The sequence below is a fragment of the Xiphophorus maculatus genome, chromosome 23 (assembly GCF_002775205.1).
Source record: "Xiphophorus maculatus strain JP 163 A chromosome 23, X_maculatus-5.0-male, whole genome shotgun sequence".
Taxonomy (NCBI): Eukaryota; Metazoa; Chordata; class Actinopteri; order Cyprinodontiformes; family Poeciliidae; genus Xiphophorus; species Xiphophorus maculatus.
The window spans coordinates 22,414,279-22,536,174 of NC_036465.1; the positions used below are offsets into that span (position 1 = coordinate 22,414,279).

Sequence of the window (121,896 nt, forward strand, 5' to 3'; positions counted from 1 at the left end):
TTGCCTGCAGACCTCCTTTTCTGGCATCAGGATGATGTACTGTAAGTGGACCTGGCTCAAAATAAACCATGTTGTCCATGTTCATAAAAACAAAGGACAGAGTCTCCCTGTGCAAAGGGGTTTGCTTGTTTGTGTATATCTGATGGCAGACCGGGGTTATTACTGCAATTTATTGCTGGTTAAAATTAAAACACAGAACATTGTCAGACGTGTTGTACACTGCTTACTAATGCGATTATTATGATTCTGCACCAGAAACACAACCCTCTGAACCCCCCCCAACAACAGTAAGCATTCCTTTAACTTTAAAACCACAAGGAACGTCACATTCTATGTTTTAAATGCAGGACGTGAAGAATTTCTTCATTTTTCTTTTTTTACAGTATCTTTTGGCGTGGAAGCTGCACACTTGTCATACTAATCAAGCATGTGATGGGTGTTAGCAACCGTGGAATCAACAAGTAATCTACGTGTATTTTCTAGAAAACTTTTTGTCACTTCTGTCCGGTGCTATAGCCGTCTCTCCTCACCACAGCAGCTGCCTCTCTGATGGGTTATCTCTCATTCTCAAACAAACACACGCTCACACACGCACGCACACAACCCACGCCCCCCCCACACACACACATACACACACTCTCCCGAGCACATTTGCGCACCCAGCTCTGTGTCGCGCACTTCCCCATTTGCAGTTCACACACATGTTCCTTTAAAAAAAACACACACACACACAAAAAAACAACCCTTCTCTCTCTCTCTCTCTCTTTTTTTTTTTTTAAAAAAAATACAACTTCCACCTTAACTTCTTGCAGAAGTGCACCCCGCTCAGTCCTTTAGCACAAGTAGATTTACTTTGAGGTGCTCAGGAAAGCAGTCTAACTTTCTAGTGTGAGACTAGTCATTGAGTTTACCCTCCAGGGACCGCCGCTATATAACTTATACTCACTTTACAGGACTTCCATATCAGCGGAAGGCACCTCTCCGCGAAAATCACTGAAGTAGGAGTTGGGGTAAAGCTATTTGATGTTTTGTAGGGAACGCATCTGAGGTAATGGATACTGTGTGAAAGGGTTACAGCAGCATGAGCGAACTGACAAAGTTAGTTTGGGCCTTACAGATCTTTAAATCCCCACGGATCTCTCTCTCTCTCTCTCTCTTTCTCAAAAAATAAAAAAATGCCCCCTTCCTGCACTCGCCGCTCCGCCGGGTTGTGTGTGCGCTCTGCGCTCTCGCGCTTGTGATGATTGGTACCTGGGCTAACAGAGAGGAGTCCCTCAGGTCCTCCTGTGACGGTTCCCGGGTCTGGTCAGTTAACCTCCATCTCTCTCTTTGATCGCTAAAGCTCAGACGACCCTCGGGGAAAACGCGGCGCGCGCGCTCAAACCTTGGTCAGTTTTTTCTTTTCCTTTTTTTTTTTTTTTTTTTTTTTTTTTTTTATCCCAACACATTTTCCACACACACATCCAGTGCAGACAAGTGGATTGACACGGGAATAACTTGCGCTTATGCCAAAGTGTACACACGCCGCGCTCTCACCTAAACACGCGCACACTTTAGCACACTCACGTGAGGTAATGCTACACAGCCAGTGTCAGTGAGAACAGGGTACTTAAGGTGCTATTACACTCCCATTACCTCGACTCTCATGTGCAATCAGCGAGAGGTGATGGCCTGTATTCTGGCTACACACAGCCTGTTTTCCCTCCTGACAGCGCTGTGGACAGAAGCCCGAGGCGCCGAGCTCCGGGATCGTTAGGTAGCAAAAGGCGATAAGATTTAATCTGAAGGGCGTGTGTCACATCGGCGGAAGGCAGAGGAGAGAGAGACAGAGAGAGAGAAAGAGAGAGAGAGAGAGAAGGGGTGGTGGGGGAACGCGAGAGCATCGCAAACACGGATGAAGCTCATCCTCGTGTTTGCAGAGGATGATGATAGATACGCAGAGTTTCTTGTGTTTGGGAAGCTGTTGTAATGAAAGCCATGAAAAGAAAACATCACTACCAGCCCACCCTCCTCCCCACCCCACATCTGCTTTCTACCTGTTTTTGTACCCTCTCTCTCTCTCTCTTACACACACACACACACATGCTCACAGAAAAACCTTGGTTCTCTCTCAGCTGGCCCCAGATAGTTTTGCTCTTCCCCCAGCTCCTCTGGGACCCCTTCTCTGTGTCGTTAATCAGAGCTCCTCAGCTCAGCTTCTCTTTCTCTCCCCCTTTTTCTTTCTTTCTTTCTTTCTCTCTCTCTCTCTTTCCAACCAACTCACACACATGCACCCATACACACCCACAGGCAGCCGCGCAAGTCTCTCTCTCTCTCTCTCTCTCTCTCTCTCTCTCTCTCTCTCTCCTCCTCCTCCCCATGCATCCTCAGTCCCATCCATCATAAACCAGCAGTGTGAAGGTGGGGTTGTGTGTGTGAAAGTATGGCTCTGGTGTGTGTCTGCCCATACATGTGCGCTCTGTGGGCACACAACTCCGCGTCTCCCTCAGCAGAAATGAATTGAGACTTTGCAAGAAGAAAAGCAATTAGGCCGGGGCTCTGCCCTATCATTCACCGGCCAATGTATCAGAGGCAAAGTGAATATTATTAACGGACAGGGCGGGTGAGGCTCGGTGGGTTTTAACAGTCAGGAGGTAGGGGCGGGGGGAGAGAGAGAAGAAAAGACTAATGATTGTGATGAAGTAACCCCGAGTCGAAGGGTTTTAATCACTTGTAGGCTTTGTAGCTTCGCAGTTGACACGCTCTTTATGATAACCGCTCGCCTCACAGCTCCCAGGCTCCGCCGTCCAATGAACAACGGCGTGCGCAAGAATCAAACGAGACACTGTTGCACACGGACAAGGATGGCTGAGTACAATGCAACATGATTACTCATTCATCATCAGCATTGAGTGAGTGAGAGAGTGAGTGAGTGGAACACATGCAATCTGAGCAGTGCCGGTTTATTTTCCCAAATGCATGAATCCATGCCCGGGGCCTTGCAAAAGTATTAATACCCCTGGAACTCAGCGCCATATCTTGCCCACATGAATAGAAATAATTGAAACTGCTCCACCGTGGCTCTAAGTGTGTGTGTGTTTGGCGTGGTCGCCCTGCTATGAAGGCGAGACCCTCTCGCCCTGGTTCAAGCTGTTTGAAGACTATCACCCAACTTCCCACAAACTCTGACCCACTTTTCTGTGGCCGATAAAGCAAAGCACCACCACATTGATGCTGCCCACACCAAGTGAGAGGTACTCTAGGTTCAGGGTGGCACGTTTCTGTTTTGATGTCATCTAACCAAAGCCGATCTTCTGCACGTGGTTGGCTGCCTGTGTCCTCTGTACGGCTTGTGGCAAATGCTGCTTGTGGTGATTTTCTTCCATAAAAGCCAGATTTTGCGGTGTGGATGCGCAGCGGTTGCCCCGCTGACATTGATGGCCTCCTGGCTGCATCTCTGATTAAGATAATGCTTTATAGTCTAATCCTGCTGTGAACCACTCCACAGCTTTATATCTGACCTGTCTAGTGTCTCCTTTGGTCTTCACGATGCTGCTTGTTCTCTCACAAGCGTATGTGACCTTCACAGAAAAGCTATAAATATTCTGAGGATAATCTCCCACAGGTGGACTGTATTTACTACTTAGGTGACTTCTGTAAGCTATTGTTCCCGGTGGATTTCATCTAGAGATATCAGAGTATTCAATATGTTTTCCCCTCTGGCTGAAATAACTTAAGGAAGATACGTTTTCTGAGGTTCAGGTTTTTCTGGAACCTGACTAAATTATTTGTGAAAAACTCACGTTTGAGGAGTTTTTCCTCTTTTTTTTTTTTTTTTGCCGTACAGCATATCCAAAATATTCAAAAGAAAATGCACAAGACTGAATTGTCAAGACTACTTGACACGCTGTTGTCTGGTGTTTGCTTAGCAGCCAATTCAGCTGATTGGCTGTGTCCCCAACGAGAAATAGAAGACTGTAGACGTTAGCGTCTGAGGTTTAGTGCTAAGATGGTTACCACTGAGTGTATTAAAGCATATTGAGGCATATTCAGTGTCTGAACAATTAAAATAGGTCATTCTAAGCATTTATTTAGAGGATTCGTTGAGTTGCTTGTTGCGTCTCAAAGAGCTCACAGCAAGATCCGGAGCGTTTCATTTCTTTATTTAGAGTCAGTTTTGGGATGTTTTGGGTCATTGTCAGGTCGCAGAGTCCGGTCCTAATTCGATTTCATTTTTTAAATGGTGCCACATTTTCGTCATGCACTCTCTGATGCGCAGTGGATTCTGTGACGGCGAGATGGGGACGCAGCAAAACATTACTCCAGACGTCCTGCTCGTTGTTCTTTAAGGCAAACCTAGTTTTCATGTGTTCTGGAGAGAAAAGAACCACACACACACCTGCTAAAGTTGTGCAGTCTCTTTCCGATTGCTCAGCCATTCAGTTTAAAATAAACAGCAGTAAGAGTCTGCTATGATGACATTTTAGTTTTTAGTGGCTTCCTTTAGCAAGTTGCTGTCTGCTTTCTGTGTCAACCTCCTTCTACGGCCAAACCTGGACATGCAGTTAAATTTGAATGTCCTCCATTCATAAAGTATATTCCAAACAGTGAAATGACTGGTTTCAAATTCGTTTGCGGTCACTTGAAATCCCCTACCAGACTTTTTTTTTTTTACTTCCTGAAGGCCTCAGACAGCTCTTTGGATCTCACCATGACATTCACATCTCACTTCAACACTTACGATGTGATACATTTATTTGAGCTCTTTTGAGCAGGAAGAGAGGAGAGAGTCCCAATTTGTCCTTTCTCAGAAATTGCATTTTAATGCAATTTTATGGGACTCATATTAGTTTTTATATATCATGTGCGGCCGCATGAAAATAAGGAGGAAGTGAAGAGGCGCAAGTGGGAGCCAGAGGCTGAGACAGCACAGACAAAACAAATGGGAAGCTCAAATGTGCAGCACGCAGAGGACATGGAGACAAATTATGGGAAAAGCGCAGGGAGGAAGAGGGCACAGAGACAAAGTGCAAAAAGAGAGAAGGGCGCAAGAGGTGCAGCATTGATGGACAGAGTCAAACAGGGCTGGGTCGAGAAGAGAGGAGGTGAAGGAACAGCGTCGGGTCAGTGATGCATAGAGGCAAACCATTTGCACCTCAGCAGTAGCTGAGCAGAGTGCTCTTGACTTTGCGTGTTTGTGTGTAAGATACCGGCGTGTGTGCGTGTGTGCGTGTGTGTGTGTGTGCTCGCTTTACATAGTTTTTGCAGAAAACTAGGTTCAGGTCTGGGATGTTACATGCTGTAATGGTGCCTTTTTGTACAGCATTTTTGTTTCCCCTCTGTACACGGAGCTCTTAAATGTCATGCATTTTAAAACGTCTGGCTCCCCGTGGGCCACGTTGACATTGATGTGTGGACTCTTCCTCAAGCAGGAAGCCTTCGTCTTTGGGATTTCAGGCAGCGCAATTATTATTATTTTTTTTTTATGCTCTCTGGTTACATTTGTTAACATCCCTGTACTCTTCAACAGCAGATGTGATATAATAATTCAATCACTCAACACGCTAAATATTGAAATAAGCCCATTGTGACCCTGAGAAAAAAAAAAAAAAAAAAAAAAAATATATATATATATATATATATGAGGCCAAATGTTCCAGCCTGTTTCAATGTTGCACCCACTATTACTGGAGATTACAGCCAAATTACTTCCACATGCGCTCAATGAAAACTTTACAATCTCTCCCACAATACAAGATGAGGTGACTGTGTTTGGCCTGCAACCAACAGAGGAAAGACAAGGAAGGCTGGAGGAAGTAAGGGGAGAGGTAGAGCCCAAGAACAACGGGGGGAGAGTGGAAATATTTAAGAAGGTTTCGCTAAAGATCTTATTTTTCGAACAAACGTACAATCAACAATTTCTCTCCCTCAGAATCTCCACTCCGAAATCTGTCAAAATTGGAAGCAAATGTTGCGGGCGAGACCGCACTGGAATACAAAACATTCCAGTTGTTTCACAATCCACCACCAGAAACGAGCTGGCTTGGAGGGGGCGGGGAGGAGTTGAAGAATGAGTGAGGGAAGAGAAAAATCAAAATCAGCTTCGACATCAGCAGCAAGCCGAAGAATGCTTCAAGACGGGCCCTTGAAGATGCATTTGTATTTAGTAAGGGAGGAAGAGGACCAAAATGGGATAATGTTACCAAATTCCCCACGTGGGGGTCGGAAAACTGAAATATTATGTCTTATCTGTAAAGGACAAAGGCTATCAAATTTGCTTGTGAAAATAATAATAGGAGTATTTTTTTTTATTTATTATAATGTAAATAGTTTGCCTGACTTAAGATTTTTTACACCGTACCACCTTTTGATAGTTGTAGCAAACATACCTCTTGTAGCATTTGGGGACAGAAACCTACAGTCTGCACAGATTTTGGAAATTAAAACAAAGTTAATTACTTGATGGAGGAAAGTGTCCAGTATCACTGGGAAAGGATGCAACAATCTTGACTTGTACTTTTCTAAATTTTTTTTTTTTTTTTTTTTACTTTTTACCAAATAGCATTCAATTTTGAATTAATTCTGGTATCAAATTGAAGCGGCTATATTTACTTTGCATGATATTTCATGCAGCAATTTTTTTTCCTCAAACCAACTTTTCTCAGCTACGTAGAAGTGAGAAAAAAATTGGTTTGAAAAACACATAAAGTGGATTTGTTTTGTTTTTATTTTTTTCAGTGTGCACTGTCTTTTGTATCTTAGTGCTATTCTTCCTCCATGCATGCAGTCAGTTAGAGGCTTGGTACATCTTGTGCAGTTGACATACAAACTCCATTTACAGAGTCACTTGAGATTTGAACCAAAGAGGCTCTTGCTGTGAGGTGACAGTACATCGACAATGGCTTACCACTCATGTTGGTTCATGAAAGCAAAAATTGAGGAACTAAAAGTAGTTGTTGGAATTGTTCTCACTAAATCCTAATTATAAACCACATGACTCCTTGTAAGGAAACGGTTCACACCAACGCTCTGTCCCATTATTCACCTCAACTTCTATCTCAAAGAGTTTTTCATAATGCCAATGGAAAAAAAAAAGAATTACTTTGACATTTAAGCAAGTTCAAAGAAGACGAAAATTATTTTAAGCAAGTTCCATGAAGTTATCATCAGTAATAGGTCCCCCCTGCTGTAGACAGAAGTCACACTGAAGTGAATTTTTAGAAAAATTAAGAAGTCTACAGAGCAGCAACTTAAATTAAAAATAGAAATCTTGATGTGCGTGGCATGCAACGCTTTGTTTGTGGATACTCATTATTTACACTTTCACAAGAGCCAGTTATTGAGTTTGTTGATATTTTCTTAGCCAGAAGCATGCTTGCTACCACAGGATGTTACGCTGGATAAGACTGCAGAAAGTATCCGTCTGACTTACCACCCGATCAGCTGATTATGAGTCCAAGGCACAACAAAAATCTGGGGAATCACAACAATCGCCTGCGTGCAGATGTCCTCAGAACAAACTGACGAGATGCAGCAGATGAGGGAGATCGACTTCATTGTTTTGCTCACTTACCGGGCAAACTCCAATTAGCAGCACAAGCTGATAACTATGTGTGACTGATTTCATGAGAAACAGTGACATGTGCAAAGAGATGGATGGATCAAGCTACACTGAGGTCACTCATTAGCAACAATTCATCCTGGCACATTCCCCCACACCGACAGTGGCGAAAAAAACAAGAAAAAACAAGAAAAACATTTAAGTTGTTCAAGTATAGTGAATAAAGCTATAGCAGGTTCCCAACAGTCAGAACACACAGTTAAGTCTGTAATTATTTACACCTTTGTCAGATTTAGGTTTAAATTCGTCTCTAAGTTTTGTTTAGAATGGCCTAACTAAAATCCTGACTTGAACTTAATAGAGGACGCGTGGAGAAAGCTAACGATTAGGGTGATGGCAAGGAGGGCTTCCATCATATAAGACTTGAAGCTCATGTTCTGTGTTCTACATGATGATGAATGACAAATTTTAAATGATATATGTCAATATATACAAACTGCATAGTGGATGTGCAAAGTGCCTTAAAACCAAGATCTGTGCCTAAACAGAGTTTTATCTGCGTACCATTTGTAAGGACAACAAAAGGTTTTTCTTAGCTTTGGTTACCAGAAAGATATTGCTCTACTGCAGGGGTGTCAAACTCCAGTCCTGCAGGGCCGTTGTCCTGCAACCTTTAGATGTGCCTCTGCTGCACCACACCTGAATAGAATAATTAGGTCATTAAGGCTCTGGAGAACTGATCTACACAAGGAGGAGGTAATTAAGCCATTTCATTCCAGTGTTTTGAAGCTGTGGCACATCTAAAAACTGCAGGACAGCGGCCCTTGAGGACTGGAGTTTGACACCTGTGCTCTACTGTGTTTGTTACCCATGTAAAAAAAAAAAAAAAAAAACAGAAATCCCTCTCTAAGGCACAAGTTTCCACTTTGCTTGAGAGAAAGACATATGAGAAACCTTTGGCTTTTGCAATTCAGAATGTTGGAATTTGATTTCCAATTTCCGAATGTAAATTGTAGCGATATTAGTGGAAGTGCTCCTTAATTCAAGCTGTGCATATATATACAGTAAAAAATTCCCTTCTCACCCACCGCAGGTGGTTCTTATCCTCTGAGCTCGGGTCCTCTACCAGAGGCCTGGGAGCTTGAGGGTTCTGCGCAGTATCTTGGCTGTGCCAAGGACTGCACATTTCTGGACTGAGATGTCTGATGTTGTTCCTGGGATCTGTTGTAGCCATTGGTCCAGTTTGGGGGTGACTGCCCCGAGGGCCCCGATGACCACAGTCACCATTGTGGTCTTCACCTTCCAGGCCCTCTCCAGTTCCTCCCTGAGGCCCTGGTATTTCTCTAGTTTCTCGTGCTCCTTTTTCCTGATGTTGCAGTCGCTTGGTATTGCTACATCTATCACAACGGCTTTCCTCTGTTGTTTATCCACTATGACAATGTCTGGTTGGTTCGCCATTACCATTTTGTCTGTCTGGATCTGGAAGTCCCACAGGATCTTAGCTCTGGCGTTCTCCGTCACCTTTGGGGGTGTTTCCCACTTTGATCTCGGGGTTTCCAGTCCATATTCTGCACAGATGTTTCTGTACACTATGCCTGCAACTTGGTTATGTCGTTCCATGTACGCTTTCCCTGCCAGTATCTTGCACCCTGCTGTTATGTGCTGGACTGTCTCAGGGGCCTCCTTGCACAACCTACACCTTGGGTCTTGTCTGGTGTGGTAGATCTGGGCCTCTATTGCTCTGGTGTTTAGGGCCTGTTCCTGGGCGGCCAGGATGAGGGCCTCTGTGCTGTCCTTGAGTCCAGCTTTTTCCAGCCATTGGTAGGATACAGTATATATATATATATATATATATATATATATATATATATATATATATATATATATAATTCAATAATAATAATACAGGAAGTAATAAGGGTGGGCTTGTGTTTTCTATGAAATGTCACATAAAGATTACTCCCCCTCCCCACCCCACCCCCCACTCCAGGCTCCAGTCACTTTTAAATAGTCCTTAAATCACTGAACGGAAAGGGGTAATTGTTGAACAAATTTCTAATTTTTCCCCTTTTCCTCCATAAAGCCGTCTTGTTGAAATGTCCTCTTTGTTCCAATTCAGATTCTTGGTAAAACAATCTACACTAAAGTCAGGGCCTGCGGTCGTTAAGTCAGCCTGGCATGCCAGGCTTGCTTTTATAGGTGGCAAAAGCTACTAATCCTTCAGTCCAATATTTACTTAGTCCAAGTTATGCTTTCCTGGACTGTAGCTATGCATCTCCCCGGCTCGCCGCTTATATATTCCTGGCCCTTGATGTATTCCTGGCGCAGGAAACAACTTTTAGTGCCCCGCAAGGGCTGAGTGAGAATTGACAGTGTGTGCCAGAGTGAGAGCGGGAGGTAGGGGGCCTGTTTTAGTTCCACTGTGTTTGTAAGGTCACTCAGAGTACATCTGTATGGAGTGGGAACTCACTCGCTTCCACTGTCACAACCACTCACAAGAGCCATCTGTAATGCTGTTATGTGGAGCACTGTGTCCCTTTGTCCCTTACACGGACACGCACGCACACACGACCATGCAGAGTTACACACACACACACACACACACACACCCACACACACCCCCGCACGCGCACACACCGTCGATGCATAAACTTTCGCACAACAACAAGCGGACCAGCGCAAACACACATTAACATGACGCGCGCGGCTCTAATTGTGAGAGCATGTGTTTCTAATGAAAAAGTTGTTTTAAGGGTTTTTATTCCGCCGGGCTGTCAAACAATTCAGTCGTGTTTTGAAATATAATTGTGGGGACTGTAAGAGTTTTGAAACCAAACCAAAACATTGCAGCGATCCCCGGCTTTCTAATGTTTCTAATTTGTTGAAATATGCCGAGGCGAATGACAAAAGTGAGGGAGTCCCGGCCCGCCAAGAAAAACATATCAGAGGCAGGGCCCGCGTGGAAACACAGAGACCCTTTTTAGAAACATGATCAATGTAACCTTTGTTACAGGAAGGAGGAGAGGCGGGTGACGGAGGAAGGGCTTGAGAAGAGTGGGAGGCAAAGGAGACAACATACACAGACACTAGGTTCATGTTTGTGTACATGTTTATTTATCACCATATCCACAATGTGCAGCATGGAAATTCAAGTGGACTTTTTTTTTTGTTGTCTTTTTTTCTTTTCTCTCCCCACTGAAGCACAGTATAGACCACATACTGAATAACAAGCTTTGTTGTGGTGAAGAGATGATTTTCTCCGCAGAGCAAATATGTTCAGGGACCGTTTTCACAAACTGTCAAATGCCTCAAGGAAGAATAGAAGAATTTAATTGTTTACAGATGGAAACCATATCTCCTGCTTCTCTCTCAGGCTGGACTGAGGAGGATGTGTAACCCCCCCACGCCGCCCCTCTGCCCCCTTCAGCCCACCCTTATCCCACACTTCTAACGCAAAACTAACATACAGCCAGAAAGTGGGCTGAGAGGGGAGAAAAGGGGAGAGTGAAATTCATATGGCTGCCGAGGATTTCTTCTTCTCCTTTTTTTTTTCTTCATCCCCGCTGCTCCCCGCTTCCCTGTCTCTCCCCACATATCTGTTTCTCCGAAGAATAACATACAAACCCTCTGTGAAAGGATTCATGGTTTATTAAACCAGAGGTCCTTTTCCTGTTTCAACACTGAGAAGAAAAAATAAATACCGCAGTTTGTTTTTTCTCCCTCTGGCTTGGTCCTCTATTTATCTCTTTATCTATTTTCATAATTTCTCTTCTCCATTTCGTCTTCTTCCCCTGTCCGTCAACAGAGATGGCTTAAGTCTGCCACTTGGACTGGGGTCTCCCCTGTAGTTGCAAAGTTAAAAAAAAACAAAAGACAAACTCCAGAATTGATTTGAACTCGGATTTCAAAAACTTGAGACTTGACTTGGACTCGAGGTCTGGGACTCGAGTCTCATAAAAAAGTTTTTGTCATGTAAATCAGGGGGTAAAAGTGAGTCTGCAAGGAGAAGTCATCTGAATAAATGTCCTCTTCGAGCTGCCGTAGTGCGTGCAAAAGACTCTGTGTCGTGGTAACATTTTGCTCACAACATCTGCCCGCTTTTATTTGTTGCTTTGATTGTACGAACGTTTACAGAACAGCTCTGATACAGAGGCACATATTCTCCTCTTAAAGGGTATGCTTGGTTAAACAAACCATTCATCATTGGCTACAGATAGATTATGATAACCTTATTAATTTAGCCAGCGCATAATGACCAACATGGCTGCCTCGCAAACTACACTCTATAATAAATACATTTGGGTCAATTTAAGACTAAATTAATTCAACAATCTGTTATCAGCTAGCATCTTTAAAAAGACATAATACTATAAAATCAGATACATTTACAAGTTTAACATTATCAACTGTTAAACTATTTTGATTATTTCACAAGAACATGAATGAGTATTTAAAGTTTTAGTGGGGTAAATATTATCCTTTATGAACTTTCATCTTCTTAATTAGAACTTTAATGTTCCTCAAAACAAAATGTTAAATGCTCACGAGTCAAACTATGTGTTCTTTTGTGTAATAAATAGGGATTGAAAGGCATATGACATAGGTCTAAATATAAGAAAATTAAAGGAATTTTGTTAACATCGTCTTCTGTCACATCTTTGAAGAATACTTATTGCGTTCAAAAATTTGCAGCTTCTGATACATTCCTGGATTGAACAGAGTTGTTTTACTGCAATCATGAGTGTATAACGCACAGTGTTCTGCTGGTTCAAAATATATTTCATTAACTTTTAGTCAACTTATTCAGTTTTACTTTCTGTTTCAAGCCTGCAGCATGCTGAGGAGAGGAAATCATCATCAGTGCAGGAAGTCCACATAGTGTTGCGTGGTACTGTTTTGTCTTCAATGCTTTTTTGGAGTACGTTGTATAAATGATGTCACATTGGCCCACATATAGGCTAAACACAAAGAGTGGTGTTGGGATTCGGAAGCCATGAAATTTTCCACGTGCCAAAAATCTGTGGCAGTCCACCTTATCTGGAAATCTTACATATTTATACTATAGAGCCAAATGCATATTAGCATAGTTTTTAATTGTTATCTTCTTTTTAAGACAGTGTATCATCCTCCATCATAGCAATGCAAGACAGTTATGCAATACTGTGATTAGGGTATAAGGATGATGATCAGAACTCATAACCTACGGCAATTCTGTCTTGGCAGCCGTCTGATGTGAGAATGTTGATTCCCTTCATCAGCAACATGAGAGCTGATTTTTAACTTTGGAGAGCATAAGTAAACAACCTAATCTGCTAACCTTCAAACTCTAAACTTTCCTACATTTAACACCATGTCCTCTCTTTGTCAGGAGTTTTTTTTTTTCCTTAGTTTTCCATCTCCTGGACACCAATCAGGCCCACAGCCCATTAAAGCAGTGTGTGTGACTACTGAATGGGTCCCACTAGTTTACGCCCCGTGTCTGCTCAGTCAATGTGTGTGTTACAAAGAGGGCAGGCTAGGATAACTCAGGGTAATGTATTGTCCTGAGCGCCGCGCCCTGACAGCGGCCCCCCCTCTCCGTCGCCGGTGTCTGCTCATTCATTACTGCTAATTTGACATGTTTACGGACCCCCCTCCTAACATTACATACTTAAGGCAATTGACTGACCTTAAATGGAAACACCTACAGCCGCGCGGCATGTCAATACGGGATGAGGATGTTTGTGCGCGCGCGCGTGTGTGTGCGTGTACCTGTGAGGCGGTGCATCGATACTGAGTTAGTGGTTAATCTGGAGGAGCAGGTGAGTTATGTTTCCAGAGAGGGGTTCAAGCATTTTCTGTGTAAGTGTGTGTAATGTAGCCAAAAGGGCGAACAATTCAGGAAATAATGCAGGACATGTGTGTGTTTGCGTGTGCGTGTGTGAGATTAGTCCTTTAAGAGGTAATATCTGTTTTGATTTCGTCCAGTCTCTGTAATTTCCCCTCCGTCTGTTTGTGTTTTTCCCATATTCAGCACTTAAATACAGAGTTGTGTCATTAAATGGCCAATCTTGCGTTTGTCTCTCACTGATACACAACATTAATCACCAATTAGCTTGTCCTGTGACTGGCAACCTCTCTCATTAGAATATGATAGAATATAATGGTACTTAATGATGCTTGGGAAACATAATTAAATGACTGAGCTGTAGAACATGTGGAGGAACCGCGGCGCATCAATCAACAGCGACCCCGTCAATCCAGCACTTGTCAGGAGATCGGGTGGGGGTGGGCGTGCGTGCGTGCGTGCGTGCGTGCGTGCGTGTGTGTGTGTGTGTGTGTGTGTGTGTGTGTGTGTGTGTGTGAGCGCAGATGACAAACAGAGGTGTGTGCGCGCCTGCTGAAACCGCTGGCCTCTGTCGTGACCTCATTAGGGAGAAATGAAGGGTGGACGTGTCGCCATCACAAGATAGCGCCGGTGCTTCAAAGTGTGAATGACATTAATATGGCACTGTCTCTACTGCCGAGTTTAATGTCAGTTGTGACTGCGGATAAGTAGAAAAGGGGCCATTTCTCTGCGCTACCTGCTTCTTCCTCTAATTAATATTGGAATAAATGAAATAAATAATCTGCAGTGGCTATAAAGGTATCCGCACCCCTTTGAGCTTTTGACATTGTTGCGATTGTTTTTTTTTTTTATATAATCAGCAAATTGAGGCAGAATTATGGAGAAAAGAATAATTTCCTGTCATCGTAGTCTAGGTTTTCAATATTTTAACATGTAAAAAATTAGAAAAGTGTGTCGTGCATTTGTACTTAGCCTTGTTTAATTTGATACCTCCCATCTAATTAGTAAAAAGAGTCCTGCTTTGTGTTATTCAAAGTATAAGTCCAGCTGCTTTGTGTATGCTTGAGAAGTTTGTTACAGGATATTAGTGGACAAAGCAACAGCATGAAAACCAAGGAAAAACTTAACAAGACATAAAAAGGTGTTGCCTAAACTGACAGCATATCTAAGCATCGGTCCAGTCAAAGTTCAGACCTAAATTGAACACAGAACCTGTGGAAAGACTATCCAGTTGATATTCTTCTCCAAATCTGAGTTTTAGGTAAGACGAATTGGACAAGAACATCGATTTCTCTTAGTGCTAAACTCTTTGGTCATACTCCAAATGACTTGCTGCTGTAAGGTGGCAGAAGAACAAAAAAGAATAATCAAACTCTATATTCTTTTACTTCAAGTTTACAGTTCTACACTACTTTATGTTGATTTATAACATGAAAAGCAAGTGAAATACACTGAGGTTTGTGCTTTTTACAGGGGGAATGAATGTATTATGTAATACTGACATTTTTTAAGGACGTTATTTCCTCATCATAAACATACCTGGAGTGCTGCTTCGACTCTTTCATGCATGTTTGAGGAAATCTTAAGTCTCCCGTAGCAACCATTAGGGGGCGCTTGATCACTTGCTCTCACACAAACGCCGCCTGTTTTCACAAAGCTCCTCAGTGAAGCTGCAGTCTCCAGCCGAACCTCCGCCTCACAGAGCGCGCCTCCCCCCACGCAGCTCCTTCAAACTAGCGGCGGCAGCAATCAGCAAACACCTGGTGGAACCAGGTCCTCGGTCCAACGCTCCTAAGGAATCATCGCGATGACTTGCCGAAGGCGGAGCGTCGGGAAGAGTTGGGGCGTCTTAAAGACACACAGGCCAATGTCAAAGCATCAAATTGCAAAGTCAAATTTATTTTAAGTTATTTTTGATATATACAGGCATGTTCAAAACAACTGAAGGTAACTTGATGGCGCTATAAAATAGCACTATGTGGCTGGAAAACATACAACACCGGACCCTTTAACATAGCCAAATGTGGAAGGGTTTAAGTAGCACAAGGCGCCGTATGCCCTTTTTAAAATTGGTTTTTATCATAAATCTACAAAACAAAAAGCTGGACTAATGCGCTCGCCGCTGTCACCGTCGTATCATCAGCAGATGGAAGGACAGAAGTGGAGAGACAAGAAGGAAGAGGGGAGGGCAAACAGCTTATCTTTTTTCATTTCAGTAAAACAATAAAGATAAGTGTTCTACATGCTTGCTTAACACACACAGTTCGCCGGCCTCCTCCCCTCTTCCTTCTCTCTCTCTCTCTGCAGGCTGTGTTGAAATGCGTCGCGCTGTCTCTATCTCTCTAACATCCATTACATACCCCAGCCCCTCACCTCCCTTCTCATTAGGCCAACGCACGGTAAATTAGCAGCAGCAATTACAGGGAATATAAAGCACGGGCTCTGCCGGGGCTCCCTCTGACAGGTACCACACTGATCATAGACCGACACCCACAGTCGCCGGGGATAATTATTGTGGGAAACGACCGCGTGAGGGGAGGGGAGCGGTCCCAAATGTGAGTTCACGCTCATCCCCGGTGTGCCTGCACTCACACATCCTGCATCTTGCGGCGAGGGCTCTTCGAGGATACGCAGAAAGGAGTTGCACATGCTTGTCTAATGCGAACAGACGCGGTAAACTAGGGCCAGGAATGCAACCTGCTTCTCATTGCCAGCCTACATCTATCTATAATGTCCAATGTGACTATTTTCCAGCTCAGAGCACTATTAATATTCATTCCAGCAGCCCTTGTGTTTTGCTCACTGTCTAGGTCTACCTCTTTTCTGAACACCCACCACTCCCTCCACCACCCCCATACACCCACTCCTCTCTCCTTTCCATTTCTTTCCTTTCTTTTCTGTGTCTGGGATCCCCATGGGGACTCCTGTTTTTCTTTCAAATGCGCTTCTCCGCTCTTCCTCCCCTCATGTGTCCATGCGGAGAAGAGAATGAGAAGTAGAAAGGAGGCGGAGTAGGAGCGTGAGGAATATATGCATTAATATATTTCATTAGGATACTAGTAGCACTCTCCCGGCTCCTGAACAGCACCCCTCTTGATGTACCGGGGGGGGGGGCCCTCTGCAGGAATGGTGCCTTTTAATGCTAGGTCCCCGGAGTGCCGGGGTCTGCTGGCTCCGCTGCTGCCCTCGGCCTCCCACTCCCATTGTCCTCCTCCCACACTGACCAGTCTATCCGAGCCTGAAAACCAGCTGGAAATAAAGAGCAAGAAAAAAAACGACTTCACCTTTTGTCAGGGTGTATTTATGATTTATGAGCGGGAGTTTGAATGTGCGTGTGCTGCTCAGCATTTGGGGGGAGCCGGACGACGGGGAGGTGTCGGGGGGGGGGGGGGGGAGCTGAATCCCTGGAGCTGCAACTCCGCATCGATGCTTGGTTCGCTAATCAGAAACATTAGGCCCATAGAACTCATTTTCCTGAGGACTAAGTGTGTAAACTCCATAATTCAATAATCTTCCTCTTACTGCTAGAAAATCATGCACTCTACCTACCACTTTACAGTTTGTCAGCAAACTATTAACTCTGTTATTAGATGTAGTGGGAAGAGAGCCCTCTGCAGCTATAAACCTTTGGGCAATTAAGTAGGCGAACACAAACAATCCCTCCTTGTGTGTTTATGCGAATCTTTACTTCATCAGTACTTCCAGGTCCTCTCTCTCTCTCGCTCTCTCTCTCCCCTCCCCAACCCTCCTTCCCTTTTACTTTTAGCATTACGGAAATCTCCGGTTACCGCGAAGACCCTGGAATACTTTGAGGTCAGCAGAATCCCGGTCGCCGCAATTTTCACGACCTAATCCAATCGTGGCCTCCTAAATTAGATATGCAAAAAATAAAAAAGAAATTAATTTTCTGCTGATGACCGGGTATGCAAATGATGACTCAATTATGGTGGGCTGGTGCCTCTGCAATTAATAACCTTGGAATCATCATTAACTAATATGTTTAGGAGGAAACTTGTCAGGCTAACCATGTTCACCATGCCATCGGTAATGCATTAATGAATTAGATTCATTAGAGAGAGGAGGCTGGCGGAGGGGGCTGGGTGGGGCACGGCCCTGTTCCTGACCTGTGGAATTACCCCTTTCCCCAACTCTCATCCTCTTTGGCTGCCTGTCAGCTGTTTGTACAAGACAGTTTTATTTAAAACGAGAAGGATTCACCTTACAGCTTAAAAAACAAAAATCTACCACCAGGATCTTTCTATAAAATCCATTAAGCTGGCTTCGGATATAGTAAGTTGCCCATAAATGGTCAGTTTTCCCATTTATTTTGCTATTTTGTTGTAAATCCTTCACTGTCTGTCAAGTTGCTTATCCTCCACAGAGTTAGCTCTACGGAGTTAGCTGAGTCTTGTGTGATGTCATCAAGCTAAATACACACTAAGCAGAATCATCAGTTTATTCTTCAGTGCACCTTTTCAAAGCTTAGCCTTTCATAGATTCTTGCGGTGAAACTCCATACATCTTCACTCATCTGCGTTTTATTTTCAGAGTGCATTTTTCACTTTTGTGAACTTAAAGTTTCATGCATCTTTAAAGCAGACAGAGGGACATTTTCATCTCAACAACTGCAAAGTTACACTTAAAATCCCAACAGGATATATAAAAGGCGCAGCAACAACAAACTGTTACTTTCAAATCATAAGCATCTGGGTGATGTTTGATTTCACGCAGGGTTGGAATGACTGACAGTAGAGGTTGAGCATATGCAGCTGGGATTGGGAAAATGAAGCACATTTTAAAGCCATTTGTTGGGTTTAGCGAACGCTACGTTGACGGGGCCACCTTGAGCAAATTTAAACGTGGATTCTGAAGTATTTCATCTATAGACCGGACAGGCAGATCATATGGCCGATCATACAGCCAAACAATCTCAGAGCTATTATGGAAGCTTGTGTGGAGAAAGTGCAAAAACAGAACAGAGGCATTAACTCTGTGACTTTGCATAAATAAATCGAGTAGGCCTACTATGTTTTAGATTGTTGTTGTTTTTGTCCATTTACATGCTTGCATTCTTATTGCAACTAAAACTGTCACATTTGCTTCCAGTGTGGCTGTGAACCCACTAGACATTCATTTCTTCACTTTGAATCTTCTTCTTGTTATTATTTATGACTATTTATTTCATTAAACTGTTTTACTATCTCTCTGGTTCCACGCTGCTCTTTTTTTTTGTTTTTTGCTTTATTCCTCTCTGTTCTCCTGTTCTGTTGTCATTTTTGTGTTGCTGCGGCTCACCTAGTTGGTCGCCTAAATCAGATACAAAGTCTAAATCAATAAATACTAAATCAGTTCAACAAAGTCAAGCGGATTGTTGCATTTTCTGCTGCTTGTAAAGCAAACCTGCCACTGACACAGCACAGGAACCAGACCCGCATTTACCAAAGCAACCAAGACCAAACACATTACAAGTGAATTAACATACAACATAGAAACTGCTCTCATGTGCTGACTGGAAATATGGTGTGTAGCAGGCTGTGCTGCTGGTCTGACTGGTATGCTTAGAGATGTGCAGTATGTGCATTTGTGGTGAATGATGCAGCCGTTTTAAGTTACATAACCGGTAACTGAAAATCAAATCGGACCATTACTGTCCAGCCTGGTTCTCTTCAAAACCACTTCAGTGCATCTTCTTTTTGTTTCGGAGACATCTGAAGTCCCCTGAGCTCCTCTCACAAAGGGCTCCGAGATTTTGATACATGCAGGTAAATAATAAACAAGAGTTAAACTTTAAAGTTATCATTATTATTAAATGGCCATTTAGTACCCTGAAACCACTTTTTTTTTTTTTTTACCAACACAGTATTTTATGAGTTATGAAGAAATCGGTCTAGGTCTAGTGGAGTGATTTATGGGATTTTTAATACATACTTACAATGAGTTGGTTGATAACTGAAACTCTGACCAAACAAGCATTGAGCAAAAACGCCTCTCTTTTTTTTATTTTACAGGCATTTCATCAGCCACCTAACATTTCCGTGTGAAGGCCTGGCATAATTTCTATAACATTCTGACCCATTTCCTGAAATGTTTTGCAGGAACTTCTCACAAAGCACAAATACAAAGACTGCTTCAGAAAAAAAAAATTGATCTTGAATGGAACAAGGCTCCATTTGTTGCAATTTTCATTCCTAAAAGAAACATGATTTAGACCAAAGCTAATGGCAGCCGGCTGAAAACAGAATCACATCTCAATGCTCGTCATATAAAGTAAATAAAAAAAAAACAAAAAAACGAAGACACCTGACAAGAGTCACAGACAAGAGGTAACTTTAATTAACATCGTGAGAGTCCAAAAGTTATCTTACAGCTCAATTTTCATCAAAAACAATAACAATCTATACAGTAGATTTTTTTTATTCCCTTATATTATAGAGCTGTTCAGTGTATTTGCAGTCAAGGACAAACATAGGAAAAAAATAGACACCAGCTATTTGGTTTGCATCATTTTTTTGTTTTTTGTTCTTGTTTGTTACCTAAATACAAAACTTTGTCACCCACTACTGATATTCATGTCCAGGATGGAACTTTGCTTACAAAGATGCCATTGTATGACAACAGACCTCTGTAGATTATCTGAAACAGACCAGCCACCACCCCCACTTCCCTTCCTCGCCCCCCAAACCTCCCCTACGTGCCCCGGCCCGGGCGGGTGCAGGAGCATAAGTGCCTGAAAAACACTTGTCTGTCAGCAGGCGCCGCCGCTAAAACGATCCTCTCTAGTCACTTTAACAAAACCAGGCCCCTAGAAAAGAAAAGCGAAGAGAGAAAAGCCCCCATTCGCCCCCTACAGATCCCCCCCGCCCCCGTCCAGCAACAGCTTGAAGACACACGGCAGAGACAAAGAGGAAATGACGGAAATTGCTGACAGGGGCATGGGAGGGGGGCGGGGCTTCGTGTGGAGGGGGGCGGGGCTTCGTGTGCTGCCGTTCTTTTTGACTTAGCCATGAGGCCGGCGCAGGTCGGATATTAAAATTGTGCTGTGACAGTGCTCGTCTAAAAGTTCAAAAAGTACTACTTTGTGTTGTGAAAAAAATAAAAATAAAATAAAATCCCCGTCGTGCTGTCGAAATCGTTCCCCAATTGGAAAAAAAAAAAAGCTACACAATTGGGAAAAAAGAAAAAGAAAAAGAAAAGAACCAATTTCTTTCAACGCTAATGTGCAGCAAGCATGGAGGAGTCAGTCTGCTCCGACTGCCTTTCTCAAAGCATGCCATCGCCGTAGCATTATAGTACACCAGGGTGTGTGAGATTGTTGAGTTATGGCTCTTTGTATTCTAGTCTGGCTTCAGCACCGAACAGAGCGGGTTTGTGCTTTGTCCCCAAAGTTCTCGTGGATTCCTCTGTGGCAACACACAACTGTGGTGAAGGGTAGAAAACTGTACATGTGATTGAACGAAGAAAAAGGGCTTGCATTGTTAAGGCATCTAGACTGCTGGTAAGGATTACAGTGGCAGAAAAAAGAAAGAGTATATAGATAGTAGATGTAAGCAGGCATAAATAACATAAGAGAAGGAACAAAGGGAGGAAGAAAGAGAACACAACAAAAGAATAAACCAAACGTTTCCTTAAGTCTCTTGGTTTCCACACACACGCATACCAACTCACACACACTAGGCAGTCACTCAAGAGATGAGCCCATGCATATTATCAGATCAAGAACAGTATCCATCTAAAAGCCTCGAAGGTTCAAACAAAAAGATATAGATTTACAGTATATATTAATGTGTGTTTATATTCTTAAAAAAATCTACCTCAACCAAATACTCTGTAAAGATGCTACTTTTTTGCCGTACAATAAACATTTTATAAGGAAAAAAAAAAGAACAGATTTTTCTTTTATTAACTTACAAATAATACAAAAATAGTCAATGACATGTTTTGAATGAGAGAAAAAAAAAAGTTTATCAATGCAACAACCCCACACCCCCAAAACACAGTCAATAAATCAATTAAAACAGTCACATTTAAATAGTGGGAGACAACAGTAACAAAGCAAAAGACTGTGACATATGTTCAATTACTTTCATTAAACGTACACAACACAACTAAACGATGGTGAAAGTCAATGTACATACACAGGATAAATACATTATTTATAGGATATTTTACAGGACTCCCCCTTTTTTACCTTTTTGAATCCAAATTCGTGTTTTGCAGATGAGATATTGACAACACAGGGAAAAAAAAAAATCTATTGTCTGTACTGAGAAGCTGCCATGAGACGTTTTAATGCTCACATCCCAAACTATAGCTATCGCGAAAGGAAACGAGATGCCAGATTTTTTTTTTTTTTTTTAAAAAAGGAACAAAAGTCAACTTTTTATTTAATATATACAAAAATATATCACATATGTCACGCTTTTTTCTTTTTTGTTAAATTTGATAACTGCTAGGCTCCTTCAGTAACAGTGCTGGCTGGACGCGCACATCCTCCGGCTTTTCAAGTCTTTACCAACATCTCCAACCGAAAAGAAACAAAAAACAAACAAAAAAAAAAAAACAAAGACAAAATCTTTACCTTTTCCTTCACATGATAAAGCAGAGAAAAGCATATTGCAAACAGCTCAATCCTCACAGTTTTATCAAAAAATTCATACAAACAAACAAAACGTGGAAGGGGAACATAAAACACAAAAGGCAGGTGGGGTTTCTTTTAAAGGACAACTCTTTAGATTTGTGAGAGAACTAGCAGCAACTATTGAGGGTGGAATTGGTTCTCTTCTATGTTTTTCTATGCGTTTTGTGTTGCAGACCCGTGCGAGTCAAACAGAGAACTTCATAGACGGTACAGGCCGCAAAACGGCGAGAGGTGAGGGGTGGGGGGAGGGATGGGAGGTGTGGTTTCCATAATCAAACCCAAAGCTTCCAGCCATAAACATCAAGATAAATAAATGCTCTTTTCATGAGGTCAGTGGCACACTGTGGGCAAGCGATCAGTCTCTTTACACTCCATCCGACTTGGTGTCAGAGATGCTACACTAATTCGACCAAAAAAAGGGGAAAAACAAAACAAAACAAAAATAAAGAAACATCACAAAGGCTCAATATGTCCCCTTAATATTCTGCCATATCCCATTCCGATGAAATCCCATTGGAAAGGCCTGAGTTTTATAGTCCAGCGTCTTATCTTTGCTTCCTTCACTGAAGCTCTGGAGAGCAGCAGAGGCTTGCCAGGCTCCGCTACCGTGCCTTTTTCTCTCAACGCTCTCCCCAAAAATCTCCAGCTTCCCACATCCTCTACATGGGTGGAACAATCATCCCAGGGATTGCTGCTTGGCGAGAGAGAGAGAAGAAAAAAAAAAGTAGGAGAAAAGGGGAGGAAGAAAGGGAGAGAGGGGTCAGTCACATGATTGCTGGGTTTCATCTGTCATCAAAACAGTCACATAACAGAAAGTCACTCTGGCATCTGGCGAACAAAGACTTTTTTTTTTGCCTCATTATCTCTTCATTTCCAGGCCAAGGAATGAAAACATTTCTTTCTCCGCCGAGCCGCTAACTTGGCGTACGTCGACAACGCGGTCCGGGTATTCGTGGGCCCTTCGGAGCTGTTAGCAGCTAATTGTTAGCAGTTAAATCGTGTAAGACAAGTCTGTGTTTTGGAGAGCAACATAAACATGACTGTGACCACAGAGGTGATGAAATTAAGCTTCAAGGAAAAGTAATATTTGAGTTTATCAGTCTGATTCTGACACCTTCCTCTAAGTTCCCTTTCCCCCTTCCTCATTTTTTTCCCCCCACACAGAAGCCATCACAGGAAGGAATTTTTCATACAACATATTGGCTTCATATCGATTCCCCACTCTCTCCTCAATCCACTAATTCCCTGGTTCTTCCATAAGAGTCTCTGGCTTGTTGGGATTAACAGAACGGTGTGTGTGTGTGTGTGTGTGTGTGCGTGTGTGTGATCAGCGCGCGGTGGCCATTGGGTCTCGGGTCACTGTGGTCAGCGCTCATCAACGCCGCCAGAGGAAGCGAGGAAGTGCTTAGCTTGGGGCTCTGATAAAGATTCCCATCCATCATCTCTACCTCTCTCTCTCTTTCAGGATCTCAACGCTGTACAACATCCTGCCTAGACGAATAGACAGTGTGCTGCATTCAGTGGAAATGGGAGAACAGAATGACCTGCGGTGGCATTACAACCTCACCACTCTGCCCTGCCCCTCCCTTGAGAGACACCCACTGGGGGCACAGGCAGGAAGCAGGAAGCGAAAACAGGAAATACAACACATATGGTGTGGCACAGTCACACTGACAAATCAAGACTGGCCAAAAAACAGGAGAAAAAAATAAAGAAATAAAGGCCGTGTGACATGTTGCAAATGACCAGTTGAAACGGTTCCGGTCAGAAATTTACACACACTCATCATCTGCATAGATGTCATATGTCATCATTAAAAGCCCCAAGTTCAAGAAATGAGAAAATGTACGCTTCTGACCAGAAATGCAAGAATGTGGAATAAAAAAAAATATGGAGAGGAAGAAATGAAATAGAAGAATAACATACTTCAGGAGAAGGCCAGGCCCTGCAGAGAGCTGGCTGATGAGTACTTGCTAGAATCCACAAAAGACTGATCTAAAGAGGGGCAGAATAGTAGGAGGTTGCAAGAAAGGCAAAGAAAGGGACAACAAAGGGTAAAGAAGAGAAAGAAAGGGAGGATAAGATAAAGAAGTGTAAGTAAAAGGGAGAAACTGTCATTAGAGTTGCACAGTCAAAGTAAAAAGGCAGTTCCTCTCTTGCTAATGGCTTTGTTTATCAGCTTACCTTGCAGGCTGTTAGCGTTAGCGCTGGTGCAGGTAGGAGGAGGCGAGTTCTGGGGCCGAACGACGGGGGCGAAGGCGCTCTTCTGCTTGACGGCGGCGGAGACCATGTTGGCCGGAGAGAAAGAGAAAATGCCGGAGGAGCTGCTGCAGTTGGACGCCAGGCTGGTTGACGACGCCATGGTCGGGCTGGATGGGACGACTGAGAGAGGAGAAACGGGCAGGAAGGCGTGTTTATGTGGGACCGTAGAGGGGGAAGGGCAGGGAAGAGCAGACAGGATGGAGAGTTGAAGACAGAAATGGGGTTTAGAGAGAAGGCCGAGGGCAGAGGACAGGCAAACGGGATGAACAGAAAGGGACTGGTCAATGGATGATGGCAGGAGGGATAACGTTTTGAACTCAGATCAACTGACTCAGATTGTTTTTACCAGCCTTTTATTTAATTGTGCAGTTACTTGGGTGATGGGATGTTTGTGTTAAACGGGAAAGAAAACAACCTGGAGCTCCTTTCCTTCTCTTCTAATCAGTCTGTTTTGATGACTCATCCGGAGCTCAAAGGTTGGCATCACCTTAACTTCTTCGTAATGTTTTTGGAGCTATTCACCTTAATATCATATTTTATCCAGAAAATCTGTGAGATTTCCACCCAAATCCAAGAGTCAGTTTGGTTTCAGCAATTACAAAATACAATAGCATCAGCTCACTGGAAAAATTGATCTATTGAGACTTTTGGTATCTTTACCGCAGTTGAAGCAGAGTTATACATGCTTTGATTGGGTTAAGTTCTGCTCCGGTGGCCCTGGCAGCATTTCTGGTTGAAAAGTCCAAAGTTTTAATTAAATGTTGGGATTTGCATAAGGAGAACCCATCTAAACCCATATGTTTTCTTTTGTTTTTTCCCCCAACATCCACATTTGTTGAATGTCTTAGAATTTGTGCCAACATTAACTTTAATAAGGCACTGGTTGGTTTTGCTAATGTAACCACATTTTAAAACCAATGTTTTAATCTGCTTGCTAGCTATTTTTATTATCTATTATAAACCATCTTGCTATCTCTTAAGAAAAGTAAACGGCGATCCTAAAAACACAGGTTGACATCATCACTTGCAGTATTACATAATTGTAGTGAAAACAATAGGAGAGTGGAATAACATTGAGGTGTGGCCAAAAAATGCATAAACCATCCTAAGTATATTTAGACACATATTTAAGCCTTCATCTATGTACTTGACTTCATTTTTAATTTCACAATTCAAACTTCGCTCCTTTAATGGGGACTTGTAAAGACGACCAAAACGATTTGCTTAGTTTTTGTTTTTAGAAAAAAAGAATTTCTGACTGATCAATCAGTAGAGGCGTCATGTATGAGTGATTAATTTCAAGCTTGATTGTGGAGGTGTAAGCTGACTGCAGCTAGGAGGGACTGCTGTGTGAAGACTGGACTGCCTGTGAGTGCTTCGGCATCTGCTGTTCAATGAGCAGAGAAAGAAAAATGACAGGCGGTTTTATGTCAGAAAAGATTACTGGGTTTGCCACTCGTTGTTCTTTTGAAAATGTGTCGCTTGAAGGGTTTTAATAATCACATCAGAGTGCCTAAGATAGCAATGCTGCTACAAAGTCCTTAAATAATTAAGAATAGCAAACACTTCATTTAGCAAGAAATTTATTAACGTCTAAAAAAAATATGAAAATCACTTTAGAGATCATATAGTTTATTATACAAATTAATGAGCTGTCATTCATACAAAGTGTCCAAGGTTTCTGAATATAGCTCATCAATGGAAATAATCTGCTTTGTTATTGAGCAGAGTGCATCTTATTTGCTGCAAGTTAGCCAAAATTAGCAGTGATACCTTCACTGCAGCTGGTTTATACCAATTATTCAGACCTCTTTAGACTTAAACACCGACTTAAAAAAAACGTCACCCATGTAAGGTTTAAATATAAACTTTTTATTAGTAGAACAGGAGCCATTAGGAACTCAGATATCTCAGGGCTTCATGTAGTCATGTAGGCTTAATGGTAAGAAGATATTTAAAAAAGATATTGAACAGCAGAGCTGTTTTGAACAAAGCTTCAAAAACCTTTGTGAAACTGGAATTAAACCGAAGCCTTTGGTTGTATTTACAAGAATACCCAAACATTAGCAACAGATAAAAATACCGCCTCTACCTGCCCCATCAATTCATTTCTGCCAGGTTTGTCTTTTGCCTGCTTATACACTAAGAGCATTTTCCCCCTCAGTGATTTTACAATCAACTGAGTCGTATTTCACCTGCCCTCTGATACCTGCGTCTGCTTTTATTGTTGTTATTATCCAACACTTAGTTTTTATGGCTCATCCTGACAAATCCTTTGCAATAAAGTCATAATCCATTTATGAAGGGGCCTAACTAATCAATTAATGAAAATTGGACCTACAAAGGCAGGCCGAGGGGCCATTGATTGAAAGAGTCTGTGTGGGGCCGATGAGCCTGTTAAAATACTTGTTAACACTCAGGAATCAAAGAGCTGAAATGGAATTGCTTCTCTAGCAATTAGTTTATTGATTTAATCAAGGGTCTTTAATGTAGGGGGTGAACGTGTGTGCACAGAAGTGGGCCGGATATGTGTGTCTGTATTTTGAAGGGGGGGTGCTAGGTGATATGCTCTCCTAGCCAATAAAGCAGGGATTTGTGTTTGACTCTGCTCTTAAAGAAACAGATGACCCAGCTGAACTGTAATACTTCAGAGTCAACACTTGAGCTCACTTTTGTTTCTCAGTCTGTCTCAAAAACGTATTCATAATGACCCTATCAGTCATTATGTTGGAAATGACTGATAGGGTAGAAACCACAATAAGAATAATAATAATAAAACCCATCTTGATTCTTAGTTTTTAATAATAAGTGGAAATGATTGAGAATTAAAAGGGGGCAGAAGGTCATGCTGGACATGGAAATGATTTTTTTCTCTTCACTGCTTTGCTTAGTAAATACTTAAAATCAGGCAAGTTTGTATTTCTGTTGCATTAGTGAAGCTTCTTGCACAACAAATTTGGGAGTCCAGAGGCCTATAACTAGCTGTACAAACATGATCAATCTTAATTTTTCTTATGTTTCTCTTCTGTTTATGTCATACTAAAATACAAGAATTGTTTTCCCATCTCAATACTAATCTTTCTGCCACAACAATTTTGGGATTCGGGTTTGGATTTGAACCAGACAACCATTTTGGATTCTTGATTCTTTCCTTTTCTTTTCTTATCTTTATATATTGAATATTAAAACTCAACCCAGTTTCTTATGTTGCAGCTTTTTTGTTGCAACAGATTTGGGGGCTTATCCGGGATTTTTAAATATGACAGTTTTACCTAGACTTAACTAGTCAGCAGTCGAATCATGACCAGGATGGTTTATTTTTCTTTTTTAAAATAATTACTGAAGTTTATGCCTCAACAATCTTTTGAGGGGGCAGTGAGGCAGGAGGATGGGGGGAGGTCAGTCTTTTCCCACCTCTCTAGATTGAAAGATGTGATGTATTTACTCACTAGCATAGGGCGAGTTGCCTGCTGATCCATTGAGGAAGTTGGGTGAAGTGCCCAGGGTTGCCATGCCAGAATTAGCGTAGCCATTCATGCTAGTGGAGACAGAGCTGTAGCTGCCCTGCTGAGGAGTGGAGCTGGGAACATAACCATGAGGGGACACACTGCTTGTACTTCTACTGAAACCTATGGACACGGAGAAAAAAAAAGGAAAGACAGAAAGATTTGTGTTAGATGGTAAAGCAGATGGAGGGAAAATAGAGAAAGATTTCATGCAAGCCTGCCAAGTATTCAACTCCGTACAAGTCTGATGGATGCATCAATATGAGCCAACAAGATTTCTTAAAAAAAAAAACTCTTACACATATGGCAAAGCACGAAAGCAATGAACAGAGTGGAAGAAGAATGATATTAGAGATCCGACAACTGAAACAAGAGGCCTTTAACCCCGCTGGCTCCCCTCCAGTTTTAGATGCATTGACAAGGCAATTAACACTAAAGTGCTTCTACAGCCTTGCTGTAATTTATAAAGAATGAAGCCTGTATTTCTGATAGGCTGGAGAGCTCCTTCACTTGAAGGAGTGAGTACAAGGTGGACAGTATTGTAAGGAAGACGATAAATAGACTCCTCAGGTTCAACATGCTGACGCCGGAGGAAAAACAGCTGGAAGTGAAAGTATTTTTTTCTCTTTTTTTATTACCGTCGTCTTTTTTTGTTTCTTTTCTCCAGCGCACTACTCTCCCATAATTAGCATCCATTCTCCCCATTCTCACCTCACATGATACAAGCTACGGTCTGTGAGATAAGCAGCTGACCTCTCTTGTTTGCCTCATACCTGCAGATGTTTCCAGATGAAGACGAAAGGCAGAAGAAGCTCTTTGGAATTATTGAGACACATTCCAGAGGCAGGTCCATCCGCTCTCCTCTCGCTCCCCTGATACATGTGATGAATCACCACTGACTGCACCCACATCCCTCTCTGTCAGACAAGGACCGACCCCAGTCTGATATACACACCCTAAGGGCCCACTCATTTTTCTCTATCGTACTCCATCCATGACTCTCTTTTTCTCCATTCCTCACTCTTTCCCAGCCATTCTTTGCTCCTTTCGAGTTTTCCCCCTCGTTCCCACTGCCACCCGCCATCCCCGCTCTCCTTCCCCTGTCCCGCATTTTAAAGGGTTTCTTCGATGCTCCACGCTCTTAAATCAAGCCCCGCTATATTTCCCACATGAAAAATAAAATTTCCATTGCACTACTCATTTTTACTATCCGCCTCAGAAAGAGGAAAATAAATTAAGACACCTGTCATTTTTCCCTCCGTGTTGGACTTTAACCATTTCTCGCTGCGCTCTGCTCACCCTGATTGGCCGTTTGTGCCACCTCCGACCCGGTGAAGGAGTTTACAGCCATCATGCCGGCGTGGACGGAGCTGCTGCCCAGACTGGCGAGCTGGTTGTGGCCCCGCGGCACTGTCGTGTAGAGGGCCTCTGCGATGTCCGCCGCTCGTTTTAGAATCATCTCCTAACCAGCAGGAAGGAAACAAGCCAGCTCTGGTTAATAATAGAAAAGGAATTAGACAATTATTACAGTGGTAATTAGAAAGTGCAGCCTCTTTTAATTATAGAATCTTAAATCTCAGCGTGTAATAGAAATGAATCAGTTTTTGCCATTATATGAAATGTTTTTAATCTAACCTCAAATGTAAAAAAAAAAATAATAATAATAATAAAATCACAAGTTTGAATACTTTGGAATATAGCAAAATAAACCCAAATCATCACACATTCATCACCGTGATATTTGTGCTGATATGTTGAGTTTCTATTTCTATAATCACAGTCATACATCAACATTTGTTTTATTTTACCAATGGACATTCTTCCAGAAATCTTTTGTTCATTAATATTCAATCTTATCTGTTTAGGCTCGGCTTAACTTTGACAAGTGAGACATTTAGAGTTTGAGATGAAGCTCTGGAGTTTTTAGCAATTTCTCTGAGCGTTCTGAGTTTAGGATGAATTTTCTGGAAAACTTGGCAACCGTTTTAAATGTTTTCCCACAAATCCAATAATCCACAAATCCACTGAAGCTGCAGCCTCATATCTAGTTTTTGCCACATGCTTTTATATTTTAGCTTGATTCTTGTTCATATTTAACGGTTCTTTATGACAGCACGGAATCTGCTGTGTGTTTCTGTACATGCATGTTTAAATAAAGCAAAAAAATTAGAGCCTCGCAATGATCAGATCATTTTTATGGAGCCCTCATACGGCATGGAATTTTCAAAGTATCAAAACAAACAAAAAAAGACGACTTTTTCACAATTTCATTATATTAGCACAATAATTTGTCTTTCTTGAAAGCAACAGAAAATGACTTTTCCTCCCTGTTTTGTAAAGTTCATATTTTACTACTCCTGTTTATCTGCTCTTTCATTACTCTGTCTACCATCTAAAGTTAGTTTTCACTTTACTTCTTCAGCTTTTCTCCTAATCTGTGATAAAAGAGATGAAATATTCCCACTTGCACCATATGTAGCGTGAGACACCAGGCTTGTTATAACAGTACGATAACCTCACTATATCACAGTATTAACGCAAAATCTTTTAAATAGTCTAACATGTTATAATGACTTCCATTGAAAACGCAAAGCAACAACAACTTCTATTTCTGGTAGAGTGTAACATACGGATTATTATACTTCTAATGCCAATACCAATAATATTTGTTCACTGTTACGTTGTTTTCTATGCACTGACTTAAGCAAAAATAAATCAGTGCATATTTTCCACTTCAGTGGGAAAATCCACTGAAGTGCTTGCTGTGGAGAACAATCTGCCTTCTAGCTGTATAGCAAAAGGTAGTTGGTAGTTTAGTCAAGATATGTGTGTAGGCAACTACAGCCTGCAGTTGTCTGTTTTACAGCACTGGAGTAGCAAGTCATCCACGCTTAGTCCAGGCCGTGACTCTCCATCAGACAGGGCAAAGATACAGGTGGGGGAGGAGAGGGTTAGCATTTCTCTCTGCTAACCCTAAATCTCTTCAAAACTTTCTTTGGCATCCGATTCACAAGAAATTAAACAAGAGAAACTGTGTGAAAATCAACATTCCTGCAGTCTTTTAATGAACCACTAAAGGAAGAGACCGGTGTTTTCTTTGGCTGTATGGAGTAAAGAGTAACGCAGCGCTGCCTTTTCCCCCACTTTCACTTAGCTGGCTGCGGAAGGCAACCAAATCTTTCCATGCTTCCAAGACAAACAAATGAGCCTATCAGGAAATATTTTCAGTTGTGGAAAAGATGGGAAGTTATGTCAAAGAAGCTGAACGAGCACCGTCGACATTTATGCTAAAAGTAATTAGATCCTATTCTATTTCAATTTTATGTGTAAATACAAGAACGTCATGAAACCACGACACATTTCCTTTAGGTTATTATTCCATGAGAACCTCAGATCATCGTATGGCTTTTTGTGTTTTTGTGTAAGTGTGGTTGTTTCACCTGGTTATTGTGAGGCATCCCATACAAGGCTTCCACCAGGTCGGCGGCTCTCTTTAAAATCACCTCCTACATTCAAACAGAGAGAGAGAGAGAAACAGAGAGAGAGAGCGAGAGAGGAAGGGGATTGATCAGGAGCGTGACGGCTCAAAGAGTTCAGTCACTTTTATTACGTTTCACTTCTTACATTATGCTGTGAATGCAGAACAGAGAGTGGCAAAGAGAGGGGGGCGGAAGAAGCAGACAGAGGCAGGGTGAGGAAGAGAAATGGGCCTATCCCAGCACTTTGTTACCAGCCGGGGCAGTTTGGGAGAGGAGAGGGAAGATACTGTTATCAGTGAATAAAACATGAGCCTATATCTCTCTATCAGTCAACCATCTTCTGCATCTACTCCCCTCCTTTTTTCTTTTTTTTTTTTTTGTCACTGATGGATTGTGACTCCGGTGCGCATGATCACGCATCAATTTCATTTAACACAACATATCATCAGGTTGACGGCTACACAACCACCCCCAGTCAGTGGCAACACTCTCGTCTCCTGGCCCGTATTAACCCCGGTAATGATCCGAGTGAATGGCCCCCACATCCACTTTGTGTGATAAATGTAGAACATCATTGCTCAGGTGAAAACCGCCGAGCGGAATTTCCCACATCAAACATTTATCCTAACGCAGTGTTACCGCTTCCCCCCCATCCCTCCCACACCACCTCCAACCCCTTCTCTCTTCTCTCCGTCTCTATTCCTTTCCCCTCCCTGAGTGGATGAGTGCGTGACTCCAGGCAGTCGTTATATATGTGTGTGCATGTGATGGAGACACCTACAGCCCTACAAAACCCTTTTTAAAAGTTAATGTGCCGGGGCCAGGATATATGCTGGAGGTGCGACAACCAGAAAATTGCAGCCCCCGCCCCTCCGCCCTACCCCCCTCCCTTTAGTTTCTTTCTCTCCCTCTTTCTTTTCCACACACACGCTGTGCGTTATACTCTCCTGAGTGTATCCCTCGCTGTGAACAAGCCCCGAAGCATGTGTGCTCTCTGTTCCGTGACACACCGCCTTTCAATCAGACCTCATATCAAACTCCCCCTCCCCTCCACCCACCACTCCCACACACACACGCACACACACACAGACACACGCATACGCGCAGCCGCACACATGTGGAAGCTGTCGAGCACGCCCGAGACATGACGAGAGGGTCAGCAAAGCAATAAAGATTGTAGAGCGCTGTCCGAGGTGCTAAATTCACTCAATAATGGGAGCGCTGCCTCTGTGTTAACCTCCCATTACTAGCACTATCTTGGGGGGAGGCGGCGGGGTGGGGGAGGAGGGGGAGACCAGAGAGGAGGCCTGCTTCAGGTGATTGAGAGATGTAGAGGCCCTAGGAAGGTAAGTGGTTCTTTAGTATGTATGCGCCGCTCTTCGCCTTTCCTTTCTCTCTGCTTTTCCTCCACGCCACACGCCTCCCAGGGATTGCTAGATAGGTAGATGGACGGATGGAGGGGAAAGAGAGGGATGAGGCAGAGGAGAAGAAGAGGGGGAAATGAGGGAAGTGTGAGGCATTAGGACCCAACCAGATCTGCAGCTGGAGTGTTAACAGTGTTCCGGGAGGACACGTGAGCGCTCGGTCACTTAACGTCTGTGCATCACCCCTTCCCCCACTCCCTCCCTTCCCCACCTGTGTCTCCAAACTACTTTCTTTCGTCTCCCTCTTCTATTAATCACTCTCTCGTGGTCCTGCGCCCCGTCTGTGCCCATCAGCCTCTCGTTAGCCGAGGATCTGTCCAGTGACTAAACGCGATTAGGCCGAGCTCCAGAGTCGTTCTGATAAACAGATAAATGTGGTTAGCTCTGCCGCTGTAAGGGGAGACCATTTCCTGGGCGCAAGGGTCTCTTCCCGTAAAGTCAGGCCCACAGAGACGTCAACAGGAAGAGGAACCTGATCCAGAGCAGAGCCTGGCCCCCGTCTGGAGGGCCGGTCACTCATTAGCAACACCCAGACGCCCACAGCTTCTGCTGAACTCCATGCAGTCCAGCTACCTAGTCACTCTCACAGTCTGTCTATTACCTACAGCAGAGTGTGTGTGTGTATGAACCTGGTTTTTATATACTTGTGAGGATCTATTTCTATCTACAATGTGGGGTTGTGGGGACATTTTCTTGGTCCCCATGATGGGAAGTGATATTTTTGGGTTAGGTTTAGGGCTAAGCTGTGAACTGACTTTTGGTTAGGGTTAGGTATGTGATGGATAGGGTTAGGGTAAAAGTTAGGCTGTAGAAAATGACTGGAGTCAATGTAAAGTCCCTACAAGATATGAAAACACCACTGCATGTATGTTTGTGTGTGTGTGTGAGGTGTCTGGTTGCTTGCTCTCCTTTTAACATGTTCAGAGTAAGCTTCTTCATCCATTTACAAACTGACAGAAGTTTGACAAAGAAACCGTGCCTTGAAAAATTACTCATACCTGATACAACATTACTTATACCTATGAAGTGGAAGTGAAATACTACATCCTGGTTTTTCAAAGTAAAAGTTACACTCCTAAATAAAATTTATTGCAAAAATTGCTTCCAAGAAATCACCTGATTGTGATTTTATCTCAAAGGAAAGCCAGCTGTTCTGTGAAGGACTCAGTTGTTAGAGAACAATAAGAAGACAGAGGAACACAGCAAACAGGTCAGAGACAGCTGGGTCAGGTTATTAAAAAATATCTGCGGATATTAACACGTCGTATAGCTCTGATCAATGAGTGCGTTAAACAATGGGACAGTTTAGATCAAAGTATATAAATGACTGAATTTAAGTCCAAATCTAAATGCACTTGAGAATTTGTGAAAAGACTTGAAAGCTGATATTTTAAGATGCCCTGTGCACAAGAATTAACAGACCTTTTAATAGTTTTAATCAGACAAATGTACAAATTTTTAACTTCTATGAATACTTTGTCGAGACAATGTGACTGTATGTAGATCCAGAAGTTGCCTGCATGTTCCCCTCTCCTGCCCAACTGAGATGATTGAGGCCAACAATTGGGAAAAGTGTGGTCAACAAAGTGTTATTACCTCAATAAAGGCGCAAATCAATAGCTCTGAAATGAACAAGCGGGCCTGCCAGCTACCGCTGTTCATTTAGAAAGGAAAGAGACACCACCAAGTGAGGGAGAACGAGCCGGAGTGGGAAGAGGAGACGGATGGATGGATACAAAGACAGTTAGAGAGATATGGGGGGTTGATAGGCTAAAGACCAGAACTCAACGGGACAAGTCGCGCATCCACCAGACACTCCGCCAGGATCAGCAAGTTCTTTATCTTCCCTCTGCATCTACCTGAGCTCTTCATCCCTACCTCGTGGCCACCTCTCTCCATCCGGTGCACACGTGCGCGTGTGCACTTCTTTTAGTGTGCGCTGCTCCTGTGGATGTGTGCTGAAAGTAATAAAGTCCACCCGGGGTTGACTTCGATCCACTGACCCAGCAGGAGGTAGGACTGGACAGCTATGATGGATCACCTAACCTGCTTCTGCCTCAGCCTCCTTTCCTCCCTCTATTCCTCTTTTCCTCCCTGCATCTACCCCTCTTTCCCAGTTTAAATGACCTTACACTCAGTGGAAGAATAGATGGAGCTGCTTTTTATTTGTTGTTCCTGTTAATTATCTCCTTCTGCGGAAAATCTCCATAAACAGTGCCCGGCAAAAGCATTCAGAGCCGTTTAACTTTTGGCATTTTGTCCTATTAGAAGTTTGTTATTTCCATTTTACATGACAGACTAACACTAAGTGGTTCATAGATGTGAAGTTGAAGGAAAATAATACATAGTTTTAAAAAAAAACGTACAATCAAAATCTATAAAAATAAGGCATATGATATGACCTTGACTGAAACACCTTTCTCTGAAATCACAGTTGACATTTTTGCTCACTGTTTAAACTCAGTCAGATTGGTCACCATTTGACTAAAATCTGTACTTTGATTGGACCATTCTAACACATCTGTGCTGTCCTCGCCCTGAGATTTCCAGTTTTCAGCAGCTAGACAGCCAGACAACGACGCTCCAATAACCAAACTTGTTTATTTTCTACTTGTTTATTGAAGAGTGGCCTCTGACCACTGCCATCACTTTGGCCATCGTAAACTGAAACATGCAAGACTGAGTATTAGCCAACGAACATAGCAAATTAGCTATTCTTGCTGCTAGCTAAATATAAAAAAAACTTTTTCCTAAATGACTCCCAGCGTACAATTATTTACACCAGTTACATAAAACAAAGAAACAATTATTGCTTTTACAATTAACCAATACTTACGAACAAATCTTGTCTGAAACACAACGTATAAGGATAATAATCAGCTTAAATCATGAACTGTTCGGTGTTGCGTTCCACCATTTTTTAGCGTCACCAAAACATAACAAAATATCCACCAGGGTTGCGTTCTAGTGCGGTTTTCAACCTTGCTGGTCCAGCTTAACTTACAAAAGGCAGCACAACATCCATCCATCCAATCCCACTTTTTTATTGTGGGGTTGCTGGCTCCTATCTCAAGTGGTCATCAGGTGAGATGTGATGTAAACCTCAAATAAGTGACCAGTTCGTCACAGGACAACACTGAGAAATACAGGACAAACAACTATGCACACACACAAAGGGAAATTCATAATGACCAATTGACCCAGCAGTCACATTTCGAATTGTGGGAAGAGTTTGTTCACTAATATTCTCAGAATTTCACTGAGATTTAACAACTGGATTTAAACTGAGAACAAATTACAACTTGGTGGGACTTTAAAAATCCAAATGTTCCAAAGGGCGGTTCATTAAAAGGTGTGAGGGTGAAGTGGTCTGTACAAAAATGCATGGCATACTTTTTAAATTTTAGATTTCTGTGCAACCTTAACTTCTCATGCACTACTCTGTGTTGTTCTAGCACAGAAAATCCCAATAAAATACACTGCAATTTATGAAAAAACGTCAAGGGGTAAGAATAGTTATGAAAGGAATTGCTCCATGACATCTTGTGCATTCTGTAGTCTGTCATGCATGTTTGACTCTCTCCGAAGAACTAACTGCGCGTGAGGACACAGCGCCATTTCCTATTTCTATGAAACTCAAGAAGTTTTCAATACCTCTCATGTCTTCCAGTTATACCACGTCAAGCTCCTGTGGAATCATTTCACTGGGCAAGCAGTAGAAGGACGGTAACACGAGAAGAGTGGAGAGGCGCCGTACCTTGGGTAATCGCTCCTGGTCTCCAGGGTGTCTGGGGATGACCTTCTGTAATCTCTGGAAGCCGTAGTCTATCGTTGGCTCGTTTAGTGCTGAAATAAAAAAACAAAACAACAATACAGAAATAAAGCTTTAAGTCTATGACTCTTGATAAGAAAAAACACACAAGGTTTAGCTGAGAAACATGACAGGACGCGTCCCGGACTCCTGACTTAATCGAGGGTGAACGTGAAACCAAACGTGGCGCAAACGTAGGTATTCTCCGTAGGCTCTGGTGTGTGTCTTTGTTAGCCTGTGATGTAATGAATCTCTCTCTGTCTCCTGCTTTGGTGGTTAATAAAAAGACTGTCAGGAATCATGCGGGGGTGAATACATTTGTGTGCAGGCGTGTGCGTGTGTGTGTGTGAATCTTGTGGTCTTGCGTTGATCAGCGACTAATATAAGCAATTACAGAGCTTGGTTCCAATATAACAAAGGCTTGATCGCTCCGGGGAACAAACTAAACACACACACACACCCCCACCAACACACACAACACACACAGAGTGAGCTCATCCTGGCAGCAGGGAGAAAGCACTCTCTCTGCATGCTGTGGTCGTGCAACGGTAATTGAATATGAGAAGATTTACCATGAATATTTAAACATTAGAATAAATACAATGAAGATCTGAGGCGTACAGTACAAACACTTCAGAGGAGGACTGCTGGATAAGTGCTCTCTCCACATAATTCATTCCTAATGTACTGTCTCTGCCTTTCTCCCTGTCTCCCTGTGCTTCTGAACTGCCTTCGCTCTCTCCTGAGCCGCCTCGGAAGTCAACGTGAGGTCTTGACTACTTTTCAGGGGAGCGTCCCTCCCTTCGAGGTTGCTGCGTCTCTGCAGAGCTCCCAGTCGCCTGAGTGCGCTTGGGCTCGTATTTGTGCCAGGAGACAAAGAAAAGCTACTATTATTCGCTGGGAATCGCCTTGGTGCGTTTGTCCCATCCGTCTGTTTTCCCTGTGGGTCGCAGCTTGGATGTTTCCTGAGGGCTGATGCCTCACTCGCCTCACATCTGAGCAGCCAGGCTGACTAGGCGGCCCCAAGAAAAAAAAAAGAGAAAAAAAAGGGCCCCCAGAGGGTATGAGTACAAGCTGTCCTGCTGGACCTCTAGTGATTTCACCATTGCTTCACTCCTGCACACACCTACACACACACTCTTGAACCAAAGACAGGAGCAAGAGTAGGTGATGCTCTCCTTTGGCAACACAAACATATTTGGACAGCTCTCCCTGTGGACTGCTCCCAGTAATCCATAAGAGTGAATGAAAGGAAAGGTGAATAGCTGGAAGCAAAGACGCCTGAGGGAAGAAAGAGTAAAAGTCCCGGTGCCAGGGGCAGGCTCAACTTCCCAAGAAGGACGCGCATTAGAGGCTGGATGATCCAACGGATGAAACAAAACACAATGACACGATCGCATGCAACAAATACGCCGTGAATTATTGCCGGGGACAAATATTTGACATTACTTCCCCCATTGTCTGATCTCCGCAAAGCCTAAAGGAGGATTTTCCCTGGATTAGGACCCACCAGAGTCGGAGGAGAAAAGAGTGGGGGGGGGAGGTTGTTCCAGCAAAATCCTCTGTTTCGTCTCAAAGGCTTTTGTTTTTATGATGAATTTTTTATCAGTTCTGCTCAATGAGCCAAATGAGCCTCGAGTGAACAATAGCATAAAAAAACCCTAGGACACACAGGATACCCCTATTACAAATAAAGACACAATTTTGGTAATTGAGAGAGGAAACGATATTGTCTCTGCTCGTTTTCAAGGGCCATAAACCAGAGGCGGTGCTTGTGTGTGTGTGGGGGCGGGGGGAGCGACGCACTTCGCTAACTACTTTTGCTCCATCTCTTTAGGGATTATTTGTTGCCTTTTTTATGCCAATACAGGTGCATCTGCATGAACTGGAATATCTTTGAAAAGTTCATTTTCTTGGGAATTCAGTTCATAGAGTGATAGCCTTTTACTAATTTGTTGCACAGAAAGTGATATAGATCAAGTTACTATTTCTGTTCATTTTGATGGTCAAAAATGGAATTCCTCAAAATATTTGAAGATTACATTAGGTAAATAAAAATGAGTTTTAATACTTAAAACAATGCTGACTTGACCATTGTCCAGCTAGCATTTTGTAAGCACCCCTGATAAGGAAGGCATCCCTTAAAAAGGTATTGCTGAAGAAACTAGCTTTACTTCATACTCTCCTTGAACACAAACAGAAATGTTTTGCTCATGTCTTTACCGCAGCAAGTCTTTATTGGCATATTCTCCCAAATAACCTCTGAATAAAATCAAAATGCTCACAGTTTTCAACCTCGTTAATGTCTACAAGTCTCCTGTAATACATCTCTTTCACAAACTTGAAGTTATTTATCATACGGCCTCCCGCTTTGTGACTTTTCACAGAAACAAAAAATCACTGGTTTCTTCCTATACCATAAAACGCTCACTAAGAAAACTCCTTCATATGTTCAGTCATGACTTGATACCAATAACAAGGTATTGGTTTAAGGTTTAAGTTTTTGCTTCTCAAATCCTGTATCTCAATGTTCACTCTTCTTCACCTCCCCCTCTTAAAAATTCTTTAATAAAAATCGGCCAACAAAGCTGCACTTTTTGCTCAGCGGCTTGATTTTATTATGTGACTGTATTTGCTGTTTAGTCTTTTCTGGTGTTTATAGTGTAAAATTGTTCTCTCTTTTGTTGTATAGTATGGTGTAACATTGTTTTGATGCCTCTTTTTCAGCTCTTTAATGTTGATGAGAATTGGTTCTCAATTGATTCGGTTGGATAGGGGAAAAATGTCTTTTTTTTTGGACAATGAAATTAATTAACTTTTAAGTTATAATCTTGGAAAGATGAATGTAAGATCTATGTTCAATATCATCCATTTTACAGCAGAAGTTAGTGCTAGGGAAAAAAAACAACCTCCTTTGCTTGGAAAAAAAAAAGGAGTGGTAGGCTTCTGCACTCTGGGATTCAAAGCTCCCACTCTCCCATACAGGTATATTTATAATCCTTAGCTGTCGCTCTCCAGAAGAGCAAATCAAAGCCAGTAAAACATAACTGCCATAAATAAATGAATAGATGAGCAACAGCCCTGGACTGGAGGGATTCACCTAGCAATCACCCACATCAGATCAGATCAATGCTCATGGAAATTTCATGAAGCCTAGAATCCACATCGCTTCATATTTCACTATAATAACCCACAGAGCCGCAGGGGGAGTGCGTACGAAGAGGTGAGGGTGGGAAGGGGGGGAGGAAGGGAAGGAAATAAAGCTAGGGTGTTGAGGGGGGGTGGGGTGGAGGCTGGAGAGGGAGGCATTGAGGGTGAATGTTGGGTGCGTAAGAAGAAGGTGGGAGGATAATTGAGAAATCAGAACAGTCCAGTCGTCCTGGAAGCTGAAAAGTCAGCGCCCGGCTGCCCTGTCTCCGTGGCTTGTGTCACAGCGCTGTGTGTGCCGGGAGGTGAGTGGGTAGGGTAGTTGCAGGGTTAGGTAATTGGCTCTGAGGCTTGATGTTAACACCTTAACAGGCCCTCAGACGGCAGGGTATGGAGCTGATCATATCACAACCTTCTGTTTCTCCCTCTCTCCTCCCTCCCTCACTCCCTTCCCCTTTCTTCGCTCCCTGTCCTTCCCTCCCCTCTGCAGTCTCCCGTGCTCAGGTGTGATCTCATAAGCGCTGCTTGGCGATCGATGCTGCCAGTGGCAGGGGGTTCAATAGCCCTGAATTACGGCTTCATTTCTGCCCCTATCCCCTCCCTCCGTCCCTCCCCTCCTTTCCTCCTCCTCACACAGATGAGAGCTGCCCACTAACACCCCTCATCCCACCTCCCCCTTTGCCTTCCTTCTCACTCACACACACACACACACACACACACACACACACACACACACACACACACACACACACACACACACACACACACACACACACACACACACATAAGAAACACCCCCCACCAACTACTCACAATCCAGATCAATACCTTACAATCTAATTTTTATCCATTTTTCCATAAACCCTGAGATTGCGTTTATTTGCAGAATCCGACAAGCTAAATAAAGCATCGCTTGAACATGTCAGGGAGACTAATGCGTGGCTGGAAATTCATACAGAGAAAACAGATGAGTGGAGCTTTTCGCTCCTAAAGGAAGGGAGAGGCTGAGCCCGACAGAGAGAGAGAGCGAGAGAGGGGTGGGGTGAGGAGGTGGGAAAAAAATGGAGATTCTACAAATCAATGGAGGTGAGGACGCTGCTAGAACGTAAGCCCTAATTATCTGTTGCAAAAAGTGCATGTCGACAGTTAACAATACCTGACAGCTAGGAGCCTCACAGGGAGAATGCAAATTTTGAAAAAAAAAAAAAAAAAAATCCAGATAGAAACTGTGCGCTTGAATTAAGACATAAGAAAAAAAAAAAAAAGGTAAGAAACCGTTCCCTCTGGTGAAGGCTGCTCATTTTCAGCAGGGTATAAAATAATCTACATCCAAATTCATTTACATCATCATCATCATGGAGCAGATGTTCCCATAATAAGAAGGCAGCATGCTAAAGAGGGAAGACAAGCCACATGGTGCAGAAAATTAATCTCAATCTCAAATAGAGGTGTGAGTTTTGTTGCAGTTAGGGACCGGGGATGTATGCGGGTCCCTCGGCTGGCCCGGTTTCCAGCAGCTGTAAGACTGGGCCGGTTTAATCAACAGCAGGCATCCGCCCAAGCTCAATAAAAGGCAGCATTCACAAATAGGAGCGGGACAAGTAATTGACCACCTCACGGTCGAACCCGGCTTTTATTGCCAGATGACATGTGCGTCGTCAATGCGCTCGTACGCATCTGTGGGGGCATCGTGAGTTTATATGTGAATGTGTTTATCTGCGGGATGTTATCTTTAGCCATGCATTAAAATAAATAAATAAATAAAATCCTGCATATTTTCTGCTGAAAAAGTTGCATCAAATTAATCCAAGCTTTCCTTGGTTTGATTATAAAGTGAAACCTTGCATTAACAGTGCTTTGGAAAAGCATTCATGCCACTAGGACTTTTCCAATGTTACAATAACAAGCTTTATTATGCGTCCTTGAATTAGTTAGAACAGGCCGCTGAGTGATACAGAATATGTTCATTATAATGTTTTCATAAAATCATTCTCAGATAATTCAATTTTAATTCTGCCTTTCGGAATTAGCTGTTTTGGGGCCTCCTGTCACTTTAAATCCAAGGAAGCTGCTGCTGGCCACGCCCACTCAACATATACATTTGCACTTTATAGCATCTTTGACCCTGAGTCGGATCCAGGAGCAGAAGAAGAGAAGCCTCCAGGACAACAATCAGAGATGCAGGAAGTTGTTTCTGAATTGCAAGTCAACAACAAAACACTTGTCTTTTCCAGCAGCCATTGTAACCGGCACACAGAAAGCTGGGTTCACCTGCGGTTTCTCGGTAATGGGATGGTGCCTGCTGATTGTGACTTAACAATCGTTCGTTCGTTTTCCAGACACCAACAAACATCAACTTCAGCTAAATATTTTAATGTTAAAATTTAGGAAAAGGGATAATGTGGCATATATTTATATTCACCCCTCTTTAATCTGATGCCACTAAATAAAACCCAGTGTAACAAATTGCCTTCAGAAGTCAGGTGGGAACATCTGTTGATAGCACAACTTTTATTTGTGAACTCCATAAATGTGGCCTTAAAAAGTCTTGTTTTCCAAAAGCCACATAGGTAATCACTCGTGGAATCATCTGGTCAGACTAAAGCCAACTGTGTTTACACCATGCCTGCAGGTAAACATGGTGATGGCAGCATCATACTGAGATGAAGCCTTTCCTCAGCAGGAAAAGCTTGCTGTGGATGAGAAAATCCTCAGCAAGCTGAGAGAAAAAAGTGATGAGAAAAATGAAAACGCTAAACTCATGGCAATTCTTGAAGAAATCCCATTTAAAGGCTGTAAGAAACTTGAGTCTCAGTCAGAGGTTCACTTTTTGAGAGGAAAGCCACCCTAGAAATATACCGCAAGTCACAACGGAAAGCTTAAAATCAAAGCATTTTCATGAGGTGGTGTGGCCCAGTCAAATCCTTAACCTAAATTCAGCTGAGAGTCTGTGGTAAGATTTGAAAATCTTGCCACAGTCTCAATATCCAGTGAAAGGAATGTTGTGAAAGAAAAATTAGGGGGGATGCGTTTCATAAGCACTACTTTGTGTTGGCCTTTCATGTAAACTTCCAATAAAATACAGAAATGTTTGCTAATATAAGGAGACAAAATGCAGAAACGTTCAAGGACTACAAATGCTTTCGCAAGACACTGAGACCTAGCGTTATTTTCAAGCTTGTGAGAGCATCTTCATGCTTGCATCACACCCCTTGGCATTATCTGTGCTTCCCAACAGAACATGCAGTGTTCTAAAATGACAGGCAACTGACTGCCTGAGCTTCCTCTACTCCTAAAACTAATTTAGAGCTCAGAAGGCAGAAGCTCCGCAGAGATGGGGAAAGGATGTCAGCGGCAGCTGGTTTAAATTCTCTTCTTGACTTTTGTCTTTTTCCTCTCGCTGTCCCCGCTCCTCCTGGCTGCAAGCTGACTGATGTTCCCACCACACCTAATCTGCACTCATTGCTGAAAAACCACCCGTAATGTTGGCGCGCGCGCGTGCGGGCGGGACGTGCGTCACCGGCAGCCCTTAATGTGAGCCAGCAGAGCCTTTTAATATCAGCAGAAGCCGAGGTGGAAGCGGCACACAGACAAGGTTGCATACTGAGGAGGGAGGGGGATTGCCTTTTCAACGACACGGGCGATTCATCAACTCTCCCAATCTGAGGCCGGCATTCCAGCCCCGCACACAAGAACGTGTGGACACGTGGGTCCTGCTGGTGGAGCATTATCGCCTTATATTGCATGGAGAAAAGAAAAGGGAGAGCTTCCTTGATGAATGTTGCGACGACCCAGTGAAGAGGTGATACACAAGCCAACGTGGAGATGCATCCGTACCCAAAGGAGGAGGAGGATGTAGATGGAGGCGGGGGCAGGGGTGAGGTGGGGGGGGAGCAAGCAATGACCTGATAATAAGAGAGGGGGATTAGGGAGAGCTCTCAGCCCCAGAGGTGGGTAAGGCAGAGGGCAGAGAGTGGAACAGAAGAGGGATAAAGGGATAAAACGACAGAGGAAGAGCAGGGATTGAAAAAAAAAAACAACAACATTCTTCTATTCTTATCAGTGGATAGCTTAATTGCCTTTGATGATTCTAATTGAAGCTTTTGGAAGTCTAATGACAGAGGAGTCCTCAGAGACGACAGGAAACACATTACTGTAATAGCTTCTCAGCGATTCTCCTCTGCACCCAAAGTTAACTCAGTTGTCCCGTCTATCCAGAGCGACAGTCCAATTTTTGCCCAGCTGGTGGCTCTAGCTGCGTGCTGGAGTATCGATAATCATGCAGCTGAAGGTGTGCGCCAAAGAGAAAACACAAAGAAAGGGTTATGAGGGTAGCATGTTTGCAAAGCAGCAGTAGCAGCAGTATTGGGTATGTGTTGACTTAATTAGGTCTGTGAGCTGCTCGCTTTCCTCTCCTCAGCAGAAGTTGATTAGCAATGCCAGCTGTCCCCAATGTAATTCAGAGCGTGCACGCGCGTGCGTGCGCGTGGAATATACGAGTGCATGCAAGTCTGATGCTGCTGGGCTGCGTTGATGTGTGTTTATGTGTGCGCCGTGGCTGCCAGCTGCCACACGGCGCTGCCAATCCTCTATGATTAGTACCCACTGGCAACTGGGCTCAAACTGGTGCCAAACAGACCCAGGAGGGTAACGTAGCCCACGGTAATCCTCCTCTCTCTCTCTCTCGTCCGCTTCTCTTCTCCTCCTTCTCTCGCATCAATTTTTTTTTTTTTTTTTTTTTTGTTTCTCTCACCCTGTCGACCGTTTCTGGCTCTCGCTCACGACGCTAAACGAGAGCAAGCTCCTTCTCCCCTCGCGGGAAGTGGAACAATACAGAAGGTTGGGAGAGAGGAAGGTACAAATACCCGCTGAGGACGCACAGCAGTGGCTAAAAACGAAGTGTGAGAAAAAAAAAAAGTCGGGCTGGGATCTATGCCTCGCCACGGTTGACTGTGCCCTTGTGAAGATGTTGTTGTTGCTTGGCAAGCAGCTCTGTGGCGTCCGGGCTCGGCTCCGGGCGGATAACCTTGCAGCCTCTCACCTGTTGAGAGTCCTCTGTGCACCTCCGCGGAGGCCAAGATGGTGCCGAGAGCGCGCAAAATGCGGGAGAGAGATGAATTCGCTCAATGACGCGTTTCTCGAAAAACTGAACGTGACATTGTGACTGGACTGAAGATGGCGAGAAGCAATGCAGGATTTCTCCGTTTGGAGATGGACCAAGGAACTGGCTGTTGATCAAAAACCGGTGACCGGCTGGTCAATGCCCAAAAGTCTGATGCCTTTGATTCAGTGAATAGAGCATATGTGCCAGGTTGCACTTCTAAGCACACTCTTTAATGTGAAAGCTGATGCTGAGGTTTAACAGTATTTTCACTGTCATTCAGCTGTTTAAAAGGAAGCCAGTCGAAAAACAGAGATGAAAAAGGAAACCTAATCGTCTAGCATGTAGACACAAGTCTATAGATTTGTAAATATATTACACTCTTTTGGAAGTTAAGGCAACAATCTACATTTTCTAGGAAATAGACATTGAGAATCCTTTTTTACTAATGGTACCGATGCCAACTGCAGTAACCCCTAATATGAGACGATAAAGACAGTTTAAAATGTCAACACCATAAATCATTTGCCTTTGTTTTAAAACAATAGTAAACCCCCCTTTTTTTTCGGTTTTTTTTAGTGTTTTTACAATGGTGGCTCTTTCACACACGTTGTCGCCTCCACACTAGATTTATGGGAGGAGGGCTAGAGAAAAAAAAACTCTTTCAAATGCCTATATTGTAATTCTTAAAGACAAGTATCTGCAAAAAGGAAAAACAAGAAAACTGTACAGAAGGGTCAAAGCTTTAAAAGAAACTAGAGATCGGAAATTGGTCACAAAATTGTGATTGGATAATCTCTGGCATTTATGAGTCCCACATGACTGGCGAACCAAAAGGCCGAAGGCGCACACAGACACTCCTGTATGCACTTCCTGTGTACCCACACAGCTCTGTGTGTTTGGCAGCCTGTGAGGTGTTGGACAGCTCTGGCATGGCAAAGGCTGCACACCCACCTGCCCCCCCAGCCCCATTCTTAGTAATGCAGTTACTTTTCAGCAAGCGTGTGCCTGGAGTACATATGTGCAAAGACAGCAGCGCATCCGATTGCAGCCTTTACCATGAATCCACGTAGTTGTGACTGATGGTTGTGGATAGATAGTGTTGTTGCTCTGTAATTAGGACACGAGATGTCGAGAAATGCATGGCGACTCGCACGCTCTCGCTCAGTTATGATTTTGTCAGATGTTGGCAATTCCAGTTGGGGCTTAGTGCCTAAGTCTATCAGTGGTTGAGATTACAGACAGATTTATGTGATTCGCGGGCTCCCCAGAGGACCTGCGGCCTCGCACTGGTTAATCACTGCTTCACATTCGCTCCTTTCCGCCGTTCGCTCACCGCACTGCTAGATTTTTCAACGCAAAAACCAGAGCTTTTCGCACCCCTGCCGACAAAAAAAAAACCCGGCGTGAAACGCTTCCGTTTTTACTGAATCCCGCCTTCGACGGGGGTTAATTCTTGATAATCCCACTAATCAAAAGGTTAAACCTCCCCCCTGACCTTCACTTGCTTCATAAAAGAGGGAAAATTCCTTTTCTCGTCAGATCAGCAGGCCTTTTTTTTTCTTTTCACTGAATTATCGAGTCGCGTTATTGAACTTTGAATTGTCTAGCGTGCATGTTTTTTTGTTGTTTTTTTTTCCCCTCAGTGCATAAAATGCACAACCTCGACAGTTTCAGCAGATACGGCCAAAAGAAGTGTGTCTAAAATAAGCCAGCGTGGGAACACGGTTCATCTGATTACGCCTCGTCGTTCCGCCACGAGTCAAGTCACGGAATGCAGGACGTGGCGTTGGGTCGACCGCGTTATTACACTGCAGCTTGGTGCTGTTGACGTCAGCGCTTCAGTGGTACCTGTGTAGATGAAGCGTCCAGGTGTGCCTTTGCAGAACTGTTTGGATTTGTAGGACAGCGTGACTTCCACCACCCCGGGGATGTGCCTGGGCGGGGTCTGCACACGGATGGCGTGGGGAGTGATCAACTACAGAGAGGGCAGAAGGGAGGCGGATTAATGAAATGAAACTTCACATCTTACCAGCCGCTCCTGGGAGTACTCTTGGATTGTCTGAGCCCCTCTTGTTTTGCAGCTTTGACTGTTTTTTTTTCTTCCGTATAATAAGCCTGAAAATGATGTGTTAGCGCCAAAGCCCTCAGGTGGCCCCGTAGCCCAAGGCAATGTCACTGTGAGGCTTAGGATGGTTATCAGCACTGACACGGGCTATGTAATAAGGATTCAAAAGCGGTTATCTGTTTATGAATAAAACACACGATTCCTCTGCTCGCGCCTATTGAACAGCATAAGTAAGTGTATAATATGCTTGTCCCCACTGGCCCCGTCTCTGTGTCTGTCAGCTGGAGCCATCTAGCCGCCGTGAGCCACATGAAAGCACCAAAAGGCTCACTTAGTGCGGCTCGCGTCGCACGCACGTGCGCATTCTGAAGGGCCTTTTGAAGAAAGCGGTATCATGACAAAGCGCAGATGAGGCCTCACTGAGAGCTAGTTCTCTGCAGCGAGCTAGCACTCAAACGCTAGGAGCGCTCAAAAGCTATCAGCGCCGCTGCCAGCACTTTAAGTGTGTGGATGGATGTGTGCGTCGCTCTTAACTGTCCCTTTCATTCCTCACTTAGCTGGGCTTTCATTCCACCATTGTCTGCATCCCCCCCCCCCCCCCCCCCTCCCAAACTCACCCCCTCAGCGAGACAATATAGGAGCTTTTTATAGAATTATTCCTTTACTAAAGAGGAAGCTGTTTAGCTGCACTGCCTCGCTGACCTTCGGTTTTTACACATACACCGCATTTACATTTTAGTCATGTGGCAGATGCTCCTTACAAAGGGATTCGTCCTGCGCGGCGTGCACGCGCATTTCAAGAAAGTGTTCCTTCAAACGCAGCCTAATAGATGGCAGGTAAGGAAGGAAGTGAACAGAGAGCGGCACAGATTGCAGCCTGCTGCTCAGATTTTAAAATGGATGTGAAAAGTACTTGCAGTCTGACGTTACCTATTGCTTTTAATTACTTATTAATCATCTTGTTAGTGTTTCTTGATTGATTCTTTCCATTTTCAAGTTGTCTGCGTTTGTTTTTCTCCCACATAGTCAAAGACAGCGACAAAACAAAGGGTTATTTTTTTCTCTGTTCCGAGTAGAAGTGCGTTAGCAGAATGACTGCATGTAACATGATCATTAATAGCAAATAAAGAACTTTGACAGCTAAAATTACTGGCTTGCAAAAATTCAAGCGCTCATTTAAAAATGTTTTCTGTGAAACACACTAAAACAGGGTAAACTTACCAATGCATAATGTCCACCATCTTTCTCTGCGATATTTTAAACTACTTGATTTCTATCTACTGCTTCAAGGCAGATTTTGATGATCTCTTGGGATTAAGGTAAAACTGATTTGGATATTTTTTGGAGCTGATCCCACGTTTGCCTATCCGCTTATTGTTTTCCTCTTAAATGAGTTCATCTCTAATTAAAGAGAGCTAAAAGAAATTGTCTGGTTGAGGAACAAAAGTCAATTAGTAACAAACTAATAAATCAAACAATAGAAAACCTTTTTGTCCCCCATTTTTAGAAGGAAGTTGTTAGTTAATATACAAATGTTTGTCAACTTAAACAGTGATGGATAAATCTCATACTTGCTATAAGATTAATCTTAACACCTTTCCTATAAAATAACTAAAAAATAGTCCCTAATGTGGCATGCTGCATAAATCTACCAAGTAAATATTCTCAGGAAAAAAAGAAAAAGTTTCAGTGTGATATTATTCAAGTGCAATATATTTTTGTAATCACAGGTGAAGTGTGAAACAGGTAACTCACCTCACTCCAGACAAGCATTGTTCCAAAAATGACTTGGAGGCCATCGAAGAAGTTGTCTCCGATGATGATGACCGTTGCGCCCCCTGTTGTCCAGCCTTCACTGGGACTGATGGCTTTGATGCTGGGGGTTGCTGGAATAACAATAAAAATAAAATAAAAAATCCCACATCACAGATTAGATTCTAACCCACCGAAAATAAAAGATCAGCAAGGTTTCTGCCACTGGTGCCACACGTTGTCCTTCTCTCCCCCCGCCCCGTCTTTCACACACTCTCAGACACACACAGATCACCCCTCGGCCCTCTCCCAGGGGTTGGGGCGTGGACGTGGAATTCTAATCAGAGTGATTATACGCACCCCGTTATTAAACATCACCTCTGCCCTGCGTGTGAGGGCAGCGGTGGTGCGCTTGTTTTATGACACGTGGCAAAGCGTGCAGGCCTGTAAATGTCAGGTGTGCTCAGTGTCTGATCAAAGGGCACGCGACCGGGGAGCAGAGCAGAGCCAACAGTAGCTGTGCCCCCTGCATACCTCTGCCTTCATTAACCAAACACTTAGCTCTCGCTCAGCTGTCTGTACAACATAACTGTGTGTCGGTTTCCATCTCCTGGCCTGTGGAGCCTCTCTGAACACACGCTTATGTGGGCATAAATGTTGCCGATTCGTAAGGGTGGGTGAGTTTCCCCACCCTTACTCACCCTTGTGCATGTTCTCGCAGGAACATGCACAAGAGTATTCAGACTGCTTGAACTGTGTCACATTTAGTTATAATGAAAGTAGAAACAAATGTATTTTATGGCTATTTTAGGCCAGTGACCCCGCACAAAGTTATGTGTAATTGCAGACTGGAAGGAAAATGATACATAGTTTCACCTTTTCAGTAGAGAAAAAAAAGAAAAGTTTCATCTGAATATAAGTCTAACTGTGAATCTGTGAAGACCTTTGAGGTTTAAAGGAAGAAAGCAACCCTACAAAGACATGGCCGTTCAGCTAAGCTAACAGGCTTAGCAAGGAGAGCAACACTCAGTGAAGCAACTAAGAAGCCCACGGCAACCCTGAAGGAGAGTCAAATACCATCAGCACCGGAGGGAGAATTTGTTGACAGGATAACCCATCCTTTATGGAAGAATGGCATGAAGAAGGCTATTGTTGAAAGAATCCATGCAGGGGACAAAACAAACACATTACAGAAGGTACTCTGGTTAAAGTAGACCAGATGTCTTCATGTGGCGACGGCACCACGCTGTGTGGACGCTTTTCTTCAGCGGGGACGGGAAAGCTGGAGTTGGTGGAAAAATGGCCGGAGCAAAACACAAGGCAATGCTTTAATGAAACCTTGTAGAGAATGCAGAAGTCTTGACACTGTGGGAAAAGATTCACCTTTTAGCAAGAGAACAACTCAAAACAGGAGCCAAAGTTATGCGTTGGAATGGCCAAGTCAAAGTCCAGACCTCTATTAAATTGTGTCAAGACTTAAAACAATGATGATCGCAAACTCGTTCAGATCCACAGATCTTGGCATTTTGCAAAGAATATTGGGCTTATATCTCAGTCTGTAGATCTGCAGAAACTTGCAGACGTTACAGCTGTGAAACAAACTGACTGTAACCATAAGCATGCCACTCTTTTTTACTTCTGAAAACATTTCTCTTCCACTTCACAACTACGCACTAGTTGGCGTTGCGCCATCAAGGCCCCCCCCACCCCCACCCCCCCCCCAAAAAAAAAAAAAAACTAACAAAACAAACAGAAGTTTGTGGTTGTGACATTACAAAATGTGACATCTGCAAAGTACTGTATTGTCGCAATAGTTTCACTAACTGCTCCTTTATTTGCTTTCGGACCTTATCGGTCCATGCTGTGGACTTGGAGATTACTGAATGTGATTGAAGAAAAGAACAGCACTGAGAGGAAGGGAAAAAAAATACATGTTTATATAATCTAAATCTCCTCTCCTTAACAGATATGCAGCTTGTCAGACATGTTGTAATTCTGCAAAGCGGCATAATCCACTTTAGACTAGGCTGACTTTTTTTTTTCTCCCCTCACAGCCCTGCCTTTGCTCTTTGCCTGACTCCCTGTTCTGTTGATCCTCCCCAACAAGCTGGAGTGATATTTAGCCCCCTGATACGCCCGCAGAGATCAGCGTTCGCCGAGCAGCAATCTGTGGCCGTAATCACGGCCCTGAGATGCCTCCCCTTTCACAGCCGCTGATATTATGTGCCCTCGGTGTGCATGTGTGTGCGACTTCTTTTTACGTGTGTGTGTGTGCGCAGATTAACCAGATGGTGGAACGTGAATCCATGTGATAGGATTATACTTTGGGGTGTTCCTCTGTGCCATCTGTTCGACTCTATGGGCTGCTCATCTATTACCGCTCGAAATGGGCCCCAAAGTCACGGATCCGCCACACATATGCGGCACTGGGATCGCGCCGCTTTTGTATCTTTTCATCTCGTCTTTTTGATACACTCCTGCCTCTTCCTTTCACGGAAACTGCGAGCCACCTTTCCTACACCTCTCTGTTCTGTACTTTCGCTCCTTTTTGTCTTTCTTCAGACTCCTCTCAACGGGAGGAACAGGCAAAAAAAAAAAAATCAGAGGTGAGGAAATTCCCAAACAAATCTCTCTTAGCAGAGGCGACATCTGTTACGGTGCGCATTCTGCTTTCGGTGCGAGATCCGACGCCTCCAATATGTCTCGTCTTTGTGAACTTTTCTAATCAACTGTGAGACCGGGCACGGGAGGGGGGCCAAGTGGTCCACTTTGTCTCTGGAGGACAGTCATCAGAAAGACTTAACCGTGGCATTCAATCTTAACTCAATCTACTCCAGGCGGTCATTTAAATCCCTTCTTAGTTTTGTCGTCATTATCATCCCTGAGGTTGACTTTCCTCAAAGAAGAAAAAAAATATGTTTCTCTTATTTAATGTCTGGGAAATCGAAATGAGAAAATAACTGGATTAGGGACTTGGGAATCAGTGCAGCCTCCTAAATCATACGCACATGTCATTATGAAGTATTAAAGGTTTGGGTTTGACTGCGAGTGTGTATGTGTGTGTGTGTGTGTGCTAGCTTTTTTTTCTCTCTTTTTTTTTGTTATGGGTGTGCTTGCTTGAAAACCTGAGGGATGGAGAGTGATGGAGGGCTAGAGGATAAAAGCAGGTCTCCAAGGAAATAAAGCTAGTGTTGGCTTTAAGCAGAACAGACCTCATAAGACACATAGTGCTTATCTGAGGCAGAGTAGAAGGCCCAGAGGCGCAGACCTGAGGGGAGCAGGCCACATGGGAGAGACAAGAGACTCTCGCGTGTTTCCACTCGCTCCTTAGCTCCAGTTAGAAGAGAGGAAAGTGAAATCCAGGAGGAAACAGGATGAAGATAAGAAAGAAAGCACATGTTTAAGGCGTGGAGGAGACGAGAGGGGAGAAAGGGAAAGAGGGGTTGGAAGTGGAGCTAGATTTTTTTTTTAAGGGGAGGAAGAGGATGAGAGAGGAGGAAAAGGAAAGAAAGAAGGGAAAGGCAAAGGAAGGAGTTTTTTGTTGTTGTTGTTTTTTTAAATACCGTGTTCCAGGTAGGACGGAGTTCCTTCCGAGGGGTCCAAACGTCGAGCCCGCCGACCGTGTTTGGAGTTGTTGTGCACAAACATGTTGTCAGACACGGCCAGGACGTGGCCCTCGACGCTCACCGTAGTGGACACAACCACCTGAGAGAAGGGAGGCCAAGGAAAACAAGAGAACCGCTGAAAACCTTTGAAAGTAGCTCATTCTAACTTTAAAATGATCTACAGGATGAATTGCAGACTGCATGAAGATCCTAAAAAGTTTAGGTTTTTAAGCAAGTAGTGTCAATAACCAATTAATAACAATAGAAAGGCTGTGACCACTTTGAGCTGTCAGATGATGCATTTACGGTTCATGTTTGTATCTTACTGGTACGTATTTCATTAAAAGCTCAAATATATCTTTCTGTGTAAATACATATTAGTTAAAACAATATATGTTTAACTTATATATAAGTTAAAACAAAAAGAAAAATGAAACCAATCATGTTGCCATTTGTTTTTTTTTTTTGGTGTTTGGAAATCTTCTGAAGAGCCCAGCTGCCCATCTTCACACTGAATCCCTGCTCAGCTTTGTCAACCCAAATGTTCTGGCAGGATTTCCCTCAAGTTTCACATGTTTTGCCTTTCTACCTATTTAAAAAAAAACACCTAAATGTTTATCAGCCCAATTCTCTACAGAATGAATTGTTACACTGCTTTAAGAAACGATTTATACACCTTGAACTTTTCACATTTGTCACTTTGCAACCACTTCCACTTTTATGAGGGTTTTATGAGGTGGACAAACACAAACTAGTGGACTTGTGAAGCGGAAGGAAAATCAAACACAGTTTTCAACATTTTTTACAACAAAAGCTCTGAAAAGGGTGCCGTGAACTTATCGTTACTTTGTCAGGCTAACTTTTGCTGCAATTAACGCTGCATGTTTGTCATGTATGGCAAGTTTTGACATGGAGAGATTGGGGTTTGCCCATTCTTATTTGCAAAATAGCTTAAAATCAGCCAGATTGGATTGAAAGACTTTGTGAGCGTCAGTCTTCAAGTCTTACTTTAACTTTACACTTAGATTTAAACCTGGACTTAATGGCCACTTTAACACATGAGGATGCTTTTGGAAGCTGAACCCTATCAAGATTTTTCCAGTATCGTTCTGTATTTAGCTCCCTCCATCCGTCTGTCCGTCCATAACAGGACTCCTTTGGACATTCATTTGAACAAACACTTTCTTCTTGCCACTCTTCCATAAAGGTTATGTTTTTGGAGTCTATGGCAAACGGTTGTCCCGACTCGCATATGTTACGGTCTTCATAACAATGTCCTTTCACAAAAGTTCTCTAATGAATCCTCTATGGCCATAAGAGCACAGTTGTATTTATAACAAAATTTAATAACAATGGAACCCACAGTGAAGGTTTTGTTTACTAATTGGGTGACTTTTAGCTGCAATTTGTGCTCGGGATTTCACATGGGGGGCATCCGGATAAACGGGGCTAAAATCATGCCAGATATTTAAAATCTAAAGTATTGTTTTATTTCCACTGTGCAATAATGTCCAAAATTGAACCAATCCCACTAAAGAGCACCAATGTTTCTGATTGTGAAGAGGGGAAAAAAAAGATGTAGGAACTTTCAAGGTGTATAAAAAATGAGCTTGAAAATCATCTATTGAACTTGTTCATCGTGCATTTTGAACGTTCCTCGGAAGAGACACTTTGTGTGCCTCGCTTGCAGCATTCTGTTTGGAGGATAGTGTTATACGGTGTTCTACAACAGGACATCAAATGCTTCTTGTGTCTGCCACACAGTCACTGTGAAGCCCGCTGCATCTTGAGTGAGTGCAGAAAGCGGCCGGTCACCTGAAAACGCCTCATGTCTCGAGGGTTCCCTGCGTTCTTCAGGCAGTTCTGGTTGCACTTCAGGAAGAACTTGAGGAAGAACCTGCGCGCGCACGAGGAGAGAGACAGAGAGAGAGGGAAAGATCAGACGAGCCGTCGAAAGACTACCTGCGAATCCTTAAAAGAGATGCCACTGATAAATGACAAAACAGATAAAACTAGAGGCAGACGGGGCTCTCGCTCCATCTGACACTCCTCCGTCAGCTGCTGGTGACAAGCGCAGTTATTCCTCAGTAAAACCTTCGCAGAGGCAGTGACTTAGACGCAACCTTGTGTATCAATCGCCGAGCGTCTGTCACGGCTCGCCGTAAACTCACCGGGGGCAGATGTAACCCCCCCACCCCCACCGGTCCTCAGGCTTTGCACAGCCGTGTGACGGAGGTTGAGCTGTAGCTACTCTGCAGCACACAGTGTTGCCGCTCCTGCCTCTCTCAATCTCAGTGTGAGAGACCACATCAACAGCACCTGCCATGCATTATTAATAGGCTGAGATGGCAAGTATGGCTACCCACATCAATACTTAATGAGGGAGGGGAGGAGTACAGGGGAGAGTTGGGGTTGTAGATGGGGTGGAAGGGGAGGGGGGGGGCGGTCTGGTCTGGAAAGCAGAAAAAGAGGAGTGGGTGGGGGGTGGCTGACAATTTATTCCCTCGCCCCACCCCGAGGCTTGAGACCTGACAACTTCTTCTGTAAGTGAAACTGCAGTATTGTACATCTCCTCATTCAACCTTCTGCGCTGCCTGTCTGGCTCCATGATGGAAAAAAAAAAAGAAAATCAAATGAACCGCAAAAATAAACAGCGCTGTGTACAAATAAACAGGAACCCTAAAACAGGGGGAGAAGGGGAAATAGAGGGGGGTATAAAACTACATTTCCCACCCCTCACTCCCCCTTCCTCTTACTCCTCCTTCTCCCCCCTTTGAGGTAGCTCAAAGAAGTGCTGACAGCTGAAACTGCTTACAATACAGATCTCCAGCAGCCAGAGAGAGAATCACTCCTTTGCTCAGCTTTTCTTTCATATGTCTTATTTTCTCCCCTCTGTTCATTTGTTATGGCTACGATTCTGCACTGGGCAGCGCGTTTGGAGCCAAGCTCCTCGGATATAATCGAGCGCGCACACACACACACACACACGCACACACACACACGCCGGCATGTCAGGAGAAACACAGCGCCCCGGACAATTGCTTCATCTAGTCTTAGGAAAAAAAGGGAAAAAAAAAAACTAACAAAAAAAGAAGAAGATAAATGGACGTAGCAGAGTTATGTCTCATTTCGAGAGGCAGGCCTACTGCTGTGTGCATTACAAGCATCTGATGTAACACAAGAACCCGCGGTTATTCCCCGACAAGTTTTAAATGCATGACAGCTGGCTGGTGGTGGATGCTCCTCCTTGAGTGGAGAAGAAAAAGCATGCTATGATCTCAATAACAAACTCTTTACTCTAATGCGTTGTGTTTCCCCCTCCCCCTTTTCTTTCCTTTGGCTTTTTTTTTTTATTATTATTTCTGTTGTGATTTATAATCGTACTTGCGCATGAGGCCAAATCTGAATGAGACAGGGAAGGGTGGGTGTGTTAGGGGAGAGGGAAAGAAATGGCGGAGAAAGTGAAAGGGGAAACCGATTGAAAGATAGACAGAAGGACGAAGCAGACAGTACGTGAAATCCGAAAGGAGAGACAGACCACCCTCCTGTATATTTTAGAAGCTGTGGGCCAATATCTCAATAATTCATGAAGTGGAGAGATGTTTTTTTTTTCTTTTTCTTTTTTTTTTTTCCTCCAGCATGCTGTTAGACCCCACGGACCGAGGGTCTCCCAACTTTCTTATCTCCTCAAGGTCAGAGAGCAGCCTAACAGACAGCTGTGGACCACATGCACTTGTCCGACATACTCCACCTTCCTCGCTGCACCTCCTGTTTAATTCATCGATTCCACTTTTTTCCCTCAACGGCCCTCCTGCTCCTTTGCCCAGGCATCCATGATGGATGGAAAGATGGATAAGTGGAGGGAAGAAAGTTAGGGTCACCGCAGTCAGAGGTGATGGAATCAGAGGGTTAAATTTGGAAAAGGAGTTGGGATGAGACCCATGAGACGATAAGTGTGAAGGAAACACACCAAGTCCGTCTGATATTTTTGTCTTTTTAACATGCCCTAATGTTCTGGTGTAAAAGATTGAGGTCGTGGTTAATCATTTCAGGTCTTTTTTGCACATTTAATTTGACATTTATCCTGCACAATTCAACTGAAAACAAATCAGAGAGAAAACATATTAAATAGCTACTTTAGCTAGCTCAGTTAAGTGTTAATCAAGTACTTAACTGATTTCTTTTGTTTAATTTCAACTTTAAGTCCTTGGCATCGCTACCTGAAAATACTTGTCCTCGCTTTTCTGCCTTAAGAGAGAACATCACTTATTCACAACCCTTTATAGTTGCATCCACAGATTTTCTGTCAGATTTAGTCCTGAACTTTGGATAGGCCATCTCCAAAAAAAAAAAAAAAGTGAACCCATTCTTTTGTTTATTTTGGATGAGCGGTTCAAATCGAATCACAGAAATTATGACTTTCACTTTTAACTTTACACTTTTGAGATAATCAGCGAGTGCTTCTGTGTGATGAAGTCGGGATAAAGGAGCAATGTGCGCCAATATGTAACAGCAAAGAGATTACCATACGGATTTAAGGATAATCTGATTGACAGCTGACGAGTAAATATGTGCAGCTAGCCGACAAAAGCCTGTGATTCTATCCGGTGCTCGGTTCAGTGCCCAGTAATTGTTGTATTTTTGCTGCTTTTTTGTTAATTAACTGAACAAGGCAAATGGGCAATCAGTCTCACAAAAGTGCATCAGAACCTCCCCTGTGGTGCGAGAGTAGGAATCACCTGTTTACACAAAATGACTCGATTTTAGAGCCAGATGAGGAAGTGGCGAGAACAAAACGGCCCAGTTTTTGTTGTTACCAAATCCCCTATGAGCTTATGAGCAGCTAAATCACTGAGACATGTGACAGAGTGCTGAACGCAGTGCAAAGCCAATGTTTCTTTTTCATTCTCATTTTGCCATTGCACTCACCCAATATGCTTAATTTGCTCTCCCTTGTGAAGGCCTCCATCCCACTTTACTTTTGTTCGCTCTGTCTCACCTTACCAACTCAAAAAGGACTTTTTTTCTGAAGTAAAAAACAACTGTAGAGTTTCATCCATTTGTATTCAAACAACATTGATTAAAAAAAATAGATTTAGTAATTGGTAGGGCCTTGGTAATTCTAGATTAAGATGTTCTGTTCAGATGAGACCCACACTGAAGTTCTTGGGCTTAATACCACTGCACATCATTCCTGAACACACTCTCCGTGGGAAGGTTTTTCTTCAGCAAAGACAGAGGAGCTGGTCAGAGTTGACGGGATGATTGACGGAGCTCAAAACATGGCAAAAGATCAAAGGTTCAACCTCCAACAGGGCAAAAAAACCTCAGCGTAAAGACACGGAATTGATCAGAGCAGAGCAAATTCATGACTCTGAAAGGCTCAATCAAAGTCCGCAGCAAAATCCAATCGAGAATTTAGAAAATCGATGTTTACAAGCACTCGTGATTGGACAAAGCCGGTGGAGACATATCTGAAAAGAGCTGCGGCTGCAATGCAATGAAATGTAGATATTTTAATAACCATATATCCTTTTTATTCTACTTCTCTATTATGTGCTACTTGTCTGTCACATAAATTCCCAATAAAAATGCTCCGAAGTTGCATTTTTGTTGGGAAGTTGTGATATAAAAAAGGGGGGAAGGTTCAGACAGTTTGAACACTTTCTCAAGCAGGCGAAAATAGTTTCAAAAAACTTTCGCACAATTACAACAACCACACAAACACAGAATTTGGTTGATAAGTAACGAATAAAGAAAATCTTTTATTCAACTCTTTTCTGTTCTTATTTTCTTCAGAATGTGCTTCCACGTATTAAGGCTTAAAGATTTTTTTTTTTCTTTCACTTTGTTCTTTACACTGGCGTATTTCCTGATCCTTGCTTCAATTATTCCCACTTCCTCTTTGCATTTGAAAGTCTCGCTGCTTTCGAGCTGTTAAACCCGTGCAGGCAGATATTACTGCTGCAAATTGCTGCACCGGCTGGATTAAATGAAATAAAACCATTTCGCTCTCTCGTAATTACCCCCCAAATCCAGAAATGGCTGTGGAAGTGAATTTGTGTAAATAACTGCTTGGCCTCTTCTAGCCTCGTGGCGTAAATTTGCAACAGCAAAAAAAATAAAATAAAATAAAAAAAATTATATACAAAAAAAAAAGCAAACGCAGCCGGTCGCTGTGGTAATTTAATGATCTCACACTTTCATCATATCATAACCGGCATTATTTGTCACTTTGGAGCAATTAAACACAAAATCACCCCCCTGCCCATGCAAAACAAAACAAGGAAAGCAATTATAACACAACTTTTAAGTAATCCCCGTAGCATCTAAATAATATTACTGCAGTGATAAAGATCGTCTAAGCGATTAGCTAACAGCACAGAAGCCTCCGAGGGACAATTCTGTTATATTTTCTAATAATTTTCCTACATTAGCCACAAATGAGGAAAGGAGTTGTTTTCCTTGTCAAATTCAACATGGATGACTTCAGAAAACCGGCTTTGAGTTGTTGTTTATTTCCCGCCCTCCTCCCTCTGCTCTGTTAATTTTGTTCCGATGTTCTGTAAGAATAAAAAAGAAGAAGAAGAAGAAAAAGAAGAAAAAAAAAAACCCTGGCGCAGTTGATGCTGTAACTCAGCCCTCTTTTCTCCTGCCATCTATTTCAGCTGTACAGATCATCTCCACGAGATACGCTCTGTGTCTGGCTCCTAATATGCTTCATGAGGTGTGTAATTCACTGTGCTCCGGAGGGGAGCCATTTGTCTCGAGGGTTAACTAAGTGACACAACAGCACTTCCCCGTGCCTGTTAGCACCGCGGGACATGTTGAACCAATCCAGGCAGGTAGAAGGAGAGACGCTCCTGCACTTTGGCAATTAAGCATTAGGGTACATTAAGGGAAATATCTGTCAGCATGTGTAAAGTGACAGTATAGTGAAGTGTGACATTCTAGCAGAATGAAATCTCTTCCTCACACTCTTGCTTGGAGTATTTTCTTTGCCCCCCTCCCCACGCCACCCAGCTCCCTCCCTGTGTTTCATTTCTCATTTTCTTGCTGTTCCGGGCTACTCTTTCTTTCGCTCTTTCCGCCATGCATCACTGACACTTCAACCGAGAGCCTGACTGGCTTGTTTTTGTGGTGACCTGTCTCCCAGCCAGAAGTATATGTTTAAGCATAGAAGCACACACTCGTGACCTGCACACACATACACACGCACACACGCTAATTTAGGGAGATTTATGAGTGGGGCCTTGCACCAGGAGCCATGCAGGCTGACCCCAGGGGTGCAGTGGGGCACTGATAGGGGCCGGGGGGGGGGGCCCTGGCTCCACAGTGGGGGGACATTAATAATCCAGAACCAGGTCTGTCTCTGGGTCTGGTCCTCAGCCTTGGACACCAGGCTGGAGCAGTCTGCAGTGGCCCACTTTCGATATGAAAGCAGACAAATTTGGTGGTACCACTAAAAAGAAAAAAAAGAAAAAATTTCATAGAAGCAACATTATCTCACGCTGGAAAACAACAACAAAAAAATAAACAGAAATCCAATGTCAAGAACAACATCTTCTTCTATCATGTCTCCTCTTTTTCAGCCCACCTATTTTCAATACAATTTATGGCAAAAGACCCAAATGGCCATGTTGGACAATTGATGCTGACAATGTTTGCGTAATTTTCTGGCAAGCAGATTTGAACGTAAATTTTTTCATGGCGATCATTCTGCCATTTGCAACAACTTTTTTTAACAGCTTATTTCAATTTAAGGCTTTTTTACACATCTTCACCAAAGTACCAACTCAACTAAGCCTAACCCTATCCATATTTTCACATCTATGGACTGGAAAAGAAACATTCATTTGTATATCTCATTTTAACAGATAGACACTGAGAAATGAATAAATATCTTAACAACAGGGGAAAAAAAAGGATGATCACAAACAGCGAAGTGTAAGGACAAAGTGAAACATGCTCACACACTTCACTTCATTCCTTTGGAGTGCTCCTCCTCAAAGTAGTGGTGGGCACCTCTATATTGCCCTCATGTCTATCTTAAGTGTCATGATTTATTCAAATAGAACATCTCAATGCGCTGAAAAATTCATTCCCAGCTCACTCGGCGCGCCGTCCCATCCTCCTCTTTATCTCCTTGACGTGTGTGCACGTCTTGTCAGCTGAATTTGTCCCCATCGTTAAATATTTCTCAGAACAAATGGACCCTGGAGGGAGGGAGACCGTGGGTCAAGGGGTGGGGGGGGGGATCCACGGTGAATCTTCGGAGCTCGGGGAGAGAGGCCTTGCTTGGGGGAAGAGATTGTCCCCTCGCTCTCCCTGCTGCTGGAGCTCCAGTCTCAGCTTGGGGACAGAAGTCCCAGAGACACTTAACCAATTGTGTTTCATCCATTTGATCCAAAAAGGATCATTCAAAATTCAGCCGAGGCGTCTTTGAGGGCAGCACGGGAAGACCGGTGGAGAGATCTCGCTAGCTTGAGAAGAGGAGACCTTCGTTTAGCAACGTGTAGCCTGAAAACGCGCCTACCTGTGCGGTGATTGTGCACCACAGCAACATTGGGAGCGGAGGGGAAATGTGCAACTAAATAAACATCTGTGCATGTGTATGTGTGTGTGTGCCCGTGTAGCAAAGCCATGATGTATAAGAGCTTGTCTGGGTGATGGACAGTCTTGGCAGGCGGTGCTGATTGAAACACTTCCTCTGTCGGGCCTAGCCCATTAATCTGATGGAGACAGAGACAAAGAGAAGGAAGGAGAGAGGCTCCAGGCCCCCAGACCACAGGAGTAATGAAGGGTCCTGGTCCCTCTCACCCCGGCTCTGTCCTGCCATGCTGCGATGCGGTGCTACCCCTGTCCAGCCCCAAACTCTGCCCTCATGGGAATGACCGGTGAATAATGGCCCTGTCACCAGCCAGGTAGACACCGCTGCACAGCCGAAGGGTGTGTGTGACCGCTAGTTGTGTTCCATCTCTGCGCAGTCTTTTACCCTAACCACTCTCCTCTCTGCTTTATCTGAAGACTGATGCACTTTTATTGAATAGTGTTGATTTAAGCACATGTTAAGCTTAATGCATAATGCATCGACTATATATAGGTTGATAAAGAGCAGCGTGTCACGCCGAGACCAGCCCCATACATTGTGGGGATGAATGTGCCGCTTGCAAAAGTTCTTTCTTTTTGTTCCATTTAAGCACCACATTAAATCATAACTGTGACTGCGACTATGCGCCGGCTCAAGGTTATGTTTCTAAATGCAGCGGGATCAGAAATCAGAAACTTAATTAGTGTGCCATGTTTGTTCTTGGCTGAAAAGTTGCTCGCCACCAAAAGGGGTCTTGAGGGACAAATATGGAAGCAAAGAGAGGAGAAAAATGTGTGACAGAGAGCGCGCGCGTGTCACAGGAAGACGGATTCTGAACGCAGGCGAATGGCTTCCTACAACGTGTGTGTGTGTATGTTGATACTTGCTCATGCGCATGTTTTGGCCCTGCGTCCCTCTGTGTTTATCAAACATATTACAGCTCCTTCTAGATTCCTCACCTGCACACCCCCAGCCTGCTACATATGGCCCACCAATCACAAAATAAGGAATCATGCATACATTAGCATAGCTAATGGCCTACTCTCTCCATTTAATATGCAAATTTCCTGAAACATTACTGAATGCCTTCTGTTCTAAATGAATAAATTTGAATCGTAATTAGAATAATCCTTTATAATTAATGAAAACTGTCAATTTTGGTTCATAAGTAATTTGATTAAAGTGGTGATGGGACACTTATGAAGTTCATCGCGCCGCGAGAAGCGGCGAGTGCATTCCTGGTGGACGCGCGCGAGCCGCAAGACGACCAACAGCACGGCGGCGTTATTGATGACGATGATTAATAAAGCTTCTGAAAGTGGTTGTCACAGAAACCAGACGTTCTTGTTTTTACTCCAGTACAACTCCGCTCTCTTACTGCTGTGGTAGAAACAACAAATCAATCACGCCTTTCTGTCGCTTGACAGACAGAGAAAAGTGAGGAAGTGATTGAAGAGGTTTCCCGGCCTCGTGGTGCTGTGTCAGTGGCCCGTCTGTCCGGCTGGAGACACTGATGGACTGTCAAAGTGGGGAGAGAGCTGCACTCGCACATGCCAGGTCATTACAAGGAGCTGAAACACTGTGTTTCACCAGAACACAGGGCTAGGAGGAGGCCTTTTGTTGTTTATCTTGTCAAAAGATAATAGTTCACGCTTTTAAAAAGTCTGTTGAAAGGGTATAAGCAGTTATTATCTTACATGCAGCAGAAAACTCCTATCACCTTCATTTAGTATTTATCTATCACTTTGTCTCGGAGGCTGAAGCTAGTCTGAGAGGGGCCAGGATCAAATGGACTTCTACTGTCCTAGGATGGATTCACACCAGCCCTGCTTAGTCCGCTTTAATCAAACTCCAGTCTGTTTGTCTAGAAAGTCCGGTTCGTTTGGGGCGGTGCGAATGTGCAATCGAACTCTGGTACGGACCACAAAAAACAGACTCTGGTCCGCCTGAAAACCCAGGTCTTGGTTCGGTTGAAGTGAACTGTGACTCAGTTTGAATGCATATGTGAATGACAAGCAGACCGGCGACAGCTCCAAAAGCAGGAAGTGAAATAGTGCGGGGCATTCTGGGTAAGTACAACCAAAACAAATGTGAGGGTCTAGTAGTAGCGGGAGAAATGTACCAACAACAAAAGACAGATCCTACAACCACTAAAATCTGATGCTACTCCATTTCTGTTTAGATTTTGTGAAGAAGGAAGTTGCGCTCATGTTTTCTTCTGAGGTTTCCTTCAGTTGTTCTTGGTGCAGCGCCGCCACAGGCGAGGAGGTGAACAGGTCTTTCAATTGGTTTGGAGCATTTGACACGGTGCAGTGTGAAAGTGAACTATACCAGCTGAAAATGTAACAATTGTTGGTCCCCAATTGAACAGTGTTGAGGACTATCAGGTGTGAAAACAACCCTTAAGGCAACTTCAATTTCAAAAACATCACAGCATTTTATGCAAATGTCACTTTATAATCTTTAAGCTGTCACATTTGCTTTGGAAGGTTATTTGCAAGTCGATCATTATTTACATGGGAAACGGAAGCAGGTGGTGCACCTGTACAAATAACCACCCAATGTAAAACTGAGGACAGTTAAAGTTTGTAAAATTCCCATTTGTGTTAAACGCTACAAGGTTTTGGAGACTGAAATTGCTTTAAGGCAAGAGAAGACTGTTTAGACTTGCAGATAGCTTTAGTTGCTGGCAAACAAAACTGTATTTATTGTAGTGAAGACGAATGGAGACTTATTCTCTGCCAGTAAGATCTTAAACACCTTTAACCATTATTCACTAGAAAAAGAGATGCAAGATGTTAGGAATACACAGACTAGTGTCCTTGCTGTTCAATATTGCAACGATGACAACAATTGAGAATATTTTTTTCCTTCAAAATCTGCATCAGGTGAGCTCATAAAAGGAAATCAAAATCAAGCCGATGTAAAATATATATTTGGGAACCAGAGTCTGAATGTATGACACCTGAAAGAGTTTAACACACCCAATATTGCCTCCAAACAGGATAGCATACGTTAAAACTACAATGACATTTCTATACGATGTGTGGCTATACATCTGTCAGTCAGAGAGGGCAGCATGTGAATGTAACTCTTCATGAACCCCCCTCCCTGCTTTCAGCTTTTCACTCATATGCTGCTCTCCTGCTATGAAAGCTTACAACAGTGTCACCTAAATTAGGGTCACTCAGCTGTGTGAAATTATTGCTTTGTGCAGTGCAGGTATGAATTTGCTCAGCAGTTCCATTGTGTGCGTCTGAGAGTGTTTGCATGGCTTCAACCCAGTAATAATGGTCCACATAGTGTAGAGCCTTGCAGACTAATTAGCCAAATCACTGAGAAAATAGCAGGCTGCTAATTAATGGGTATTATGGCATTTCAGAAGTCACCACTCTAATTGGTTGGGGGTTGAGGGGGGGGGGTTGATTTCAATGCTGTAGCAAAACTAACTTGTTCCGTCTGTTTTTTTTTTGGTCCGTCTACCTTTTAAACAGTTTTTATGTTTATGCAAGTGAAATAATTAGTCCACACACATATTGTTTTTCCACATACAGACAGTGTCAGCTTTCTGCACTTAAATAGATGGCTTGGATATTTTCGCCTGAGGTGATGTAAGTTTAACAGAAATAGTTTGCCTTTCGATACAGACGTCATATCACAGCAAATTTGTAAAAAAAAAGCGACTCAGAATGGCAAAAAGCAAGTTGGCTAAATGGGTGTCCATGTTTTAGCAGATTTCCAATTAAATTTTCATTGTTTTGTTTAGTTTTTTTAATGTGGCTGTTTTCTCTGCCGAACAACATCTGTCTGTCTCTCTATGAGAAGTTAGGCTCATTGATGCTGCTGGCTGTGATTCGCCATTCTGCTCTAACTTCACCAACAGTGGAGCAAGCTTTTGGATTTTGTGCCAGGAAGTCATTGAAGACACGTTTCTTTATCTTTTCAGAAATCATAACGCTTTGGAAACTATGCAGCTGATAAAGCAGATTGTTGCAAATGTAGTGTTACATTGTTACACGTATGTTGCTTGGCTAAGCAAACAGTCACAAACTTTACAACTGTCTCTGGTGAAAGTGTGGGTGAGTAAATATGTGCTGATATGGCGTTTTGTCGTCTCAGAGATTTCAGTTTGGGTCTTTTTAAATTGCTTTTACCTCTTTCACAGGCCGGAATAAATATGAGTTCCTGAAATTACCTCCAATTACCTCCTTCATTCAGCCAGAAGGCTAACTTTATTACACCGTTTTCACCATTAAAGACAGACATATATTAACAATTACACGAGAAAAAAGGCATTCTGCTTAAATTGTTTTTGCAAGAACAGCTTCACAGCTTATAGTTTCATTTTTTTTAATTGTCAAATGGGTTTTAAAATGAGTTTTGAGGGACAAACATGGAGTGTCCAACCCCATTTGACGAGGTTTTGTCAGACAGACGAACTGAATAACACATTTTCACATTTGACCCATTACCTTTCATATTAGACTGATTAAATATCTTTATATTACTCTGAGAGGAACAAACCCCTGATGCAAGTGAATTGGTAAGTAATATAATCCGTCTGAATAATTCTCTTTCTTATTTCGCGTCCCCGTCCTGGCCCCTCCGACACACTCATACATGCATATCCCCTATAGACTCCTCTTAACCCTATCAGACGCCGAGACAATCAAAATAGATTTGCATTCAAATACCACATGCTCGGTATCAAATATCAAATCAAGCTCGAGCCGCTGAGACAGACAGACAATTGCCTCCACCATGCAGCCTCTGACTTCCCTCCAGAACGCCAAACCCCACCTCCTCCTCCTCTCTCCACCCAATGTCCAAGAGACTCCCCATTCTCTGCTCCGGACGAGCTCCTTCGGGGGAGCGACAAGCGGCGGCTCGGGTGCTTGATTGACAGCCTGTTGATGCTCCTTTTACACATAAACTCCACATCGGCCTCCCTCCTGCTGGTGCGCTGTTCAGGGGTGTCTGTGATCGCCTCGGGGCTAGTGCCCTGAAGGGCTGCTCACTACTATACATACAAATCACAGTGTGTCAGCCTTGTGAATGGGCCCATTTTGACTTTGTCCTTGTAAAGTCACCCCCCACCGCACCCCCTTTGAGCCGGGGCCATATCTGCATCCTGCCTCTTCCCCTACTTTCCTTCTTCATTCTTGTTCTGGCAGACGCGTGATGAAACTTCCACGGTATTTGGGAAGGCGCGGGCACACACGGGAAAGGGAAACATGGCACATTTAAACGTGGTGTGCTAATGGGCGGCGCCTCGGAGGTGGAGGATATAAATAAATCAACGAGAAGACAAGCCATGGAGATGGGTCCACACACATCTTGACGGTCCAGGGCCCGGGGCCGGGGGGCTTTAATCTCCCACACTCAGCCAGCACACCTGGTTAATGTTAAGAGGGCAGTTATAGTCAATTACATTCCCATATAATGCATAAACCTCGACCTCGCCAGTGCAGCTGGAGTAATTGAAAACAGGCGCAGAGTAAACCGGGTCCAGGCAAAACAAAAAAGTCAGCTTCCCACCCTTGACTTTGCCATTTACTATATGTGTGCTGTCTTCCTCATGTTATTATTCCAAAGTCTTGGGAGGGGCATATGTAAGGGAGGGAGAGGGTGTGGTTGCCATTTGGATATAAGGACGTAAAAGAGCAAAAGAGGATATGGCATGTTATGAGGAACACAAAGCTGTAGGATAGAGGGAGGAACGGTGAGAGGGGTTTTGTCTCTCAGGTGAGGTCCAGGGGCGGCGGTGGTGGTTTTCCATTTGGGACTGGGTGGGGGGAGTTTAAGAGGTGAGGAAGAGGGGGAGGGCGGGCGGCCGGCCGTTGTAAGTAGGAGTTTGAGACTGACAGGTGACATTACCCTGCGTCATGGCTGGAGGGACAGAGGGACAGAGGGCGCGATGGTTATCCAGACAGAGAAATGTCACTGTCCAGACACGGCGCACACGCAAACAAGAGCCGCACGCACACCCATACGCATTACCACACACACACAAAGATACAGGACAAAGGAGTCTGGAGTCTTTTAGAGTGAAAAAGGCTGGCTACAGCGGGCAGAGATGGAGAGATTACATCCTCCCCATTTAGATGCCAAATACAAAAGAAGAATCAAGCCGGAAAAAAAAAAAAAAAAAGCTGAGCGTCACTTACAAGTCAACAACTTTACATTTTTTTCACATTGTCTCCAAGCTTTTGTTTTGTTCCTCTCCTTCCATTTCAAGCCTTCCATTGCTGTTTTCATTAAAGTCATTCCTCATTTTCTTTCTTTTTTGCTTTTTTTTTTTTTTTGGCAAGGCTTATAAAATGTCCATATTGCAGCTCGTTTCGACCCCATTGATTTAGTGTTTGGTTAAATATTCACGACTGTGGATGCAATTAACATGCTGTTAATGAATAATTGATCGCATCTTAAGCGGCCATAAAACTCATGCATATTAATTATTGAAACAGGAAATATGAAAGAAAAGGAAGAAAACAGCCTTGCTTGTTTTGCCTCAATCAACCTTCTTTCATTTCTTTTTTTTTTTTTTTTAAAGTCAAGAAGGAATGGTGAGAGTGTTTGGGTTGGGCGAGTGAGGCAGTGATGGGAATATGCAGATTTCTCCCATTAAAAAAAAAAAAAATTAACAACTCTTATACGCATTTAGGCTGCCGTTGAGTGCATCCATTACATTTATACATACATCTCCTGGTGTGTAGGATTGTGCGCTGCGTCGCTCAGTGCAGCATTGTGTTGACAGCCTCAGTGTGACAGAGGTAGTAGCTGGCGGTTATGAGAGGCGAGTGTTTACCACGCGTGAACAGAACAAAAACACAAATCCGGCGAACATGGGGAGGCTTGTCAGCGAGAGACTGGAGATCAGTCAGCCAACAATGAGCTTTCCCTCTCCCACTGTGTCTCTGCCAGTTTATGCTTATGGGCTGATGTTGCCCCCGGCGCCTCCCCGGATTCTAGTGGGCGGAGAGCAATTGCCATAGAGAGGGACATGGGGGCGGGAATTATTGCTGCGGTGCACCTGTGGTCAGGTAAACAGTCAAATCCCCTTCCGTGTGTGTGTGCGTGTGTTTACGTATGAGGGCGAGACACGTATATCGGTGCGTGTTTGCGAACACTTTTGGGGTTAAATTCATTATCCGTACATCCTGCACTTCTAAACCACTCAAAAATGCCGTAACATGAAAAATACATCCCGGGAGCAGCCGCATACTCCAGGAAAACACCAATTTACATCATCGCTTGTTATTTATTTAGCACACAAAAAGCTCTAGAGATATATGTGTAGGGGTGTGTGTGTGTGCGTTAATGTGCGTTACCTCCATCTCCATCTTCTAACTACTCCGCAATGTTGCTGCCTCGGAGCTAAAAAGTGACAAGCCGTCAATTGTGTTCCAGTATTAACCCCCTTCTCAATAACTGCGTGCTCGTCTTCGTCTCTGTGATGTCAGAGTGATCAAAGAAGCGGTACTTTGGTAAAAATAACCAAAGGCAACGAGATGGAGGACACCATGCTGCTCGCAGGCTGAAGAACGACGGCCAGCCTTTCAGCAAAAACAATGTCTGACTTTTCTTTGTCGCTCTCTTCCAGTCTGTCTCGTTACTTTACTCTTTCCTCGTCTTCAATCGACAATATGCGGCACTGACTGCTGGGCGTAAAGTTTTAGTTTGTGGTGTATGTACCCTACAGTACTTTGCTAAAGTGTTAACTTCAGCGCATTTCATTGGTATTTTATGCGATTGGCCAACACAAAGTAGAAGATAATGGTGAATTGGAAGGAAAATAGGACACAGTTTGAAAAGTTTGGAACATCTCGAAACAGCTGACACTCTGTTGATGGTTTGTATGATCTCCTTTTGCTCCAATTACAGCAATTTCTTTTTGTCCATAACAGCTTTCCACCTTCAAACAAACAAAATTTGTGTCTATTTTCCTTTGCAAAATAACTTTTGGTTTTGCAGCAGATTTCTGCATCCTCACAGCGATGCATTGGTCTTAACCATTCTGCTGCAGCTCTTACTACATGTTTAGATTCGTTGTGTTGCTGAAAGGCGAACTTCTACCCTGTTGTAAAGTCTTTTGACAAAACCGATTGGTTTTATTCCAGAGTATTTGCAGTATTTAGTGCGACTTATCTACCCCGTAAATACTTCTTCCCACGCTTCTATTAAGGTTCGATTTGTTGAGAGAGCATTGCATTGCACATCGGTGGACTCTGACAAATGGGCGACCGGTTGCACTGGACATCTTATTTAGGGGTATCAGAGTGTAGGGGGCCAGAATACAAATACACAACACACTTCTACTATTGAAATTTGTGTTGGTTTACCAGATAAACCAACACAAACGCTGACACATTACTGTGGCAAAATGCGAAGAAGCTCAACGGTCGTCAGTACTTTTGCATGCCCCTTACCATTTTATGACGCGAAAGAAGTGTGATTACATTTTTTTTTTATGTGAGGAGGACTGCATATAGTATTCATTCTGCCCATGCTATTTTAAGAGGAGGGCGGGGAAGCAGTGAGCGATGAAAGTGAAAAGGAGACCACCGGAGAGAAAGAGTGAGGACGGAGAGAAGCTCCGTGTCTCATCTTATTGTTCCAGGTTCACCAGGCGGTTTTTATTCCTCAAACTACAAACTGTGCATTCAGTCATCAGGACAGTGAAAAGTGAGAGTGGGGAAAAAGAAGAAGAAGAAGAAGAAGAAGAAAAAAAACAGAGTAAGAGCAAAGACACTGAAAGGGGGGGTGAAGGGGAAACTGGAGGGGCATCTCTCTGTGGCTAATTCTCCGGGTGTGGGAAAGCAGAGCACCTTACACAGGTTGGCCTGGTTTCAGTAATGAGTTTGATTCTTCTCTCTGCCTCCTCAGCCTCACTGGGGACCAGGACTGCATAATAACATCCTTCTCACACACACACGCACACCCCCCGCCCGCACACACTTACGCAAACACACGCATACACACGCCGCCACAAACAGGTCTATGGGGAGCTAATTATTCTCACCTGTGTTAATTATTGCTGTAAGCCAATCAGTGGACTCTGTGCTAATTAGGCAGTGTTAGGTCTGATTAGTGTTTTGCAGCAGGCCCACTCAAACTGTTATCTACCATACTCATCCCCTCGGGCGAAAGAGGAGAGAGAAGAACAGGTGGATGCTTGCCCTGTGTGTGTGTGAGAGAGTAAGAGAGTGTGTGTGGAATAGAGTGCTCATCCCTGACAATAAATACCTGAAGGATAACTCAAACTAGCAACAAAACAAAGTCTTATCAGATTTGTTTCAAATCCAACTTCTTGTTTTAGAAAACAATGCACACCGCCGGTGCACAGCTAGTCTCTGCCCTCTCAGTTAATTGGTCCTGGTTTGAGGTCATTTCTTTCATCTGGACAAACAGTCCCCATGCCCTTTTAGTTAATGAGGGCTGATCCGGGATCAGTTCTGTCACTAATGGCTCAGTTTTTTGCCAGGATAACCCCTCAAATTGATCCAAGCATCTCACATAGCGCAACCCCCCCCCTATCCTGACCCAGGAGACTTGCATGTGTGAGCAGATAAGTGTGTGTAAAAGAGAAAAAAAAGAAAAAGAAAGGGAGTGTTAAATGTATAAATGAGGGTCTGTGGATGACCTCCCAGATGAGGAAAATGGAGGGGAAAAAAAGGGAGAAGAGCGTAAGGAAGATGAGAAGAGGAGAAAGAGGAGGAGGGAAGAAAGAGGGAAAAGAAGGCTGGAGGAAACCTTCCTCTTATGACACCATTGATTTTCCTTCAGAGGCTTGAGCCTGTCACTACTGAACACTTGGTTTCCCAGTCCTACACACATACACACACCCAATGACACGCACACACGCGCGTACACCCCCAAACTCCATGCCCTGACCTCCACGTGTGCCTGCTGGTCCATACTGGGTCTAATGACACCGGGGCCTCCCACAGATCAATACTAAGCTGTCACTCAGCTAGCAAGCATGCACGTTCAAGCACACACACACACACACACCCCTGCAATGCATGCGCACACAAAAAACATCGGCGCAGATGCAGACATGCACCAACACACACACACGCTAGGTGGGTATGCGTTTGCACATTTGTGTATGCTGGAAGCGATGTTTTCTACAACCTCAGCAGATGCCCTCTTCCTCCCCCTCGTCTGACACTCCCCCCGCCCCCACCCGCTCACGCACACACACGCACATGCTGGACCAAAGCCATATTCTCTCACACACAGCCGTTTTCTTGCCCTCCTGCCACCTCACACAGAGAAGAATCCTGATTTCATTTTGATGAATGAGGATGAAGGCCCTCGCACAAAGCGACTGGACCTTGTGATTGTAAATTATAAAGTGTCATCGATTCTACATAAACCGTCCACGCACCCCTTCATGTAAATACACACACACAACGAACACACATTACTTCTTGATACAGTGTCACAGGAAAGTGTTTGCTTTTGTCACTTAGGCGCAATGTATTCAAACGTCATGTGACCGACGACACAAAAGAGCTGCAAAGTGGAGGGTGAATGGAATGTCGTGTTACAGTTTTTTAAAATGATGAAATCTGAACAGTGTGGAGTGCATTTCTATGCAGCCCGTTTTTACTCTGATACCTCTATGTAGTGCAACCATTTCAGCTACCCAACTGTGTGCGGCTTCGTTTCAGTGTAGTTGTAGGTAGTGTTGGAAACTGATCGGATCTTTTATCAGTTATAATGATTTTTTTTTTTTTTATCATAAAAATTTCGATTTATCATCTAAACAAAATTCAGTTAATGTTAAAAAACTGGTTAAAATGATATCTCCTCTGCAGCTTTTTCAACAAGAGCATCAATAAATATCGGTAAATCCACAAATATGATCAGATGCAGCTACTGAGTGCAGTTTTAGTGAAATCAATCACACTTCTTTAAGTAAGTGGTGTCCTGAAGAAGCCTCTTTCAAATTGGAACATTTTCAAGAGCAGTCTTTGTGTTAGTGACTATGTTAACTCTGTGTCTTGCAGTTACCTAAAAAAAAGTAGCAAATGTTTTTTTTTTGTCATCATTTTTTTCCCCCCATTATCACAACAGTATCGCAAAATATCATTATAAAATTCAAAGTCCGCATCGCCCACTCCTAGATGCAGCGATTCTACGAAGGCCTCAGGAATTTGTTAGAGAAGATTAGTGAACGGAACGATGTGATGAAACAATATCCCAAGCTTTGAACATCTCAAAGAGCATTTTGCAGTCTCTTGAAGAGAAAAGCAGCTAGCAAGCAGAACATTAGTCAGAGGAGCAGTGAAGAGGCCGATGGCCACTTTGGAGAGCAACAGAGACCCGAAGTTCAAGTGGAAGAATCTGTTGATCCAGCCTTGATTAGTTATGTACTCTAATAATCTGGCCTTTATGAAATATTAGAAAGAAGTTGAATGTTGTCGGGAGAAAGCCATAGAGCACAATATGGTGCTGGTAGCATCATGCTGTGGAAACATTAAAAAAATCAAAGTTATGAAAACTGTGAAAGCCGTTGTCCCTCAGTAAGAGGAAGTGCTTCTTCCGTCCTCTCATCTTTTCCTACATCATTCACCGGCGTCTCTCCCGGCATCTCTTCTTCTTCTCCCCCATCCCCTCCTCCGGTCTCCCTGCACTTGCACCCTCCTTCATATTCTCTCTCCTCCTCCTCAACAATCTCAAGCACCCATCCGCTTCTCTTCAAGCGCATCTCAAGTAGCCACTTAGAGAACCAGACGTGGAGCTTGAGCCAAACTCCTCTCCCTCCAAACAGAGTTTGAGCGCTCTGACAGTCCGACGTGTGACTTTTTGACATCTCCAGGTCAGTGAACAAGAAAAAATATATAAATAAATTTAAAAAAATATCGCTTTCCTTTAATCTCTGGACAAACAAGATAATTACCTCTGACAAAAAAAAAATAAATAATCTGTTGCCTGTAAAAAAACTCAGGCTGAAAAACATTTGTTTGTCTCTGTTAAATCACTAATTATAGCCCGGCACAACGCGGGGCAGATGCGGGGCTAATTCACCATTAGGCCGTTTGGTGTTTATTAAACTTTTATAATGTGATCACTCGGATAACGGCACAATTGTTTCCCTGGGCGTGTGTGATTATGGTGTTGTACCCCTCTGTCCCCTTGTAATGTCTCCCGTTGAGTATGAATGCTCCTGTATAAGTGTGTATGCGTGTGGGGGTGTATGTGTGTGTGTGTGTGTCTTGGAGCTCTCCGAGTAGTGTTTTCCATTTCTCATTAGAGTGGCACAGACTCCTGCTGCAGGGTCAATGGAGGAGGAGGGTGGGGAGAGGGTGTGTGGGAGATTTTGTGTGTATCCGTTTGAAGGGGAGTGGGGTGGTAATGAGCGCAGGAACATAATACAACGGCGTCCATTAATGCTCTGAGGCAGTGACATTAGGCATACTTAACTAATAGAGCCAGTCTCTGCAATTACCCACTGTTATCTCTACAGCTTTAGAGGGGAACCAGCTTTAATAAATGTTTGTAGTAATGTGATAAATGCCAGGTTTGCTCATTTGTAATCTACACTGCGGGACAAGGGGAAGCGGTTTAGGTCTAATTGTTTTCCTCCGGATTCAAGGATGCACAGGCTCTCGACAAAAGTAGCCCTGGCCCTCAGACTTTGCAATGTTTTGTCGGGACACAGCTGCAAATCTGGAACAAGCTTCCAGAAAACTGCAAAGATGCTGAAACACTGAGTTTGTTTATTCGCTCCAAAATCTCTGCCTGTTTAGAGTTGATTCATATTAAATGGAACATTGATTGATATGTCTGATGGCTACTTGCTTGATGATTTGTTTTAAGTGATGGCATTGAGCAAAATATTATGTTTATTGCTTGTTTCATAATAGGTCATTGTATTATGCTGACATGTGCCATCCAAATAAACTTGACTTGACAAACCTCTATGCATTTATTGAAATTTTAGCATATCGACCAACATAAAGTAATGCACTAAGCAAGAAAAAAAATAGTTGTAAAAATATCAGAATCTAAAACAATACTATATGAGACTAACTTTCAGTGCATCTACAGCTGAACCTCAGCCTCGGTATCATATTTTTGCTTTTTCATTTAAACAGGTTTCCTTTCAGATTTGCAATATTTTTGGTTACATCCGTCTTTCCTTCAACTTTAACCAGATTTTGTATCCCTGATGAGAAAAAACATCCTGGCAGCATAATACTGGTTACACCATGTTTCCCCTTTTTTAAGGTATTATAAAAATGTAGGTAGATGTTAGCTTTCTGCCGCAAGGCGTTGTACATGCATGCAAGTGTGTTCATTTCTCATCATTTCGGTCCTTCCAGAAAAACTGAGATCAAATTACACACAAAAGGACTCCATTTCCAACTTTTTTTTTTTATTTCTAAAGGTAATTGGACCCGTTTTAATTTAGCATCCTCCCTTCCACTTCAGAAACTTGCATTACTTTTAATAATTCGTCTTAGCATGAATACTCCTGAATGTCCCTGAAGCTGAGCCGAGAGAACTTCTCCATGGAGAGAGGAGGGGGTGGAAGGAAAAGTGTTTCCCTCCCAGGATGTATTTCTCCTGGTACCTCTCTATCTCCGTCTCTCAGTGGGATACCATCAGAACTGTCAAGCAGAGAAAAGCGGTCCGCACCTGACGCCTGCCGTCACGCCTCCCTCTTCTCCCCGTCTTCCCTTTCATCGTGGGCCCACATCAGAGGCGGCGCCGTGATTGCGTGTGTAAACATCTTGTCATGCTAACATGGGCGCCATGACAGAAGAGAGATGCGCTTCATTAGCGGCACGCTTGTAAAGTTTGTCTTTGCGTTTGAACGTGCCTTGGTGGGCTATATGTCTATTCGTGGGGGTGTGCGGAAGAGAGCGTACACTAAATTTACCAAGGTCAGCGCACAGACGCATACGCATGGGTTCTTGGATTTTTGTACAAATTTGACACAGTTTAGGAAAGCCGCCCATGCCGGATCCACACAAAAAGCATCCCCACGCTTCTCTGACTGAAAGAAGAACTTAGAGGCTCGTTTGCTACTGAAAAACTTCACACACCCTTCACTCATTTGGCAGTAAATCTTCTCTGTTTGTGCAAAGACAATAACCAGAAGAAGAGGGGGGAGTGGTGTAGCGAAGCAGGGGGGTAAAAAGAAGTTACAAGGAGAGCAAGCAGCAGGGTTAATTGTTTTCCAGAGAAAGAAAATAAGGTTGCAAAGGTCTGCTCGTTTGAACTGAATGTCACCTCATGTAAATCGCGGCTCCGCCGCTGGAAGAAGCCAATAACCGGGATCATTAGCGCGACTCCCTCTGTCGAGGAAGAGCGCACTGCAGAGGAGGTAGCGTTCAAACACTGGGGAAGATTCCAAGTGTGATTAACCAGAAGAACCTCCAGAGTTAAATCTGGAGTTTCGAGTGGGAGGACCAAAGAAAAAACTAGACACAGACAGAAGGGCAGACAGAGAAGGAGAGAAGAAGAAGCAGAAGAAGAAGAAGAGGAGGAAAGAGACACATGGATGGGGAAGAAAATCAGAGACAAAAGACAAGGAAACGAGTGAACATTCCTCCCAGCGAGGTCAAGCCACTCGATAAACAAACCAACAACGTTCGCGGCGCACACATAAAGGGGGTGAAGCTGTGCAGAACAACAAAGTGTCTCAGTCGATTGCCTACGCCTTACTTTGTCTCCCCTCATGAGTTACATAAACAAAAACAAAGGGCCTTTAAGTTTAACGCTGGCTTTTTGAAGTGGAACAGTGACATGTGCTTGGGTCTCATTTGTTGATGCTGAATGAAAAGTAAGGGGGAAAAAATAATATAACAGGAATGGAAGGATGTGTCATTCCTTTGATCAGACAATGCTATTGACCATAATTGTCTGTGCACCGATGTGTCCGCTTTACATTTAATTAACGCACAGATACACCTTTGAAGATGTCTTTTTGTCTCCCTACCAGCACGACTCAAATTAGTCAAGCTCAATGCCAGAAAACTCACACATGAGAGCAGATATGAAATGGTTGGGCTCTGGGACATTGATGGTTTTCAGAATAGCTTATAAGCGTATTCTTTTCATGTTTTCAAAGAAAAATGAAAATCATTCTGAAAAACATAAAAAAAAGACAACATACACATAAAGGGATGTTTTAGATGTCGGGCAGCGAGTAGCTTTGCTGCCTTGCAGCAGGAAGGTCCTGGGTTCGAATCCCAGCCTGGGGTCTCCCTCTGCACAGAGTTTCTCCCTGTGCATTGGTTCTCTCCAAGGTTCTCTGGCTCCCCAAAACATGACTGCCGGGTTAATTAGTCTCTCCAAATTGTCCTTAGGTAAGGTGTATGTGTGTGTGTGTGTGTGCTCATGGTCGTTTGTTCCATGTGTCTCTGTGTTGCCCTGATCAAAGTAATGCACAAAATAGTGAGTGTTCTGTATTCAACGGCTTCTGAGATACAACTTTTGTTGCAACAGTTTCAAGTCTTTTTGGGTATGTGTTTACCAGCTTGTTGTTCATTCTTTGAAAAATTGTTAAATTCCAGTCAGACTGAGTGAAGAACGTCGGAGGACATCAACCATAAAGTTTGAGTTTTATATTATGTTATTCTCTCAACGAAACTATACTTGGAATGTTGCTTTGACTCATGTTTGATAAACCCCTGATTCTTCTGTGGCAGCCATTCGGGGGTGCCTGAATGCTTGCTCACAATGCGCTGGATATTTACCCAAAGCTCCTCCTTGGAGCTGCAGTTTCTAGCTAATGATGTGGATTGGATGTTTTCCACTGTACAAAACACTTTGCACACAGGCCAGAAAGTTTCATCTTCATCTAATTTGACCAGAGCATCTTCTTCTACGGATTCGCTTTGTCACCTACGTAGCAGATTTGTTGAGGCCACAGATAATAAAGTCTCTTTCACAGATTCTGCTGTGACAAACCTCTGAGGGTTTCACAGATCAGCTGCATTTATACTGAATTCATATCACACACTGGTGTACTTTACTGGAAAATTGGCTATCTTCTAAAGGCAACAGCTGGATTTCAGTAAGAGGCAAAAAGGTGTTGGGGGGATGAATACAGATACATGCAGATTTTTATTTTAAATTAAAAAAATAGGTAGAATTTTTCTTCACATTTCAAGATGGTGTGGTATTTTGTGTTCTTCTGTCACATAAAATCCCAATAAAACACATTAAGATCTGTGTGAAAAAAATGGTAGTGGCGTGAACACTTTTGCAAGGCCGTGTAAACACCAGAACTTTTCTTGCACAATCCCGCCGCCACTATCACAGCACACATCTCTCCCTCCCTGGCTCCTCCAGGCTTTCCTTTCATTGTGACATGTGAAACTGAGAGCGCCGCTCACAGTGCCTGGCCCAAGCGATCCATTCTTCCTGGACAGATTTATGGAAAACAATCAACAGAGCATGCATCTCGCTCAAACCCAGCGGGTCACAAGCGCTCATCCTGGACACCTGGACTCACATCCTGGACCGCAAAGCTGAGGCGGAGGTGACAGAAAAACGGGCCAGTCCTGGAAACTGACTGGTGAGGAAGTGAGACGCACCAGGCTGGGGAAGGGAGGAGGGGAGCTGGCATAAAGCATACGGTCTGTGTTCTCACTTAGCAGAAATAATCAGTAAACAATGAATCATCGCTGAGGGCTGACATCGGGACGCTGCTCGGTGTCACACAGTCTCAGCCTGCTATGAAGGGAAAGGCCTGAGTATCCTTCGCCGAGAGGGGCTGGTGTGTCTATTCAATTAAGAGCAGCAACACAAGCAGTCATGTAGCACATTGGCTGTGAGAGAGCACTTAGTGGGCCGTGTGCTAGACTGTCCACACACATCGGAGCACTTAGACAACAAAGCCTTGCATCCTGTGCCGCGCACACACACGCCTTCACGCAAGCAGTCCTGCACGTCTGAATGTATACCCTCACACGGCACGCTCGCTCTCTTCACGCCTCATTTAAAAAGCAAATTGAGCACATCTTCTGGGGCGAGTCACGGACTAAATCCTGGAAAACGTTACGCTCTCCTCGCTCGCCGTACCACATGCCGTCGCACACGAGGCCTTTTCACACGGTAAATATATCTCCATTTTGTTCAGGCTCCCATTGTTCCTGCGTCCCAAGCCTGTAATCTCCAACACTAAAAAAAAAAAAAAAAAAAGTCCTAAATATCTCTCTGAGAGGTAGAACACTGCTCATTTTGGTCAGCTCTGGCCAGCCTAACCCCGTCATTCTGGGAGGGAACAAACACCAACACAAAGGCAGCGGGAAGAGCAAAGGCGAGAAGCCGAGTTTGAGTAGTGCAACGCGGACAGCTTTAAAGTTTTTCACTTGTTACAACCATAGACTTTAATGTATTTTGTTGGCATTTACTGGCAAAAACTCTGCACATTAGACCCGCACAATATGTCGCAGATTTATTGTTTTCCTAATGTACACGACATCACAAAGAATTGCTTGGTATTCATGTAAATACAATGCATTCAATCTCTCTATGTGTTATGAAAAACTACAACTAAACTGTTTAATTGCCAAAACAGCAGCGTTATCCAGAACATTTTCAATAAAACCATGTTGTTGAGATGGGAACCATTAATTAGATTTTTTTTTTTTACACTGCCAGCTCAGACTACTCACTATCTGAGATCAACATTTGCAAAAAAACTGAAAACATTAATATTAATAATATTGATTTGTTAGGGTCTTGTAACTTCAATTATATAAAGTCATTGCAACAATCGTTGACATCTGCCCAGGTGTTTTCAGCATATTGTTCAGCCCCAATATATGTTGTTAAAATGTCCTACCAATATAAATCTTAAAAGATTAGTCTACCTTGTATTCACCCCTTTACTCTGGTAGGCTTAAATAAAAATTCAGTTGAACCATAGACTACTTCAGTATAAACACAGCTTTTCTACGATCAGACAGGTAAGACATAAGAAGGACCATTGAAAAAGCTTACAACTAGGTTTTGAACCATGTAAGAACTGTTCAGTCCATCAGCTCATAACAGAAATTGTATGGTAGTCCACTCAAGCTGACAGGCCTAGCAAGGAGTGCATTACAGTGTACCTCGGGTATTTAAGGCGGTTAGGGAACACAGCTGCCAGCGAATAGTTAAAATCTGAGAGTACTTGAGACCTCCTCCAAAAAAGTTGCCTATTTTAATAGTTCAAACGCCAAATATACCTTAACATGCATTAACACTCACAGAGGAACCGTCTTATCACTGCCACAGAAGCTTATTCTGCAGACTTCCTTATCTTCACTTTTGGGGGAACAGTCAATCAGCGCTAAGAACAATAAATGGAGCACCTGGACTGGGTGCTTTACAGATCCTAGCCAACAGAATGTCAATTAGCATATGAAATAATTCGGAGTTATGTTCAACATAAAAATCTGAGAATGCCGACCCCCGAGTAGGTGGGGATCGACTATAGTCAGAGAAGCAAAAAACTCACGACAGCCCTGGAGGAGTTGCGGAGAACAACCGCTCAGATGGGAATTAGACTATTACAATAGACAATTAGACTGTTGTAATAGTCTTTTTACCTGTATGAATAAAACCTCCCTGTCTCGCCGTCAGTCTGTGAAGAACGATTCAGCAAAGCTGTTGAAAAGAAATCTAACAGAAGAGCAGAGCTTCTTCCACTGACCTCCTGTGAACTTCAGGATTGATTTTAAAATTTTGGTTTTAATCTTTAAGACAATCCACAGCCAGGACCTTAAATACATTCTGGACCTTTTTGAATCTTCTATCTTCATCTTCTACTCTGAGGGCTTTGAGTCAGATGTTGTCGATTGAACCTTTTTCCTAAAAACCCTTGAGGACCATGCTTTTCGGGGATTGGCTCCAAGGATTTGGAACCCCCTCCAACTCTCTCTAGGCTGCACAGACTCCACAGATGCTTTAAAGAAACAACTAAAAACTGTTTTATTCACACAGGCTTGGGCTTAATCTGTACCTTGTTTTATTGCTCTTGCCTTCGTGGAGCATTTTGTGATGTACAATGCTATAGAAATGCACTTTCACTTTGACACAATAATCCTGTTCAGAATCTCAACAAGCCATTTTTGGAGACACAGTAAGCATGTGGATTGCTATGTGTGGCTGGAAACCATCGCTGCACATCACCCTGAGCTCACCTGCATCCTACAGCGGGGATGCTTTTCTTCACTCGGGACAGGGAAGCTGTTCAGAATCGATGGGAATATGGACAGAGCTAAATACGGAGCAATCCCTGAAGAAAAACCTAATACAGGCAACAAAATATTTGAAACTGGGGCTGGGGTTTGCTTTCCACCAGAACAACAACCCTAACATGTAATGATCAGAATCTAAACATATTCATGTGTCTGAAAGGTCCACTGTACGGTTGAGAAACTGTGGCAAGAGCTGAAATTAATGTTTATAGATGCTCCGACTCGAATGGAGCTGTGGTTTAAAGAGGAATGGGAAAATAATTGCTTCTCTCACGTCATACTACTTTGCAAGACAAAGCAGTTTTGCGGAGTAAATGCAGCTACGATGTTGGCATTTACAGTTAATAAAAAAAATGTCCACTTGTCAAAAAAAAAACTAAGAACTTTTCACTGCTACCACATTTGTAAATTATGTTTTATATGCCCTAATAAACTGCCATTTACCTGTATTCAGCTGGAAAGAATTAACTTAACCACCTATAAAGTATGAACTAACTCCACTTACTTTATTGGGTCAACAAAAATTTAAGCATTAATGAAAAACAAAAAAACAGAAAAAAAATAAACATTTCCAGAATCTAGCTTGCCACAGAGCACAGACTGTTTCAGTTAATTTAATGTACTGGAATAGAAAAGAAACAATAAAACACAACTCAGGTACACGCTCTGGAAATTATAGGTTATTTTTTGTGGGGTGTTTAGCAAATAAAAGAGAACTAGTTGCTTGGGGTGAGAAGGCTGAAGGTCCAGATGAGAAGAACGGGGTAAAACAAAAAAAAAAAAAGCTGTGCTGTTTTGGAGGCTCCTCGACCTCCAAACTCACTGCTGTCAATCAGCCCAGCCGTCCATCCCCCTGGGACCCGCTTTCCTCCAGCGCTGTTTGGGGGTGGGGGCAGCCGGGTGGGTAAGGGAACCATCGCAAGGGGAAGAAAAAAATAAGAACAAAACCAAACAGATGCAGAAAGCTGCGGGTCAATGTGCATCTGCACGTGTGTTTGTGTGTGTGCGCGCAACATTTTTGCACGACATGTGCTATATTTTTTTGCTGCTCTTGTGTGTGTGTTTGTGCGTGTGCAGGCGTGTGTGTGTGTATGTGTCAGAGAGAGAGAGGCAAATTTGCGAGGCAACTATAGCACCTGAGGGAGGGGAGTTCTGCCTGCATATCGATGAGCCAGCAGCTCTCCCTCCTTGCCCCTGAGCCCTGCACAAACATCACAACCAGCTCAGGGCCAGTCCTTTTCAAAGCCTCCCATAACATCTAATGTATCCGCGCCCCCCCGACTTCCCACAACCTCTTGCACGAAAAAAATAAATAAAAATCAGCACATCAACAGCAACACAAACATCTTCCTAGGAGAGTTAAGGCTATGGAGCTTTCGAAGGAAATCCAGATAAAAGAAAATAAAACAAGTAAAAAAAATAAAACGTGGTGTCACCCGGGGGTTGTCATGTCACTGTTTCAAGCGTTCTCTTGTCCTGATGGGAAATGTCAAAGCTTCTGATTCAGAGACAGCATGTCAAAAAAAAAAAAAGAAAAAAAAGTGGAGCAGAGCATGAAACAAAACAGGAATGGGACAGAAAACAACGAAGACCCTGATATTCACATGTCGCCAGCTGCGGTCCAAAGAATGTAGGACGGCTCCTCTCGCAGTGTGTGCTCACCTTCTCGGTATTACAGTCCTGAAAATGAAACTAAACTAAAGGGACGGATGGCGCTGCCAGTAAACCGCATTAGCATCAAATGCAAATGAGAAGGGGGCTAATGGCTGGACAGGTGCAGACTGGGCCTCTAAATGACACACACACACATACGTTTGCAGACTTGTGTGTACGCACACATGCTTACAGACTCCTGCGTGTGCACGCACACACACACACACGCACACAGACAAGATGGATGAATTAAACATGGGTGGGCTCTGCTTGGGGGGGCTAGAAGGGCTGACATAAAGTCAATGACATACATTATTCACTACTGCACGTTAGCCAGCTAAGGCAACACATGACCTCTCACCCCAGGAAGTGCATCCAAACAAAACAACCAAAACAATAAAAAAAAAAGGGTTCCCCAACGGAGAGATTCTGGGACAAATTGGGAGTACGTCGCTGTGGAAAATGTTCAAAACTCTGCAAAATTTCGAGGTACATCGGGTGTTGATATGAAAGGTGAGCCAAAACCCAGTCCGCAAGTGCAAAACTTCTCACCGCGAAGCAGAGAGCGAGCCTGCCTCACAGGCTCGGAGAACAGGAAACAGTCGACCATGACATCATCCTCCCCGGGAGGAGCACTTCCTGCCCGACATTCTTCACTCAAGACGATCACACGCACGCAAGCACACGCACTCATCGGGAAATGGCCTCTGTCAGCACACAAATATGGATATCCAACCGCAGACACACGCATGTGAGGAAATGGGCAACATTAACAGACGGGCCGGGGGAGTGTGCTGAACCCAAACACACACACGCTCAGAAACAGCAATAAACGCTGTCTGGGTTGACCCCTTTTCGCCGGAGAGGGGCAGCCCATTGGTCTTGCTGGGTTAATCAGTGGATCCTTATCTTTGGTCACAGAGTCTTTCCACACCCCCTTGTCTCTGCCTGGGGGACACCCTGCTGAAGGCCAGTGGGCACTGGATGAGCAGGAAAGGGCCACAGGACACAGGTGGTGGGAGCCAGCAGAGGACACATGGTGCTGGAGGGAGAGAAATAACCTCAAAGAGAGGATGTTAAAACAGATTTGAGAAGCTTTTTATTAGCTTACAGACAGTGGCTTGTCATTCCCACTTTGAGATCTGTGCTGTGTTTTTAAGTGTTTATTCAAAATTTAAATAATTCTGTGTAATTTACCCACTGATTAAAAACAATCTCTGGCGCTCCATTAGCTTAGCACCCTTGAAGAGGATACTGCTTGGGTTCTGTCAAACAGGTATTTCTGGTATTATCTGAGTCCACTTTCCTCACGTTTCACTCAAGTCTTCTGGTTCTGGTCTACTCTGCACCCCCAGATTCAGAACCGAACACGGAGAAGCAGCATTCAGCTTCTGTCTTCCTCTAATCTGGAACAAACTTCCAGAAGACAGCAAAACAGCCGACATGCTAATTTGCTTTAGATCAAGGCTAAAACCCCAGCGGCTTAGAGTTGCCTTTGATTAGTAGTAGTAATCAATAGTGATCAGCATATTTGATGTGTACTTGATTAATGATTTTGATGATGTCACTGTCTTATAACTGGTGACTGTAATGTGCTATACGTATGAACTTGACTTTATCCCACACACAACGAAGCAGTTGTTTCCAGGGAATGGGATCGTGCTGCAAGATGCTACCTTAACCTGGAGTCAGTTAATAAACCCTTTAGACTTTAAAGAGGCAATCTTCAAATATATGTTCACTGCAATGCTAATCTGCTTAGTTGAAAACACTTCATGATGAAAAATGGCCGATGATGACTAAAACTGTTGACAAAGATAAGCTTTGTGATTTTGCGTTGAGCACCACGAACTTAAATTAATGCATCTGATCTTCGCGCTGATGTAAAATTAAATCTCAAGGCAGGTTCATTAAATGGGAGCGCACATTTAACACACGCTTTGCAGAGAGATGGGGTTGGTTGTGCATGAGCCGGCAGGGAAATGTGTTTGTGATTTGAGGCCCATCCAGGCACATGATGGACTGATCACAGCCAGTGCCTGCATATGATTAGCCCCCACGCTAACCAGGAGTGATGGAGAGGAGAGGAAACGGAGGTTTGAGGGGTTAAGGACTCCCCTCGTAATATCCTGCCACCGTTAGAGGCTGCGGCGGACCACACATGCATCCCTAGGGGAAGAGACGCACGGCAGCATCTCACCTTTCAGCTGCTTCCCTTGACCGGTGTCAAGAACGGACACGGCACGTCAGCTGGAAGTCTACCTGAATTTCCAAGAGCTTGCCACCTCTCTGGTTGGATTTATAAGGGATGGCGTGAGTTGTCTTCTTCTTCTTCTATTTTTTTTAACAGTGCTGACTGTAGATATATGGTTTGAAAAAACTTCAGAAAGGTCAACCAAAACTGCTCGTCTCTGAAGTTCACTGAAAGTAGACACGTGTGACGGCACATTTGGTAAAGATGTGCATGCGCTTTTTTTTCTTCTTTTTTTTAATCGCAGTAGCACAGCACACTGGAAGAAATGTAAAAATCTTAACTTTTACTTTGAGATTTACTTAATATTTTTAAGGAAAGCAATCTTTTCTTAAGAAACATTTGTTTTTGATATAATCACCAGTGGTGTTATTGACGCCCCTGCTGAACAAAACTCTTCCCAGTATGATTGTACAGTGTTTTCCACAGTATTTCACAATATTGCAGCATGCAAACAGATGGAGCTCTATTTTTCTTATATTGACCAGAGCCCTGGCTCTTCTCTTATGCTCACTTCAATTGGTTTGCGTAGGATTTTTGGACAAGAGAGAAGACTGATTGTGTTTGGTGAACCATTTCTGTGTGATTCATTTTCTTTCTTTTTTTTTGCCAAAGGCAGATTTTTATTGAAAATGTCCTGGTATTTCAAAGAGTTTACGCTATGCACTCTCACAACAAAGTTCCCAGGGCCTTTAGAGAAAAAAACAACAACAACAAAAACAGGCCCACAGCATCACACCTCCTCCACCATCCCTAATCATTGTTTCACACCAAACGCACACAGAGTCTTCATTTTTGTCTTGCCTGACAAAAACAAATCAAACTAATGCCCAGGTAAGGTGTTTCAAAATCTACTTTTATATCTTTTGATATAAAAGGTGTGTAATTCCTCCAAAAGCCACCGGTTGCTACGTAACTATGGAGATGCCAAGATGCCTGTTTTTGCCAAAGTACTCCAAAAATGAGCCTTTACCATATCCTCCTTACTGTGTGTGCTGAAAATATACATTTGAGTCCCTGTCCAGGACCGTGTCACATCGTATTGATACCACACGGAAACATCAACGTATATTACTGATTACTGGTTCCTGAAAACTTCCGTTACATTTTTCTAAAGGTGTTCTAAGGGATTCTAGTAACCAGTGATTTAAAAAAAAATTTGCTATTTCATAACTCGGCAGACTCAAACAAAAGATTAGATTCTTGAAAGCTTTTCAATGTGAGATCCATTAAACTATTTTTTTTCCCCAAGGTCTTTCGCACATCTTTTCCAACAGATGTGTCTGTGCCTGCTGCTCATGTGCCCCTCGCAGCTCCAGCAAAACACTACAAACGCACAAGTGTTTCCCGCAAAGCACATAATAAACAGACACACTTTCCTATAAAAGCTTAAAGCCCAAACAAAACTGTCTTTTTCATCAGGAGGGGAGATTCTCCCGGTGAGCATGTACGGCACCCAGAGCGACGCGGATTCCACGCAGCACCACATTTGTTCTCCTAACAATCAAATAAGTTTCTCATTAGCTGACTTTATTTTTCCTCGTTCCCGCGGTTTTGCAGCAGTGGCCTGTTTCTCCCGACTTAACGAGAGGGAGCTAATTAGGCAATCACACCCATTACTCTTCCAGAAGAGTTAGAGCTAGCCCAGCTAATTAGGGCTGTAAAATCTAATCATCTCTGCGAAACAGCAGAGGGCTAACGAGCCCTTATTTAACGAACTAAATAACTTCAAGGGTTGGAGAAGGGCTGCTGATGGTATTTCTTTATGAATTTGAAGGAGGGGAGCTCATGGTAATTGAGTCAGTAGTTTCAGCCTCGCAGTTGTTTGTTTGTTTGTTTGTTTATGAATCCTTGATTATTACAATTGCCAAGAATATATTGGTGCTAAATGAGCAAACGAATCATCCACCCCCTGCCCCCTTAATCCCCTTCAGTCCCTCCTTAAAAAAAATAAAAGCTGGCGCCCTCTCCAAGAGCTCTGCGCTCACCTGACCTATTTTTCCTGTCCAGAAAGAAGAGTGCTCGCTGGAGAGGAAAGCTGAGATATAGCTGTTGTTTTGCCTTCCCCCTGTTCTAATTTGTTGTTCGTTAACGCTGCCCTCACACCTGAGCCATCGGGCGTCAGGGGAATACCGCCACAACACATGCTCGGTGTGGCTAAGCCGTTTCCCGGCTCGCCTGCTCCTCCGTTTGCCGCTCAACTCGCAGAGGAGAAGTTGAGTCTGGGGGGGGGAACCAAAAAACGACAACGTGAAGAGAGAGAGAGAGGGGGGGTCGAAAAAAATCAACAAGTATTCTCACGAAAAAAAGCAACAAACAAACAAAAAAATAAAAAAAAATAAATAAATGACAGAGAGTGATGGGCAAGGCGTGTTATGTCTGAGGCCACGCACGTGGTGGGGTGCAGCTGTCTCAGGGAGCGCTGAGGTGAGGCCTTCCGCTTCAGCGGAGCAGAACGAGGGTGGCGTTCACACGCACACGCAAACACACACATGTACGACGCACAGAGCTTGCGCACAAACACATATGCTCACGCAGGTAAAGAGTGGCTTTTGACAGAGCAGCAGCGAGAACAAGACAGCTGCGTTCATCAGATAGCACAGGTCACTGCCTCATTAACACTCGCAAAAAAAACAAACAAAAAAAAAAAAACACTCAAACGTGACAAATTCAAATCAGACAGAAAGTAGATACTCAAGACTTGTTGCAGCTCACAAAACAGGGACGCTGTACAGTGATTCTTTTTGGAATGCATTCAGAGCGGTGCTGAAGGGATTGTTTCAGGGATTCTCCGTTGTACATACTGTAGCTCTCCTGCTATCTTTATTTAACACATCCAGATTTGTTCTGTATGGAGGCTAACACCGGTTAAGATGAAAATAAAGTTAAATCTACTCCAAACTCCAGAACATCAAAGCAGTCAACAAGAGTGTTTTGTTTTTTTTGTGTGAGGTATAAAACTGTTAACTGTTGTGACTTAATCACTGGACAGTTATTTACACTTCAAATGGAGTTAGGAGGCCTGTAATCATAAATGATGACTTATTCTTGTAAGTATTATTACTTATTACTTATATATTTATTCTGAGAACAGAATAAGTGTTTCCTGCGGTGTCAACAGGCTAATTAATTTGACATACTATGATGCTCTTGATACGAGTTCCTCTGCGCCGATAAGAAAGTAAAGCAAAGATATTTACATTTCTACAAAATAGCTCCATTTACTGGAAGAACTTTTTCTGTATGTAAGTCACATAAATGGTGGTGCACTGTCTTCTAACTCTGTTTCCCCAAGTAAATAATATCCTCCTTTGCTGTGAATACTTACGCAAGACTTAAGATTCTTCAGCATACCGATATGTTTTCAAGATCGAAGTTGCTCTGAGACTGTAGAAGTTTGGTTTGGTCTTGGTCCCACCCTGATTGGCTGTTATCTTTAGCTTCTTGGACCAACTAATCTTCATTTCAACCAAATGAATATATCCAGATGGTTATATCTGATAAGATTTTAACATGGGATCCAGATTAAATTACTTTGTGTTTAGCATTAGTTGGTCCTGATGGCTGATGCTAACAGCTAGCCTAAACTGGCTTTCTGCTGTCTCAAAAAAACAACTCCAGTTTCAAACAAATGACATAGTAGACCTAGCTACTTTCTAAATTGTAAAACCTTCCTTTGGCACTTATTCATAGAAAACATGATGGCTATTTACTATACATGGGGGAAAAGGTGGACCACAAATGATCTTCCTGAATGAAACAAGCCCAGAGTATAAAACCAAGACTGTAATTCTGGTCAGAGTGAATTTATGATAGATATAAAGCAGCATAGAAAATAATCATAGCAAATGTGTGAATGCTAATTCACAAATTTGACACAGACTATTAGGTAAAAACAGTAACATTCTGGTCTTATTAAGTTTCACTTAGGAAGTTGCACTGCCTCCTCCTACCTCCTACAACAATTTCCATGGGAAAGAATGATCAGCTTGTCTCTAAACTTTCAATGAAAACATGTCCATATAAACCACTTTGATGTTTTACAAATTGGCATTTTTAAGACTGTTTCATAGGCCAGCTGTTGTCTTCAGCTTTGTGGTAGATAATTGCTTTAGCTCCTTCAGTTAGCATCACTCTAAGACGCTCACTCTAACCTCTACATTTACGGTGGCCCAGGTTGATTTTCCACTCTCTAAAAACTACTCTAATCTCAAAATTGTCACAACAGTTCATGCAAATATCTTTTTATGAAGTTTTATCCTGTCAATATGCTTGTACTGAGTGATTATGTACAAAATCCAGAGATTATTTACTCGGGGAATGGAGGTAAGACTCAGTGTCTTTCTTATGGGAAGTTAACATTTAAACAGGATACAGTGAGAGAAAAGGGCAATAAAAAATTATGATCTATGACAAAAGCATAAAAAAGCCTTTTTTTTCTTAACTCGACACCAGCAAACTGTTTTTTAAACTTGTTCCACTCAGAAGTGTCCAGTCCAGAAATCTCTTGTCTCGTTTCACTTCATCATATCCTGCCCAATGTGTGTTAAAGTCACCAGCAAAGACACATGTTTAGGTCAACTTCATTTATAAAGTACATTTAAAAAAAACTATATTTGACCTATGTTTTCTATAGTTTAGGAAAATAACTACTGAAAGAATATGACAGAAATCAAGTATTTAAAAATACTTTAGAGCTATAGAGATAATAAAAAGAAAAAAAAAAGCTCTTTAAATATTTGAAAATAATTCAAACTCGTATTAAATGTCCCCAGAGGAGGAGAGTCTTTATTGACGCACATTAATGACTGAGGTGTGGAACTGAAGTTCTCCCGATGTGTGTCCATTAACTGTGTGATATAAAATAAAAGCTGTGTAAAGGCAAAAGTATTGCAACTGTTTCAGAGAACACATTTTATGGATTTGAACACTGACTCACTTTTATATAAGGCAGTTAATCTAACTGGAAGTGCTTTTACATGTTTTGTTCTTGCTACCACTCACACTGTCTCCTACAGCTAGTTCTTGTGTAAATAACTATTAGCTTCTGTGCAAATAACCGCCTGATGCAAGCAGGACTAAAGCTTAAAAGTTTATGAGTGCTGTGTGGTTTTTGATATTGTTGTGATTGCTGTTAGCCTTAGCCTCAAGCTAATCTGTAGATACCAAGACTTGTTTACTGAAGGTAACATATTGACCGCCTATAACTTTCCTACACAATCTAATTTCGTAAACCCTAAGCTATCCCTTCTAATCTTCATGCATGAACTCCAGATAAACACCTTACATTAAAAGCACACAAGTTCTCTGCACGCACACACACACACACACACACACTTCCAGCAGAGGCTGGACAGTAAATCTACAGGGCTTTTCTTTTTCCTGACTGGCTTTAAATCACACAAGCCGCAGCATGGCTCAGAGCTGGTTTATGACAGCAGGAGAAAGGCACACACTGAAGGCCAGTTTGTGGTGTGCGATTGTCAAAACGCAGCTAACAATTTTCGGCCAACAGACACACTCTGGCATTCACCCCCAGACTGGAGCTGTGACCCAAACTGCTCATCACTTAAGTCATCGGCACAACCACGCAAACACTGTTTGGCCACACTTGAAGCCGAGCTCGACTGCTGCGTGATTGCTCCTGCACTTCATCCACCCGCAGCCCTGGAATATAATTTACAGCTGCTTCGCACGTTTGTTTTTTTTTTTTTGGCTTACACAGAACATTATACGGTCGCTGAAAACAAACAACAACCTGTGGCCTCCGCTTTAGGAGGCTTGCGAGGTTTACGTTCACACATCAAAACCTGCTGGAATCTTGATTCTTGTGTCCTTTTGGGAACATGTTCTCGAGCCTGTGGGCTTTTTTCCTCCCGTCGCGGGGCAACAGTGTTTTGTGTCAGCAGTGATGATGCGGAATCGTGTCACCGGTTCGAAGGGTGAGGTTTGCTTACCTGTCGATGATGACAGGGTCTGATGGGGTTTCGTTCCTGTTGCCGCAACTCTTCTTATCGCAGCACCGACTGCAGGTGAGGGGCAACAGAACAGCAGAGGGGGCAAATCAGGGAGAAGGGGGGGAGTTAGTCAGTAAGATGTGAACAATGGAGAGAACAAAAAAAAAAAAACAGACACAACTCTAAAGGGAGATGGGAAGACATTTGTGGGTACAGGAAAGAGAAAATGGGGCGTAAGAGGGCGTGAGACTTTTTGGGGGGAGTTCAAAAAAGGAGACGAGATGTGGATTTCACGGTAAGACCAGGGCTTGTTCTGTGGATCAGCGGAGTGATTTTCGGCGAAGTTTAGGGGAAGCGAGCTGCAGTGGGGCTAGATACAAACTTGAATTAGCCTCCAGGGCTCAGGTTAGCTCCATTTCTGTCAGACATCACACAGCCAGACATCTTATGTTCTCTATTTTTCCTCGGCTCTCGTCGCCCTCCCTCTATCCCGCCCCTCTCTTTCTCTCTCTCTCAGAAGTGGGTCACAGAGTGGTCCCACTGGACCGGGGAGCAGTGCATGCTGGGTAAAAAGGGGGCTGCATACTGATGTGACGAGTCCTCTCAGAATCATTTGACTGCAGCACAGTGTAACAGTGTAACGTCAAAAACCTCCCCACCCACCCAAACCCATCCCTGAAAGAAAAAGTATCACCACGGCTACCTTTATTCCTCTGTGTCTGAGTGTCTGCATGTCTGTGTCTACCTGCGCCTAACTACATGTGTGCTTCCACTCGGAGGAGTGTGTGGGAGGAGATGGAGGAAGACAACTGAGAGGCTGACCCTCCCCCTCCCCTCCGCACCTCATTCCTCCCTCCATGCTTTCTCCAGTCCCTCAGGACCACAGGCTTGGAGAGCCAGATCAGATTTCTGATCTCCACTGTTTCCTGCAGCATATGAAAACAAGTGGTCCAAATTGCCTCGTGTGATAACCAGGAAGCCGCTACACGCTCCGCCACCAGACGCTCTCTCTCTCTCTCTCTCTCTCTCTCTCTCTCTCTCTCTCTACACGCAACTCTTCCGAGCCGGTCGCTCGCTTTGGGACTCCGTGGCGGGGCTTTTGCGTGACGCTTTTTAATCGATGGCGCTCACGACTTTTTGAGCGCGAATGTTTCGGTGTTTCACGCAAAATCTGAGTCTGCACATACTGTAGCTCGGTGTCGGGACGAGGCAAACTGCCGAGTGTTGCGCGGGGCCCCGAGGAGGATGGGTTTGAGTAATGAGCTTTTCCTTGTCCTAATTAGCCGAACATGAGAGGGATCCACACACATGCATGCACGCGCTAAACAGAAATAGGCCAGGGCCCAGCTCTCTCCAACCCACTTTGAGGCAAATGATAAGATTTCTATCATAATTTAGCCATGCGCTTTGTGTCATCTTTCTTTTCTTTTTTTTTTTTATGTCTCTCAGTTGTGAAGCGACATCAATAAAGAGCTCGTTTGCTGTTTGGCTTACCTGCACATGATCTCGTGGGTTAACAGGACCCGGCACATTTCTGGATTTTTATCCTGACCCTCATAGACAATCGCCTAAAAGAGAGAAGAGGAACAATTACCAAAAAAAATTGCAGTTCCTACTTTTGTGGATGTTGGATGCAAGAGACGGATGTAGCTCATTGTTTGTTTATTAATCAGTTGCATGTATTAATATGTGTGGACAAATCTAAAGGCGTCTTTGTTGAGATGTGTAAAAACCCCTAAACTAAATTCTTTTTTCTTTTTTGCAGTACCATAATCTCACACTGAAAGATTTAGAGAAATCCAGCCTTTAAATTGAACGTGTTTATTAAATAAGATAACAAATCATGATTTTAGCAGAATTATCAGTGATAGTTTTTCATAGCTAAACAATTCCTTTGAAATAAATGTACAATGTTTAGAAATGGTTATTTGTACATCCCTGTGATAAATTGATTGAAATATTAAATAATGTATATATTTCAGTTTGCCACATCGGACCTGACATTACTCAGAACCACTGGCCACTAGCCAGTGAAAATGGGACAACTTGGTATGTTGTCAAGTCTCCATAGCAACCATGTAGCAACAACTGTAGCACAACTAATGGCTATGGTTTATTGATATCAGAAAAAAGACCAATTCTTTGTCCTACCATCACAAATATAAACAAATGGAGGCGCTAACAGAAGCTGCAAATTTAACTGGAAACGTGTGATTTGGTCGAAGACGTTTCGTCTCGGAGAGTTTGGTGTTAAAAGAAGGATAAGCAAGTAGAAAAACTCCAAATGCACACAGTTACAAAAGATTATACTGTAATGCGGTGGGTGTGTTGCTCTTTCAAAGGTCTTGTCAGAAAATGAATGAAAATGGGTTATTATTGATTGTTTCGGCAAGTTAGATGATTCAGGACATGTGGCCAGATCAACACAGAAATCCTGCACCAGACACAAAATCAAACGTCTTTCATCACCGTCTCAGCCCCCAGACCTACATGATCTAGAAAATTTGTGAAGAAAGAACAAGTCAAAGATCTCCTCTCTCTCTGTATGTGTGAGAGGAGGAAATTTGGAACTGTCCTACTGGCAAAACGGTGTTCAAAAAAGCTTCATGCACCACTAATGATGCGATTATTGTTTCAGGTTACATTGCTAATTTTTCTATTTTTAGTGTGAGATTATGTTACTGCAGTAGAATATTAATATACATTTTATCTTTAACGAGGGTTTCCAATATATTTGTCCATGTCGGTATATTTATATTGGAAGCCAAACGTGCGATTGAATAGTTTTCCTTTTTTTAATGTATTATTGTTATCCTATCAGTGTCGTTTCCCTGCTTCCCTCTGTGCTTTTCCATTTCCTCCCATGTTATCTCTTTTTCTTTGGAAGTTTCACATCTTATCTGCCTCGTTTCTTGAACCAGATCCATTCTATCTCGGCTTTAATTCAATGAAGCAACAGTGGAAGAAAATATTCCTTTCTCTTCCTTTTTTGTAGAGTAAATAGGTCCTTGACACTGTAAGGCAACCAGACCAACCATAATCTTTGCCTAAGCTGCAAGGACAGAATGTGATAAAAAAAAAAAAAACAACAAAAAAAGCGATCATTGTGAATTCGTGTTTTTTTTGCGTGCTGTGCTGATGAAAAGTCAACCAGGACTTCAAGCCAAATAAAAAACAGAGGGATGTGTGTGTCTTTCATTTTGGTAGAAATGTTTGTCTATCTGGCAAACGCATGTATCGTGGGAATCCAGTCCTCCCGAACAGGAACGCTGTGTTCCGACAGAGACGGTAAGAGGGAAAATTGTTTGTATGTGTACGAAGGGGTGTGTGTGTGTGCATGTGCTTGTGTATGGGCTGCGTATGTGTTAGTACTTGCACGTATGTGTGTTTGCAGTGTACAGTGAGCAGTTGGACTGCCAGACTGGAGTATAGTGCACCATCTGGTCCATGCAGAACGGCGTCCAAAAATCTAGTCTGGTTACCCCACCAACCCCACTCAACATGCTCTCTAGGGCTTGATCACCCCTACAACTCCCCCCACACCCACCAATACACACACACACACGCACACACACCAGGGCTGATAAACATGCATGCACACACATCATCTCCTCCTACTCTTTTCATTCTAAGACAAACTCTCTTCGAGTCTAATGGCACTAGAGGCGGAATTGGCAAAACAAAAGACCTGATATGAAAACAGTGTTGAGGGGGCTTTACTTTACTCCTCGCCGTCTAATTCAGCCCCACGAAGAATTCCCTCAGAGTGCGCCAGCTAACATGTGAACCACTCTGTTTTTTTGTTTTGTGTGTGTGTGTGTGTGTGTGTGTGTGTGTGTGTGTGTGTGTGTGTGTGTGTGTGTGTGTGATTGCATTGGCCGCAACAACACACTCCAGGATAGTTTGTTCTGTTTCACATTGAGGAAATGAGGGTCAAGGTCCTCAAAGAGTGAGCTGGCATGCATCACTGTCTCTCTCCAACACTGACACACAACCACGTCTGCGCCTCGCACAGATATTCACACACACACACGCACACGCGCGTGCACGCACACACATTTATATACATAAACCACCTCCTAAAAACTAAGCACACGCACACCATCCTCGCCTGCAGGCTGTTGTGGAGAGGAGTATGAGGACACATGTCCTCTACTTTTTCTGGGCCTCTGTAAATGTGTTCCACAGGTAAGACAGGTCGTTTATCAAGCCGGCTGGGCTGTACTGAAGTTAAGGGTCTCAGACACAGGTTTTGCAGCAAGGCAGGGCAAGTGTGTGTGTTTCTGTGGGTGTGGGGGGGAGGTATGGGGGGGGGGGGGGTGCGCGAGGGCGGGGGGGTGGTAAACATCCAGATCAGCAGGATAAATAAACTAGATTTTTTTTTTCATTTTTTATTATTTTTATTTATTAAGAAAGAAAAGCATCAGGCTTTTCTTTCTTAAAGCCTGATGCAGGATTTCCTTCCTACCTGTTTAGTCATGGAGTCAATGAGTCGAACATATAAGTCCTGCTCTGTCCGGATTCCTTCACAGAGAAAGAGAGAGAAAAGATTTAAATGGGGAAAAGTTAGACCCATTCAGACATAGTCATTCTGTTTCCTTTGCTCTTTCAAAAGAAACACAAACAAACAAACAAAAAAAAAAACCCACTCCAAACTGACGTTAATAACTTTCAGTTTGAGTTGCAAAACAGTGAGTTTGGCTGAAACCAAAACGCTCCATTTTCTAAACACAATACAAATAACCATAGCAGAAAAGATATAATCAGAATGAGTTGGGGTTTTCTACATTTGAAATAATTTCCACTGTCTTTCCTGCTTGATATTTATTACAGCAACACAACAGAATTGATAGAGAGCAAGTTTTTATATTTGAGTTAAATTGATGAATAATTAGGAAGCAACATATTTATTAATGAAGGCAAACAAATAAAAGGCTTACCAAACAAAACAACTAAATGTGAATAAAGCATTTATCTTTAACGTTTCACGAGTTTGTGTTTTGATTTTCTTGCTTCCCTCCCTCTCTATCTATATATATAGATATATATAAAAACAAAGTAAAAGAAACAAACAAAAAAAAAAAAAAAAACTCACCGTTACTGTAGAGGAGCTGAAGCCTATAATGAATGCCATTGTTGGTCTTTTCCCCCGTCGTTTCCTATAAAAACAGAAGCGAACACAGAGAGAGGCGGTCAGAGCAAACCCTCTCCTCCTCCTCCTCCTGCTCCTCCTGGGACCCTTACAGCGGGAGCACCGCCTGATATTATTTATAGATAAAAATGGCGAGGCTCAAACTCTGATCAGAATCAAATCAGTTCGTTTTCCAAAGAACAAACACTGACAAGATTTGGGGGGGAAAAAATAAATAAATAAAAATTATAATAAATAAATAAACGGGCTTAGCCTGTGATTTGGCGTAAAGTTAATAATGCATGCAGATTTATTTGGTTATATAATTTAAAACTAAAACAAACAAGTTCGGCTCTTTTGTTTTGTGTTTTGAATAAAAGAAAAAAAATGTGTAACTTTTACAAGAGCTGCAAAAATATCTGATATGCATTGTTTCTTTCTTTATTTCTCCTCAAAATCTGCTCAAATCAGAATTTACATTATTCTCTATTTTCCATGAGTCGCGGCGCAACCGGAAAGTGACTCTAAACGAGCAGTAGATTTGGACCTTATTAATGACATTAAAAAAAAACAACAACTAAGAATACAAGCTAATTAATAATTCACATTTTAATTCAATAAAATCATCATCAACTCATTGTGACCGGGGTGAAACCAGACGCACCAATTAAAAACTAATTCTGATGTTTTACTGTTTACCACAGTGACGTTTAGAAAACGCGGTGACTGGTGACATCTGCAAGCTTCAAGCTGTAAGAGGAAAACAAAACATAAAATAAAAAACAAACCAAAAAAAAAATCCACCAGGAGCGGAAACTGAGAACCAAAGGTCCCAAACTGGACAAAAAATAAAATAAAGTAAAATAAAAATAAAATCCAAAAATGAATACGGAATTGCTTCAAATTTGATCAAAACATAATCAGCAGTAATAAGAGATCTGTGGTGCTTTCGTAAGCCACAACTAAAAATCACATCAGGGAAGCCTTCAAGGAAGAAATGATCCCTGCTGTGTGACTCTGCCTACTTTGTTAACGCACGTCTGGCAATTTATCACTTTGACTTAACAGCTTTATATACACCGTCGCAGGAATCAGTGGCTCAGACGCGCGCGTCGTTCCTCATTTTTGGTTGGTTCATCTCTAAGCGGTTCATCCGTTATCAGTTATATTTTAATCGCCTTTTTTTCTTTAATAAGAGAGAGACAATTAAACGTTCTAAACTCACCTTTTCCTTCTCCACAAAGTCGACAAACGTGGTCCGCTCTATTTCCACCGGCTGACCCTGTCTGTCGTACAAAGCCAGGACGAAGTGGAAGAAGTTGGACTTGCGGAGGTTGGAGGGCGGCTGCTTCTCGAAGTGCGCCCGAGCGAGACCCACTCCGCTGCGGACACAGGCGAAATAAGCAAAAAAATATCAAATTAAATCAAGCTAAACGGACGGGAGCGAAAAGGTTTGCATTTAATAAAAGTACAAAAACAACAACAACGAAAAACAACAACATAAAAATTTACCGCGCCAACTGATTCAGTTGCTTGTCCCCAATGTTTGTATCCAAACTTAAAATTATTAGGTGAGACGTGCACAATTTAATTTAATTAGTTCATTAAAATCGAACAATTTAATTGAGATGTTAAATTTGAATGCAGGCAAAAAATAATTAAAAAAAAAAAAGTTAAATATACCGAGTGCTATGACTGTCATAATATGGACAAGACAGATGTAGGCCTGTTGTAAATAAGCACCGGAAACGTCGAGATTTTGATTGAAAACAAACAAAAATCTAGTATTCTCGCGATGCATGCAAACTTTTAAAAACCCGCGAGGAAAGCTGCTTCTTCTCAACGCAAAAAATAAATAAGCAAATCACTGCGAACTGAGAGGTCCAAGCCAAAACTCACAGCTGAGTTTTTGCACTAAGAACTTTGGGGCCAAAGACGCATTTAAACGCCTCGTGTTGGAAAGTCTGTCAAACAGTTCCGAAACGCGTCTGAAACAAGTCGGATCCGAGGTGAAAAATAAATAAATAAATAAATAAATAAACAAAAAACAACAACAGCAAAAAAAAAAAAAAGTTGAGATGCCAGCGGGACCTGAGGTTATCCCACCACTGCGTCCTCTGGGGACGTGTTCTGCCCCCAAGTGAATCCGCCGCTCCGTCTTTAAACGCCGCATATCACAACGCGCTTTGCTCTCCACCCGCTGTGGTGCCAGCGCGGCGGAGCGCGGCGCAGCGCCTCGTCCGCCTCGGGCTCACCTCTGGGCGGCTGTGTTGGCGTCCAGCACTCCGGCGCCCTGCATCCATGTCCGAACCGCGTTCATCCCGGCCACCATGGGCTCCTCTTTCATACTACTCCCACTCCTCTGGATGCTCTCGTGGATGCCAAACATCAAAACGCACCTTCACTCTGTCTCTCTCCCCTCTCTCTCTCTCTCTCTCTCTCTCACTCTCACTCTCTCTCTCTCTCTCCTCTCTGTCGCTATCCTCCTTTTCCCTCTCTTCTCTGCCTCCCCTCCTCGCCTCTCGGCGTCTCCCTTTGATAGCGCTGTCACAGGAGCAAAGTGGCGTGGGTCTATTCCACTCGGTGTTTAGACGCGCGCGTTCCACTCAAAGTAAACAAAAGACGCGACATGTGGGGAAGAAAAAGGGGAGCTGTCAGCATCCAGGGTTAGCTGCTCCTCATGTTGAGGGAGAGCGGGAGGCAGCAGCTGCGAAGAGGAGCGACGTGAGAGCGATGAAAGGGGGAAGCGCAGGATGAGAGTGCGCGCTGAGCCGGCGACAGTCCCCCCCCCCGCCTCTCCTCCTCGGATCAAGGTACAGCTGATAAAAACAAAAACAAACAACAAAACAAACAACAAAAAAAAGAAAGAAAGAAACAAGCAAAAATGTCAGTTTTTGCAACAAACAGGCCAAAGATGAAACAGGTTTCTCTCTTTGCTCCGTCGCTTTCAAAGCAAAAGTCCTCCTTCCGGCTCAGATGGATAAAACGGAAGATTAGCGCAATTAAGAAGGCAGTCCTGGGTATATCCGCCGCTCGGCAGCGCCCGCTCCTGCTCGGGTGATTTGCGCTCTTTTCGCTTCCCCTGAGGAATCACTTCGGACCATCTCTGGGATGCCAAGCAGGAGAAACTATAGTAAGGCGAAAGGGGGCGTGGTTTCTGGGAACGCCTCTTTCCCTCCCGAGCTCCGGTAATGACACGGACAATCAGCTGCCCACCAACCCGACCGGAGCGCGCCCTGTCCCCGCCTCGCTCCGGCGCAAACGTCCCGCCCCAGCCACTCAAATCTCGAAGCCGTCCGCGCGCGCCCCGCTGCGAGTGCGTGCGTCTCGGCGGGTGCGCATGCATGCAGTGTTTTGACTGCGCCTCTGTGCTTTGCAATTAATGTAGCTGTTCACGACAAAATCAAACACCAACTCATGGGGAGGACATCAATTTAATCCCTGCAGTTCTCACACTGAGTCTGAAGTAAGGAGAAGACCCGGGGAGCTTGTTGGAACATCTTTTCCCTGCCGCGATTTCACTTCAGCTCACATAGGGAGAGGCAAAAAATAATGATAATTGAACAGATGTTTAACTGAGTATTAGAAAAAATATAAATATATATATTTTTTTCCTCTCTCGTTTTCTAAGGAGAGGGAAGCGCATGCGTTAACGGGAGACTTGCGCCCAGATTCATTGGCGTTTAAGTGGGAATACACCAGACAGGGGCAGGATGAGAAGCTGACATTATGCATGCTTGTTCTTTGAAAAAAACACAGAAGCATTTCAAATTCAGTGTTGATTTTTGCTACTAGAGCTTCAGCAAGCTGTGCTGAGCAGTCCAAGTTCTCAACTCTGGCAGATTAGGAGCTTAAGAAAGTTTACATGGTGCCAAACGCTGCGCACAGTTTAGTTTTCTCTCTCTCTCTCTCTCTCTCTCTCTCTGTTTCTCAGTCGGTTGGTTTGAAATTAGCTCTTACTAGATGCACTTCAATTCTTGAGGGACTGTATGCTATAAATCCAGAATAAATACGAGGATTACATGCTAAACTGTGCTAGGCCGTGTTCAAAAAATAAGTGCTGAAAAAACCCCCCAAAAATTAACAAAATTTGCATGCTCATGGAAGCGTAAAACTGTACAGTGGTTGACATCTTTTTGCTCTGTTTTTTTTTTTTTTTTGCACAGCAGAAAGCAGAGCGCAGAGAGAGGGTGTTATCTTTGTCATCATTTCTCGCTGTTGCACTGTAAAAAGGATTTTGTTTAATAATTTCAATTTTAGTTAAACATTTTTGCTTGTAAATGTAATGCTTAATAATGGTTAAAACTCTTTGTTGTGGTACATCCTGCACACATATTTTGATTAGTTTAACTACACAATATGGTCTACTGTTTTTTTTATGTTGTGTCCATTGAGGCTGATATACTTATATGAGTGTTATTACGGAACAATGTCAACATAATAAACATTAAGAACTAATAAAAGCCCATATGGCTCATAAACTGTGTGTTGGAGAAGCGGCTTTTTATCTAGCTTTAGCTAGTTTAGCAGCAGTGCTAATGCTAACGTAAAGCTGAACTTCTGAACTCTCAGGCAGTCATGGATAAAATAACGGAATATTCTAGGCGTAGATGTCAGCAATACATTCACATATAACAATACAATTTTTTTGATGTAAAGTTTGATACTCTCGGTATTAGCTAGTTTAGCAACACAGCTAATGCTAGATCCGAAGTAGCTAGCAAGATCAACATTTTTACCCCAAAGCAGCTGTTGCTTGTGGGCAAAACACAAACGTGAAAAATCTTGAAATGCCAAACTTTTAGAACAGATTTAGGTCTTTTACTATTTCTTTAAAGTTGTATCACTTAACCAGTACAGCACTAATGCTAAGTCAAACTTAGCCATTTGGGCTTCTTAACCCTGAGACAGGTTTTTCGAATTAATTAGCCGTGGTTATGAGTTATTTATTAACATAAATATTGACTAAAATCTTTGAAATTTCACTAACCAGCTTTGTTTCTTCATAACATGGCATGACCATTCTATATTTTTAAGGCTTTAACTAGTTTTATTAGCATTTTAGTGGTTAGCTTAGAATTTATTTAGGTATAATTTAGTTGCTAAACTGATGAATATCCTGCACAAAGAGTCAGAATAAAATCCACCAATATAAAAACGCCACTATTAATTAAGCTTCAACAGTTTGTTTTATTAGTCCATTAAAGTCATTTCTAAATGATCAAATGAAATATTCTGGAGGTTATGCATCAGCTAAATTCAGCTAAATGTTAAAAGATGAAGCTAATAAAGTCTGTTTTATTAGTCCCTACTGTGTCAGATGAAAATCTAAAGACAAACTACTGACAGCATTCACGCTTTGCGATAACAGACTAAAAAAAAAAAAGTTCAAATGCAATAACATTTATTTTTCGGTGGGGTTCGTTTTAAAATGATGTGCTTGCATCTCAAATGATGCAGCGATGTTGCGCCTTTCTCCAGACTATACCGCCGCTATTCTCTGCGGAGTCTGAGAAATAAATGCCATAAACGGTCAAGGTTAGACACCAAACCCCAGCAATCATCCCATCATTGTCTAGTCTGGAGCTGTTTATTTATGTCTCCTGCTGTGGGAGGAGAAATGTGAGCACCCTACCATTACACGATACAATAAATAGTGATAAATAAAAGCAACGGGGGATAAAATGTCTCTCTCTCTCATACACACGCACACACACACCCTCCTTCCGACGCACACACACATGCTACACAAGTCCAGAGCCATCCTTCAGCACATTTATTTGATTGCGGCCCCGGCCTTCGCCAGGATCTGTCCGCCTGGGTCGACATGGACACTGCAGGCCTCTGGGGGTGGCTTTATATTTAGATCCCCCTAACATCAACACAAACACACGCACACACACACACACACACACACACACACACACACACACACACACACACACACACACACACACACACACACACACACACACACACACACGCACACACCCCGACACAGACACCGTTAGTCCAAACATTGCCGTCTCGGTGTCCAAAAGCGGAGATGTCAGAAGCCAGGCCCGATGTTTCAGCCATGTTAATGCAACGATTCACTAACTGCACGGCAGCCACACACCTCGCAGAATATAGATCTGATCATTAGCTCCACGCAGATATGTGCGCACCATTTTAACCATGTGCTGACGCGCCTGTGCCTAAAGGGAACACCGCGATGCGTGTTGGGGGCTTTTAAAAAGCGTTAAAACTTGGAACATGTTTACAGCAATTTATGAGAAAAGGGTTGCGAGCTTCAGCCCCCCCCCCCCCACGCCCCTCCTCCCACCTTCCTTCTGTACAGCCAGATGATGTCGTAAATCAAGTGGCTTGGTTGATGTTATGCTCTGACCGAATTGAAACCTCGCAAAATAATAATTGATTAAGAAAAAAACAGTCAAGCACGGACCTTATGTCGAACAATATGCTCCTGAAGTGCCTGCATAAAAATACGTGGAGTATATTAAGTTTTTATGTTTAATTACATTGGGCAGAAATGATGTGTGAAAGAAAATATGTGTTCACAAATCTGCAGAGCTGCAGAGAAATGTAATAAATATAAACAGGGGAAAAAAACGAGTGATTTTACAAGCAGATCTCACCGTGGCAAAGGTGAAGTTTGCAACGCTGAAAGCGCGCTAACTCACCAGTAACCGATGCAATGCTGCCACCTCGTGGGCAGAAAAAGGCATTACAACAACTCGGGTTATTAACTTTTAAAAAGCATAATCGATTAAAGGCAGGCGTGCTAGGCGTGTAAATAGCTTCCACCTGCGCAGAGTGAGACTTCTGGGCCAAGCTGTAATGACCAGCTTACAAGGTCAGTTTGGGTTCATGTGGGTTTATCACAGAATGATAACAGAACTGGTCCTGTTGGCAACAAGCTAGGCTGTTTGCTCACAAACATCAGTTTCAAGGTGCTTATGCTCCAGAAGTCAACCTGTAACCCAGAAAATGAAACACTGCGGAACTTTACACATATGAATCAAATGCCTGACAAAAAACAAACAAACAAACAAACAAAAAAAAAACTTTCATCAACATCAGCCTGATTTGAGGAAATAACAGGTGAATTTATTAGGACAAGTGCGCATATCTTTCCCTTTAATCTGGCTAAAATTACACGTAGGCTCACCGCATCATGTACACATGTCGAAAACAGCATTTTGATTTAGGTTTGCCTTAAACTTTAGAGATTTAGTCTGGTGTGCAGCTGACTGTTGAATTGAGAGTGGACACCATGATAAGATTAAAAAAGGGCTGTCTAAGGTCTTCAGAAAGGAGACTGTCGTAGCTTTTTACTAGATTTAAATAGATCCAAAAATAATTAAAATCAGACATTCAGACATATGGAAGAAAGTGTGCAAAACTGGAGGATTTCCAACACAGAGAAGATCCCAATGGCTGGCCTCCTAAGCAGACATTGAAAGCAATTCAATCTGGAGAGACTCAGACGGAGATGAGAAGACAATTAGAAGAGTTTATTGACAAACAGGATTTAAAGTCTTTGGCGCTCGGGCCCCGGCTGGGGATAACGGTTATCGCAGCGTTAGCGATAGGCTTCAGATGAGCATCCCCGATGCTGTTAGGAACGTCATCCCCCAGGGCCCGGCACTGGTGGTGGAGGTTGAAGAAGGGTGCGGGCCTCAGGACCGGGCGAATGGAGGAGAAGGGGTGGTGGTGGGTTGAGCTCGGCTGGAGAGCGAAGGACGCCATGAATGAAGGTCCTTATCAGCTGGGACTTGGTCGGTGATTGGACGTGACGTGGCTTGGTCCGGCGTTGATAGGTCGACGATTGTGGGCAGGTCGCTTCAATTAACGGGTCCCGGTGGGGATAAAAGAGTCTTCCAGTTTGAATTTGCGCCTAGGCTTCATAACACAGTAAGCCAAAAACTCTAAAATGTTATCTCAGGTCCCATAGCTGGCGGTGGTGTGGATGTGAAAGTGCATGCCTGTAGAATGAGAAAGAGGCAGCGGATGTTTAACTCTGATGGGAGAGAAACCTTGGCTTTCTGACAACCACAAAAGCCAAAGAGATGTAAGCACTAGAGAGGATTTCTGGAATAATTCTGTTTGAACAGACAGATCTAAAGTGGAATCAGTGGTTCTTCAAGTTATGCCAGAAAAAAATAAAATAAAATAAAATACTGTGTTTTTTGTTGTTGTTTTGTTTTTTAACGATTTTGTAAGTCAAAGTATATATGGTGGATTGATTTAAACATTCTGAAGTGGTCAATTATAAGGAAGACTTTGAGTGTCAAAGGAATTTACCAGAAAATTTCAAGCTGACTTGATTTTGTTATTTGTGCCGTGAATGAATCCCCATCTTCTTTTTGAGTCGGCTTTCTGTGCCCGAGCATAAACGCAGCGTTTTTCTTGATCGAGGGGACAGACGGACTGTTCATTGTGAATTAGTTTTCATAATGACTAAAACACTAGTTTCTGTCAAAGGGATTGAAAGGACACCATTTGTGAAACTCTGTGCTAACCCTGACCTCATCTTCTCTGTGATATTTAAAATGAAGAATTAATTCCCGTTCGCAGACATATATTTGAACACCACATCATTTTGTCAGGCTTTTATGGAAATCAGTTATATCAAGCTAGAATGTGAATATCATACAAATATTTGTGAGACAGTCTAACTATTAACCCAGGATGTGTTAATAATGTTTATACTTTGTACACCATCTTTGCTGGTGTAAAAATTGTATTCTTGTACTACTGACTTATTTGTATTCAATACAATATTACTGAACCATGATTACAGTTCTTTTTTTAAAGATCATGTCAAAAACTAAAAGAAAAAATATTCTGTTTAAATAGGAAGAGAAAAATAAAATATGAGTTTGATATTTTTTGTTTGGTTGAAATCTTTTCTAAGGCACTAAACCTTTCAATTAAAGAGATTAATAAGATTTTTATCCATACAGCTGCCTCAGTGCCTTACAATGATTATACACTGTTAGACCTTTTATTGTAATTTTACAGTAACTTACTGGCAACACTGTTGCCAGCAAGTTCCTGTAATTACCATTCTACAGTACCTTTACTGGCAACACTGTTGCCAGCAAGTTCCTGTAATTACCATTCTACAGTACCTTTACTGGCAACACTGTTGCCAGCAAGTTACTGTAATTACCATTCTAGAGTACCTTTACTGGCAACACTGTTGCCAGCAAGTTACTGTAATTACCATTCTAGAGTACCTTTACTGGCAACACTGTTGTCAGTAAGTTACTGTAATTACCATTCTACAGTACCTTTACTGTTATATTTCACAGTTAATTTTTACTGTGAGTGTGCTTTACAGTTATAACTGCTTTACTGTAATTGTATTTTATAGGAAAGCTGGTCTACTGTAAACTTATTTCACAACATAATGTCAGAGTTTTACTGTAAATTAAAGTTTACATTTTTTTAATATAAGAATATTTTACCATAAACCGAAAAATTTCATAAAAGAAATTTTAGTCCAAGTACTGTGAATAACAGGTATTTATTTTCAGCAGATTTGTAGAAATAAAATCCATTTACATATTCACAATGTCACAATACAATATAATGTGCTATAAAACAACAAAACCATAGAACACATTTCCTACATCAGAAGAACTTTTATTCCATTCGTCAAACAAAATCAGTGGGATCCATCTTGTGGAAGCTGAACTGTAAAGAACAAGACAGACAATGTGGGAGGTCATGAGATGGTCAGGAAGTTATCTACATTTTCAAATCGACAGGAAGGTTGACAAATTAAGCTGAAGTGACAATGTTCACATGCATAAAATCTTTGTCATAAAGCAGCATTAAGTTGATAATTTGTTTTAAAAAAATCAATTGGACTGAAGTGATAATAGAAGCTGCATAAAGAATGAGCAGGACTGGCTTCACTTCAGGTTTTTGGATTGTTTATGGCAAAAGCAGTCAGTCAGTCAGTCTTCAGTAATCCAAAAGATTGCGTACTACAAATGTCCCCAAGGGGACAATGAAGTACAACAATCTTTTTAGTCATTTTGTTGGTGCTGACAGATTACTGCAAAGGTGTGCCTAATAAACTGAAAACTGCATAGTATAAAAATACACCACACTTAAACGACTACACACTTATACATTTCTGTGATTTATTAAGAGATGCAGCGACATCCACTTTTTACCACGGACACAGAAAAGATGCAGGCTACTCTAAAGGGCTATTGTGTAGGAATCACATGCCATGTATAAATAATCATTAAAATCATATTAAAAAGGTTAAAGTAAAGTCAGAGCATGCAAGATAGGAGGAAAAGACAACAAAATAATAAACATTTACATTTGGTAAAATACTTACCTAGTTGGAAGTCCTCCATTCAAATTCAGCAAGTCGTTGGAAGAAGGTGGTGATCTGGGAGTTGACACTGACTACTTTCCTCTTGACAAGACTTCCCGTCTTGTACCGACTTTGGCTGTGCATTTGGTACCAACATCTGGATTGATCCTCACAAAGAATCTTTTAACAGAAATAAAATATATTAATTGTAATTTTTAATGAAGACGTACAATACAGCAATCAGCTATGGTTCTTCACCATCAGTCAAACTGTCATTAAATTTAATTCATAAATGGCTTGGTGTAGAGTACTTGCCGTTGTATCATCTCCAGCGTGGTGGATGCTGACTCCTGATACTCCAGATTGAAGACATAATATGACCCAAAAAAGACAGCAAGGACGCTGGCAAAGTCATGTAGTTGCTCAGGCTCGAAAAATACCTTCTCCTCCATACTGACCATCCACCGGGTTGCAGACATCAAGCTATTTCCTAAAATAGACAAACCCTTGTCAGGCTAACGCTAGTGAGTAAAAGTACAGACTACCATAACAATTACATACATTGCTACAAAAAAATTATAGTGATAGAAAATATTCCTCATGATTACCCTTGGTGTAGTGGGTAAGGTCATTTCCATTTCAACAGACATCTTGGTGGAAGATACCTTTAAAACATAAAAGGAATACTCTCTTAAATATGAATTACTGGTAGTAATTTATATTTAAAGGGCCAGTTCACCCAGATTACAACAGGTTTTTGAGAACCTCATCCCGGAGACTAGACTAGACTTTACCCCTACATCCTGCTACCACTCTGAAACAGCGGATGTGAATGACAGTTTGTGGGGCTAAATGCATTTTTTAAAGCATTACATTCCACAAGTACAGTTCCACAAGTGTTCAGTCTGACTTCTGCAATGGCGGTGACTCCTGTGCATGTGGGACCTGAATGCAGAAAATGTTCTGAAGGAAGCAGGACATTGCTCTATTCCACATGCAAACCAATAACTAGCTGTGTGTTGATGTTTCTTCACATGACTACAAAATTCTGTAAATTCTGAAGTACAAATGCTGCAGAATTTACACCTGTACATAGTTGCACCTGTTAGTACTGACTTAACTTTAAATTTGCAGGAGCATGGTTTAAACATGTGAACAGTCCTTATATGTAACCAGGGTTGGAAATTAACTTTTTTGGTCCACCTGCCACTGTGGCTGAACAAACTCAAAAAATAACAGAAACTACTTTAATGTTTTTCAACCTTTGTCCTCATTTACAGACTCTTATACACTATGTTGGAGATGTAATGGTACTTTAGCAGGCTAACCAGCTGTAGCAAGCTCAAAGTTATAGATTAGGTTAGCTGCTCCTCTACATTTCCAGACTATTTTGTGGATTCAAATATGTTTGAAGAGCTGTCTTTTTACCTGTTGTCTTGTCTTTTGAAGAGATGAAGCTATGTTAGCAGGACAGAACTGCACAGAAACTTGGAGGGAAAAAGCTTGGGAGTTAAAAAAAAGGTCATCTGAAGAAAAGGAAAAAAAAGAACAATGTTAGAAATTCATCCTTGCTGACCTACTGTAGCTAATCTGCACTTTTAACATTTGCAAGATCATGGTTTAAACAAATGAACAGTCATTAGATGTAACAAAAAAAGGGGGCGGGGGGAGGATCAATTATTAGTTAAGGTTATATTGTTCGACAAAGGATGTAACAACAATGCTAACAGACACTCAGCACTGAGCTCATCTCAACCTAAAGCCGCCCGAGGAAGATTAAGCGGCAAAAGTCAAGCTAAAACCTTCAACGGTAAAATTAGCACCTTAGCTAACGTTAATTCCGAACCAGCTCAAAAAATAACACCATCATATTTCCTTTTCTTTCACCTCATTTACAGACATGTAACTTATAAGGTTGCAATATGCCAGTTATATAAAACACCAGAGTTAGTAACGTAAAGGTAACGTTATTTTACCAGGCTAACCAGCACAAACGAGCTCATGCTATAATGCTAACTTATAGCATGATGCTATAAGTTACGTTAACTCCATCTAAAATGTACATTTCCAGACTAGGCTTTGGCTTCAAACAGTTTTCTAAGAAGTGTTTTTTTACCTGTCTTGAAGAGCTGAAGCAGTGTGAGCCCACAGCACGGAGACAGAGCTGCACTTGGACTTGGAGAGAAAAAGCTGGTTGGAAGCGAAGCCACGCTTGATAAACTGCATATTAATGTTAGCTAGGATGTGAAAAAAACAAAAGTACATGCTCTCTTTCTGCCTTAAAAATATGTTAACCAGTAAAGGAGTAAAAATACAGAAACAGGGAACCACGATGAAGCAGCTATGATGACCGTTGGAAATCAAATATAATTATTTCTGTATATTATAAGTACAGTACCACTACTGTAATGTGTAAACAGTAAATTACTGCAAATTCAAAACATACAGTAAGTTACTGTAATACTATGTACTTTACCCATAATGCAATGCAAATTACAGTAACTACTTGTAAAGATGTCTTATGGTAGTTTTACTGGGCATTTTGTGGTATTTAACTGTAAAAAATACAGCAAAGGCTAACAGTGTACATACCCCTGGAACTTTTCACATTTTGTCTCTTTAAAAACAAAAAAACCATCATGGACCTTTTTTTTCCCCCCAAAGTGCTGTATGTACATTTTTACAGTTCTGTTTTATGTTTATCACTTAGCCGACATCAGAAAACAACAGCTGTCAGAGAAATCATGTGACTTTTGTTGTTACGTTATGGAAAAACCATTCACAGTGTCTTTACAGTACAATCAAATACAATTTAAGCAACATTTTCAGTAACTGTTTTGAGAAAATAACATACTGTACATCTGCTAAATTTTCCTCAATATGAAAACATATCTGAAGATGATAATTGTTTTTACTTTAAATTTAGAGAAATAACTGAGACAAAAATCCAATTATTTGAGGAGCTCTTTCAAAAATATATTACCCAACTTCAGCAACAACTTCATTTTGAACAAAATGTTTCTCCATATATTCTCCGTATTTATTTTAACTTACTGCATAGTTACAAGAAAACTGGAGGAATAAAGGCAGGGATATTTCCCAAATAATATGTCAAGGGTGAACCATTAAACATGAAAAGGCCAAGGGGACTCAGAATTAGCTCCTCTTTTTGTCATCTGGCCTTAAAGGGGTTAGATCACAAGGCCTTTCTGTGTATAGATGGGGAAGTGAGGAGTGTGTTCACCACAACCTCCTGACCCACGGAGTCATTCAAAAAATGAACATTGCAGGTGCGAGGTTGTCTGTTTGGGCTTTCCTCCCATGTGAGGTGGAAAGTCGGTACAGGTCGTATCAATGTGACTGCCTAATTAGGAATTTTTCATCATCTAGATCTGATTTTATTTCAGAACGACAAACACACATTTTGGTGTAATGTCCTTCTGTGTTCATCCATAACAAAAAGTCCCCTTGTACTGAGGAAGGAGGCTTAAAAATCACAAATTAGCTCCACTTCTCCAAACTTATGACATCTGTAAAATGAAAGATTCAAATTAAAGCAATTTTCTGTTTTGTAAGAGAAAATGAGTTATCATACTGATTTTTAGAACGAAGGTTTAAACTACATAATATCAATGTGTATATATGTAGTTGGGAAGCTAGAAATGTGGAAAGGAAACTATATTGCTGCAACTTTTTGAAGACTGTCGTGAATAAATGTAGATTTTTTCTTATGTTTGAAGAACTGAAACGTTAATAATGCGTGGGAAACTCAGAACAAGAACAATATTTGTTTTAAATAAAATTTTAAAAAACCCTCTGATCTGTCAGTTAAAGTGTGTGGGGATGCTCTATTTGGACGACATATCCAGGATTACAGCAAGCAGTGAACATTCTTTAAATCTTCCACTCTGCCTGTATCCCACTAACAATAAAATCTCAACTCCAGCTTAAAGACCAGTGAAGTCTCAGACATCATCCAGCAGTTCGAGCTTCCTTCTCTGTTACTCCTGCTCTGAGCCTTCAGCATCTCCTTGTCAGCTGTTTACTTTAAGCATCATTTCAGGCCTACAAAGACCAACCCAGGTCAAAAACTTCTGCGTATTCTATTGGGATTTTATGTGACAGACTGACACCAAGATAAACTCAGAAAATTGAGGCACTTTTATGCATCTCTCTTGGGTCAGTACTTTGTAGCGCTACTTTTCACTGCAGCTGAAAGCCTACTCAGAGACGTCAGTCCGCAACGTGACCGTCACGGTTTAGAGCCTTTGCCGCAAGTCTTTCCATTCTTATAGGAACAAAAACTAAATGCCATGAGAACCGAAAAGCATCTTTAAAAAGACATGGTCTTTACCAGTGAGCACATCTACAGTCTGAAATGTTGGTTCTTCTTGACAAAAATAATTCAAGCTTAAATTAGATGGATTATGTCTCTGCACTGCAACTTCAAGTCCTCCCACAAATGCTCTCTTGGATTTAGGTCTGGACTTTTTCTGGGCCATTTTAACACAAAAATATTCTTTTTGTTAGTCTATATCTTTTTCTTTTTCCTCCGTGCATTTAGCTCCATCTATATGTGAACAACACCATCAGGCAAGGCGGGTGAAGTGTCTTGCCAGGGACACAAACGACGAGGGCAGGTGGACCGGGAATCGATACCACCATTGCCCCGTATATATAATGCTATGTACACTCATACTGAATAAACAGAAAATAATTTAAATATGCACAGAGACTTCTAGATGTATTGTGGTATTTTAGAGAAAAAAAGAAACCTGACATCTGCTATGTATCTTGACAAACTCACAAGTCACTCATGATTGACATCTGCACTGTTCATGGCAAAGAGTCTGTCATGAGGTACGGTGTGAGGCAGACGCTTGTAGACCCAGGTAAGATGAGCGATGAAGGTTTAATGTTAAATAATCCAGAAAACATAGTCCAAACACCTGGCAGCACAGCTGAGCAGAGCGGAAGCCAAGGTTCAACCCTGGTAGCAACAGGTGAACCCAGTGGACATAGCAACAGAATAACGCTGACAAGGACCCGACAAAGACACAGACACACAGGTGACACTAAATACACAGGAGGGTAATCAGGGAACGAGACACACCTGGGAACTAATCAAGGGGAAGACAGGACAACATGGAAACTCAAAATAAATACATAGAAAAACACAGATCCTGACAGAGTCGTCATAACTAGGCTGTCTTGGTCACAGCTCACACACTTAGTTAACACTGCAGTGATTCAATGAACTCTGGCCTAAGCAGTCATGTTACTGGTGACCTCTGATTTGATGAAACATCAAAAACGAATCAAAGGTTTGAGGTCGCACAAAGAGTGTTACTGAAAATATTGTCGGCAGTGATAGACGCTGAAACATTTGAGCCATGAGTGCTTTCATTTCTTTAAAGGGTAAAGTGCTGCAGTTAGATCATCAAAGCTACTATTGCGTTGTAGTATGAGAGCTTCCTCTCACGGGATATTTGAGGAACCATGTCTGAGCTCAGTTTTCATATTACGTTACTATTGATAGAGGGAGTGTGATGTCTGCTCTATTATGTCACTGCCCTATTTGCCTGTTTCCCTCAAAGCTCTTTTTATGACAGAACTGGCAGAACAAACGGCATTTCTCATAAACGTGATTTGGTGCCGTGTATAGAAAGTGTTATATGAAGCTGGAAATGTCTGATGATGGTAAATGTTCAACAAATACAGTTCAAAGTGCACTGTCATAAAAAAGGGAGTGGAGTTTCAATAAAAAAACAAAACAAATAGTCTGGCTGTGACTTATTTGGTTTGGGAAAAGGTGTAAAACCCAAAGCAGCAGACGTCATGGGCACCAATTGTCCAAAAAAAAAAAAATGTCTAGCTGTCTCTAAAATACAAGAATTGTGCAAATAAAAAAAATAAATTAAATTCAGTTAAATAAAATAGTTAGTCCTGGAAGCTCGATTATAGCAACTGCAACATTGAAAGAAATGCAACACATCAAAAACGGTGAAGAAAATCAAGCAACTTTGCGACCTTGTTTTATTAAATTATATATTAATAACTTATAGCTTACAAACGATGCACTATTTAATAAGTTAAAAGTGGGACAAACAGTATAGGATGTCCACTAGGATCCTCTTTCCTCAAGTTGTATCATTCATTGCTGCTGTTCCCTCTTTCTGTTTCCCCTCATCCCTTTTCAATCTGTAACAGAAAGACAATAAATTACTCACTCAACGTCAACACACCAAAGTTTCTGCAGAAACTAAAAACAGTGTGAAAACCACACAGGGACACATGTTGGCAGGTACCCAGGTACAAAAAGCAGAAGTAAGCCAGTTTTGAATTACAGCTAATATGAAGATGTGTGCAGTTTTACTGGGAGGAAGAGAAAAGTGTGACATGCAGAGAAACGGTGATGTCAGAATGTCTCAGTTTCACAGAGGGGATGGAGGTGGAGGAGGGGGGGTCACCACTGAGAGGCACTAACCTGACGTGGGTCCATTCGCTCCACTCTGAGTCACAGAGCGCATCCTTCGCTCGGACACACACAACCTTAATCTTTTGCTTCACTTTAAGCTGGCAGACGTCAGAGGAAGACAATGTCGAGGTCTAGAAAATACACATAAAATAATAAAGGCTATGTATTGTTTCTCTAATCATTTGATCCATTATAAATTTTTTTTTTTTTTTTACACTGCTTTAACTCATCCACTGTAGGAATCATTTTTACCTTTGAGTGCTTCAGCTCTGTGCATGGGTTTTCACACTTTCTGCATTGACGGCTGAACTGTGAGACCTGGAACGTCAGAGGGAAGTAGGAGTACGGCGTGTTCCAGGAGCTCGGGTAACTCCACTCTACCAAGGTTTTGTTCACCTTGCTAATCCTCACCTTGTCTGGTTTCACTGACCAGGGGTGGACGCGCAAACAAAAACAATACAAATTCAGAGCATCCAAACACATAGAGATTAGAAATCACATTCATAAAGCAAGGCAAAGCGACAAGCGTCTCACCTATTTCCGACAAGTAAAACCGCTTAGAGTAGCTCTCCAGCAGAAACTGATCGGTCCTAACAAAGACAGTGACCTGGACCTGCCGTCTCTCCTCGGCGTATGGGCAGTGCTGCCAGTCCAGGCAGGAAATACCAGACCCGCTGTCGTCCACAGAGCAGCTGAAGTTGCTCTGAGCTGACGAGCACATCCACTGGTGGCGACTGGGCTCCACAGAGCAGTGGCTGTTCTGGCCCTCAGACATGCTGAAATGGTCAAGTGAGTTTGTTCAGACCATGCAGAGAACGTCAAGAACAGGTATTAATAGAAGGTCTCACTGTCTACGGTAAGCAAAGTGTCAAATCTGAGAGCCAAAGACGGGCCACACCTGCAAGTAATGAGAACTTACCGTTGAGCTTTGATAAGTGCAGCTTTGCCAACACGATTGCTGTGCCATGTCCAAGAACAGCGAAACTCCCCGTTGTAGTTCTGAGTGGAACACTTCAAATAATCCTCTGATGAAACAAAAAAAGATGACAGGAGATGTTTAGGGCAGTGGTCTCAAACCTCTGTCCTCAAGGGTCAATGTCTTACAGCTTTTAGATGCCTCTCTACTTCAATATTTGCTTGTTAGAGCTCTAAGGGGCTCTAACAAGTAGTTTATAAGAAACTACCCCACTGCATGCTAGCGGGGTAGTTTAGCCATTTAGTTGAAGCGTGTAGGACAAGGGACACATGTAAAAGTTGCAGGACACCATCCCTTGAGGAATGTCATTTGAGACCACTGGTTTGGGATAGGACTGAGCAAGATAGTACCTTGCTGATTTTTGACAAGAATCCTCCTTCTCTTGGTTTCGTTATGCTGGATCAGGACCTCGGTGTAATTTAGGAGAGCTCCATCCGGGCTGTGGCACGTGTAGTTGCCCCCTCCCAAGCTTTCCACTAACCGCACCAGGTACCAGTTTCCTCTCTGCGCCTCCTCTGCTCCATTCTTCTTCCAAATGACGTCCTGGTTGTCGCTCGTCACAACATTCTCTGGCATCTCCAGGCAACTGATCGGCTGTTGTCCCGGATTGCCATCAACTTCCAGCACCAGAACTATGAGGAGGCAATCCCACACATATTCCGAAAAAGAAAAACGTGAGAGATACACTCAAAAAGACAAAATCATACTTGAAAGGAATTGAAGGGGTTTGAGCTTGATCACCCCAAACTATCAACCGGGTTGTAAGAAACTAAAAAAAAAACAAAAAAAAACAAATCTGATCTCATACACAAGTGCTACCATACTCAAGGTTAGCTATTTTTGAGGAACATGTTAATGTAAGAAATGGAAGAAAATAAAAATTTTCTGCATGTTGTGAATTAGCTGTAGTTCAGGGTAAGAGAGATTAAGACTAAAAGCACACTAAAGGACAAATGGAGTACGGTTAATGTGTTCTTTTTAATCCTTTTGAGCTTTGCACCCACTGGCAATGTAACACACTGAAAATTATGACATCCTTTTTGTCGTCTGTATAAATAATCATCTAAATGATAGATTTTAAAGAGACAAGAGAGTCAGTCGTCAAAATTGTTATTGTTATGTCATGTAATTGCGTTTCTAGAAAATTGTGCTTACAATAAAGAATTCGTATATTTTTCTAAATATGAACTATACCGTTTGGCTGGAGAGTCCAGTGACTTGTTGGATTTTGGCTACCGACCAGAAAAAATGCACACAGGATGCTGACGACAAACAGCTTCATCTGAATCACAAAAAGAAAGAATAAAAAGCATACAGAGACAACATGAATTAAAAAAAACAAAAACAATTACAAAATCAAAAAAATGCATAGAACACAATGTACCTTCCATAAAATTGATGCCAAGATTTATAATACAAGAATTTAAGTCAATGGACTGATATTTAGTTTTATCTGAAACCACAGTGACTGTTTCTTTACTTTTTATATATTTCTTAAAACATACAAATCCAGATCAATACGTTAAACATAATTCTTGCATGTAGCAGTGATTCATAATTACAAAAAAGTCAGATTTTTTTATTCAGTATAAGACTATTATTACAGGACAGTCTGAAGTCTACTGACCTTATTTTCAAGCCCCAGGTTTGATGGCTCTCCTGCCTTCCTCTCAGTTTTATAGGGTTCTCTCATTTTCATTTCCCTTTTGCCAGGAATAGAAAAAGTCCAACATCGTTTTCTATGCTTCTGGATTGTACGGAAGAGGATTAGCGCCACTGAAAAAAAAAAAAAAAAATTCAGTGTCCCAGAAAAAAAATTAAAAAATAATTCAGTGACCCAGAAAAAAAAAAAAATTCAGTGACTCAGAAAAAAACAAAGAAACCAGAGTTCTCTTCCGTAGGATTGGGAGGAAAATGATCGATGATTTTGTTACTCACTTCCACTAAAGTGTTTCACAGGGTGACTCTTTAAAGAGCGCTATTCTCGGGTTTTTGTACCCTCCAGTTTCCATGTGACCCGATGGATGATTGCCTACAGCAGTTCCACTTGGTGCCGTCCCTCCTTGTTTACTGTCAGGTTGCAAGGACGTTTATTTTTTCTTCCATTTTCATTTTGTTCAAAAATGAAAAAAAGAGCCATTTGTTTAGCTCGCAGCCAAACCAATGCAAGTATACCTGAACATATTAATGAACATACCGTATTTTAAACATAGCGCGTCCCGTATCTGTTCAGTACGGGATGCAAAATTCAACAGCCAAATACGGGACGATTCCGTATTTTACGGGTAAGCCTAATCAAGCTTGTTGGAAGCAGTGATGGTGAAAAGGCTTATCAGGTGCTGTGAGGAAGTATCTGAGTTATTGTGATCTGTCACTGAAGACTCATTCTGGTTTTGCAACAAATTTATGCATGAGGTGGGAGACATTGTCTAAAAGTGGTCAAAGGGGTTGTCCTAGGCCAGAGCTGAACTTCCTTTTGGGCTTATCTAACCACTTCCTCCAATCTGCAGATAAACTATAACAGACAACAACATGCAGAAGATGGTTAACCCCATCACAAAAAGGTCTTCAGGAGCATCTCATGCATGTTAATGCCATGATAATAATCATGAGAGCTGAAGGTGCTGCAAAGCTACGCATTACGGAACGACTACCCTGTTCTGAAACTGCACCATGAACAAAGCTGGGCTTTATGAATGTTTGGTCAGAAAAAAAAAAGAAGTCTTTAAAGAAAAAGCAGCATTATGCCGTAGGGGTTTCTTTCTTACCAGTAAGGATAGGGAAGTTAGCAATGGGGGAATAAGAATAACGCTGAACTGTCACATTGTCTTGAGCAAAACATTTAAGTTAAACATTTTTCTTTCTCTTCAAAGTTCTTGTTCTTGTAACGCTGAATTCTTTCACGTGACAAAATTTGTTTGTGAGCCAGTAGAGCATAGCCTGGTGGAAAATGCGCCAGCTATTCTGCCTCAAGCTATGGGCATAAATCCAAATGTATTCAACTGAAAGGCAGGCCTAGGAAGGTATGCAACTTTAACTGATGATGTTTACTTGTTTCCCCAACTGCAAATACTTAAATATAAGTAAAAGGAATGTTGTGTTAATAATCCAACACAAACCATGGTAAATCTGTGTTTGCAGTCATTCCTTTGCTCTTTTTGGTTATTTAGCCTCTCTAGAACCCTTAAAACAGTCACACCCGATCAGTCCACAATCTCCCATTTACCATCTCATCACTTATAAATTCTGCTCAGTAAGTGTTTAGAAGGAGTTAACTTCAGAAGACTAACTAGAGTATAAATCAAGATGCTTCGAAAATTTAGAGACAAAGCACAAAATTTGGGTGTAATAGTAGACAGTGAATTACATTTCAAAAGTTGTGTTAACTATTTTATTAAATCTGTTTTTACCATTTGAAAAAATACATATATAAAAAAACATTTTCTGTCAAAGAATGTCCCTGAAAATCTAATTCATGCATTAGATGCAGGACACCGTTCCTCGAGGTTTGAAGATTTGAAGACCACTGATCTATTCTATCTGTGAAAACCCAAAAATACTAAATATTTCTTTGCACCACGACCAGCGTGGAAAGAGATGGGGATAAAAACGGCCTTATTTGGACCTTAACTGGATTGCTCAACACTGATAATAATTTTTTTTCAAACAGTTTGTGATTGATTAAGCCTATTTAGAAAAAAACAAAATAGGAGTTGGGGAGGACGGGGGGCCAGAGTTTTCTGTTTTATCCGTCTGAGTCCAATTTAGTTTTTTTTTCTTTCATGAGCTGGATGTATTGTTACGCCTCCATTTTTATTAGGTCTACCATTGATTGTCTACTTCTGAATGATCTCAGGGCTGTTTATTTGGCCTGTCGTTTGTTTTCTGCTCTTTTTTATGCAGTCACCAAAACAATGCTAATTGTTTACAGAAATTGTTGAACGTTAATGCTGCATTAACGTTCGTAAATGACCATTGTTATAGTCAGATTTTCAAGGCTGGAAAACCAACAAAACAACAGCGGCATTTTTTAAATTCTGTTTAACAATAACAAATAACAAATGGAAATGGTTTCTCACCGCTGTGGTTAGTAATTGGATGTTTCATTGTATTTTGAGTCAGATCCTCTTTCGCCCAACTTTCTGATGCCAAAGCTTCATGACATGTTGTGTCCTATAAATGTAGCGAGAAAGAATGTACAAAAATCCATTTTAAATCATTATTTATATTCAAAAGCGCATTTAAAAATACTGTTACAGGACTTAAAACTGCATAATGATAACCTCATCCTGACATGTCATTACAATCCAGCTGTCTGTCAAACTATGAATAGTCTCAGGATATATAGCTCAGATTTTACCCCACATTAGAAATACATATTGCCAAATATTTTTGTCACAAAATGTGCAATGAAGACTCCCCCACAGGAATACCTGAATTTTGAGGAAACAGGAAAGACTAAAATTTGAACAAACAGGTATGGAGAATTAAAAATGAAACTATGAACTATATAGAAAAGGAAAACCGGGCAAGTCCACAAAACTGAAAAAAAAAAATCAATGTGAAAGTAAATGGGCAAAGTCATTACCAAAATTCAACTACACAAACCACCCTTCATCCCCATAAAGACATCATAAAATAATCACAGTGTTTGTTGTCATAAAAACTGGCAGATGACGACGAGAGGGGAAAAAACATTTGTTCTCAGTTTCATGATATACTGATATGATACACATGATACTTTTGTGGTTAGTTTGGCTTTATGGAATAAAACTGTCCTTCGTTTCCCCTAGCTGCGCTGTGTTCTGAGTGTTGACTGGGCTTTGTGGTTTGCAAACCTTTTGCCGTCATTACGCTCCACTCTTTCCCTGTGTCTGAATGAAAAGGATGGCAAGACCCTGAATATTTCTTCACTACTCAGTAGCCACAATATTTATTGGTAGAGTTCAACCTGTGAGTAATTTAATGTTAGTATAAATACAGTTGTTATGTGAATACAGTTGGCAGGTCAGCAATAAAGCTGAGGAGGAATTTAAAAGAGAGTTTATAGAACAGTATCCCATGACTGCTGAATGAAAACCATCAAGAAAAACTCCAATTTGGAAATTTTCTGAAAACCCAGAATCCTTTTTCTTACACATCTCACCAATACTGTGCTTAGTGTTGGGCTATCACATAAAATCACAATACATTGAATATATGACTGTAATGTAAAAAAATGTACAAAAAAGAAAAAAAAGATTAAGTTCTGTGAATACTCTTGCAAAGCCCTGCATAAATAATGTAATATCCAATCGAACACATATTGTTACATGAATTTGACTACCATTGATTAATAATTATTGTAAAGTTGCAAAGTTACTAGTCAGAGAACTTTGGCTAATTGTGTCTAAAATCAGTCTTCAGTGGCCTGTCTTCATTCGACCTCTGATATCGACAGATGTGACAGGAGGATGAATGCAACTAAATACAGAGTCAAATTAGGACAAATTATGATTATTTTTATTTTTCATTTTTGTCACACAATTTGATCCTGCAATTTTCTGAGGTTAAAGACCCAGGAACATTTCAGAGGTTGATCTACCAGCAGGACAGCTACACTAAATGTACAGCCAGAGCTGCAATTGAAACATTCTCCATCTAGCATGATAGAGAATGTAATGGAGATGTTTTGCAAAAGAAAATTAATAAAAGATTTCAGAATTGAAAAGTTGAGACACATACCATATTTAAACATTTTCTTTTCGTTCATAAATAAAAGCAATGTAAAATTTTATTTGGCTTGTATACAACCTAACACAATATGGTTTTTGATTGTTATGATGACAAATTAGCCTTTCTGTAGCGTTCCAGGCTTACCACCAGAGGGCCTCAGACGGCAACAAATCTTTTGCATAAGATTAAGAGCTTCCTTTTGAGATGGAAAGCCACTTAGTCATTTGAAGCCATATTCATCAGAGCTCCTAATTAAGTGTTTGTAGTTGGGCTAGTTATGCCATCAGCACAGTTCAAGCAATAATATTAAATCACTCTTGCTGCTGCACAAGAGCCCTCCCCGTCAGCATAAGTTAAAATTTAATTGAGCGGGTCTGGTGTTCTTTCTCAAGTGTCATAACTCACTGTTGTGCAGCTGTTAGGAATTGCACAGCTGGATGAGAGTCTGTGTACAGACTTGTGATCTGTGTCTGTGCACTGGAATGCCTCCTACATGCCCTCGAACCACAACAACTGGAATGAAATCAGTGAAGTGATCTCATTTTATGGACTGGAAGGTAGATAAACAAAGGGAAATGAGAATGCTGTGGTGATGTAATGTTTCAAGGAGCGCGCACACACACACACACACACACATACACTCCCACACGCGCCCACATGTGCTAGAGGGATACATGTGTGACACATGGACAGAAGAAAGTCGCATGTGTGTAAGTGTTAAAATTGGCCACCTGCACTCTGGTTTTGATGACTCTCTTTGAAAATTTCAGATGTCAGATTTGTAGTCCAGTAACCCACAGAACTTCACTGAGATCCATTTGCTTTGTGAGCCTTTTTGACATTTTCATTCAGGTTTTTACGCTGCCCACACTGCAGTTCTTTAGTGGATGTTCTCTTAAACCAGCTTGTCAGTTTAGGTGGGCAGACATGTTTGGTTGTAACGTGACAAAAAATCTTTAACAAGGCCCTGCATATGGAAATAATGTGTAGAGAAGAACCTAAGATTATACTCTTCTTGTTTAAAGGAGGTGTTTTATGTAAAGTCAACTTTGAAGAGCTTTATATCATATTAGACGTTATTCCCTCATCACAAACATACCTGGAGTGTTGCTTTGATTCTTTGAGAAATCCTTGCATGTCCTATGACAGCCATTTGGGGGTGCCTAAACGCTTGCTCTCACAAAGCAGAAAGCTCCTCCATGGAACTGTGGATGCTGACGTTTGCGTTGGGGACATCTGTGCTTGCTGCAACACGTTTGGCTTCGAGATCGTATTTTAGGCTTGAGTAGCTTCGAAGATAGGCCAACTGCTCACTGCACAACTTGCACACAACAATATTCTTTTCCAGCATCACATCAGATTTTCTTTTTGGCCTTAAAGGCCAATTGTATCGTTTTCTTTGTTGTTTTTTTGTTTATTTTAACAAAAATTTACCACTGTAATTAACTAATTTACCACCTCTGTAATATTTACAGTAGTTAAATTTTCCATTGTCATGGAATAAACACAGTTTGCATCGAAAAATTTCTGATCCTTGACACAATTCTTTGCAAGAATGAAAACATGACAGAGGCTATGTAGAAAGATAACAAATGGCACAGACAAGAAAAGCACTATACAATGATGGTTTGAAGGGAATGCTTGTTTTGTTTCATATTTAATTTCTTTTTAGCTCAGTTAGAACCTTTTTCAAATGAAAATGTGTCACTCTGACCATGAGTGCCACCGTTTAGGCCTGTGAGTTACAACTGCTTTGAAAACGTGGAGCTTGAGTTGACTGCTGAATGAAAGCCATCAAGAAAAACTCCAATTTGGAAATTTTCTGAAAACCCAGAATCCTTTTTCTTACACATGTCACTAATACTGTGCTTAGTGTTGGGCTATCACATAAAATCACAATACATTGAATATATGGCTGTAATGTAAGAAAATGTACAAAAAGGAAAAAAGTTTAAGTTCTGTGAATATTCTTACAAAGCCCTGCATAAATAATGTAATATCCAATCGAACACATATTGTTACATGAGTTTGACTACCATTGATTAATAATTATTGTAAAGTTGCAAAGTTACCAGTCAGAGAACTTTGGCTAATTGTGTCTAAAATCAGTCTTCAGGGGCCTGTGTCTTGCATATTTTAACTATTTCCCTGGTTCAACACAGTAAAATCCAATGACGGCTCGTGAGCAGACCTGTGCAGAACCTTGACATGCTGAGGAGATAGTTGGACCTTTTCAGTCAGCTGTGTTGAGGCAGAGACGCATCTAACAATGGCAGAACAGGGCGGCCCTCTAGGGCCGGGGCTGGACTTTAGGCGAAGTAGATGCCAAACTCTTTCACATTTGAGGAGTTCATTGAGTTGAGCAAGTATTTAAACAAGACTTACTGCGGATGAGAATTTTAAAAATGAATTTTGTTTCTCCCAGAAACACGGTCCCTATCGGCCCCTCTCAGTGGGAATGCAGGCAGGTGTCATGCAGTTTATCATCCTTGCTCAGAAAAACGGGGTCAGTGAGGCGTAGCCTGCTGGAGAGAAAGGGTAGGTACAAAAAGTTTTCCCTGGAGTTGTATCGCATTTCTCCAGACTGCCTATAAAGTTTTTCCTCAGACAAATCACTTTAAGTTTCTGGCATTTCTCGTTCAGCCAAATACATTTTGTTAGAGTAGGAGGTAAGAATAAAACCTGCCTGGCGACTTAAATTTATCAAGAGGTCTTTTTCTACAGCAGGAACGAGAATGAAGGGACAATCAACTAAATGTTTGGGATACTCCTCTTCTAAACGGCATTATTTCCAGAAAACTTTATAGTTTCACATCCAGTTTTAAGCTATAATGAATATACAACATTGCCAAAGATGTCAGTCAACTCCTTGTAACTAAATTGTGTTGTTCAGTTTAGTTCAGTTAAATTCAATTCAAAAATACAAGTTAATTGGTGTTGCTACTCATTATCCAAGTATATTCAAAGAGTTGTAGTGGATGCTGACACTATAGGCAGGCGTTGGAGTCAGGGAATTGAACTTTCTACTTTTGGACCGATGGAAGACATGGCTTGAACTTCCTCCTCCCCGCCTGGTCTTTGGTCCTGCTCTGCATCCAAGAAGCATCATTTTCAACTTTTCTGGGACTTAGGGTTACAGTTCAGGTATTATTTGTGCTTTTAAAATGCTAATCAGCTACTTCAAGTTATTTAAACAGTGCCTTATTGGCATCATTACACACCATAAGAACTGTAAAAAAACCCAACAACAACAACAAAAAAAATCTAAGCTACATTTCCGGCTGTCGAGCATAACAAAACCAGAGGGAATAGTTGACTAAACATGTAACATCCCAATAAAAAAGTCTAGAACAGATCAGAACTAAACTCAGAGCTGCTCCGACCTTCTGCCACCACAAGCGTCACAATCCTAAAATCTCTAGAAAG

At 42.4% G+C, this 121,896-nt stretch overlaps 2 protein-coding genes across 4 annotated transcripts; both read right to left on the minus strand.

The window, feature by feature from the left end:
* Nucleotides 1-19,677: 19,677 nt before the first annotated feature.
* Nucleotides 19,678-99,127, minus strand: LOC102226455 (transcription factor COE1). Of its 3 annotated transcripts, XM_023328608.1 has the most exons (17): nt 97,212-99,120; nt 96,182-96,338; nt 94,921-94,984; nt 94,294-94,349; nt 91,320-91,393; nt 89,826-89,894; nt 53,976-54,057; nt 52,119-52,260; nt 48,559-48,689; nt 46,587-46,713; nt 36,434-36,522; nt 31,214-31,279; nt 29,073-29,235; nt 27,717-27,896; nt 24,190-24,387; nt 23,932-24,000; nt 19,678-22,696 (listed from the first exon to the last, which is right to left on the minus strand). In XM_023328608.1, the coding sequence occupies exons 1-16, from the start codon at nt 97,343-97,345 to the stop codon at nt 23,933-23,935; spliced, it is 1,800 nt and encodes a 599-aa protein (XP_023184376.1). In that variant the 5' UTR covers nt 97,346-99,120; the 3' UTR covers nt 19,678-22,696; nt 23,932. The 3 variants fall into 3 exon arrangements, with proteins under 3 accessions (XP_023184376.1, XP_023184378.1, XP_023184377.1); XM_023328610.1 differs by lacking the exon at nt 27,717-27,896 and having other exon boundaries at nt 97,212-99,127; XM_023328609.1 differs by lacking the exon at nt 23,932-24,000.
* A 12,192-nt stretch (nt 99,128-111,319) lies between these two features.
* On the minus strand, nt 111,320-114,447 carry LOC102220488 (interleukin-12 subunit beta-like). The gene is made up of 8 exons (XM_005795424.3): nt 114,383-114,447; nt 113,950-114,037; nt 113,106-113,387; nt 112,699-112,804; nt 112,314-112,555; nt 112,032-112,204; nt 111,789-111,910; nt 111,320-111,502 (listed from the first exon to the last, which is right to left on the minus strand). The coding sequence occupies exons 2-8, from the start codon at nt 114,035-114,037 to the stop codon at nt 111,442-111,444; spliced, it is 1,074 nt and encodes a 357-aa protein (XP_005795481.1). The 5' UTR covers nt 114,383-114,447; the 3' UTR covers nt 111,320-111,441.
* Between the last annotated feature and the right edge of the window lie 7,449 nt (nt 114,448-121,896).

What these genes read in the sequence shown, in the direction of transcription:
- LOC102220488 (XM_005795424.3), bottom strand. Translation starts at nt 114,037, where the DNA reads ATGAAGCTGTTTGTCGTCAGCATCCTGTGTGCATTTTTTCTGGTCGGT. An exon ending in CTGGACTCTCCAGCCAAACG is followed by an intron (nt 113,388 to 113,949) that starts GTATAGTTCATA and finishes GCCTCCTCATAG; the next exon opens with TTCTGGTGCTGGAAGTTGAT. An exon ending in CAGAGCTGAAGCACTCAAAG is followed by an intron (nt 111,911 to 112,031) that starts GTAAAAATGATT and finishes TGTATTTTCTAG; the next exon opens with ACCTCGACATTGTCTTCCTC.
- LOC102226455 (XM_023328608.1), bottom strand. Translation starts at nt 97,345, where the DNA reads ATGTTTGGCATCCACGAGAGCATCCAGAGGAGTGGGAGTAGTATGAAA. An exon ending in ACCCACGAGATCATGTGCAG is followed by an intron (nt 89,895 to 91,319) that starts GTAAGCCAAACA and finishes CCTCACCTGCAG; the next exon opens with TCGGTGCTGCGATAAGAAGA. An exon ending in GAGACATGAGGCGTTTTCAG is followed by an intron (nt 52,261 to 53,975) that starts GTGACCGGCCGC and finishes CCCTTCTCTCAG; the next exon opens with GTGGTTGTGTCCACTACGGT.